At 35.2% G+C, this 122737-nt stretch overlaps 13 protein-coding genes and 1 long non-coding RNA gene across 30 annotated transcripts; 8 read left to right on the forward strand and 6 right to left on the reverse strand.

The window, feature by feature from the left end:
- Positions 1-1513: 1513 nt before the first annotated feature.
- Positions 1514-7076, forward strand: LOC117928469 (probable copper-transporting ATPase HMA5). The gene is made up of 6 exons (XM_034848349.1): positions 1514-1768; positions 3474-4856; positions 4962-5216; positions 5474-5596; positions 5849-6328; positions 6417-7076. Exons 1-6 carry the CDS (start codon positions 1529-1531, stop codon positions 6831-6833), a joined length of 2898 nt encoding a protein of 965 aa, XP_034704240.1. The 5' UTR covers positions 1514-1528; the 3' UTR covers positions 6834-7076.
- A 5580-nt stretch (positions 7077-12656) lies between these two features.
- LOC117928146 (probable copper-transporting ATPase HMA5) lies at positions 12657-17281 on the forward strand. 3 transcript variants are annotated; one of them, XM_034848022.1, is made up of 6 exons: positions 12657-13152; positions 13800-15188; positions 15325-15579; positions 15844-15966; positions 16217-16696; positions 16776-17281. In XM_034848022.1, exons 1-6 carry the CDS (start codon positions 12862-12864, stop codon positions 17199-17201), a joined length of 2964 nt encoding a protein of 987 aa, XP_034703913.1. In that variant the 5' UTR covers positions 12657-12861; the 3' UTR covers positions 17202-17281. The 3 variants fall into 3 exon arrangements, with proteins under 3 accessions (XP_034703913.1, XP_034703930.1, XP_034703920.1); XM_034848039.1 differs by lacking the exon at positions 12657-13152 and adding an exon at positions 13348-13429 and having other exon boundaries at positions 16776-17279; XM_034848029.1 differs by lacking the exon at positions 12657-13152 and adding an exon at positions 13437-13519 and having other exon boundaries at positions 16776-17279.
- Positions 17282-20809: 3528 nt separating this feature from the next.
- LOC117928155 (probable copper-transporting ATPase HMA5) lies at positions 20810-28048 on the forward strand. The gene is made up of 6 exons (XM_034848045.1): positions 20810-21533; positions 22727-24115; positions 24220-24474; positions 26350-26472; positions 26752-27231; positions 27319-28048. The coding sequence occupies exons 1-6, from the start codon at positions 21243-21245 to the stop codon at positions 27733-27735; spliced, it is 2955 nt and encodes a 984-aa protein (XP_034703936.1). The 5' UTR covers positions 20810-21242; the 3' UTR covers positions 27736-28048.
- LOC117928170 lies at positions 26615-27455 on the reverse strand. Its single transcript, XR_004653557.1, has 2 exons — positions 27368-27455; positions 26615-27196 (listed from the first exon to the last, which is right to left on the reverse strand). It is a non-coding gene; the product is annotated as an uncharacterized LOC117928170 (long non-coding RNA).
- A 40-nt stretch (positions 28049-28088) lies between the features above and the next one.
- Positions 28089-33248, reverse strand: LOC117928161 (glutathione S-transferase T1). Its single transcript, XM_034848051.1, has 7 exons — positions 32927-33248; positions 32698-32771; positions 31693-31753; positions 31280-31333; positions 30711-30790; positions 28964-29169; positions 28089-28544 (listed from the first exon to the last, which is right to left on the reverse strand). Exons 1-7 carry the CDS (start codon positions 32989-32991, stop codon positions 28338-28340), a joined length of 747 nt encoding a protein of 248 aa, XP_034703942.1. The 5' UTR covers positions 32992-33248; the 3' UTR covers positions 28089-28337.
- Positions 33249-35964: 2716 nt separating this feature from the next.
- Positions 35965-41974, forward strand: LOC117933235 (FT-interacting protein 3). Of its 4 annotated transcripts, XM_034854640.1 has the most exons (3): positions 35965-36328; positions 37035-37182; positions 38661-41974. In XM_034854640.1, the coding sequence occupies exon 3, from the start codon at positions 38732-38734 to the stop codon at positions 41738-41740; it is 3009 nt and encodes a 1002-aa protein (XP_034710531.1). In that variant the 5' UTR covers positions 35965-36328; positions 37035-37182; positions 38661-38731; the 3' UTR covers positions 41741-41974. The 4 variants fall into 4 exon arrangements, with proteins under 4 accessions (XP_034710531.1, XP_034710514.1, XP_034710519.1 ...); XM_034854623.1 differs by lacking the exon at positions 37035-37182; XM_034854628.1 differs by lacking the exons at positions 35965-36328; positions 37035-37182 and adding an exon at positions 37189-37709.
- Positions 41975-44059: 2085 nt separating this feature from the next.
- Positions 44060-45771, forward strand: LOC117906517 (probable xyloglucan galactosyltransferase GT20). The gene has a single exon (XM_034819556.1). It carries the CDS (start codon positions 44075-44077, stop codon positions 45701-45703), a length of 1629 nt encoding a protein of 542 aa, XP_034675447.1. The 5' UTR covers positions 44060-44074; the 3' UTR covers positions 45704-45771.
- A 558-nt stretch (positions 45772-46329) lies between these two features.
- LOC117932230 (probable phospholipid hydroperoxide glutathione peroxidase) lies at positions 46330-48936 on the forward strand. Its single transcript, XM_034853365.1, has 6 exons — positions 46330-46598; positions 47046-47122; positions 47297-47358; positions 47513-47631; positions 48434-48601; positions 48700-48936. The coding sequence occupies exons 1-6, from the start codon at positions 46332-46334 to the stop codon at positions 48730-48732; spliced, it is 726 nt and encodes a 241-aa protein (XP_034709256.1). The 5' UTR covers positions 46330-46331; the 3' UTR covers positions 48733-48936.
- Positions 48937-49351: 415 nt separating this feature from the next.
- LOC117932239 (probable phospholipid hydroperoxide glutathione peroxidase) lies at positions 49352-55899 on the forward strand. Of its 2 annotated transcripts, XM_034853386.1 has the most exons (7): positions 49352-49482; positions 53137-53232; positions 53649-53725; positions 54113-54174; positions 54642-54760; positions 55313-55480; positions 55573-55899. In XM_034853386.1, the coding sequence occupies exons 2-7, from the start codon at positions 53179-53181 to the stop codon at positions 55603-55605; spliced, it is 513 nt and encodes a 170-aa protein (XP_034709277.1). In that variant the 5' UTR covers positions 49352-49482; positions 53137-53178; the 3' UTR covers positions 55606-55899. The 2 variants fall into 2 exon arrangements, with proteins under 2 accessions (XP_034709277.1, XP_034709267.1); XM_034853376.1 differs by lacking the exon at positions 49352-49482 and having other exon boundaries at positions 53002-53232.
- On the forward strand, positions 49476-52558 carry LOC117932249 (probable glutathione peroxidase 8). Its single transcript, XM_034853399.1, has 7 exons — positions 49476-49578; positions 49990-50066; positions 50451-50512; positions 50980-51098; positions 51654-51821; positions 51927-52256; positions 52355-52558. The coding sequence occupies exons 1-6, from the start codon at positions 49525-49527 to the stop codon at positions 51957-51959; spliced, it is 513 nt and encodes a 170-aa protein (XP_034709290.1). The 5' UTR covers positions 49476-49524; the 3' UTR covers positions 51960-52256; positions 52355-52558.
- Positions 55900-56380: 481 nt separating the features above from the next.
- Positions 56381-63544, reverse strand: LOC117932223 (AT-hook motif nuclear-localized protein 5). Its single transcript, XM_034853352.1, has 5 exons — positions 62430-63544; positions 61524-61591; positions 61009-61140; positions 57425-57586; positions 56381-56988 (listed from the first exon to the last, which is right to left on the reverse strand). The coding sequence occupies exons 1-5, from the start codon at positions 62878-62880 to the stop codon at positions 56761-56763; spliced, it is 1041 nt and encodes a 346-aa protein (XP_034709243.1). The 5' UTR covers positions 62881-63544; the 3' UTR covers positions 56381-56760.
- A 1041-nt stretch (positions 63545-64585) lies between these two features.
- Positions 64586-71153, reverse strand: LOC117906010. Its single transcript, XM_034818941.1, has 4 exons — positions 71099-71153; positions 68410-68780; positions 65111-65830; positions 64586-64911 (listed from the first exon to the last, which is right to left on the reverse strand). The coding sequence occupies exons 2-3, from the start codon at positions 68597-68599 to the stop codon at positions 65121-65123; spliced, it is 900 nt and encodes a 299-aa protein (XP_034674832.1). The 5' UTR covers positions 68600-68780; positions 71099-71153; the 3' UTR covers positions 64586-64911; positions 65111-65120.
- A 219-nt stretch (positions 71154-71372) lies between these two features.
- On the reverse strand, positions 71373-74640 carry LOC117928821 (putative pre-16S rRNA nuclease). 4 transcript variants are annotated; one of them, XM_034848850.1, is made up of 8 exons: positions 74367-74639; positions 74117-74265; positions 73982-74039; positions 73002-73070; positions 72863-72924; positions 72649-72694; positions 72385-72474; positions 71373-71655 (listed from the first exon to the last, which is right to left on the reverse strand). In XM_034848850.1, exons 2-8 carry the CDS (start codon positions 74263-74265, stop codon positions 71608-71610), a joined length of 522 nt encoding a protein of 173 aa, XP_034704741.1. In that variant the 5' UTR covers positions 74367-74639; the 3' UTR covers positions 71373-71607. The 4 variants fall into 4 exon arrangements, with proteins under 4 accessions (XP_034704741.1, XP_034704758.1, XP_034704751.1 ...); XM_034848867.1 differs by lacking the exon at positions 73002-73070 and having other exon boundaries at positions 74367-74640; XM_034848860.1 differs by lacking the exon at positions 72649-72694 and having other exon boundaries at positions 72829-72924; positions 74367-74638.
- A 612-nt stretch (positions 74641-75252) lies between these two features.
- Positions 75253-120872, reverse strand: LOC117932679 (lysine-specific demethylase 5D). 8 transcript variants are annotated; one of them, XM_034853981.1, is made up of 33 exons: positions 119282-120866; positions 115512-115569; positions 114858-114980; positions 113136-113193; positions 112876-113015; positions 103878-104036; positions 103685-103771; positions 97946-98128; positions 96122-96274; positions 95814-96005; positions 95656-95727; positions 95385-95480; positions 88853-88939; positions 88637-88753; positions 88326-88533; positions 88148-88212; positions 87883-87941; positions 87650-87781; positions 87397-87556; positions 86977-87312; positions 86159-86341; positions 85946-86007; positions 85648-85726; positions 84151-84300; positions 83912-84045; positions 83465-83582; positions 83313-83386; positions 80107-80251; positions 79688-79837; positions 77421-77516; positions 77236-77331; positions 76963-77162; positions 75253-76374 (listed from the first exon to the last, which is right to left on the reverse strand). In XM_034853981.1, exons 1-33 carry the CDS (start codon positions 120616-120618, stop codon positions 76128-76130), a joined length of 5556 nt encoding a protein of 1851 aa, XP_034709872.1. In that variant the 5' UTR covers positions 120619-120866; the 3' UTR covers positions 75253-76127. The 8 variants fall into 8 exon arrangements, with proteins under 8 accessions (XP_034709872.1, XP_034709855.1, XP_034709865.1 ...); XM_034853964.1 differs by having other exon boundaries at positions 88139-88212; XM_034853974.1 differs by having other exon boundaries at positions 88326-88536.
- Positions 120873-122737: the final 1865 nt, after the last annotated feature.

Consider the following 122737-nt stretch of genomic DNA (forward strand, 5'->3'; position numbering starts at 1 on the left):
ACTTAATATTTAAGTAGAAGAATTAAAATAAATGAAATAAATCTAAAGCAACCTGTAAAAATAATTTATTGATTTTAACTATATTTTTTATTTTCCTTTCATTTTTCTTTGCTTCTACTTTTTCCCTTCTTTCCATCTTGTATTTTCTTAAATTTTTAAGAACCAAACATAGAGTCAAACTATATTTGGTTCTCATAAAATTTGAGAAAGATGTTTGAAAAATAATATAGATAAAAAAAAAAGTAAATAAAAAAATAAAAGAAAATAAAAAATAGGCTTAAAGTTAAACTATGTTTGGTTCCATAAAATATTAGAGAGAAAAAATATTAAGGAAAATGATTTTTTATTTTATTTTAAATTAATTTAAAATTTATATATTTTAATGTTATTTAATCTTGTTATAATAGAAAGAAATAAGTAAGAGTTTGAAGAAACGTATAAAAATAATTTATTAAATTTAAATTTATTTATTTATTTTATTATTATTTTTTTCTTTTTACTATTTTTCTTCAAATTTTTCCAGAATTAAACATATCAAAATTTTTCTCTATTCACTTTTCCCTGATGGAGTTTGAACCATTACTAATACCCAAAAAATTTAAAGGAAAATACCAGATAAAACAAATATAAAAAAATAATGGAAAAGACAAAATAAAAAAAATTAAATTTAATAAATTATTTATATATTTTTAAAAAAAACTCATTTTCATTTATTTTTTATTAAATAATTTAAAAATATATAATTTTTTTTAAAAAATAAAACATGAAAACACCCCATATAAACTCAATGTCCGAGGTAAGTCCACAACAAATACCGGAGTATGAAAGATGGGTCACATCCAAAAAGGCGGTGGGGATGCCAAACACCACTCACCCCTGAAGAGTGGAGACAAGAACAAAGTACCCAATCACCTGTAAAATCACCTTATCATTACTGTAGGAGTCGAATGGTTTTTGTCCTTGGCTATTTTCGTCCTAAAATCATTTTTAAAAATCTAAAAAATTATTTTTTCAAAAATGGGTGATTCCTCATTCCTCCAAAAAAAAAAAAATTTAAATAAAATTAATTAATTAAAAGATATGAAATAATTTTTAAATTTATAAATAAAAAAACATCGGAAAAGAGCATAGGGCATTTGAAAGAGTCACGATCATGATCCATGCCAGCGCCACTCTCCTGCTTGAAGAGTGAAGACAGAATCAAGAAATCGTGGAGGGCAGCCCCTCATCGCTGATACCCAATCGAATCAAACCGATTGTTACCAGGAACACCATTATCATTTTTTAAAGGAGGCGTGAGGGCAAGATCAAACTTTTGGGGTCCAAAAGATAGTAAAAACTTAAAAAGCAGCATTCCAATTTCCAGACCACCTCAATCATGGTGTCTGATGTTGGAATCAACTAAATAAATCATGGCTCCCATCCACTCTCCACTACATCCCAGACCCTACCACATTCCTATCAATTCATGGTATAAATTTTATTTTTCACAGAAGAAGAAGCAGAGAGAGGGTGAGATTTTACGCTAATGGCGCCCAAGTTTCTGTCCTCTACTCGAAATGAGAGGTCCGGAAAGGGCGTGCCGGAGAAGGAGGAGAATGCGGAAGGATCGCAGGCCAAGGCGATGTATTCGGTGACCGGAATGACGTGCTCCGCCTGCTCCGGACAGGTGGAGAGGGCCCTCAGGCAGCTGCCGGGGATCCAAGACGCGGTCGTTGATGCTCTCAGTAATAGGGCTCAGGTCACGTTTTATCCGGCTTTGATTAACGTAAGTGTTTTTTAGATTTTAGGTTTTACTTGGGTGTGTTTGGTTTGATGGAAAACGTGAGAGGGGGAGTTTTTTCTCGAGAGAAACTACCCCTACCGAGATTTCGAAACCGACAAAATAAGAAGCATCCACTTAAAATGGCAAGAAAAGTGATCGAATTTTGTATTCAACACTTTGATTTAGTTAGTGGGCGTGGAATCTAATCTTCTAAAATGATTTGTGTCTTTTGGGCAAAGAATCATCAGGTTTGTAATTAATTCTATACTTTTGGAAAAAGCTCAAGCTTCATTTCGATTTTTATTTTTATTTTTATTTTTTTATAGGAAAGCAAAAATTTTAAAATATGTACATTTTAAAAATTTTTTTTTTTCTTTGGCTGGACTTTTCTTTGATATATCATGATGTGGTAATGAGAGGACAAAAATGTGCAAATACAAAGCGTTATTGGTTTTAATTTGATATATCACTTAAATATTAATATTTATTCAGTTGTAAAAAAGAATTTTAAAAAAGGAAGTTTCATTTTTTATTCTAATTTAAAATATATTAAAAAGAAATTTTTTTTGTTAATTGAATTTTCTTGGAAAAAAAATGAAAAAGTAAAAATCATTTTTTTTTTCTTTTTAGTTCTTACTCAAATTAAAAAGATATTTTTATGCTAATATTTATTTATTTTTATTTCATTAATTAGACTAAAAAAATAAAATAAAATTGATAGAAACACAAAAAAAAAAAAAAACTAAAAAGGTGTTAATTTTTCTCATTTAATAAGAAATTTATAAATATCAAAAAACTTTTTTTTTAAAAAATATATAATTTAAAAATAGAGATAAAATGAAAATTTTTCACTAAAAACTCAATATAAAAAGTAATAGTTTTTACATTAATTTCTCTTAACTAAATAATTGCTTAAAAGATTATAGAAGAATGATATTTCGCTCCACAACCCATGAGTTTTACTTAAATTGTTCTTGGGATATTTGACTATTTAATTAAAAAAAAATTCTACATTTCACCTTTGCTTTTTATAATTTTTTTCTCATTTCTTTTATTCTATTTATTATTATTATTATTTACTATTTATAATTTTAATATTAAAATAATTATTATTTGTATTGTTTTTAATACTAAATAATTATTTACAATAATACTTATATATAATATGTTAAAAATACAAAATAAATTATTATAATAATAATAAATAGAAAAGTAAAAAAATGGTAATAAGAAAAAAAAAAAGGAATAGTATTTTAGTCTTTTTACTCATGAACTCTCTCTCCAAAGTAAAAATATTGTCTCTCTCTAGTGTCCATTCATTTAAGTATGAAAATATTAAAATAAAAATTATTTTTCATCATGAATTGGATGATAAAAATTACCTATAAAAATAAAAGTAAAAGGAATATAATGAAATGATTTAGAAAAAGATTAATGTCTCTTATTTGTAAATCACATATTTAGGAATTTTAAAATTTCCACAAACCAAGATTTACACAAAACTAATATATCAATTATTTTCTAAATAATTTCTTTATATTTTTTTAATCATTCTATTGTTTTACTTAAATTAATGAATAAAAAAAGATTGAATTCTATTTCAGAAACAGGGTTCATCTCCACTGCCATGTTGCCTTCCTTCTAAACGAGTACATGACATGAATGCAGAAAATTTTCTTGCTGTTCATTCTTATCTGACTTTTTGTAGGAGGAGACAATCCGTGAGACCATTGAAGATGTGGGTTATCAGGCCACATTGATTCAAGATCATCAGACAAATGCCAAATCCACTCAAATGTGTCGAATTCGGATAAATGGAATTTGCACTTCTTGCTCCACGGCTGTTGAATCTGCTCTCCAAGCTCTGCGTGGTGTGCTAATGGCCCAAGTTGCATCAGCAGATGAGGAAGCACAAGTGCATTATGATCCAAAGATGGTAAGCTACAAAGAGCTTTTGGAAGCAATAGAAGATACTGGGTCTGTAGCTATACTTATTACTACTGGCTACATGAGCAAGCTTCAGCTTAAAGTTGATGGAGTTTGCACTGATCATTCAATGAGATTGATTGAGAATTCTCTTCGATCACTTCCAGGGGTTCAAGACATTGTCATTGATCCCACACTCAATAAATTTTCTGTTTCCTACAAACCAGATGTGACAGGGCCTAGAAACTTCATCCAAGTGATTGAGTCTACTGGATCTGGGCGTTACAAGGCAATGATATTCCCTGAAGGAGGAAGAGAAGTTCATGAAAAGGAGATTGAGCGAAATTATAGATCATTTCTATGGAGTTTGGTCTTTGCAATTCCAGTATTCTTAACCTCCATGGTCTTTATGTATGTCCCTGGCCTCAAGCATGGATTAGATAGCAACGTGGTGAATATGCTGAGTGTTGGAGAGATTTTGAGGTGGGCATTATCCACCCCAGTACAGTTTGTTATCGGGAGGCGATTCTACACTGGCTCCTACAAAGCATTGCGCCGTGGGTCTGCTAATATGGATGTTTTGATTGCCTTGGGAACAAATGCTGCCTATTTTTATTCAGTCTATTCAGTGTTGAGAGCTGCTGCTTCTAAAGATTTCAAGTCCACAGACTTCTTTGAGACCAGCTCCATGCTTATTTCATTTATTCTTCTTGGGAAGTATTTGGAGATTTCAGCCAAGGGAAAGACATCTGATGCCATTGCCAAGCTTATGGACCTGGCACCTGAGGCTGCAATTCTGTTGACACTGGACTGTGAAGGAAACGTGATAACTGAAGAAGAAATCGATAGTCGGTTGATACAAAAGAATGATGTGATTAAAATTCTTCCTGGTGCAAAAGTAGCTTCGGATGGTTTTGTTATTTGGGGGCAAAGCCATGTCAATGAGAGCATGATCACAGGGGAAGCCAGGCCTGTGGCAAAGAGGAAGGGTGACACAGTCATTGGAGGCACTGTGAATGAGGATGGTGTGCTACATGTTGAGGCGACACAGGTTGGATCAGAAAGTGCTCTGTCACAGATTGTTCAGCTTGTTGAGTCAGCCCAGATGGCTAAAGCTCCTGTGCAGAAATTTGCAGACCGCATCTCTAAATACTTTGTTCCTTTGGTGAACATCTAAATGCCTTCTAGTCTCCTTTGTTTACTTCATGTATTCTAAATAGAGAGATGATTTGGTTTCAGGCCTTTGCTAACAACTGCCTATCTTGTGCAGGTTATTATCCTTTCATTTTCCACTTGGCTTTCCTGGTTTTTAGCAGGAAAATTTCATAGGTATCCAAAATCTTGGATACCTTCTTCCATGGATAGCTTTGAGCTTGCACTCCAATTTGGAATCTCTGTCATGGTCATAGCGTGCCCATGTGCTCTGGGCCTTGCAACTCCTACTGCTGTTATGGTTGGTACTGGTGTTGGAGCTTCTCAGGGTGTCCTCATCAAAGGCGGCCAAGCATTAGAAAGTGCACATAAGGTCAGTATGTGGTATTCATCTTGCCCTTCTCTACTTTCTAAAGAAAAGCAATCCTAGGGGAATTAAGATTCTCGAACTCAAAAAGTCCATACTTAACCACATTAATTATTCATTCAAATCAAATTGAATTCTGAATTAATTTAGTCCAAAATTGTCACAGAAGTGCCAGTTCTATCAGAATATTCAAACAGCAAGCACCAGTGTCTTGCCTTTTTAGGACCTTTGAACACAATCTTGAAGTTGATTATATTTTGTAGGTGAATTGCATTGTGTTTGACAAGACAGGGACCCTCACAGTTGGGAAGCCGGTAGTTGTTAACACAAGGCTCTTGAAAAATATGGCACTCCAAGAATTCTATGAACTTGTTGCAGCCACTGAGGTAGGCCTTTCTCCAAAGACTATTATCTATTCTAAAGAACATTTTTGTAAGGCTTGGCCCTGTAATATCACTGGCCTTCAAAGTAGTTTTGATAGATAATAGAAACTTGGATTCACCTCAGAATTTGCTTCTTGTTAAACTTTCTGGAAACCCAAAAATATTACAGTCCATTCAAGAAGTAAGCTTTTGAACCATGCTTTTGCAAATCGCCCACGAAGAATGAATAATGTATGTACTCTGGATGTGTGCCAGGTGAACAGTGAGCACCCACTAGCCAAGGCCATTGTAGAATATGCTAAGAAATTCAGAGAAGATGAAGAGAATCCCACCTGGCCAGAAGCCAAAGATTTCGTTTCCATTACTGGGCATGGTGTAAAAGCCATTGTTCGCAACAAAGAGATCATAGTGGGCAACAAGAGTTTAATGTTAGACCAGAACATTGCCATTCCATCTGAAGCTGAAGACATGCTGGCAGAAACAGAAGCAATGGCTCAAACTGGGATTCTGATATCCATTGATGGGGAGCTGGCAGGAGTTCTAGCCATATCTGATCCATTGAAGCCTGGTGCTCGTGACGTCATATCTATTCTCAAGTCCATGAAAGTGAAGAGTATAATAGTGACAGGTGACAATTGGGGAACTGCAAATTCCATAGCAAAGGAGGTTGGAATTGAAACTGTCATTGCTGAAGCCAAACCTGAGCAGAAAGCAGAAAAAGTGAAGGATTTACAGGTATGAATGCGGGCATCAGTTTCAGGACATCTGACTTATATATGATTATGATCTCACTGCTATTATCCATGGCTTCATTCCACTGCAGGCTTCAGGCAACATCGTCGCAATGGTTGGAGACGGCATTAATGATTCACCAGCTCTTGCAGCTGCAGATGTTGGTATGGCAATTGGTGCAGGCACAGACATCGCCATTGAAGCAGCAGACATTGTTCTCATGAGAAGCAACTTGGAAGATGTGATAACTGCCATTGATCTTTCCAGAAAAACATTTTCCCGTATCCGCCTGAACTACATATGGGCACTAGGGTATAATCTCCTAGGCATACCAATTGCGGCCGGAGCTCTTTTCCCATCTATTGGATTGCGTTTACCACCATGGATTGCAGGAGCTGCCATGGCAGCCTCTTCAGTCAGTGTTGTTTGCTGCTCACTTCTGTTGAAGAACTATAGAAGACCCAAGAAGCTGGATGGGCTTGAGATGCAGGGAGTGACAGTAGAGTGATTGATTGATTCTAGTGGTGTTGATTCAGCTTCTTGTATATAATGTAGCAATGGCCTTTGCCTAGGAATAACATCTTAGTGGATGATATATAGATTAGATTATTAGAATAAGGTCATCACAGACTGAGCTTAAGCTTCTGTGTTAGGTCCAAACTCCAATTTAGTTCAGAAACGCTAGGGTTAATGGTATATTATTGTTCAACTGATCATTTTGATAATCCAAAGGAAGTTGTCTTCTCTACAACTAATAGGAAGAGAGAAGTAAAAAGAAAAAAAAATAGAAAAAAAAACAAAACTTTGGATAAGGCAAAAAGTCTCATTGAAATTGGACTTTATTTAAAAAAAAAATCATGAATCTACATTTAAATACATAATTAAATTGTAACATACTCTACTAGCCCATTAACAATAACCCACTAACACTTAGAAAAAGTGATTCCTAAAACATAAGCTAACACCAACCCACTAATACACGTAGTGATCGAGTGCTTCCTAATAGCACATTCCACAATCTTATTTGGCTCAAACTCGAATTACAACCAACTAATAAAATATCAGTATTAATTACAATACTCCCCCTTAATGCTGAAAGTTTGCAACTCCCAATATATTCTGAAATACTAGGGTTATGTTTGGTTCCAAGAAAATACTAAGGAAAGAAAAAAAAAAATCAAGGAAAATGATATTTTCATATTTGATTGTTCTATGTAAAATATTAAAGAAAATCAAGTATAATTAAAACTGGTTAAAAACTTATGTATTTTTAAGTTATTAATTTTTACTTCAATGAGTTAAAACAAGTAAAATGGGTTTAAAGTATCAAATAAAAATAATTTATTAACTTTTAATTTATTTTTCATATTCCTTCACTTTTTCTTTCTTTCTACTTTTCATCTGTATTTTCTTTCATTTACATTTTCCATCAAATTTTTCAGGAACCAAACATAGCCTAGAACTTCTCTAAAGGCAGAGATTTTGTAAATGTAATCACAAATTGTTTATTGGTGTTGCAATATATCATCTTGATGGTTCCTTTAGATTCCAACTATTGAATAAAATGATGACATATCTCTATGTTTTGCGCGCCCATGAAACACAAAATTCTTTCTTATGGAAATTGTGGATTGATTATCACAATGGATAATTGTGGAGGAAGATAGTGCAATGGATAGTTGCTTCTTTAAACTCCATGAAATGGCTCCTAAATTGAGATTGAAAATATACACAAAAAATTTCAAACTCATTAAAACAAAATTCACCACCACAATTTGTTTGCAATGTCTTCAAGGAAAAACCATCGTTCTTTTGAAAGTGATTCTTGATCTTGAAGATAAACAACGTTTATAATTTTTCTTTGGCAAAATAGACCCAAGACATCCTGCTAAAATCATCCATAAAAATAACAAAATACTTGTTATTGTTAAGAAAAGAAGTTCGCATTAGCTCACAAACATCTATATGCACCAATTCAATTGGTCTTGTATCTCTGCTTACTTTCCGTTTTGAAAAAACATCCCAATGTTGCTTCCCAAACACGTAACTCTCATAGACTTCATCTACACTCTTTATAGGTAGCAAACCATGCACCATATTTTTTTTCTCCAAATGTTCAAAATTCTTAAAGCTTAGATGCCCAAATCTATGATGCCACCACCAATTATCATTGATTAATGAAACATTACGTGCATGTGTATCACCACCAAGGGTTAAAGGAAAAATTTTGTTTTTGGCCATATGAACTTTCACTAACAAATTCCTTTGGTTTTATCTTGAACAACTAAACATGTCAAATCTTCAAAAACAAGTGAGTAGCCTTCTAATATAAACTGCTTCACACTTAACAATCTTATATCTAAATTAGGAACATAAAAAAACATTTTTTATTCAACTTATTTCACCTTTTACCTTTACAGTACCAAAAATTCACCAATTTATCGATACTTATAAAGACATTCAAGTTTGTTGTCATATGATTACTGTACCCATTGTCCATATACCAAACATATTAAACACATTTTTTAGTAGAATAACAACAAAGAAAGTTTTAGATTCTTCATTGTCTTTTTCTTTCTCCTTAACAAATTTGACATATTTTTCTTTCAATTTGTAGTATTTTTTTGTGGCCAAATTTCTTACAATAGTAGCATTGGATTGACTTATGATTGTAGTTTTCATATTTTTCACCAAACTCATTTAGGTAGTGGTTACCTGAACGTCCACCACCTCTTCCACTTCTTCAGTCTCTTCTACCAAGAGAGGAATGCTCTTCACGTTCTTTTTTGTTGTTAGATTCCTTGTAATTGTCTTCTTATATTTAGAATTCTGCAATTTAGTTCAAAATGCATTTTCAATGGATGTTTCTTCATATTGGATGTTTCTTCATATCTCTTAATCTTTTCTTCATGGGATTGAAGAAAACCAAGTAACTCATCAATGGTTAGTATACTTAAATCTTTAGATTCTTCTATTTCTACAACCACATGATTATACTTCTTAGACAAGCTTCTGAAAAATTTTTCAACCACTTTTTCATCAAATAATTGTTCACCATATTTTGGAATTGTGAACACTATCTTTCATGAGTGACGTTTCAAACTTCCTACGAAGAGTTTGAAATTTAATGGTAAGTACCTTGGTTGTGCCTTGATATCCTATTTGCAAAGCATCCTAAACTTCTTTGGATTTTGTTGCTTTAGAAATTTGAGGAAAGATAATTTCTAAAACTACTTGTTGGATAAAAAACAATGCCTTAGCATCTTTCTTTCAAACATCTTTGATAGCCTCAACATGAATCTCCTCTTCTTCATAACCCTTATCCATAAGTTCCCACTAATCTTAGGAGATAAAAAAGAGTCCTCATCCTTGTGCTCTAAACATCATATCCACTTCCTTGAAAAAGTAGAATGGTAGGTTGAGTTGGGATAAAACCTACATTGTTTGCTTTAATACTAGATGATAATCCAAAAGAATTTGTCTTCTCTACAACTATTAGGAAAAGAGAAGTAAAAAAAACTCTAGATAAGGCAAGTAGTCTAATTGAAATTGAACTCTTTTTTATTCATGAATTTGCATTTAAATACATAATTGAATTGTAATAGACTCCTAAATAAATCAATCACTAGCCCACTAAGAGAGATTCCTAAAACATAAGCTAACACTAACCCTCTAATATATGTAGTAAGTACTTCCTAAAAATTAGGTAACATATTCCACGTCTTATTTGACTCAAACTCAAATTACAATCAACTAATAAAATATGATCATTAATTCTAACATATTCTTCATACATGAAAGTAACAATTCTCACTTAATAGGTATGTTTGGGTACTAGGAAAGTTTGAGGGAGAATACAAAATAGAAGAAAAAAATATTGTTAAGTTGTACACTTTCTCCAAAATTTTCTAACATTTTTCTTTGAGAAAAATATTAAGAAAAACAAATTTAGCATTTTCTCCTTCTCTTCTTAGCCTGGTTGGAAGGTGTTTGAGGCTTGAGAGTGCTCTTTAATATTCTGAAAATAGTTTCTTTTCAAAATGTAGATTTTAAGTAAATTTTTTTTTTAAAAATGCTTTTATGGAATATTTTTTTAATATTATTAAATTCCAAAAACTATTTGTTTTTACTATGTAGTATATAATTAAAAACACTATGCGCTTAATTGATATTTTATAAAAGGGTTTATTATAAAAGTACACTTAACAAAAACATTTTAATGTCAAAGCATTTTATCAAAATTAATACAAAATAAATTAAAAATAATAAGCTTTTATTTTGTGGTGACAAAAATAAAATTTCAAAATGTTTTATATCCTTCTTCAAATTCAAATGAAGGAAAATAAAAAAAATATTAAAATACATTATTTTTATATTTAAAGTCAATAAATTATTTTTATATCCTCCTTCAAATTTATTTCACTTATTTTTTTTCCATTATATAAACATTAGATAATTTTAAAATATATAAATTTTAATTATATTTTATTTTCTTTCATATTTTTTTATAATGAAATCATATATGAAAAAATTATTTTCTTAAAATTTTTTTTTCTTTCCTTGATACTTTCCGATAAATAAGCATAACCTTGAATTAACCTACACTCAATAAAAAGGGAAGTAAAAAATAAATTAAAAAAATACTTTGATTCTCCATTGCCATAGTAAATAATTAATAGGGGATCAAATATGATTTGTTTTCAAAATGAATATATTTGTTTAAAGTCATCTTCAATCATTAAAATATTTTGTAATTTTTATATTTTGGGAAATAAGAGATTGATGTCTTTTTTTTTTTTTAACAATCCCTAGTAGGAAACCTTTTTTCAAAGATTTTTGAGAAATGAGTTAGTAAATATTTTTAAGTGTTACTAAATTTGTTAATTTTTTTTTTCCATAATTTCCCTTTTTATATTTTATAAAATGAATAATTTCACCATCCAACCAACTCCTAACTTCTATATTTAGTGGGTTAATTGATTTCAATTATAGCATATTTGTTTAAAACTTTCCCAAAAAATATTTTTAATAATTGAAAACATTTTTTTTTTACAAAAATTAAGGGTATATTTGACAATTATTTTTTAAAACAAATTTCTATTCTTCAAAACAAAAAACACTTTTGACAACAAAAAATTATTTTATATTTTTTGTTCTTAACAATATAAAATATGATGTTTTCAAATAACATCTTTTAATTATTTTCTTATTGTTTTTCTTTATTTTTTAGGATTGTTTTAAGAAATAATTATACAAACATATATAATGATTAAAAATAAAATATTAAATATAAAAATTATTTTTTAAAAAATATTAAAAACATGTTAAAGCCATTTTATGTTTCCAAATAGTTCTACAAAAATCAGAAAACCATTTTCAAAAACCATTTTTCAAAATTGTTTTCGAAAACAGTTACCAAACAAGTCTTAAGTATTGAGTAAAGTTTCAAAAACTATTTTTAAAATTTTAGCTTTAAAAGTAATTAATAAAAACTTTTTTAACTTACAACATTTTTATTGGTACCACCTTTATGTAAAATGCTTTTTAAAAGTACTTCCATATTTATTAAAATTTTAAAATCTGTTTTGCAATATCAGTTTCTTCACAAAAATGGCAGGAGTTGAAGATAAAATAACAAATCCATCGAATTCAAGTCAATTTGGATCGTTATAGTATTTACATTCTTAAATTAGGAAAAACAATTCATTCATGAAACATTTTTTTTTTTTTGAAAAGTAATGAAAATACAAATAAGTTTTGTGTTACATCATTTCCCTTTTTTGCCCCTATTTTAGAAAATCAAATCACTTCCTTGTTCAACAAACCGCAACCTACTTTTGTCAAAATGTTTTCCTATGCTTACTTTACATTATTTTTAACTACTAATTATTTATATTAGATCATTTTTGTTCATGTGATTTAAAAATAATTTTCTGTTTTTAAAAATAAAAACCTGCTTTTAAAATTTTTTAGTACTGTTAAATTATTGTTTTTTTAAAATAATTTTTAAAAATAAAGTGAAATAGAGAACAAGTAATTTTATTTTATCTATTTTTAAAAATAAAAAAATATATAAATATATTTGATTCTATGTAAGTTTGTTTTTGAAAACTATTTTTTATCCTTCAACTTAAAAAAACAAGTTTCCAAAAAAAAATACAGCAACCCTTAAAATACTTTCTTGTTTTTAAAAATAATTTATTTTAGAAAGTGTTCAAAATTTTCTTTAAAAAAAAATGTGTCAGCTATAAATTAGTTTTTAGGGAATATTTTTTAAATATGAGAAAATTTGTTTTTTCTGTTGCATGAAGGGGGCCGAAGCTGGAATGGGATAAGCACTGACGTACAAATCCATGAACCGCCACATAGTGATTTAAAAATGGTCAAAACGCAGCGTTTTACGGTCCCGCGACGAGAAAGTTGGCGCCACCTTTTCTCAGGTTAGCTTCTAAGCACCGCTAAGTCACGTGCTCTCCCCTTTGTCTGAAGAGGAAAGGGAAGAGGCAGAGGAAGAGGGATAGGGAGATTTCAGGAAAATGGTGGCGAAGTTTCTGACGTTGGAATGTATTCGGGGTGAGAGCTTCGGACATCTGTCGCCGAGGCCGCACTATCCGTCGATGCCTAAGTATCCGAAGGGGGTGTCGGAGACGGAGAAGGATGTGAAAGGATCGGAGGCGAAGGCTGTGTATTCGGTGATCGGAATGACGTGTGCGGCGTGCGCCGGATCGGTGGAGAAGGCCGTCAAGCGGCTGCCGGGAATTAGGGAGGCTGTGGTGGATGTTTTGAATAATAGGGTTCAGGTCATGTTCTATACTTCTTTTGTTAATGTAAGTGGTTTCTTCTTCTGTTATATTCGTTTTAGATTTTAGGTTTAATTCGGTGGTGTTTGGTTCGATGGAAATTGTGGCAAGCGAAGTTTTTTTTTTTTTTTCTTTTTTTTTTTCTCTCGTGAAATTTAGGAACGGTAGTTAGCGGTCACGAGAGTTGTTGACGAACTGCCTAATCATAAAATGAAACGAAAACGTGTAGAATAACTACGAAAGGTTGGTTTTTTTGAATTAATTTTTTTAAATTCTGGTTTCTTTTGTCCCATGGACGGTGGAGGTATGAGAAGAGAAAATAGAAAATTAGGACCTGTTTGGAACTTTTTCGAAGGGAACAGTTCTCAGAATAGTATTATGATGTTTATCAAAAGTCTGTTTGGATGTTTAGATGCTTATGCTTGTTTTTTTTAATTTTGTTCAGAATTCTTTTTGTTCTTTACAACAATCCAGTTGGGAAAGTTGGATAATTAAGATCTTTTACTATCGTTGAAGTTTGCTAACGTGAAATGAAATAATTTGTTCCTGGCTTTTTCTAAACAGTGTTCTGCTCCAATCTTCTGTTCCCTTCATTCCAAATTACTTCCATGTCCATTTTGCTTTTCCTTCTGTTCATGCGCGAACTCTTACTATTTTTATCTGCTATTGCGTAGGAGGAAACAATTCGTGAAACCATTGAAGATGTGGGATTTCAGGCCACATTGATGCCAGATGAGGCAAATGAAAAATCCACTCAAGTGTGCCAAATTCGCATAAATGGAATGACCTGCACTTCTTGCTCTACAACTGTTGAATCTGCTCTGCAAGCATTGCAGGGCGTGCAAAAGGCCCAAGTTGCATTAGCAACTGAGGAAGCCCAAGTTCATTATGATCCTAAGATCATAAACTACAATCAGCTACTGGAAGCCATAGAAGATACTGGGTTCGAGGCCATCCTTATTAGTACTGGGGAGGACATGAGCAAGATTCAGCTCAAAGTTGATGGAGTTTGCACTGACCATTCAATGAGATTGATTGAGAATTCTCTTCGGGCACTCCCTGGGGTTCAAGACATAGACATTGATCCTACACTCAATAAATTTTCCCTTTCCTATAAATCAAATGTGACAGGACCCAGAAACTTTATCAATGTGATTGAGTCAACTGGATCTAGGTGCTACAAGGCAACTATATTTCCTGAAGGAGGAAGGGCCATTCACAAAAAGGAGGAGGTTAAGCAATATTACAGATCTTTTCTATGGAGTTTGGTTTTTACAATTCCAGTATTCTTAACCTCCATGGTTTTCATGTATATCCCTGGTCTCAAGCACGGATTAGATACCAAAGTGATCAATATGCTGAGTGTTGGAGAAATTTTAAGGTGGGTATTATCCACCCCAGTTCAGTTCATTATTGGGCGGAGATTCTACACTGGCTCCTACAAAGCATTGCGTCATGGTTCTGCCAATATGGATGTTTTGATTGCCTTGGGAACAAATGCTGCCTATTTCTATTCAGTCTATTCCGTGTTGAGAGCTGCTACTTCTGAAGATTTCAAATCAACAGATTTCTTTGAGACTAGCTCCATGCTCATTTCATTTATTCTACTTGGAAAATATTTGGAGGTTTTAGCCAAGGGAAAGACATCAGATGCCATTGCTAAGCTTATGGACCTGGCACCTGAGACTGCAATTCTGTTAACACTGGACAAAGAAGGAAATATAATAAGTGAACAGGAAATTGATGGTCGGTTGATACAAAAGGATGATGTGATTAAAATTCTTCCTGGTGCAAAAGTAGCTTCAGATGGTTTTGTTATTTGGGGGCAAAGCCATGTCAATGAGAGCATGATCACAGGAGAAGCCAGGCCTGTGGCAAAGAGGAAGGGTGACACAGTGATTGGAGGGACTGTGAATGAGAATGGGGTATTACATATTAAGGCAACACGGGTTGGATCAGAAAGTGCTCTTTCACAGATTGTTCAGCTTGTTGAGTCAGCCCAGATGGCTAAAGCCCCTGTGCAGAAATTAGCAGACCACATCTCTAAATACTTTGTTCCTCTGGTAAACATCTAATATACATTTCTCCTCTCCTTCAGTTTCTTTTGTTTTCTAAATTGAGTGATAAGTACTATAAATTATGTGAAAATGAATGATAATTTAATCCAGGCCTTTGCCTACAACTGCCTATCTTTTGCAGGTTATTATCCTCTCATTTTCCACTTGGCTTGCCTGGTTTTTAGCTGGAAAGTTTAATGGATATCCGAAATCTTGGATACCAACTTCAATGGATGGTTTTCAGCTTGCACTCCAATTTGGCATCTCTGTCATGGTCATAGCCTGCCCATGTGCTCTAGGCCTTGCAACTCCTACTGCTGTCATGGTTGGTACTGGTGTTGGGGCCTCTCAGGGTGTCCTCATCAAAGGCGGTCAAGCATTAGAAAGTGCACATAAGGTCAGTGTGTGAAACTCATCTTGCACGTTTACGTTTTAAGGAAAAACAGACATCGGAGAATAAGATTCTTAAGCTTAAAAAACTAAACCACATTAATCAGCTTTGAGGTTTTAGGCGCTGCTCTTACTCCAATAAACTTGAAAATGAACTAATGCAGTCCAAAATTGTAATAAGTACTGCTGCCAACAGTTTATTCAAACAATAAGACTGGTTTTGCCTTGTTGGTGTATCAAAGATAATCTTGGAGCTGATTTGATCTTGTAGGTGGATTGCATTGTGTTTGACAAGACAGGTACCCTCACTGTTGGGAAGCCAGTAGTTGTTAGCACAAGGCTCTTGAAAAACATGGTACTTCAAGAATTCTATGAACTTATTGCTGCTGCTGAGGTAGGCCTTTCTCGAGGGATTTTTATCTGTTCTAGAGAGCATTTTCATTAGACTCAGCCTTTTGTATCTCCATTCGAAAGTTAGCTTGAATAGATATTATGAACTTGGGTTGAACTCAATGGTCTGCTTGTTATTTTAACTTTTTGGACAACCAAACATCATTTTTAAGCTGTCCACTCAAGCAGTAACTTTGTCAACCATGATGTTGAGAAGGAATGTTTAAAATGTAGATGTTCTTGATGTGTATCAGGTGAACAGTGAGCACCCATTAGCCAAGGCCATTGTTGAGTATGCCAAGAAATTCAGAGAAGACGGAGAGAGCCCCACCTGGCCTGAAGCAAGAGATTTTGTCTCCATTACTGGCCATGGAGTGAAAGCCATTGTTCGCAACAAAGAGATAATAGTGGGAAACAAGAGCTTGATGTTAGATCAAAACATTGCCATTCCAGCTGATGCTGAAGATATGCTGGCAGAAACTGAAGCGATGGCTCAAACTGGGATTCTAATATCCATTGATGGGGAGCTGACTGGAGTTCTAGCCATATCTGATCCACTGAAGCCTGGTGCTCGTGATGTCATATCTATTCTTAAGTCTATGAAAGTGAAGAGTATCATGGTGACAGGTGACAATTGGGGAACTGCAAACTCGATAGCCAAGGAGGTTGGAATTGAAACTGTCATTGCTGGAGCCAAACCTGAGCAGAAAGCAGAGGAAGTGAAGAATTTACAGGTATGAATGTGAAAATTAGTTCCAAGACATGCATAATGATCATTCTCAATCTGTTAAATATCATGTCCTCATTCCACAGGCTTCGGGCCATACTGTGGCAATGGTTGGAGATGGCATCAACGATTCTCCAGCCCTTGTAGCTGCAAATGTTGGAATGGCAATTGGTGCAGGCACAGACATTGCAATCGAAGCAGCTGATATCGTTCTCATGAAAAGCAACTTGGAAGATGTGATCACAGCCATTGACCTTTCCAGGAAAACATTTTCCCGTATCCGCCTGAATTACATTTGGGCATTGGGTTATAATCTCCTAGGCATACCAATTGCAGCTGGGGCTCTTTTCCCATCTACCGGTTTTCGTTTACCTCCATGGATCGCTGGAGCTGCCATGGCAGCCTCTTCAGTCAGCGTTGTTTGCTGCTCGCTTTTATTGAAGTACTACAAAAGACCTGAGAAGCTGAATGCTCTCGAGATGCAGGGAGTAATGGTCGAAAATCGATTCTAATGGGGTTGATTCTGGTGGTTTTTTTTAGTTTATTGCCAATAGAATTTTAATGTTTAATAATGTTAAAATTTTTTTTTTAATATTTTATTTTTATTAATATATAAAAAAAATAAAGAAAAATTAACAGTATTTTTTCTATAAAAAGTTAAAATATTTGATTTTTTAAATTCAACAAAAAGTTTGTAATAAGTTATTAAAAAATAGAAAAACAAATAATTTAAAATGCAATATAATATATATTTCAAATTTAAGAAAAATTCAAATAATGAGAAGCAAATAATGTTAAACTTTTAAGTTTATAACAAGTTTTTGAAGAGTCGTGAAATTAATTTATTAAAATTAAATAATTTGAACAAAATTTCATATATTTTTAAAAAATTTAAAATTAAAATTAAAGTATTTTTAATAAATTGTGATAAATTTCAAGTTGATATAATTTTTTTCCCTTAACCTTGGTTGTACTCATGGACGAAAATGTCTGGAATTTGGTCAAAATATTGAAATCTTGGAAAAAAAATGGACGAGCGACAAAAAAGATTTGTCTAAGTCATTTTGTTTCTTTTTGTTCAAGTCACTTTTTTTTTCTGTCTTTTAAGTTGGTTCTCTTTTTGTTTAACTCACTTCCTTTTTTGTTTTGTAAGTTTTGGGAATATCCCCATTCATAGGTCTAACATCCACATTCATGAATTGAAAGGTCCAAATGATTAACTCTGCAATAAGTTGTTAAAATCAATAGGTATTCAAATCATTCATTTGAAAAAATAAAAACTCTTCTTATTGGATAATCATAATACTTCCCAAAAATCGAAATTTTTGATCAATTGAGAAACAATATCACCATTTTTGTTCAATAAGATACCAAAATGGATGTTTCACTCATTTCATAGTAGAAATAATCATAAGAAATCCTTTGATAACACGGATTCCTATTTCTCAATGATATCCAACAGATTTTTCAGATAACACACAAGTTGTAAGGTGAAGAAATCAACGATTAATTTATTGGATTTTGAAAAAAAATCAACAATTAATTTATCAAAATTTTAAAATAATCAAAAATTGTTTTTTATATTTATTTTTGTTTTTTAAAAATCGTTGTGTGTTTTTTAAAATTTGTTATGCTTGTTTTTGAAAAATCAATATGCGTGTTTTTTTATTGGATTTTTAAAATAATCACCAACTGTTTTTTTATATTTATCTATGTTTTTAAAAAATTGTTATATGTGTTTTTTAAAAATCATTATGCATGTTTTTTTAATTATTTTTTTCTAATTTATTTTTTATTTTAAATTTATAACACCATTTTATTTAATATTATCCTTTTATTTTTAATCATTTTTCATATGTATCTTATTAATCCTATTTTAAAAAATGACTATGATTTTAATTTTAATTTTTTTTATATTTATCCTTTTATTTTTAAATATTTTTATTTTAAAATATTAAAAATATAAATTTATTCAAAAATTACTAAAATATAAAAAAATTACATAAAATTAATTTGACAAAATAAATTATTAATATAATTATAACTATTTAAATAAATTAATATTAATAGCAAAAGGTCGTCAATTCAAAATGTAATCAAACATGTTTTAATAAAAATGGTTTTTAATTTTTTTTAAAAATGAATATAAATATATTAAAGGAATTTAAGATAATTTTTTATAGATTATAAAGCACAAAGGCCCTAAAGTCATGCTCACCTTACTTAAGCTGCACGCACCCTTCGGCCCAGACTAAAAAAATTTCAAGTGGGCTGTAACATGAAATGGGCCTTTTTGGATTTTAGCCGAATTCCATATTAAATAATAAGCGGTTAGGCCCAAACTTCAATTTAACTATAAAAAAAAAAATTACCATAAAAATCTTCTACTCAAATTTCATCTTCATCAAAATTGTAACATTATTCTAATTGTAATATAATTATATAGGTCAATGTCACCTTTGAACTTTAGGATAGGGAAAAAATAAATTCATGTTTAGTTGTTGTCAATATTGTTTTAATAATTAAATTGTTAATCATACTTCAGAGAATCCACCTGACTAATGAATCTTTTGATCATGTTGATTGGTGGTAGGCCCGTGGTTATAAATTCAGTCAATTACATTATAAAAATGATTAAAATATCGTTAAACAATCAATAACTACAAAATTTTCAGCTTTCAAGGTATCAAATTTCAATATAATTAATATTAGTGTAGCTATTAATTTTATATTACGAATAAGTTCCATGTAATAAGCAACTAGCTTTGTCAACTTGTTAATACGATAGCATGAAGATGGTCGGCCCAATTATGTAGCTACAGGTATACCAAATTTTTTGTGGCATGACATATTGATTGGTAGCTGAGAAAATAAAATTGTTTAAAGTTTGAAAATTACTTGTGTTATAAAATTAACAAAAGAACGGTTCTGAAAGTGATTTTCTTTTAAATCATTTTACATGTTGACTGCTCGCAATTGCTACCTCAATTTCATTGATCAAAATTGGTTGAGGGTTGTTTTTTAATTTTTTATTAACATAAAGAAACAAAAATAATAATAAGAAAATTATGTGAAAATGAAAGATACCAATGTAAAGAAAAGGATATTTCTTGTAACTCCAACACGTCTTGTATGTGTATACTATTAGGGTGTTTGGCACACGACTATGAATGGAAATAAATTTGATAATATCATTTCTAGTGTTTAGACTAATCTAGAAATTCAAAATTGAAATGAGTATTTGTTTCTATTATAATATTTTAATATTTAGTAATAATAAGAATGATAATGAAAAAGAAATAAATTGACAAAAATATCCTTACATAGAGTCTAAAATATTTTTTTATTTTCATTTTAAAATAAATATATAAATTTTGAAGGTTTTTTTTTTTTTTTACTAAATAATAAGACAAAAAATAGTCTTATTATATAAAGATAAAATATAAATTTTAAACTTTTTTTAATTTTTTTTATAAGATGAATGAATTAAAATACCATTTAAACAATGTTGATAAAATTTATCCAAACATGTGAATATAGAAGAGAAGAAATGAGATTTTTATTCTTACTCTTTCGCACATACCACACAACTTATAATATCATAAAATGAAAAATTATGTAAATCCAATTTTAATCGACTTCATTACTACTCTACTCGAAGGAGAGGTGAGAGGATTCACCATCAAATTAATATAGAAATACACATTGTTGGATCATTGTTTGCCGCCGTTTTCTGATCGTATGAAAGGGTTATTGACTTTCCAATACCGTTGGAAATCAAACCAAGATGACCATTCAATTGGGGGATAAACTAATGAAGATTCTTCACCATAGATGATGTAATCAATTTTCTAAATTGTTTTCTTATGCCTGGACTAGGGTTAGGGATGGCACCATCACTCAGGTCAAATGGGCATACAAATCCCCATTAAAATAAAAAAAAAAATCAAAATTTATGATTTCCATCTCTGTAAGCAACTTTCTTTGCAATACATTGAATGGGGACGTGTTTGGTTGGTGACCATGATTCCTTCCAAGTATAAGCATTGGTTTTCTTAGCAGACAAACAGGCTCAAGAGTTGTGGTTATCATCAACAAACATCCTCCTCTCTCTTGCCACCTAAATCATTTTAAAATGTTAATTTCTATAGACTAGGATTCGGGTATTAACTTTCTCTCTTTTCTCTCTCTTTAGTCAGTTAGAGTTGGCAGCAGATAAGCACGCAGATCTCATCACATTTAAACTAGAAATGATGGGAACACCAACAACCACTACCTCATTTAAAAGTTGGTTAAAATGCCCAAGTTTCCAAAACAACATCATCATGCATCATCGTGGTGGTGGGACTGACTTTCCTCTGAATCATCAATAATTCACGTCTTTTTACTAGCTCTGTTACATGTGGAGTCTGATTCACTTTGCTTCCTTGTCATATTTCCTATTTGAGCCGTAGTGGCTATAGTGAACGAGCGAGCAGCGACGTTGCGACTTTAAACTCTTCCTTCAATCTCAAACCCTATCGTATTCCCACTTTTGCAGAGATTTTGTGGTTATGGCAGCGAAGTTTCTGACGCTGGCGTGTATTCGGAATGAGAGCTTCGGAGGTCTGTCGCCGAGGCCGCACTACCCCTCGATGCCCAAGTATCCCAAGGGGGTGTCGGAGACGGAGAGGGATGTGGAAGGGTCGGAAGCGAAGGCGGTGTTTTCGGTGATTGGAATGACGTGCTCGGCGTGCGCGGGATCGGTGGAGAAGGCCGTCAAGCGGTTGCCGGGGATTCGGGAGGCGGTGGTTGATGTTTTGAATAGTAGGGCTCAGGTCATGTTTTATCCTTCTTTTGTTAACGTAAGTGATTTACTTTCATTTTTCCCTTTTCTTTCTTCCGATTTTGTTTGTTTCGTTGGTTTTCGATTTTAGGTTTTCCTTTCGTGATGTTTGGTTTGATGGAAAAGGTGATCGAAGTTTTTCTCAAGAAAATTAAGAACCCTAGGTACCCGCCAACAGCGTTTGAAAGTTTGAATTAGAACCCGCTTTGATCCCAAAACCGCCAAAATCAATGCCAGTCCCTTCCCTCCGCTTTTGAGTTATTTCTTCTACAAATTAATTAACATAATCTTTTATAAAATTAAACAAATTCATATTTCTCTCTTTAATTTAATCCTCCTTCGTTAAGAAAATTGTGATTTGCTTCTTATAGGAGTGTTAAAGAGTTGGTTTATAATATTTAGCTTTACTTGTTAAAAAGATTCTAAAATTCGAGAAATATTTGCAAACACGTGATACAATATGAAGAATTGATCGTGAAGTGTTTTTTAAAATAATTTTGAAAAACAATTTTTGAGAACAATTTTTTGTTTTGTAAAATAAAACTTTTTTTAGAACTTAAATATTTTTAATCTATTTTATATACTTTTAAATATGTTTTAATATTTTATTTTATTTTTTTTCATAGTTTTATAATTACTGTTTTAAATAGCCTTTAGAATATAATTAAAATATATTTTCATTTGGTGGTTGTTTTCTAAAATGGTTTTTTACTCCCTTAAAAAAACGAAAAAATATATTTGGTAGCCACAAAATTAAAAAAAAGAAAATTGTTTTAAAAAATAAAAAACATTGTATTTTTTTTTTTGTCATTTTTACTTATTTTTTAAGAGCTGTTTTAAAAAATAATTATGTCATTATAGAAAATGATTAAAAATAAAATATTACTATAAAAGTTAATTTTAAAATATATTTAAAAACATAATTAATTAGACTTTTATTCTATTAAACATGAAAGAACAACTTTTAAAAATTGTTCAAAAAATTATTTTTAAAAAAAACTTTCCAAACAGAGTGATATTTTTCGTTTTTAAGAATAAAAATCTATTTTTTGTATTTTGATTTTTAATATTTTATTTATTTATTTATTTTTGCTTTTAAAGAAGAAAAAGGAACAAGCCCTTGTAAACTTCCAAAAGGACGTTGTTGTAAAAAGTTTTGTTTTCTAAGAGTTGGTAGCTAGACTCATATCATTGTCACCTCACATTGTGTAGGAGGAGACAATTCGTGAGACCATTGAAGATGTGGGGTTTCAGGCCACATTGATTCAAGATGAGACAAATGAGAAATCCATTCAAGTATGCCGAATCCGCATAAATGGAATGACCTGCACTTCTTGCACCTCAACTGTTGAATCTTCTCTGCAAGCACTGCATGGTGTGCAAAAGGCTCAAGTTGCATTAGCAACTGAGGAGGCCCGAGTTCATTATGATCCTAAGATCATCAACCACAACCAGCTATTGGAAGCCATAGAAGATGCTGGGTTTGAAGCCATACTTATTAGTGCTGGGGAAGACATGAGCAAGATTCAGATTAAAGTTGATGGAGTTGGCACTGATAATTCAATGAGGATACTCGAGAATTCTCTCCGAGCACTCCCAGGGGTTCAAGATATCGACGTTGATCCTACAGTCCGTAAATTTTCCCTTTCCTACAAACCAGATGTGACGGGCCCCAGAAACCTTATCAATGTGATTGAGTCAACTGGAACTGGCCGTTACAAGGCAGCAATATCTCCAGAAGGAGGAAGAGAAGTTCATAGAAAGGAGGAGATTAAGCAATATTATAGATCCTTCCTATGGAGTTTGGTCTTTACAATTCCAGTATTCTTAACTTCCATGGTCTTCATGTATATCCCTGGTCTCAAGCATGGATTAGATACCAAAGTGGTGAATATGCTGAGCATTGGAGAGATTTTGAGGTGGGTATTATCCACCCCAGTACAGTTTGTTATTGGGCGGCGATTCTACACTGGCTCCTATAAAGCACTGCGCCATGGTTCTGCCAATATGGATGTTTTGATTGCCTTGGGAACAAATGCTGCCTATTTTTATTCTGTCTATTCTGTGTTGAGAGCTGCTACTTCTGAGGACTTCAAGTCCACAGATTTCTTTGAAACGAGCTCCATGCTCATTTCATTTATTCTTCTTGGGAAATACTTGGAGGTTTTAGCCAAGGGAAAGACATCTGATGCCATTGCCAAGCTTATGGACCTGTCGCCTGAGACTGCAATTCTGTTAGCCCTGGACAGTGAAGGAAATGTGATTAATGAAGAGGAAATAGATAGTCGGTTGATACAAAAGAACGATGTGATTAAAATTCTTCCTGGTGCAAAAGTAGCTTCAGATGGTTTTGTTATTTGGGGGCAAAGCCATGTCAATGAGAGCATGATAACAGGAGAAGCCAGGCCTGTGGCAAAGAGGAAGGGTGACACAGTGATTGGAGGGACTGTGAATGAGAATGGGGTATTACATATTAAGGCAACACGGGTTGGATCAGAAAGTGCTCTTTCACAGATTGTTCAGCTTGTTGAGTCAGCCCAGATGGCTAAAGCTCCTGTGCAGAAATTTGCAGACCGCATCTCTAAATACTTTGTTCCTTTGGTAAACATTAAAATGCCTTCTAGTCTCATTGGTTTCCTTATGTATTCTAAATAGAGTGATAATTTGGTTTCAGGCCTTTGCTGACAATTGTAAATCTTTTGCAGGTTATTGCCCTTTCATTGTCAACTTTTCTTGCCTGGTTTTTAGCTGGAAAGTTCCATGGATACCCAAAATCTTGGATACCATCTTCCATGGATAGCTTTCAGCTTGCACTCCAATTTGGGATCTCTGTCATGGTCATAGCTTGCCCATGTGCTCTAGGCCTTGCAACTCCTACTGCTGTTATGGTTGGCACTGGTGTCGGTGCTTCTCAGGGAGTCCTCATCAAAGGCGGTCAAGCATTAGAAAGTGCACATAAGGTCAGTATGTGGTAATCATCTTGCGCCCCTTTTCAAATTTTTAAGGAAGAACAAACCTTGGGGAATGAAGATTCTTGAGCTAAAAACTCCATGTTCAATCACACTAGCTAGGTTTAGATTTTAGACACTAGAAGTGATGTAGCACATAATCATCATTAGTTTTTATTTTTAGTTTCCTAGATGATTAGGGCCTGTTTGTTTAGTGTTTTCAAGAACTGTTTTCTGTTCTTGAAAACAAAAAACACCAAAAACTCGTTTGGTTGAGAGAGTAGTTTTTGTTTTTGTTGTTCCCCGTGTTCTCAAAATGGCACTGTTTAGAAAACAACAAAATGTTGTTTTCCCCGTTTTTTTACTGTTTACAGAACAAAATTAAACAAAAAAAAACAATTTGTTCTCCGTGTTTTTTTTTTCTTCTCATTCTCATCTCTTCTCCAGCACAGTCGCGTCGCCTCTTTCTTGATTTTTCCCTTTTCTCAGTTTTGATTCAGGGTTCGTGAAATTTAAATCTAATGGCACAATAGCAAAGAGATCCCTAAAACGGATCCAGAAAACACAGGGAGCAAAAGAAAAGCAATTTTTTTTTGTTTTCCTTGGGGTTTTGCATGGATTTTCTTGGAAATCAAACGATGATGAATTTTCCCAGAAATTGAACGGGCATGGATTTTCTTGGGAATCAAATGGAGGCATGGATTTTCTTGGGAATCAAACGGGGTTGCATAAAAATAAAAATAAATAACAAGATTAGATTAGTACCTGGGAGGATTGAGAGTGGCAGAGGAAAATAGGGCCTTTTTAGGGTTTCTCTCGTCTGGAGGGCAACTTCAGAAAAGGGCTTCAGAAAAGGGCTTCTTGATGCCCGAGTGAAAAAAGGCCATTTCATTATTTTGAGAGAAGAGATAAAAAAAAACTTAACAAATCACGATAACAAGTTTATCTCAACTTAAGAATATGCTATAATTTTTCATAAAATTAAAGATTAAATAAAAAAAAATATTAATAAAAATGATTTTATTATGTTTGATTTATTTTAAAAAAATATAAAAATTATTTTTATTTTAAAATTAATAAAATAAATAATTTTTTTAATTTAAATGAACTATATATCTAAAAAATATTTATAAATTTATGATATAAAATTACTTGAAAAAAATATTTTATTAATTAGAAAAGAAAAAAAAAACATCTTTCAAACGTGTTTTTTGTTTTATTTGTTCTAAATTTTTTTTTTATTAACTCAACCAAACATGTTTTTTTTGTTTTTGAGAACAAAAACTGTTTTTTAAAATTCAGTTCCCAAACACAATTTTTTAAAAAAAAACACCAAAAACTGTTCTTAAAAACTATTATCAAAAACTGTTTTCCAGAACAGTTTTCAAAAACAGCAACCAAACAGGCCCTTAGTTTCTATTTTACATTAGATTCAATTTTTAGTTTCCTATTTTTATTTTAAATTAGTTTTTATTTCCTATATTATTAGTTTTTATTTTAGATTAGTTTCTATTTTCAAATTTTAGTTTTCCTCTTTCCAATTATCCTGGTTTTCTATTTCTAGTTTCCTATTTCAGTTTTTTCCTTTATTTTCGCATTACAAGCATTATTGTAATTGTTAGAGAGGAGTTCAATATATTTTTCATAATTATTCCCTAATTTTTAAATCATATTGTAATCTTTGTGTTTATTCTGAAGTGTTTTTTTGTTTCATTTCGAAACAAACCTTCCGTTGCACCAAACAGACCCCTTGTTCCAATAAACTTGAATTCCAAATTAATTTAGTCTAGAACTATTGTTCCACCAGAATATTCAAACAGCAAGCAAAACTGTGTTGCCTTTTTTAGGACCTTTGAATATAATCTCGAGGTTTATTTGATTTTGTAGGTGAATTGCATTGTGTTTGACAAGACAGGGACCCTCACAGTTGGGAAGCCTGTAGTTGTTAACACAAGGCTCTTTAAAAATATGGTACTCCAAGAATTCTATGAACTTGTTGCGGCCACTGAGGTAGGCATTTCTCCATAGACTATTATCGACTATTATCTGTTTTAAAGAAACATTTTTATGAGGCTTGGCCCTGTCATATCACTGGCCTTCAAAGTAGCTTTGATATATATAATAGATACTTGGATTCAGCTCAGAATTTGCATTTTGTTAAACTTTTTGCCAAACCAAAAATCATTTTCAAATGTTTCATTAAAGCATTAAGCTTGTGAACCATGCTTTTTACAAATTCGCCCATAAAGTTTGAATATTTACAACATAGGTGCTCTGAATGTGTACCAGGTGAACAGTGAGCACCCACTGGCTAAGGCCATTGTGGAGTATACTAAGAAATTCAGAGAAGATGAAGAGAATCCCACTTGGCCAGGAGCAAAGGATTTCGTCTCCATTACTGGCCATGGTGTGAAAGCCATTGTTCGCAACAAAGAGATCATAGTGGGCAACAAGAGCTTGATGTTAGACCAGAAGATTGTCATTCCAGTTGATGCTGAAGATATGCTGGAAGAAATTGAAGCAATGGCTCAAACTGGGATTCTGATATCGATAGATGGGGAGCTGACTGGAGTTCTAGCCATATCTGATCCACTGAAGCCAGGTGCTCGTGATGTGATATCCATTCTCAAGTCTATGAAGGTTAAGAGCATCTTGGTGACAGGTGACAACTGGGGAACTGCAAATTCCATTGCTCAGGAGGTTGGGATTGAAACTGTCATCGCTGAAGCCAAACCTGAGCACAAAGCAGAGAAAGTGAAGAATTTACAGGTATAAATTGAAAATCAGCTCCAAGACATGAATAATGATTATTCGTGATTATTCCCAATGCTGTAGAATCTTGTCTTTATTCCACAGGCGTCGGGCTATACCGTGGCAATGGTTGGAGATGGCATCAACGACTCACCAGCTCTTGTTGCTGCAGATGTTGGAATGGCGATTGGTGCAGGCACAGACATTGCCATCGAGGCAGCAGACATTGTTCTCATGAAAAGCAACTTGGAAGATGTGATAACCGCCATCGACCTTTCCAGAAAAACATTTTCCCGTATCCGCCTGAACTACATTTGGGCACTAGGCTATAATCTCCTCGGCATACCAATTGCAGCTGGGGCTCTCTTCCCGTCTTCTGGATTCCGTTTACCACCATGGATTGCTGGAGCTGCCATGGCAGCCTCTTCCGTCAGTGTTGTTTGCTGTTCTCTTCTGTTAAAGTACTACAAAAGACCCAAGAAGCTGGATGCCCTTGAGATGCAGGGAGTAAGGATCGAGTGATTGATCCTAATGGTGTTGATTCCACTTTGTGTATACTGTGCAGCAAGAAGTTTGCCTAGGAATAAGGAAGCTGGATGCCATTGAGATGCAGATATGTTGAGTGATTCATACCTGTGCTCTTGATTTCAGCTTTATTATGCCATGCAGAAGTGCAGTTAGCCTAAGAATAAGATTGAAGACAATGATATCTAGATATAAATAAGGTTGGTTGGTTATTAATTCATGTACATAAGAATGTTGTCCTGAAGAACAGAAGTAAAATGTATTTTCCCGCAAATGAAAGAAGATGCTATCCCGTAGAGCAGTAGTAAAATGGATTTGCCAGCAAATGAAATTAAATGAAGGCAAAAAGATACAAATAACATTTTCTTGCATATAGCTTAATTGCGATTAAGGAAACAAGGTTCGGCCACCTTATTGGCTCCAAACGCTCCTATAATGTTTATCCTCTGCAAACTCATAATTGCTGATCTTGTAACAATACAAGTAACACGGTTCTTGTAACAATACCAGTAACACGCAACCACTCCTATAACGTTTACTGTCTGCAAACTTATAATCACAGATCTTTTCAACAATACAAGCAACATGATTCTCATTTCTCACATCTTTGAATGCAATGCCCTTTTTTTGCTCGCCTCATTGATTGCCCTCCCTGACGGTGGCTTTTGTAGCCTTGCTTTGAATCCGAAAAGGAGTGCATGTACTTCATCAAAATGAGGCCTAGTTGCATTTTTAGTATTCTCAATCCACTGTTGAACCTTCTTGTATGGGCCTAATATCCGATTGCGTTCCCTCTCGTCCAAAATCTAATCCAATACAAAACTTATATCAGCTCTCATAATCAGTGTTATCTGAAGTAAGTCATTTGTTACCAGATCATGAAGTAACAATAAGCTAATGGGGAATATGTTTGTTTTAGCAATTATAGTTAACTGGATGGAGTTGGTCTACCATACTGGCAACCAGATGGTGCTAGAGAGAAGTAGAAGGAGAAACAAGTGATGAAACAAGTGATCTTCAGAGAGGATTGAAATAACAATGAAAAGTAAATTTTCATCATCAGTAAGTTTCCATTCCCATCAGAATGATAAATCTGAAATCGAGACCAAAATTCAATTTTTGAAAAGACATCTATTACCAAGGCATCCATATAAACAACACATTAAAAAAAACAAAAAACAAAAAATCAAAAGAGAAGTAGATGAGTACTGAGCCAATCCTTTACCTCTAGTTGCATAATTTCACAAACCAAGCTGAGATCTGCTATGGATGGTTGAGAGCTTCCAAGCAAGAACTTCCCATTCCCCTCCAGCCAAAAGGATTCAATTTTTGACAGAGACGAGAACAAGAGTTTCTCAGCTTGAGCAGCTGCTTGCGGATTCACTTTAATGCCAAGTGCAGGTCCCAGTACAGTATTTAGAAGAAATGGGGCTGAAAAAGATGGAAGAGGGCAAAGCGCATAGTTACACCAAAAATATATGTATATTTTTTTATCATAAACAAACATTTATATAGACAAATTAAAAGTACAATTGAAGGATGAGGGGTTCTTCCCAAAATGTACTGTTCAAAAGAAGAGAAGAAACCTTCTCCAAAATACAGGAAGTGGGAGGTACACATGTGGATATCGAAACTAAGAGGTATATCTCAACAGAAGATTAATCAGCAGTTATATGATCCACTAGTTCAACAGTAATTGATGCATACATATATACAGAACCTGAAGTTCATAATTGGTCACTAACACTTGATATCTATAGCTGCCAACACAACTTAGAGATTCCCTCAGATAATACTTGGGAAATGAATTAGTTTTTTAATGGGAAAACACCACACCACCAATCATATGAAAGGAAAATAGGATTGTGAACGCCACAGTTGGATTATCCACATGGAAGGAACCTGTTTCAACTCTCATGATAAAATGTAAACCTCTTCCATGAATTAAAAGGAATTTTCCTCTTCTTTTGAATCTTTATCACACTTCTATTGCCACATGGTTTGTGCATGTGTGTCTATGGAAACATGCAGCAAAGCTCATGCAAGAGCCAGAAGATGGGTCTGTTGCCAGTTATGCAGCTCTAGCCAAACATTTTGCAAAGAAAACAAAATTGTCACCAACATTGTTTTGGAAAAAAAAAAAAAAAAAGAGCATTGATATTTATTAACAGACTAGAGTTCCATAAGAACATCACATAAGTTCTTGTTTCATAGAAAATGAAAACAGTAAAATCATCTAACCAGATCGTCATTAATGAGGTCACTCCAGCCCACCTTCTAAAGACTTTAACGATAAGTTTCATAAGTGTTTACTGTAGAAGATAGGTCAATTTGGATGGATTATTTTCTGTCAAGGCTTTCTCTCCTTATTTGAAGCTGGATATTGGTAGGAAATTTTCTGGGAAATTAATTTGAATTCATGGGCCCAAACTAAGGTGTGGTTCCTTGCTCTGGAAGTGGCTACGGGGAGGATAGTGACTTGTGGTCAGTTTAAAAGAAGAAGTGTAGGAAGGCATAGAGAGGCTGCCCCTTTGTCCCTTCTTTGGACCATTTGGATAGAAAAGGAATCGAAGACTGTTTGAAAATGTGGACCAGTATGGTCAAAATATCCTTACTGAGTACTCTTCAGCTGAGGGTTAGGAAGTTCTTAGTGTTTTTTAGCCCTCAGATTGATAAGCTAGGTTCAAGTTAATGGGAGGGAAACTTTTGTTTCTTTTTCATTCTCTGCCATTTTTGTGCCCTTCATATATACTCTGTACATTTCAATGTCCCCCTCTTTGTTAGATGCATACTTTTTGTTTGCCTATCCAAAAAGAAGAGCTTGAACCATTCACTGTGTAGGAATCAGTAGCCTTGTACAAGAGACAGTTGATTATTCCTTGCAAAGTTAGCCAATAATAGCAAAAGATATATTAAGATTGTCATAATCAGTTAGAAAATGAGAGCATCTATCAGTAGCCAAAAGGAAGCACCTGCACCACGACGTAAGTTGGAATGATGCCAATCCAACACTGAGTGGATCTTAGCTCTCTTGAAAAGATCATTTGGGTACCTTGAAATATAGGGGGAAAAAGGATTAAAATTTTGCTGCAAAATATGGATATTGGAAGTGAATATAAGATGAAACAAAATATTGTAACGTATAACATATTCTAAAACATAAAGCACAGATTAAAATGAAAACATTGTAACCCATGTGTCTAGGTGTCAGGTCAGATATCCTCCAATTTTCAAGACATGAGGACATGTCTGCAGGGTCAGAATCATCCAAATTTTCTTCCTCTATACCTTGTGGTGAATTGAATGTGTATGTAACATTCTGTCCTAAGAAAAATTTCGATTAATTTTGTACATGTAGCATGGAAGCAAGGTAAGAAATTGTCCAAGGAACTTCTAGCCACCTAGGAATGGATTTGCTGCTTCTATCAGACATGCACATTTGGTACGTGTCCAACAGATATCCCATGCACAAAATTGGAAATGCTCATGTAACATCCAGAAATTAGGAAACTAACGGCAAAAGAGTAGTAACTATTCTCACCAATTATCAGCAATTCCAGGAAATGCACAAGCAAGATAGATAAGAATTGCATGGCTGCAAGAAGAATGTAGATACATATTAAAAATCCCTTACATAATCTAAGAAAAGCACAAGTTGGTCCAGACTCATGGAAAGCACACACATCAAAGGAGCTTCATTCACCAAACCTATGGATGAAACAGTAACAAAAGAAGGGGGGCTCCTTCACAATCAACCATTATAAATGAAGAGGTTTTTGCTAAATGAACACTAGGAATGTGCATCTTGAGCAATCATAGTTCAAAAGAGGTGCTATATAAGTAATGCTTAAGTATTTTACAAACTACAAAAGCACACATTTAACATCGACAGTGTTAGCAAACCATGTCAGAAAATCATAACCCAAGAAGCCAATAGACACATTTTTCAAATACCTCTCAAACAGCTGAAATCTTCCATCAACTATTGCTGGAACTTGCCCCATGGGGTTTACCACTGTAAGTACAAATTGTAATAAAAACTTCACGTTGTCAGTTACAGAAATAAACATGCTATTGAAAACTTTTTTTTAAGAGTTACACTTTCCACAGAAAGACACATGCAATTCGGTCTTGGTAGCTCAATATGCATGATAAAGTATAGACAGGTCCATGATAAATAAAAAATAAAAAGACAGTTTAGAGAACATCCAATCTTGAAGATTTACTGTTAATGCACTGCTAATACAGCTTGAGCCTTTAAAACGGGGGGGAAAAGAAAAACACTCCAAGAAGATTTTTTTCTTTCAGTGATTTGCAACAGAATCCAACTTAACATCTTGGCATACAAATTAATCAACGCAATTATTATTCTCGGGCAATCATTGAAGATCATGCAATGTCTATAGTTCTATACTAATCCTCAAGCAAGGGACCAATTTTCTCTCCCCCTTCTTTTCCACTAACAAAATGCTGGAATATTCCCCATCACTTCATGGTTTCAACTAAATTAGTAGCTTTACTTCATTCAAGGAACTGCCTAACACATCTACATCTCTCTCCCTTTTTGCTCTACTCGTCTCAACGACCCCACAAAACTCTGGAAACATTTCCAAATTCCCAAATTTACACCAATCTGTTAATCAAGGGAATCAAACCTAAGTATATCACACCCATTGCAATGATTCCTAAACTATTCTCAAACATTATTCCAGAAAAATAAGGAAGGGTGAGACATTTTTCTTACTTTCTTAAATTAGATATCATCACCTTTACCTCAAATTCCCTTCATTTATTTTTTCTTAATGAATTTCTGAAAAACTCCTCAATTCCCTACACTCAAATCCCAAATTTGTTAATACGCTTTTTAGGGATAGATTAAGAGGCATAATTTTTCAACAACCATCACTTTTTCCAACAATCCTTAACGCAGAGTTGTGATCCAAATCCTGAAATTCTCACCTTTAAAATCAGGGGAAAGATGCTGACGCTTTGCCAGGTCAACTCTGACCTCCTCAAAATCAATTCTATTAACCCTGTAAACACACAACAAGAAAACCCATTTTAAGTATTGAATCAATCAACCAACCAAATCACACAAATAAACACAAACCTTTATTTCTTTCATTTTCTTAAAAAAAAATAAAATAAAATGAAATGAAATGGACATTAGAAAGAGGATAAAAATCACTTGCAGAAGATGATGATAGCACGAGATGGCTGAGACATCCGATCGGCATAGATTTTGAGCTTCATCCTTCTGGGTTTCTGGGTTCTGAGTTTGTGAAGTAGTGCTGTCTGATACTGTTGTTTGCCCTATCGCTTTTATCTCCACACTGCAATGGCTATGGCGATATGGGGCCTGTCCTCTTCATTGGGTTGCTCAAATCCTGACCGTGTCTACAATCTACATCAAATCATGTGCCAACAGGATGACTTTGGAAAATATCCCAATTTAGCAGCCATTGCTTTTACCCTTTTTTCTAATCAATCCTTTCATGTTCTTGGAAGTGGGACTCCGTTCTGAAAAAAGCATCCTATACGGGGTCTCAATTTTGTCACCACTTCCAAATAATAATCATCTCTATATTTTAAAAATATATACTATAATGCCTTTTTTTTTTTTTGGAAATAAAAATATGACATAAATATATTTTTTCCCCAAAAAAAATAAAAAATTATGTGTTTAAAATAGTAACGTTATTCTTCTAAGTATTTAATAGTGAAAAATAATAAAACTTATGCAACCACTTTCTAAGCTTGCAAACAAATAACTTTATTAAAAATGGTGGGGGTTGGTCCACCCAAAGCCCCTGTCCAATTTTACTTGTCTAAATGATTGAACATGAACCCATTAAGAAAGATATACCAATTTTGAAAAATATAAACGGCTACATGTGATCAAACCGTTAAAAACAAAAAGGTAAGATATGGAAAATATGAGTGGGATGAGAATATGATAATGTAAAATTTGCTTAATTTTTATAAATCTAAACCTTTGCTTTTTTTAATCCCAAAAAATACCTATTTTGGACAAAAATATTTTCACCTCTTAATTGTGAAAATAAACTTTTCTTTAAAAACACATGTAAATGATTGATATGCTAATGGATATTTATGTCAACGACATATTATTTTTCAAGACAAAAAATATGAGATGTTATATTTATAAATTTAAGATATTTTCATCATTTTTAATCAATTTTTTAAGATATGAATAGAAAAATATAGTTGTAGGAGTGTAACTCCGATAGGTTAATTCCAACCCAACTCGACATTTAGAGAATTTGGATAATAATTTTTAATACTCAAGTTAGACTTGAGTTAGATTTTTTCAATTTAAACTCAATTTGAGTTGGATTGGAGATAATCCCAGTCTAATTGGAATCTGAATTAATATTTTTTTATAATATTTATAATGTATATTATTTTATATAATAAACTTTTAAAGAAAAAATATAAAGTTATATCATATATATATATTAAATATATAATTTATAATATATTAAATTTCCATATAAATACATTAAAAAAAAACATATTGTAAATTGATTTTAAATTATGTAATTTAACCAACTTGAAATCAATTCAATTAACTTGAGACTAACCCGATTAACTCGAGATTAACTTAACCAACTTGACTCTAATTTGTACAACTCGAATTCAATCCAAATTTAGAAAAATGATATTGAGTTGAATTTGAATTGAGTACATCGAATTAGAGTTTAAGTTAAGTTAGATTAATTAATTTTTAATCATGATTAATCATCAACTCAATCAATATGTCCATGTTGTAACTCTAATAGTTTATGATAAAGTTTTAAATTTTTTTATTTAAAAAAGGATTGTAATTAATAAAAATAACAATAAGAATGAAGGTAAATTAAGTAAAATGTAAGAAAGGAGAATTCAATAAATGTTTTATTTAGATTCACTTCTTTAATAAATAGAATAAATTTTTGTTCCCAAATTCCAAATAATTTTAAAAAATAATATTTTTGATTTGTTAGCATAAATTAAATACCATGTATCAAATACATAGTTGTAGTTTATCATTAAAATAAATTTTTACCATAAATAGTATGTTTGTAAAATTATAATGAAAGTTACCAAAATAGGCATACAAACTATTGTCAAATTAAAATTTAAAAAATTTAAATTAATGCAACATATTAATGAGGAATGAAATAATCATACACACATCATCATACCTTGATCATTTTAATAGACAATAAATAGTTATTGAAAGTCACAAACGACACCGTTTAGTAGAGGAAGAGGGGGGGGGGGCTTCCAGAAGGGCCGTACAGTGCCTCGAAATGAGGAGGGTAGTGCAGAAGTGGGCCGAGGTGGGCATGCTGACTGGGATAATTGTGGCATGCGATCAACGTGGCAGAATTGTGACCACTGGTGAGTGAGGGTGTAGGTGGAGATTTGGTAATCACGAGAACACCCAATCCCTCCCACCTTTGTACCCGCTACTCAACCCACAGGCAACAGTCTTTATTGCGATATTAAAGGCACGGTTGGGTGGGCATACAGTTTTCTCAGAGCGCAGAGGTATGGCCATGGTTGTATAGCTTGCCCACTCCTCAGTCCTCCCACACTCTCAATTTTACACACCTCGCCCCCTTCTTTTCTTTATTATCATATTCCACCCCCACAATTCCAGAATTTTATCATTTTTCACACAGTTTATTGGATGACGAGGATTTGCTGATATGTTGTCAGTGCTCCCTATTTTTCCTGCTATTTTCAAAATCTCCCCCATGTTCTCTTTGTCTTTAGTTAAGTCCCTTAACGTGGCAGCCACGTGATGCTTTGGTAATTGTGTCACGTAACCAGTCTTCCTCAGCATTGAATCAATCACTATAGAAGCTCACATTTTTAATATATTTATTTTATTTATTTAATTAGAATGAAGTTTTATAATACCATGGGGTGATTGAGGGAGATAATAATGCATAGATTGATAGGTCATCAAATAATATGTACGTAAACGAGAAAGGAAATGTTTATTTCTAAGCGTAGTCGGTCCATTAATCTCATATAAAATCATATGACACACAAGAACATGGATCCATGTGATCCTCCTGTCCCTTAAAATCATTTTATAATTTACATTTTCATTAATGTTGCATTACTCTTTGTTATATTATGATTAGGAAAACTATATGAAATGAAATTTTATAAATTGATTTTATGTGGGAGTAATTTCAATGGTACTGCCCACTGAATTTAAATGAAATGGGCATTCAATTAGAATCCCAAGGGAGTGATTGTGATTGTGACTGCTGTGATCTCAACATTTATTCAGAGGGTGTCTTTGTATATTATAACGTTGCACTCCCAAAAAACTAAGCAAAAAGGGGCTCACTGTTCTGCTTTCTGCCCGGAGTAATGGAGAGGTGATCTGTAAGACTGTAATCTACGACACACCCACACCTCTCCTCTTCTCCTCTCTTCTATGTGGATACTGGGTACTTGCTGTTTCTGAGGCTGCATTGTTGTTTCTCTGCCAACTCTCCAGGCGCCACCTCTCGTTGTTTATGAGGCAAATGCCAAGAATCTCAAGTTTAGCTCAAAAAACGAGGTGATTTTCCCCCCTTCTTCTTTTTTTTTTTTTCTTTTTGTTTCTCCACTCTCTTCTAGTTTTCATGCAGGAGCTCAGAAGAGATGGGTCCTTTTGTTTGTTTGTGTGTGTGTGTGTGTGTGTGTTTTTTTTTTTGTTTTTTTAATTTTATTTTGTTCATCGTTTTTCATGAATTTGTACTCTGGAGTCTGGACTAACTCATTGTTCGACGTAAGATGAGGTTTCTCTTGGGAAAATCGGTTATTTTTTTGGGTTTCTTTTGTTTTCTGCTTATTTTTGGGGTGCCCGGAAAAAAATTGTCAAATTATTTTAGTTTATTTTGTGTATTTTTACGGTTTATTTTCGTATTTTATTTTATTTTATTTTTGTCAAAAATTGAGGAAAACGCAAGTTTATGCTCTCTACTCTTGTTTTTCTTCTGTGATTTGAGTTTGTTCTTTCTCCTGTAAGTGTCTAAATTTAGTTCCTGCTTTTGTTCATTTGGCTTCAACTGATCCTCTGTTTGGTTGGAGAGAAAATGAGGAAAAGGAAAAAAAGGAGAAATAAAATTTTGAATCTTTAGTGCTATTTTCCTTGGTGTCAAGAAACGGAGAACCCATGTCATATAGGCCTAATTTGATCCTTGTTCTGCAAAATCAGGCAAAGTTGATGTGACTTTGACAAATCAGTATTAAAAAAGTTGTCTTATGTTCCCACCTTTTCTCAGCAACCAAAAGGAGGACTATGGAAAGCTGTGAGATCCAAACACAGCATTTAGGCGGTAGTTGTTTGTGGGTGCATATTCAGTGGAATCGGGTGGAGTAAAGTTCATATGTCTTTAGCGAGATTTAAGGCCCCCTTTAGCTTGAAGAGTGGTGGGTATGCTCATTTTTTTAAAGTTTTTAATCTTTGTACGAGGGAGTCTTGCACATGCCTCTGAACAAGTGTTTGACCCATTTGCTTTCTGAATCCAATGCTTTATTTTAAGCCTCTTAACTTCATTTTAAACTTTTTCTGATGAGTTTGTATCAATGATTTGAGAAAAGAACTCAATAAAAAATTCGAAAATGCAAAGAAAAACTCTTCTGGGCCTGGAAATTGTTAACCATTTCGCCCCCTGTTTCTGATTCAGAAAGTGAGCATTTAGCTGTATTTAGCTTTGTCTTCAGAGCATTTGTTTTGGTCTCTTCTAGATGATGAGAGTAGATTGCTGATGGGCCTTTTTTTTTTTTCAGTTAAATTATGTGTTGATTTTGTTGAACTGTCTTATAAGTGAAGCTGGCAGTGTGAGTGCAAAGCTCAAATCTGCTTTAGATCTGCCTGCTTGGGATTTTGGGGTTTGTCCATCTATGACTAACAATGCAGATCAATTCCCATCTCGAGTGTCGGTAGTTGCCTCCTGGTAAATGGTTTGGATTTCTCAGCATGCTAAAGAGTAATGGAACCACTGGTTCTGCAGATTAGTTTTGTAGTTACTGTTTCATTCTGCTATCTGCTATGCATGACTCCTTCACCTTTGGGCTAGAATTATTCTTCTAGGAGGTTCATATTTTGCTGTTGAAGTTGATTTTCCATAGATCTGTTAAGATTGGAAGCATGAACATTTGGGGGAAATGAATTTTGAATCCATTTGGCTCAATACTAAACATCTGAGCTGACAAATCAGCTTTCAGTGATAAACCCAACAGAAAAGTTTTGAAGTGGTAATTTTTGTCATCTATAGAATTGTTTTAGTATTTGCAAAGAAACCAGTTCTTCCGTTTTGGTCTGGCATATGAGTGCATGTCTCCAGGTTGAAGAGAAATACATACCCACCTTATCTGCTGCAACTAGTATCTAGCATCCCTGCTATCAAGTGTTCTGCACAGAAGCAAACAGAACCTCAGTGTTTCTAATTCTTCCTTGGCCGTCTGTTACCCACTAAATATTTTGTTCGGTGTTCAGGAATTTGGATCTATCAATTTATCGATGTTTGAGGATCTCTACGGGTTTGATACTATCTTTGCTTTGTACTTTTGTGATTCAAGTCCCTCATTTGAAAGTATATGTATCATAATTTTAGGAGTTCCACCTCATTCACATTAATATTACATCAAACATGGCTCTTATAGTTTGAGAATGTATTTGAGGATATATTTCTTGAAGAAAAGATGATATTTCTCTATGGCATATTTAGAAATGATTCTGATATTTAAGGTATAAGCATTGAAGATCTTCAATTCTTTTTGGCCATGGTGAACCAAGACCGTTTTCCTTGTGGTACCTATATCATGTCTTCCAAATGACTGTATCATGTCTGTTTCACAGATTATTTCTTAATGACATACTAAATGAACTTTGCACTGCTTTTCAGGTACTTTTAATTATCTTCCATTTCCCGGGTAGTTTACATTTGATTCAGCAACCCCTGCCACCTATATCGCCATGAACAACCTTAAGCTGGGGGTAGATGTGGTTAGTGCACACAATCTTATGCCTAAAGATGGGCAAGGGTCATCTAGTGCCTTTGTAGAGCTCTACTTTGATGGTCAGAAGTTCCGAACCACTATCAAAGAAAAGGATCTCAACCCTGTTTGGAATGAAAGCTTCTATTTCAACATCTCCGATCCTTCCAACCTCCATTACCTCACTCTTGATGTCTACATCTATAATAACACCAAGGCTACCAACTCCAGGTCCTTCCTTGGGAAAGTTTCCCTAACTGGGACTTCATTTGTCCCATACTCTGATGCTGTTGTCCTGCACTATCCTGTGGAGAAACGGGGCATCTTCTCACGTGTAAGAGGGGAGCTTGGCCTTAAAGTTTATATCACAGATGATCCTTCAATAAAGTCCTCTATCCCAGTTCCTTCAGTTGAATCTACACATAAAGATGCAAGCCTAACTCATGACCAAACAGTTCCCAATCCAGTCCCAACTGGTAGTGAGAGAGCAGAGGCAAGACACACCTTCCATCATCTCCCTAACCCAAATCATCCCCAACATCAGCACCAGTCTTTTCCGGTAGCAGTCCATCAAGCAACAAAATATGGGGTTGATGAGATGAAATCTGAACCACAGCCTCCAAAGCTTGTTCGCATGTACTCTTCATCACCAGCACAACCTGTTGATTTTGCACTTAAAGAGACGAGTCCATTCCTTGGAGGAGGACAAGTTGTCAGGGGTCGTGTTATTCGTTCAGACAAGACTGCAAGCACTTATGATCTCGTTGAACAAATGCAGTTCCTCTTTGTAAGGGTTGTTAAGGCTCGGGAGCTTCCTGCTATGGATGTTACTGGGAGTCTTGATCCATATGTTGAGGTGAAAATTGGAAACTATAAAGGAGTTACAAAGCACATGGAGAAGAAGCAAAATCCAGAGTGGAATGTAGTGTTTGCCTTTTCGAGGGATCGGATGCAAGCTTCTGTACTAGAAGTAGTGGTTAAGGACAAGGATCTGGTAAAAGATGACTTTGTAGGCAGGGCAAGGTTTGACCTCAATGAGGTTCCTATGCGGGTTCCGCCTGATAGTCCACTGGCTCCAGAATGGTACCGGCTAGAGGACAAGAAGGGGGAGAAGATCAAGGGTGAGCTGATGCTTGCAGTCTGGATTGGCACCCAAGCAGATGAGGCTTTTCCTGATGCATGGCATTCTGATTCAGCTACACCCGTTGACAGCTCAGCAGCTGCCTCTACTCTGATCCGTTCAAAGGTTTATCATGCACCACGGTTATGGTATGTGCGTGTTAACATTATTGAGGCACAAGATTTGGTCCCAACAGAGAAGAATCGTTTCCCAGATGTGTATGTCAAGGTACATATAGGAAACCAGGTCATGAAGACAAAGACAGTTCAGGCTCGGTCACTGACCACACTCTGGAATGAGGATCTCTTATTTGTTGCTGCCGAACCCTTTGAAGATCATCTGATACTTTCAGTCGAGGATCGTGTGGGTCCTGGAAAAGACGAGATCCTTGGAAGGGTCATCATACCATTGAGCACAGTAGATAGGCGTGCTGATGATCGAATGATCCATTCCCGGTGGTATAACCTGGAAAAGCCCATAGCTGTAGACGTGGATCAATTGAAGAAAGAGAAATTCTCTAGCAGGCTCCATCTTCAAGTTTGTCTAGATGGAGGTTACCATGTTCTTGATGAGTCAACTCACTATAGCAGTGACCTCCGCCCCACGGCAAAACAGCTCTGGAAGCCATCCATTGGGGTTTTAGAGCTTGGCATCCTGAATGCTGTAGGTCTTCACCCCATGAAAACAAGAGATGGGAAGGGCACATCAGATACCTACTGTGTGGCCAAGTATGGTCACAAATGGATCAGAACACGAACTATTGTGGATAACCTTTGTCCAAGATACAATGAGCAGTACACATGGGAGGTTTTTGATCCAGCTACAGTTCTCACTGTAGGTGTTTTTGACAATAGCCAGCTTGGGGAAAAGGGTTCAAATGGTAACAAAGACCTGAAAATCGGGAAGGTTCGGATTCGTATTTCTACCCTGGAAACAGGCCGTGTTTATACTCACTCTTATCCCCTGTTGGTTCTTCACCCAAGTGGCGTCAAGAAGATGGGAGAGCTGCATATGGCAATCCGATTTTCCTGCACATCTTTTGTAAACATGCTTTATATTTACTCACGACCCTTGTTACCAAAAATGCACTATGTAAGGCCCTTTTCTGTGATGCAGCTTGATATGCTACGACACCAAGCTGTCAACATAGTGGCAGCGAGGTTAGGTCGAGCAGAGCCCCCACTCCGGAAGGAGGTGGTGGAATACCTGTCGGATGTGGATTCACACCTTTGGAGCATGCGGCGGAGCAAGGCAAATTTCTTCCGGCTAATGTCAATTTTCTCGGGATTATTTGCAGTAGGGAAATGGTTTGGTGATATCTGCATGTGGAGGAACCCCATCACAGCAGTGCTAGTGCATGTGCTCTTTCTCATGCTTGTTTGCTTCCCAGAACTAATCTTACCCACCGTCTTCCTCTATATGTTTCTGATAGGGGTATGGAACTTCCGCTACCGGCCAAGGTACCCTCCACATATGAACACAAGGATCTCACAAGCTGATGCAGTGCACCCTGATGAACTTGATGAGGAGTTCGACACATTTCCAACAAGCCGGAGCCCAGAGCTGGTGAGATTGAGGTATGATCGCCTGAGGAGCGTGGCTGGTAGGATTCAGACTGTGGTGGGTGATGTAGCGACTCAGGGAGAGCGAGCTCAGTCTCTGTTAAGCTGGCGAGATCCACGAGCTACCGCCATCTTTGTTACTTTCTGTCTGGTAGCAGCACTGGTATTGTATGTGACACCATTCCAGGTCATAGCAGCCTTGGCAGGATTCTACATGATGAGACATCCCAGATTTCGCTACAGGTTGCCATCAGCACCAATCAACTTCTTCCGTCGCCTGCCCGCCAGGACTGATAGTATGTTGTAGTAAGCCTTGTAGGTTGGAGATTCTTGCTAGGCTATTTCCCTTCGTTCTTCATCAATGTTTGCTGCACCTTGTTCTTCTGTTTCTTTAGTTGTTCAGTCTGTCTTGGTCTTAGACTACTGTAATCGACTGTTGAGACCCCAAGGGAGTATAAATAAATTCTGTATATGGCCTTTCTAGCCACACAGATGTAGAATAATGAGCTGTTGAAAGAAACTCTCTCTTGAAGTATCAAAATATTATGTGCAAGGACAGGTGAACAGGTTTAGAAAAACCTAACCGAACCCCAGATTCTTGATGGGTTTTTTTAGCTTAATACCCTGAAGATGCCCAACCCAAGTAAATTGCCATATGGGGTTTTGATGAGCATGCGTTTCGATGTACATTTTCACTTTTTCAACTGGGTTTTCTGGCTTCGATTCAGAAAGGTTAAAGAAATATCCATTGAAGGCTAATTGCTTGCTGATGCCTTTCCCTTGATGATTGGCACTGAATGATGGATACCATCATACCAACCCACTTGATGTTTAAGATCAACCAAAGTTCAACCACTTTGGCTGTTGAAATGTTGATCAACAGGGTACCTGACAGGTTCCCACGTAGTCATAGCATATGATAATCTTATATTATTAAGATAATGGGGTGAAGAAGAAAACACTTAAGAAAAAATTTATTCCAAGAACGAAAAACAATAGATAGATAATCAAGAAAGTAAAATGCAATTAGAAAAATTATCATAATTAATTAATTAGAGCCATATCTTCAACATTCCCTCAAGTAGGGCAAAAATATTCTCCATTTCCCATTACAATAAAACCTCTATAAAATAACACTCTCATAAATTAATATTTATTAATTTAGAGAGAGTATTATATTTTTGCGAAAGACCCCTACAAAAAATGTTAAAATTTAATATCTTAAAAAATAAAAAGAAAATTCTAAATATGCTATAATTCCAAAAAATAGTTGAATTGAGAAAAACAGTCAACACCTCGAGGTTTATAGTTCCTCGATTATCAAAAACAAAAAAAATAGTTGCATTGAGAAAAATAAAAATTGTAAGAGATTACTAAATATTATTTTATAAATTTTGTTTGCTATTTTTTTAAAAAAATATTTTATTAATTATTCCAAGAACGAAAAACAATAGATAGATAATCAAGAAAGTAAAACGCAATTAAAAAAATTAATATAATTAATTAATTAGAGCCATATCTTCAACATTCCCTCAAGTTGGGCAAAATTATTCTCCATTTCCCATTACAATAAAACCTCTACAAAATAAATTAATATTTATTAATTTAGAGAAAGTATTATATTTTTACTGTATAATATTTGTATATGAATGAGTTGCGAAAGACCCCAACAAAAAACGTTAAAATTTAATACCTTAAAAAATAAAAATAAAAATTCAATATGCAATAATTCCAAAAAAATAGTTGAATTGAGAAAAGCGGTCACCTCGAGGTTTATAGTTCTTCCGATTATCAAAAAATAAAAAATAAAAAATAAATAGTTGCAGTGAGAAAAATAAAAATTGTAAGAGATTACTAAATATTATTTTATAAATTTTGTTTGCTATTTTAATAAAAAATATATATTTTTTATTAATTATTGATTTATATTTCCTATGGATGTTAAGGAATTTTTTTTTTTTACAAAAAAAGAAATAGTATCTCATGTGTTTAGTAAAATTATTAATTTTGTACATTGCTTAAATTGAAACCAAAAGATTTTATTATTTAAGCAAGACTATATTAAAAAGGTCTTAATATTAGATATAATATGTAGGACGGCGTTAGGATAGGGTGACCCTCAAATACCCACGTGGTTGTAGTATGCTCTAATACGTGGATGATGGATGACTTACGTAATCTTCTTTTGCCTATTCCAAATCTGCTTAAATAGGTACAGCTGTAAACTTCTTTGGAAAAGTCAAATTAAATTAACCCATTTAACTTCAATAATAAGAAAAGTGCAACTCTTATAAAAGGCATATAATTACTAGAATAAAAATAAAAATATAAGGAAATTAATATACAAACAATAAAAGGAAAGTCAACAGAATTAATTTGTACAGCATGTTGGTGTTAATGTTAGTAGAAAATATGAGTCAAATGTATGGATCTTGTATTGTGCACTGCACACAGGGTCGTGCAAGCAAATTAGGGGGCCACCAATGATTCATGGGATATGCCTCCTTCCTCGAAATGCAAGCAAATTCAGTCTCCAATACGTGCCTCCATGTCCAAGCACTAAATTTTCCTAGAAAAGATGGAACCACCCCGAGTAGAAAACCAGGAGCAAAGCTAGGAAGAAATAATTTTGTCACCAGAAATGGCCATTTCTGTGTCCAAGAAGAGATCTAGACTACCCAAAAAGGCAGAAGCAGAAGAACTTGGTTCCTTCATTTCAGTTCTATCCAAACTTCTATATCGAGTCCCTGCGGTGCTTCTCGTTTTAGTCCTTCTCTTCCTATGGTCTTCTTCCACCACCATTATCTCCGGGAACATTGTCCACGTGTGCGTGTCTTCCCGGAGGCTTAACAACCTCTACTGCCTCTCTGCTGGAACCCAACCTAATTTTGAAATCCCAGTTTCGATCGTCCACAATACTTCTAGTAGTAGTACTACTCCAGAGATGGTGGATGTTTTTGTTGAAAACCCAGTTCCAATTGCAGGTAACAGCACTGGAAATGAAAGAGATGAGGTTGAGAATGCCGTTAAGATAGTTGAAGAGCAGCTTCGGGCACATCGATCCTGGACGGCAAATGGGAATGCTGGTGACTGCAATGGGAGGGGGGTGTTTGTGTATGATCTGCCACCAAAGTTCAATAAAGAGTTGGTGGATCACTGTTATGATATGATTCCATGGATGGACTTCTGTAAATATTTGAGCAACGTGGCGTTGGGAGAGCCGATACTGAAGCTTGGAAAGGGATGGCACCAGACTCATCAGTATTCTCTGGAACCAATATTTCATTCCAGGGTTTTGAAGCATCCTTGTAGGGTTTACAATCAGAATGAAGCAAAGCTCTTCTATGTCCCATTCTATGGTGGACTAGACATCCTGCGATGGCACTTCAAGAATGTTTCCAGTGATGTCAAGGACACCTTGGGGTTAGAACTCATACAGTGGCTTGAGTCTCAGCAGCCATGGATTCGAAATTCAGGTAAGGACCATGTGTTTGTTTTAGGCAAAATCTCTTGGGATTTCAGGAGGAATAACAAAATTTCATGGGGGACTAGATTTCTAGAGCTTGATCAAATGCAGAACCCAATAAAGCTCTTGATAGAGAGACAGCCATGGCATATGAACGACATTGGCATCCCACATCCTACTCACTTCCACCCCCATTCAGACGACGATATCATCACATGGCAGCTCAAAATCATGCGGTCCAAGCGCAAAAACCTAGTGAGTTTTGCAGGCGCTGCAAGGCCAGGTGCACCAGAAAACATAAGGTCGATACTGATCAAACAGTGCACTTCAGCAGATACCGGAAAATGCCTGTTTCTGAACTGCGATTCAGGTGATTGTCGTCAGCCTGAATCCATCATTGAGCTGTTCATGGAGTCGGAATTCTGCTTACAGCCTCCTGGAGACAGCCCCACAAGAAAATCAGTATTTGACTCTCTGGTATCAGGCTGCATCCCAGTTCTGTTCGATCCATTCACAGCATACTACCAGTATCCATGGCATTTACCAGAGGATCACACCAGGTATTCAGTGTTCATAGACCAAGAAGATGTGAGATCAATGAAGGTGAATGTGGTGGAGAGGCTGATGAAGGTTTCAGTGAGGGAAAGAGAGGACATGAGGAGATACATTGTGTATGAACTGTTGCCTGGATTGGTGTATGGAGATTCAAGTTCTGAGTTTGACAAGTTCCAGGATGCATTTTCCATCAGCATGAACAACCTTCTCGAAAGGATCAGCAGATTGGATTCAACTTCTGTAAATTAATGGGGTTTCTTCTGCAACACACAAGGGCAATCCCAAATCATTTTTTTGCACCATTAATTACAATTTTATGAAACAAATTATAATAATTTTTTTATGATTAAGAGTTTTACCAATATGAACTTTGTAACCCATCAATTTTTTTTTCAAAAAAATTCCATTCACATTCTCTTTGACAAATGAAGAAGAAGAAAGTCCATATCAAAGGTTCATATCCAGTACATTTTTTTTTCTTTTTTTCTTTTTTAATTTGTGTCTCAAATTCGTTCATATGACTCAAATTCAACTCGTATTTGAATACCCACAAGCCTAAATCTGTTTCCATTGTATTTCAACAATGAACAGTGTGAAAATATCTTAGCCTCCAAATATGGAAACTTCCAGAATTCCACTTAGAAATGAAAAGCTGCAACCGTCATCGTTGAATAACAGTACCATTAACAAATCCACTACATTTCTTCTGATCAAATCCATCCCAGCCGTCCATCAAGCATATTCCACCGAACCCATATCTGTGATCCATTAGTCTCCACGTTTATTCGCCACGTGTGAGCCCCATCCCTTGACGTGTAAGGTTGGGCTTTGTCTTCTTTCTCTATATATTTTCTCGACCCTGCTTCATTTTGTTTAAATGCTTTGTGTTTCAGCTCCTCTTCTTGGAAGAAATTCTCTCCTAGTGAAGCCTTTTTTTTCTAATTTGAAGCAATCCCTTCTGTTTTCTTCACGCGTTCGTTTTTTCTCTCTGTGTTTTCCGTCTACCCAAACAGGGGTTTCCAGTTATTCGTCCCACCCAATCTATCAGAGACAGAGTTGTCTGCTTTACTACCAGCCTTTGAGATCAAATCACACCATGGCAAGCCAATCCAGTCCCCAATCAGTCCACAGCTTCACCGTTAAGGTAATATTCTACATGGGTTTATTGGGGTTTCGTTTAATCGATGAAATTGTTTCTCCTCACCCACTGTTTGATCGAATTGCTATCTTCTGTGGCTCAAGAAAACAAAACCCTCCCCCATCAGGGCCTGAAATTTTCGTCGCAAAAATTTTGTGCCTTTTTTTTTTATTGGTCATTTTCTCAGCATCCAAACGGAGAGCACAGTAACCCTAAGGTCTCACTTTTTAGAAAAACTTGAGGGCTCAACTATTTATACTCTTTGGAGGCATAAGAAAGTGGAAAAATGATTAACTTTTAGATCCTCGAGAATTGTTTAATTGAATTAACCAAGTGTTCATTTTTCTTCAAGGGAAATTTTGGGTTACTAATTGCTTGTTCTAAGTTTCGTTTGGGCATTTGGTTTTTAGTTTTGTTGATTTTGTTAAACCTTTATGTCCTCGTTACTTGCAGGATGCTAGGGGAAATGATGTTGATCTTAGCACCTACAAGGGAAAAGCCCTCTTGATTGTCAATGTTGCATCACAATGGTACAGTATAGATTCTCATCTGTTTTATTGCTTCATGTTTTGGAAATTTTGGTTTGTATGAGTGTAAAATTACTTTGATGAATATCTATTTAATTCAATTTTTCTGAAATGATGTCTGATTTATTTTTTTCATTATGACTGTATTTGGAGTTTAATCATTTGTTTTTGATGCAGTGGCTTGACCAATTCAAACTACACAGAGCTGCATCAGTTGTATGAGAAATACAAAGATCAAGGTTGTGTTTCATACCTATTTTTAGGCTCTTATTGTTTGTCCATGTAGCACAAATATTTGTGTGTGTGAATGAAGTCCTTGGCATTTATCAATCAAGTTCAAGGGCAAAAGGCCTTGGATGCAGCTGGTTGATTTTTCCTTCTGTATGAGTGCAGGTTTGGAGATTTTGGCATTCCCATGCAATCAGTTTGGAGCACAGGAACCTGGGAGTAATGAAGAGATAGAAAAGTTTGTTTGCACTCGCTTTAAGGCTGAGTATCCCATCTTTGATAAGGTAGGCATTGCGCAGGACTTCAATTTGAATTTCTTTAATTTGAGACATCTCTTCTCTTGCATATTTGTGGTAGTCTGCCATAATGTTAATAAATGTGAGTGGATCTGAACTTATAAAAAGGGGTGCTTGTTTCACCATTATTGTTTATTAGGGAGCTTGCAAATTTCAAACCTTGAGATCTTATTCTTCATTACAAGTTAAGTGGATTTTAGATTCAATTACTCATCAGCTTGCAACTTGTAAGCATTGTGCATGGACAATGCTATAACTGAAGGCCATTGTCTAGATTTTGTCATCATGTGATCGACGTTTATCAGCATGAAGTTTTATATGTAAGACTCTATGTGATATTATTAACTAGGAGGCTATATTATAAATCTGATCCAACTGTGCAGAACAAGAAAGATACCTTCATTTGCACTCTTTCTTTTCCCTTTTCTGTGTGTGTTATGCCATATTTAAGAGCAAATGATGGTTTTTTTTAACTCTATTTCACCAGCCTTCTTTAAATCAAGTTTCTGTGTTAAACCAAATTCAAAGCACAATCCAATTCAGCTGAGTTGGCAAGTCAAAGCCTCATTCCTTTGTAGGAATATATCACAGTGGTTTAGATTGTTATCCCTCTGGTAGCTCAATTGGTAGACACACCTGCTCAGGAAAGGGAGGCCCTGGCCTTTCCCAATAAATGCTCCTTTCAGGAATGGGCATTCTATTGACAATAAATCTATCTCCTCACATTGCTGTTTCATAGCAGAGTCAGTGACATTCTATTGACAACCTTCAATTTTTGCTCTCAATTTAGATTGATGTGAATGGCGATAGTGCTGCTCCACTGTACAAGTTTCTGAAGTCAAGCAAAGGTGGACTCTTTGGTGACAACATCAAATGGAATTTCTCCAAGTTCCTGGTGGACAAAGATGGCAAAGTTGTTGACCGCTATGCACCCACAACTTCTCCCCTTAGCATCGAGGTAAAAGCCATTCTTCCCTGTTAGTCGGTATAGAGTCTTGAACAGTGAGTTTGAGTTTGTGATAACTGACCCAGATGAGTTTTGTTATTTCTTTGCAGAAGGACATAAAGAAACTGCTCGGAATCTCATAAGTGCTGCATCAGCTCTCTTTAACAAATAAATAAGAACCCGATGAGGATGTTTCTGTAATAAGCACCATGATGAGGGTGTTTTCAGGATGTTTTATGTTCACGTACTACAGTTGTGTTTGATAAGAGTAGTGTTTTGGTTGAATAAAGATCAGATGGTTATTATTAACTATAACATACCCAATCTCATTACCATGGATTTGTTCTCGTTTTGAAGATCTAGTAATTGTTGCCATATCAACTCAGGTTCTTGGCTTGATCTTGGCGAATTCAAAAGTGAAATGATCATGCTGCCTCCTACAGTAAGCCATTACATGGTTTATCACTTTTGTTCTGGGTCCACTTGGAGTCCCATCAAGTGGTGATGGGATGTTTTGTATCTAATAAATGGAATTATTATCTTTTTATCATATTTAATCACAGCTCCCTTGGGTTGGTAAATGCAAGTGGCCATATTCTAAATCTCCTCCCTTGGGTTACAAAAAGACACAGAAAAAAATATTATTTTGTGGGCTATATTTAATTAATGGGCTTAAAAAATTGATTTGACATAAGTTTAATTAATATTGAATGGCTATAGAATAATAAGATGAACAAGAAGGGTGATCATTGCGTGTGTATCTTAATTACCCGCCGCCCTCCCTTCCCCTAAGATTCTTGTCCTTAAAGATCGCACCCTGGAGCTGCAGAGTTGAAATCCAAATCGAATTCCCACAAACCACAGCCACTGCAGCAGAGTACAGCATCAGAGGGGTTGAAAAGCATTCACCTCCCACACAGTCAAAACATCACACAATGTCGAAGCAAATACAGCAGGGCCCAGAATCAATCTATGACTTCACCGTTAAGGTCTGTTTCTTCCTTGTATCTGAAATTGATTATTTCATTTATGTGGGTTTGAGTTATTTTCCTGTTTTCCCTTTGTTTGTTCTTCGATATGAGGTCCACTGTCAAGGTCTTGAATGCCTTTTGACATGGATGATGGTTTCACACCCATCCGCGAAGTGGGTTTCTTCTCTTTCTGTGACTGACTGAAGAAGGGTTTCTTGGGTACTTCTATCTTTAGCTTAGCTACGAGGAATTTCCTTCAATTCTTTTTGCTACAGTGTCTTGTATATCTTTTTCCCCTCGCCTTTGAAGAAAATGTAGGTTCATGTTTCATACTGTGTATGTAACATTGCAAGAGTATTCTGGCTGAATATTTCTCTTTGGAATCACATGTATCGATCTATTTTCTATTTTGTTTTCTTTTGCTTGGAGGATGCTGAGGGAAAGAGTGTGAATCTGAGCATTTACAAGGGGAAAGTCCTACTGATTGTCAATGTTGCCTCCAAATGGTATACCCCATCTCTTTCTGCTTCATCATTGTTCATCTTCTGTTATGATTTTGTTTCAAATTGAAATTTATTTTAAAGTGCGTTTGGGAGTGATTTTAGAAAGCGAAAGCGTTTCTAGTATTTTTAACACTTGAATGATCAAAATTTTCAAGTATTAGAAATATTAAAACCGCTTCCTATAATTACTACCAAACAAACTCTTAATTGGGTATCAGAATATCAAACTGTAGTGGTTCTCAAATTGGGTAAAATCAGTTCGTATATACAATTTAGGGGTCATCTTCTCCATTTTCATTTTCCTAACCATTGAAATCTTCTTGATGGTACTTACACCATCAAAATGCTGGTTGGTTTTTGTTTTTATTGTTTGGGCAATTGTGGCAGTGGATTAACCAACTCAAATTACACAGAGCTGAATCAGTTATACGAGAAGTACAAAGATCAAGGTTTGCAGCTTGAACCTTCTCATTGCCTTTCCATGCTTATTATTTTAACTATCATCATCAGCATACTTAAAAAAATTCATAATTGAGGTGAAAAGAATTTTATTTTATTTATTAGAAACAAAATTTCATTGAATCATATTAGAAAGTTAAACAAAGGAGGATGATTTCTTTCCAGAGACAAGCTATACTAAAGCTGCTGAATATGATCAAGGAGGTAAAAAATAGAATGAAATTCAAGACAGTTTCTTCCTTAGTGAATGAGGGCAAAAAGAAAATTATTGAGATGATGTCCATAAGTGTCTGTGAAGCATCTGGAACATGTCTTCTACCTTATTTGTACACAGAATAAAAACTGTTCTACTGGCTATACAAGCGTCAAATTAGCTAGAAGTTTACTCCAGCAATCTAGTTCTATAAGACCTTCTTGGTTTAACAAGTTAGGGATTCCTTTTCTGTTCTCATTGCAGGCTTAGAGATATTGGCATTTCCATGCAATCAGTTTGGAGAGGAGGAACCGGGAAGTAATGAACAGATCTTAGAGTTTGTGTGCACTCGCTTCAAATCAGAATTCCCGGTCTTTGACAAGGTAATAGAAAGCATAGGGGCTATGTTGCATTTTATTCTGTCACATTAGTTGGTCATAATGCAATGTTAATTATTGTAGACTGTAAGCACAAAAAAGTTTCTGCTGTTTTTGTTTATTTTTCACTTTTTTTCCTTTTGAAAGCAGACAATTCACAAAATTTGAGCAGCTAACTTGCCATTTCAAACAGCGCTTGGCACTCTTAAGATTATTCACATGATTGCCTTAGAATAAATGGCTCTAGATATGTGTAGACCAGTCATGTGTCATGCTTCCAATTTTTGTTAATAAGCGCACTGTTTTTTGTGGATATAAGTGAGACTTACTGAACATATGCAGCAGTGATTGTCACAGCCATTCTATTTCTGTTCCCATTTTGAATCTGACTTGCTTGAACTTCAAGTTAGTAGTAGTAAATCAAGAGAACAACCACAGCTTTTGCCCTCTGATGCCAACAGCGACAATACATTGTCGGTTTGAAAGCTCATATGTTACCGTTTCATTGTGAACTGTCTGGGATTATATTTTAACCAAATCCATGTGGTGTTCTTATATTAGATTGACGTAAATGGCGACAATGCTGCTCCCCTGTACAAGTTCTTAAAGTCAGGAAAATGGGGAATCTTTGGGGATGATATCCAGTGGAACTTTGGCAAATTCCTGGTTGACAAAAATGGGAAAATTGTTGATCGTTATTACCCTACAACTTCCCCTCTCACCGTTGAGGTAAACCCACTTTTGCTAGTACACATGATTCTCCAAGTTCATTTTGGTTTTTGCTTCCTTTCTGTTTCTTGATATCAGTCTTTTGGATTTGTGAAACTATGGCAGAATGATGTAAAGAAGTTGTTGGAGGTGTCTTAAATTCTGAGAAATGAAGAAGAGCTTATTAGTATCATAGCAGATATCAAGCTCCTCATGTTTGCTTACCCTGTTTGTGTGTGCACCTGACTCTTGGACACGAAGTTGTACTTGGATGATATTATGTTTAAAGATGACTCCCTTTGTTTCTCTGGTGTAATCAAATCATCCGTTTTTTTTTTTTTTTTTCCCTTTTGGTTTTCTCAAGAATCTGAAACCGAATTCTGTTCATCCTTATGATCCTGTTCAGTATTTGGGTTTTCAATGGATTCTCCAACAACTACTCCCCTTAGCATCGAGGTAAAAGCCATTCTTCCCTGTTAGTCAGTATAGAGTCTTGAACAGTGAGTTTGAGTTTGTGATAACTGACCCAGATGAGTTTTGTTATTTCTTTGCAGAAGGACATAAAGAAACTGCTTGGAATCTCATAAGTGCTGCATCATCTCTCTTTAACAAATAAATAAGAACCCGATGAGGATGTTTCTGTAATAAGCACCATGATGAGGGTGTTTTCAGGATGTTTTATGTTCACGTACTACAGTTGTGTTTGATAAGAGTAGTGTTTTGGTTGAATAAAGATCAGATGTTATTATTAACTATCACATACCCAATCTCATTGCCACGGATTTGTTCTCGTTTTGAAGATCTAGTAATTGTTGCCATATCAACTCAGGTTCTTGGCCTGATCTTGGCGAATTCAAAAGTGAAATGATCATGCTGCCTCCTACAGTAAGCCATTACATGGTTTATTACTTTTGGTCTGGGTCCACTTGGAGTCCATCAAGTGGTGATGGGATGTTTTGTATCTAATAAATGGAATTATTATCTTTTTATTATATTTAATCACAGCTCATCATGTACAGAGTTGGTAAATGCATGTGGCACTGGCCATATTCTAAATCTCCTCCCTTGGGTTACAAAAAGACAAATAAAAAATATTATTTTGTGGGCTATATTTAATTAACGGTCTTAAAAAATTGATTTGACATAAATTTAATTAATATTGAATGGCTATAGAATAATAAGATGAACAAGAAGGGTGATCATTCATTGCGTGTGTATCTTAATCACCTGCAGCCCTCCCTCCCCCTAAGATTCTTGTCCTTAAAGATCGCACCCTGGAGCTGCAGAGTTGAAATCCAAATCGAATTCCCACAAAGCAGAGTACAGCATCAGAGGGGTTGAAAAGCATTCACCTCCCACACAGTCAAAACATCACACAATGTCGAAGCAAATACAGCAGGGCCCAGAATCAATCTATGACTTCACTGTTAAGGTCTGTTTCTTCCTTGTATCTGAAATTGATTATTTCATTTTATGTGGGTTTGAATTATTTTCCTGTTTTCCCTTTGTTTGTTCTTCGATATGAGGTCCACTGTCAAGGTCTTGAATTCCTTTTGACATGGATGATGGTTTCACACCCATCCGCGAAGTGGGTTTCTTCTCTTTCTGTGACTGACCTAAGAAGGGTTTCTTGGGTACTTCTTTCTTTAGCTTAGCTATGAGGAATGCCCTTCAATTCTTTTTGCTACAGTGTCTTATATATCTTTTTCCCCTCGCCTTTAAAGAAAATTCTTGTAGGTTCATGTTTCATACTGTGTATGTAACATTGCAAGAGTATTCTAGCTGAATATTTCTCTTTGGAATCACATGTATCGATCTATTTTCTATTGTGTTTTCTTTTGCTTGCAGGATGCTGAGGGAAAGAGTGTGAATCTGAGCATTTACAAGGGGAAAGTCCTATTGATTGTCAATGTTGCCTCCAAATGGTATACCCCATCTCTTTCTGCTTCATCATTGTTCATCTTCTGTTATGATTTTGTTTCGAATTGAAATTTATTATTTTAAAGTGCGTTTGGGAGTGATTTTAGAAAGCGAAAGCGTTTCTAGTATTTTTAACACTTGAATGATCAAAATTTTCAAGTATTAGAAATATTAAAAGTGCTTCCTATAATTACTACCAAACAAGCTCTTGATTGGGTATCAGAATATCAAACTGTAGTGGTTCTCAAATCGGGTAAAATCAGTTCGTATATACAATTTAGGGGTCATCTTCTCCATTTTCATTTTCCTAACTATTGAAATCTTCTTGATGGTACTTACACCATCAAAATGCTGGTTTGTTTTTGTTTTTATTGTTTGGGCAATTGTGGCAGTGGATTAACCAACTCAAATTACACAGAGCTGAATCAGTTATTCGAGAAGTACAAAGATCAAGGTTTGCAGTTTGAACCTTCTCATTGCCTTTCCATGCCTTATTATTTTAACTATCATCATCAGCATACTTAAAAAATTCATAATTGAGGTGAAAAGAATTTTATTTTATTTATTAGAAACAAAATTTCATTGAATCATATTAGAAAGTTAAACAAAGGAGGATGATTTCTTTCCAGAGACAAGCTGTACTAAAGCTGCTGAATATGATCAAGGAGGAAAAAAATAGAATGAAATTCAAGACAGTTTCTTCCTTAGTGAATGGGGGCAAAAAGAAAATTATTGAGATGATGTCCATAAGTGTCTGTGAAGCATCTGGAACATGTCTTCTACCTTATTTGTACACAGAATAAAAACTGTTCTACTGGCTATACAAGCATCAAATTAGCTAGAAGTTTACTCCAGCAATCTAGTTCTATAAGACCTTCTTGGTTTAATAAGTTAGGGATTCCTTTTTTGTTCTCATTGCAGGCCTAGAGATATTGGCATTTCCATGCAATCAGTTTGGAGGGCAGGAACCAGGAAGTAATGAACAGATCTTAGAGTTTGTGTGCACTCGCTTCAAATCAGAATTCCCGGTCTTTGACAAGGTAATAGAAAGCATAGGACTATGTTGCATTTTATTCTGTCACATTAGTTGGTCATAATGCAATGTTAATTATTGTAGACTATAAGCACAAAAAAGTTTCTGCTGTTTTTGTTTATTTTTCACTTTTTTCCTTTTGAAAGCAGACAATTCACAAAATTTTAGCAGCTAACTTGCCATTTCAAACAGCGCTTGGCACTCTTAAGATTATTCACATGATTGCCTTCGAATAAATGGCTCTAGATATGTGAGACCAGTCATGTGTCATGCTTCCGATTTTTGTTAATAAGAGCACTGTTTTTTGTGGATATAAGTGAGACTTAATGAACATATGCAGCAGTGATTGTCACAGCCATTCTATTTCTGTTCCCATTTTGAATCTGACTTGCTTGACCTTCAAGTTAGTAGTAGTAAACCAAGAGAACAACCACAGCTTTTGCCCTCTGGTGCCATCGGCGACAATTCATTGTCGGTTTGAAAGCTCATATGTTACCGTTTCATTGTGAACTGTCTGGGATTATATTTTAACCAAATCCATGTGGTGTTCTTATATTAGATTGACGTAAATGGCGAAAATGCTGCTCCGCTGTACAAGTTCTTAAAGTCAGGAAAATGGGGAATCTTTGGGGATGATATCCAGTGGAACTTTGGCAAATTCCTGGTTGACAAAAATGGGAAAATTGTTGATCGTTATTACCCAACAACTTCCCCTCTCACCGTTGAGGTAAAACCCACTTTTGCTAATACGTTCATTTTGGTTTTTGCTTCCTTTCTGTTTCTTGATATCAGTCTTTTGGATTTGTGAAACTATGGCAGAATGATATAAAGAAGTTGTTGGAGGTGTCTTAAATTCTGAGAAATGAAGAAGAGCTTATTGGTATCATAGCAGATATCAAGCTCCTCATGTTGGCTTACCCTGTTTGTGTGTGCACCTGACCCTTGGACACGAAGTTGTCCTTGGATGATATTATGTTTAAAGATGACTCCCTTCGTTTCTCGGGTGTAATTAAATCCTCTGTTTTTTTTTTTTTTTCTCCTTTTGGTTTTCTCAAGAAACTGAAACCGAATTCTGTTCATCCTTATGATCCTGTTCAGTATTTGGGTTTTCAATGGATTCTCCAACAATCATCTGAACTTGGTGAAGCCTTAGTTTGTGCCCCAACCCAGCAAAACCAGGTTTTATTTATTAATGGTCAAGATGGTAAGCCAATCTTGGCAGTAGATGATGATTCAGATGCAGTGTAGGGATGACAAATGCTTAGAGGCTGATTACAGCCACAGTCCGATCTGCTCAGCCAAGGAGGAATATGCAAATGGTTCAGGTGGTTCAGTGTGGGTGGACCTGAGCTAAAGCTTTGAGTTTAAGCAAAGCGGGATCACACCAAGCAGAGAATGAATCTAGGGATGCTGAACTCACAAGATACTACTAAGTCAATCAAGCAGATAGTAATCTGAAGAACAAAAAACCTGATGATTTTTAGAATTCCAATCCTGATTTGTAAAGGTTTTGTTCAGGTTTGATAATCATGGCAACAATCAAAACGCCACCACATGAGACCCAGCATCAAGCAGCTTAGTTCAAAGATACACTTGAAGAAGTGGCATAAATAGAGTAAAAGCTTGCTTCAAAGGAATGATATAAGCGATTATTCAAGAGGAAATATAGGGAAATCACATTCAACTGCAATGAGAATTTCCAGAGACTAGGGTTACAACAGAATCTCAAAACCTAAAGTCAAGCACCCCCAATCATTTCATTTTGAAATTAAGTTCAAATTGAACATAAAATTAACTATGGTACCTTGTCCTCCCAACTACCAGAAAATTTTCTATATAGTTACCATTGTTACCCCAGAACCTAAAAATGATAACCTCTGTTACAAAATATGTTGGCACAAACTCTTTTATCTACCAGTGGGCAAACAAGTAGGGTTCAGAGTTACAGCATTGATTGATATACAACACGTATATACAGAAGTGCCGTGTCTAAATGCCATCAAATTGTCATCCACGTGTCAAGTCAATATCAGTGTGGGGGTTCCTCAGGTCTACCTGTCGTGAACTGGGCCACATGCCCATTGCTGAAATAGGTGCGAAATGTTGACCAAGAGGAACACTTGATGGAGCAGCCGACTCGCTTGGCTGAAGCCCAGAGTTTTGATCACCTTTAGGCTCATCCCCATTTTTGTTCTTTGTCTTAGAACCGCCATAAACAAAGCTACACGCTACCACCTGCAACAAGTGATAATTATCAAAAACTGGTGCTGTCTCTCGAAGCAGGGCTTCCCTGATATTCATATGACCCAAGTACCAACCACCAGTCTCCCACAACATTGATCAAGAATGCCAAAAAAGTCCCCTCTCCCATGCAAAAAAACACAACCGCATGCCCACAAAATCATACACAAGCAATTTTTAAGGCCTAACTGCTTTACCATGAACAATTTTTCTTTTGGACACGACTAAAATTGACGGGGTCCAATGCAAAAATGTCTAGTTGATTGCAACAAGATATTAGCAGAAAAGGGTATGGTCCCAAATTGGAATCAAGCTCCAACAAGAACATTAGTTTGGAGATTTGAGAAATGGTGAATAGCAAATCAAATAGACAAAAAAAATTGATAACATTACCATCAAAAAGCACATGACGGAGGTGTTAAGAATATACCTGAACTGGACTTGCAGCTATAAGCATCCCTCCAACTCCACCCCCAATTACATGACCATCAGAACTACAAAGGGAAACACTTATACCACCGATTCGGTTGCGGGGGCCACCAGTTTCAGCAGGCAAATACGAACCTGATAAACATAAAATCTCGAAACGGCCCTAGACAGAAAGCCCAAGGGGTTCTCTCAGCAACAGAACATGGGAAGGCAAAACCGAGATAAAAGACTAAAAGTTTCTTCCATAATAGAAAAGAAATTCCATCAAGAATCAAATAAAATTTAGAGGACATCATTCACCATATCAGTATTGGCAACAATAATAACCTCTATCAAGACCAACTCAAACTCAAAAAGGAAATACACACTAATGCTTAACAATTAAATACAAAAAGGACAATCCAATACTTGAGATGAATAATGGTTGCAAAAGTGATTTCCTCATTTCATGGTGACTGTCTTTCAACCTGTGTTGTCTGGAGATCTCTTTTGAATTATAGTGTCATCATATGAGACGTTTCATTTTACAAGTAAGCAGAATTGTATTAATAAAGAAAAGTGCATATACAGGGGGAAGTATATAAAAGGAAGACCACTCAATAACATTTTCTTTAATGGGAGCTCTTAATAATCTAATTTTAGATGGATGATGAAACACAAAAATAACATAAGGCTTAGATTGTATTAATCCTTCAGTCAAGGATAAAAGCATCCTACTGGTTAGAAGTACCAAAACGAATCCAAAGCATGTCTAAGCTTTTCCAAATCAAACATCAGGATTGCATCTCGCATCCTAAGCTGATCTGAACAGCTCTTGGAAAAGGTGCCGCCCCCTGTTTTAGGAAGAAACATGAACCAAAAAAATTCCCAAACGCTTAACAGAGTAAATTGTTCACAATCTCCAGGAATGAGCATGTGAGTCAGTTATGCCACTCACAGCAGCTGTTAGACGCCCACAATGTGCTGTGAATCACCCCATATCTACTGAGGGTAATCTCTACTTTACTCCACTAACAGATAAACGCTTAATGTCATTTCATATCTGTTAAACTACTAATTTGACCCAAAAACTTAAGTTATTAGGTAATGAACCAACAATATATACCAAACCTAGCTTTCGGGTTAATTGATAATTAACATGGTATTAGAGCCCTTATATCAGGAGTTCATAAATTCAAACCTCACCACTTATTTATTTTCTGCATTTATTGAGCCTATGTGCAAGCCCAAACCAAGATGCCTTTCAGGCAGGATAGCAATGCTTTAGCCAAAGTTGGCTTGACACATATTGTTGGTTAATTACCTAACAGACTAGCTTTTGAGTCAAATTGATAGTTTAATAACATTAAACTACCCCAATTACTTATGGCACAAGGGAGTGAAGGAGGGTATCTCCAAGGATACAAGGTGCAAAAAAGATGGATTCAAATAACAAAATGCAAGAATACCTAAAATGCATGAGGGATAAACAATTAACCAAGTAAAACAAGAAACATCAATTAAGCATGCAGGAAACATGACAAGCTAAATGAGCATATTTATTAAAACAAATCTAGCATACATGAAACAACAGCAAACATAATCCTATAATTAGACTAGCATGCATGAGCTAATCAAAACTAGCCATATATGAAAATCAAAGAAAATAATAACAAGCTGAAAGGAAGATAGAGCCAAGGAGCATAATATAATAGCAAGCAAAATTGCATACTAGCCAGCATAATTAAAGCAGATAACACAAGATTACAAATAATTTAGAATATCAATGCAATGATTGAAAAACCAATAAAGCATGGCCTGTAAAAAGACAAAATGCACAAAGTGATACCAACCTTCTTAAGCATGGAAATAACTACATTGGTGCCATGAAATGAAGACATAGCAGTCAAAAAAAGTAATTTTTTTAATTTCTTTACAAAGAAAAGGAGAGGAATGTTTTAATTTTATTGTCCATGTGGGATGGCAACTCTCTCTTCTCACTGTAACCAGAGACACCCAACCCCGATATCTCATTATTATTAACCTGTTATTGGACTAGAGTCACTAGACCCACAGCAGAGAACTAAACCAAATAACTTAAAGCTGATTAGGTTGGATTTGTTCTCAAGTTGATCGGTCCCAACTTGCAACCTTACTTACAGCAATCCATCCCTTAAATCATCTGAAAGCCACCTTAAGAATCCTTGTTTCTACCTAAAGAGACCACAAGGTAAACACTTGGCCAAACTTTCACTCACCAAAATCGACCATTCTGCTTTCACCTTCATCATTGGGTAACAACAACCACCAGTATCATCAAAACCAGAAACCAATTGACCTGAACCATCTTTATTATCCCTGGAGCCATCATCTCTTCTTAGCCATCTTTGATTGTCTCAAGCGCCGTCACCTCTCCATTTATGCAAACTAGCCATAGAATGCAACCGTTCTCATTAAAAGCCTAACCCATTATTCTTTGTCACCCACAATTCCCCAGAGCCCCAATTTCTATTTAATCACATAATCAAAGTAGTCTTATTCATTAATTAATCCTCACAGCACCCATGGTAAATAACCATAGGTGGACCTATTGCTGATCCACTAACTTTGCTCCTGGACTAAAAGGAGATTCAAACTCAAGAGGCCCAGCTAAGCACAATAATCATTCACCCTCTACTCAAATCCTAAACTCAAGCACAACCTTGAACCAAAAATCCATTTCTCCTCAGAAAATTACAAACCCAAAAGGTCAACTCCAATTCCTAAATACTAACATAATCTGCAGACCCTAGCCTAAATCTAACCTTAAGGAGTCAACAAATTGAAATGAATCAACAGTTATCTAAGCCTGGTCTCAATTAAAACCCCTCAGACACTCCCCCTTTTAAATCATTCAAGTGGAACAAGCTATTCTATGGGGTTTTGTTTCATTTATGTCTTACAATAATCACATTTGTACACCTGAAGTTTAGTTGCATTTTAATCAGTTTTGTCATAACTCCATGCATACTTAGCCCGGTACCATATTAATCAGTTTTCTTATAATCTTACATATTCACAATTTACACATAGACATTGAAAAATGTGGTGGTACCTGGCCAGTAGTGTTAGCCTATAACATTCCTGGATTGTGGAATGACATAAACATGGCATCACTAGCCATGATCTACCAGAATGCATGGACAACAATTGCATTACGCTCATTTAGTTGTTTTTTTTTTTATAAACAAGCAGAGAAACTCTTGAAAGAGTACATATGAAAGGGAGCGCACGCTAAGTCTAGCTCAATTAGTTGTTAAACAGTATCAGTTCATTAAATATTACTAGTCTTTTTTTTTTATAAGTAAAAACAAAACATGTATTAAAAAGAGAAACAGCAAAAAAGCACCCCAAAGTACCATTAAATATTACCGGTTAATGCAAACGGAAACAACAGCGGCCTTCATGTACAAATTTCAGGACAAAAATTCTTAAGGATTCAGATAAGAGTTTCGCAGAGAAGGCAAGGCTTTATAACTTATTCTGAAAATACCAAGAGATTGTTGGGAAGGACGGGGGAGAGGCAGGAAAGAAACAAACAGAGAGAGAGAGATTAGGAGTTTCAACCTCATATGTAACAGTGCCACTGGAAGATGTAGGCTGACGTAAAGTTACTGCAGAGACCGTACCACTGGCTGACAAAATGCACAGAGCCCTTGGCCTTTGTTGTGAAAATGATAATATTCTTGTTGCAATGTCCTGAAAAAGAATGCAAACACAATCATATCAAAAGGCAATCATGCCTTTGAGCATGACATACAACATTTTTCTCTATAGGATTTATTTAGAAAACTTTATCAAAGCATGAAAGTTCATCAAACTATATAACTAGCAAATTTACATCAAGTTCTAGGCAGAGCCATTTCAGGGCTAGTAAAACTGAAGTTTTTAATCCTCAGTAGCAACATTCTCTTTTTTGCCCAACTTCCTATTAAAGCTTTTTTTTTTTTTTTTTAATACTGCTTACAAATCCATCCGGCATCAAGTTGTTTATGTCTTCATAAATCAACTCAATAACTCCAATATACACTCAATCTACACAATAAACTTACTGACCACAAATCAGTTGGTATATGGCATACCTCTCCAACCGCCATGCTGATGACATGTGGTGCAAAAGCTAGTCCAGCAGAACTGTTCATCCATTCACCTAGCAGAAACCAGTAACATTTAAAATCCAAAGTAAATGTATAATAAACAACATCCATTATATAAGGCACATATATATAAATATGTAAATACACACACACACATATATATAAGGCATCCCTCTTTCCTTTCCTGGTATCACCACTCTAAAGATCAAATGGAGACCACCAGAAATCTTTATAGCAAGCATGAAACAAGTTCTACTCAAGAAGTCATTGCAATTGACTTCTATTTGATCACCCAAGTTTGAAAACTTCTGAGTAGGTTTAGAACATGTTCATATTATTGCTTTTTGCTATAGCAAGCATGAATCATGTTCCACTCTAGAAGCCATTGCCATTGCCTTCCATATAATCACCTGAATCTCACAACCACTAATTAGTTTACGAAATAGTCATACTATTTCTTTGTGTTTCCACAACTACTGAGTAGGCTTACAAAATATTCGGATTATGCAGAATGTAAACACTCATGATTAACAATCTTAAACAATGGAATTTCAGAAGAATAACAAAACTGACCAGAGTTGGTCCCTGGAATATGAATGAAATCCAGTGAATAGGCGGATGATGGGTTGACAAAAATTATCAATACATGAAGAAAAATTAGCAACCAGAAGTAACATCATGGTACACATAGTATTGAATGGAATATAATTAATCAGTTCAAGCTGATGTTAGAATCCTGCATTGCCCCATGGACAATGTAGAATATGCATGATGCGTTATGACTATAGAACAACCACGAAAATAATTCTAGAGAACAGATATTCATATAATTAATTACCTAATTAATACTGGGACATACAAAACAAGGTTAGATTCAATAAGAAAAATTACCAAGAGTAGCCAATTGTTGCTTCCTTCCAGTACCAGGTGGCCGACCCCTACCCCGTTTCTGGGTCGGGGTAACCGACCCAGATCCAAGTGAAGGACGAGCAGACATGGGAGACAGTCCCAAAGACACATTCCCATCGGGACCATATTTCCGGGGTCTCCCTCTTTTCCTCTTTACGGGCTCAGCCGGTGGTACTCCAGAGGGCACAGCCATGTTAAACCCATGAGGAAAATTGGTCTGTGAATGATCTACTGAAAATGTCTGTCCAACGGAATTGTTTCTAACATTCGATTGAACTGGAATCCCAGGGTTTGATAAGGGCCTGAACCCAGGCGGTGCATGTAACCCCCCGGAGTGTATACCAGACCCAGACAATGAAGCAGACCCAACAACCCCTCTATGTATATAATATGGTGGTGACCCAGATAAGGCCATGGCTTCTCTTCCATCCATGCATTTACTAAGTAAAAATAGCCACTCCCAAAAAAAGAAAAGAAAAAAAATACCCTTATTCTCAAAGCCTCTCTAACCCTAAATCTACAAAAGAACCAATGAATCCATAAACCACCCTAAGGCAAAAACACAAAGAGAAATTCCAAACTAGGGTTTCAGAATACCTTTTCCTTAAATGTTAAACAAAGAAAATACTCCAGCTTGAGACCCCTCTATCTCAAACCCCAAACCGCAGGAGAACCAGAGACAGCCAGAAAACACACCTAATAGAAATTTCCAAAAACTAGGGTTTAACAAGGGTTTTGCTCTAAATGTGTAACAGCTTATAATGAAAAAAGAAACAAAAACAAAAACAGTCAAACCCAGACTACAATGGAGAACAAACCAATGCTGAAGCCCTAAAAACCGACGTTAGGTTCATCAAAAGAGAGCAGAAGAAAAAAAAAAGGAAAAACCCAGATGGGGAAATGGGAGTGGGAAGTGGAAGAGGTGTGAAAGAGGTGGGAAAAGGACAAAGAAGTGAATAGAAAAATGGGGAGGGCTTTTGAATTAAAGGTGGAAAAAGAGAAGTCCTCTTTCTTTATTGTTTGGGGAGTGAGTTTGGGGTTGGGGTGAGAGTTTCTGACTAGGGGAGAAAGGAGAGTATAATAGTAGCAGTACTCCAGAGTGATGCCATTGGAGGAGTGACAGTCCTATGTGTGCCCTACCAAACATGTCCTTATCAGTTTGCTATTTCTTAGGGCAGTGAGCCCACTTCTTTTTCTCCCTTTACATCTATACATATTGCACAAAGACTTTGCGATGAGTTTGCTTTAAGATGGAAACAGTGAGAGTGAGAGAGAGAAAAGCGTAGTGTCGTGGATTATGGCGAGAAGCAAACAAAATTCAAACAGCAAAAGAAAAAAGAAAAGGCAAAAAAAATATAAAGAAAAGAGACATTTTGCCGAACACGAGGGCAGGTGGCGTCATCCTACATCTATAAACGACGTCGTTTAGCCGAGAAATAGTTCTTGCCTTGGAAGTTGGGACTTGTGGATTCTCCCAAAGTTGGACTTTCATTCTATTCAGATAATGAAAGATAAAGATCAAACCTTTAACGGGCAGTTGAAAATCATCATCAAATTACATATCCTATATCAAAATAAATTAATTAATTAAATTAAATTAAAGTTCCCACTTTCAATTTATTTACATGCCCAGACTACTTTCAACTTCTCTCATGCCTAGACTACTTTCAACTTCTCTTTTGCCAACTTGGGTATGCTTCAAAAATTGGGTTTAAATTGAGTGCCAAGAGAGATTCTCAAATAGTTCTTGAAGGACAAATGAATCTGAATATTCTTCAAAATATTCTTTGCAATCTGTTGGGAGACCCCAAACAACTCCCCAATAATTCAAGACTATTGATTTGGTGCTTAATAAAAGCCTCGTGTGATTCGAGATCAAGATATAAAAAAATGAAATCAAGATAAAATAATAAGATTAGAGTAAGGTATAAAGCATAACTTCGAAAATGTATATGTGACATTTTTTGATTGGACCCGTTTTTGGATATGTACTAATTTGAGATGCTCCCACCACCAGTGTGCAATTTATTTGATGGTTGGTGACTCTGTCTAGAACCTCCTGTTCATCTATGAATACTTTGGGAAGCTATTCCATTATAAGAAAGACATTGGAATGAAGCTGTTATGGACAGCTAAAGTGGTAGGCAATATAAAGAATTTTTTCTTTTCAGAAAGGAGCCAACATGAGAAAACGGGTTTGAACATTCATATGTTACACAAACAAGCCTATTAATCCAACACAACTATACCAAACAAGAAGGGCTGAATTCTGCCACTCCTCGCCCATAGGCTGAAGGAGCATGATCCATATAGATTTGATTAGTAAGATTGGAGGAGCTCCACTCCAAAAATACCAAAAAATTTGCCTTCCTTCTTCAAAAGGTGGAGATTGATGCACTTCCATCCTTCAGGTAGGTGATGACTACAGCTCTAGCTCATCCATAGCTCTGCTTCCATACTCCATCTGCAAAAAGGTGAACAACTGGGGGTTTAATATCAACAGATTGAACGAAGCTTGGCCTACTCTTTCGTTATGAAAACTTGGAAGCAACCTATCTATGGTAGCAAGGAAATTATCCCTTATAGATTCTAAAGCAACCCATATTTGCAGAGGCAGTGAGTGTGTGTGTGTGTTGGAGATGCATAAAGGGAGAGGGCATTACAGAGGAAGATCTAAAGCAACCCATCAGTCAGACACTTGTGTTCGAAAAACTCGTATTTAGATGTAATGTTAGTGACGGTGATGTTCAGTATTTCCTCCTCCAATGTCTCTGATGCAAGCTGCCCTTCCAATTCTTGAATTTTAGATTGAATTTCCTCCATCTCAACCTTCTTCAACTCCAAAGCTTTCTTTATAGATTCCACCCTCTGCATGCTCTTTCTCTTTGAATCTTTGAGGTTCATCGAATTCACTGCCTGAACCAGTTCATCAAGTCGCTGATGAAGCCACTTTACATTCAAGTTCACGCGTTCAGCGTCTTTTACAGCAGAATAGAAGGATTTCAAGTGATGCTGTTTGAGCTCATTGAATTGGATGTTTTGAAGATCCTGAACAACCTTACATATGCCTTCTAAAACAGGCGTCCGCATGTAATCTGATTCGAGCTGGCAATCCTTTGCAACGTCGCCATGCTTGTTGATGATGGCTTGCAGTGTCATAGACAGGCTTGGATTCACGAAGTAAGAGCCTACTTTTACCGTCTTTGTGTCGTTGGCACAGTTGCTTCCACTCATATTTGAGATGTCATCAGAGGGATACACCTTCTTAAGAAAGGGCACATCCATGATCAGGCTTTGCTGTTGGATTGGGCTGCCACTACACCCATCTTCATGGCCACACGGAGAAACCAGATGATCGTTTCCCATTTCTACTTCTCTTTTGGCTGGAAGAGGAAGCAGAATAAGAAGAAAAAGAAGTTAGACTTGGCTACATTACATAGATATCAAAAAATACAATGGACTCAGAAGCAAACCCATGAAGGTTCAATCACCATATCAGATACAGCACTTAATCAGTTATAGAGTTCCTGTTTTGAGTTGCAGAGTAAAGGGGATTGGTACATGCTTTGTGTCCATGTTTCTTTAGGCTATGCTTGATCCCGGAAAATTTGAGGAATAATGCGACCCAAAGAAAATAGTGAGGAATTTGGAAGGAAAGAAAAATAAAAAATAAATTTAAAAGTAATAAATTATTTTTATATATTATTTCAAATTTATTTCACCTATTTTTATTTTTTGATGTAAAAATTAAATAATTTAAAAAGGTATAAGTTTTTAACTAATTTTAATTATATTTAATTTCCGTCAGTATTTTTTATTTGGTTCTCCAAAATTATTAAGGAAAAAAAAAATGCTAAAGTTATGTTTGGTTTTCAAATAATTTGAAGAAAATTGCAAGAGAAATAAAATATAGAAAAAAAGTATAAAGAAAATAAAAAATAGATTTAAAATCAATGAATTATTTTTATATGTTTCTTCAAATTCATTTTACTTATTTTCCTCTATTATACAAAAATTAAATAACTTTAAAATATATAAATTTTAAACTAATTTTAATATTTTTATTTTTTATTTTTTATAATGAAACCAAATATGATAAAATCATTTTCCTTAATAATTTTTTTTCTTTGGTAGTTTTTGAGAACCAAACATAACCTTAGAAAAATGATTTTTTCATATGTTGAGTTGTCATATAAAAAAAATACCAAAGAAAATCAAATATAATTAAAGCTAGTTAAAAACTTATATATTTTTAAATTATTTAATTTTTATATCAATAAGTTAAAATAAATAAAATGAGTTTAAAATAATAAATAAAAAATAATTTATTAACTTTTATTTTATTTTATTTTTTCTCCCCATATTCTTTCTCTTGCATTTTCTAGAACCAAACATATTCTAATATATATATTTATTTCTTTCCATAATACTTTTGAGAACCAATCATAACCTTATCAAATCAACCAAAATTGGAATTCCCTCTTCATATGAGAAGTTGAAAGATAAATAATTGGACATTAGTCTTTCTCGGTGTCTTATCGATGTCCTAAGTGGTCTAACTAAAAATTTATCATGTGTAAAAAGGAGGATGTCATGTTAAGGACCCTCAACAATTTTCAAAAAAACAATTTTAAAAAATATAAAAAGCGGTTATAATGCATGCGAAAAATACGAGGTTAGTTTTAAATCTATAAATTTGATAATGATGAGTTTGTGGTTGTTTAAATAAAAATATAATATTTGTTACACAAAATGGGAATGATTATGCTCGTAGATAGTAAAATAAATAAATAAATTTTCATAATTAAATAATAAAGGTTAATTATTCATTTTAATTAAAAAAGAAAACTAAGAAATAAAATATAATATAAATAATTATTTTGATAATTAAATAAATAAGTTAATATGCATTTGGATACATTTTCTATTTAGGGTCTATATAAAATACAACAATTCTTAGAAACTTACATTGAAAATGTAATGATTTTTAGAAACTAATTAAAAAAATTAGTATCTTAAATTTTAAAAATTTGGAAAGTAATTTTTAAGGATATAATATAAGTATATACTTTTTATACAAGAATTTTTACTTTTTATATAAAATTTTCTTCTTAAAAAAAAAACCAATGTATCCAAACAAGCTTTATCAATTTTACATTTTATAAAAAAAATATATTTTTAAAAAATTTGAAAAAATAATTTTTAAGGATATAAGATAAATTTATACTTATAATAGGATTTAAAAAAAAAAAAAAAAAAACAAGAAGTGTATCTAAGCATGCCTTATCGATTTTACATTTTATATAAAAATTTTTATATGATAGTTATCAATTTTAAGTCATTTTTTAATGAAATAAAAAGTAAATAGATTTAATATTCCTAAAAATTATGATCATAATATATATATATATATATATATCTTATTTACATTATCATGACCAAGCCATACCTTTCATGCAAACACAACACATATTTAATATTTTCCATGACATTCCCACTTGTCCCACTCATCACAAAATTTAAGTATCCTAATTCACTATACCAAGAAAACATGGGAAGATGTTAAAAGGTCATGTTTGGTTAGGGAGAAAGTGAGGAAAAATAAAGTATATGTTTAAATATAATAAATTATTTTTATATGTTATTTTAAATTTATTTTTATTAAAATTAAATAATTTTAAAATACTTATTTTTGGTTAATTTTAATTATATTTAGTTTATTTTTTTTGAGATAATCCAACCCCAACAATCATCAATTTTCTTTTCTTTATTTATAACGGCCAAACAGTACCCACCAATATTTATCGAACTGCCGGCAAAGCAAAGCAATTTTCATCCCATTTCCCTCGGTTTCCCCCTCTACCAAACCAAGAGAAAATGCAGGAATCAAAACCATCATTGTATGTATCAGAAAATCATCGAGCCCCTGAATGAAAGATGATAGAGACAGAAGAAAATTTACCCAACTTTTGCCTCCACCCAGACCCAACTGGCCGGCCTCTGCGCCGTTTCAGCGCCATCAACTGCAGCGGCTGAGACGCCATTCCCGAGGATTTGGAGCCATTCTTTTTGGGTCTGCCTCTCGGACTCTTCACCGGCTCTGCAGAGGGCTGGTCAGACTCCATTTCTGGACGCTGCGGAGAAGAAGGCATGGAGAAAGAAACGAGAATCTGGGTCAACCAGGACCGAGTACGGAACTCCAAACAGCAGTTGCAGATTGGTTGAACTTAAACCCAAGAAAAACCTTGGATTTCAGAGACCCAACACTCCCAAGAAAACTTGTCAGAAGAAATGATGAAGGTGTTTTCTTGAGCCCTTCAAAAACCCTGGATTCTGTTTGTCAGGAATGAAAATTCCGAAAAAAAATTAAGTATTTAGAGTGTGATTTACAATTTATTTTTAATATAATAAACTTCTTAACATGTAACTCAAACTTAGTTGATTTGGTTTTAATTTTCAAATCAAATTCAAATTAATAACTTTCCTTTTGATTCTCAGCAATTGATACCACATTAACTGAGTTACTTTTCAATCCAATATGTATTCAAAACTTTCCTCAATTTTTTTATTTCTTTCTTGTAATGTAGTTTGTAACGTATTTCGAAATATATATTTGGAGATTTTTTATTTTTTTTATTTATTTTTTTTATTTCTAGGTTCATCTAGTGCCCTGTAACAAATAAATTAAATTTTACCATAATAAAAACCCAAGATTCATACCTTTTTTTTTTCCACAAATTTTCTTAAGAAAATGGGGAAAAACCCTAAATTGTAAAAAAATTTGAGGATGAAATATAAAAATTCTTTGTTCGGCTATTTACTTCATTGACTAAATCAATAACACATCATGTAAAAAAAATTCACAAAGGGATCGTTTGAGGCTATGTGAGTATTTAGTAAAGCAATTTATCAAACTTGCTTAGCTTAGGCGTGATTGTTTGATGAAATACAATGAGAGATTATTGAAGTAATAAAATCTAAATATTTATTTTAAAAATACTTTTGCACTATGATCATACCTTATGAAGATGCAATTGAATTTATGGTTTGAAGATGACTAATTTCACAAAGGTTGAAATAAAGAGAAAATGAGGTAATCTTCAATGATTTTTTGATCCTTTCAAATCAATATCTTTTAGTTTTATTTATAATAGATTGTTATTTTAAACTAATTAGACATGTAATGAAACAATAGGTTGACATCACATGTATATGGACCAATTAAGCGATGTGTAATGAACCAATAAATTGATGTCACGTGTATGCAGACCAATGAGATGGTATCGTGTGCATACAACAATGAAATGATGTCATATGAAAATGAATTAATGTGAACATGTCATCCATATACGTGACAATGAGATGATGTCATATGAAAATGAATTAATATGAACATGTCATATATCAACGGGCGAATAAAATTGAATTAACTGTGTAAGAGAAAATGTGGGAATAATGACTTGAATTCCCTCCCAATCCAACTAAATAAACTTTACAATTCTTAGAACAATTATTCTATACATAGATAGTGGGAAAGGTCAAACCTACGAAAAAGATAATCCAACTCAATTATGGTCTTCCCTAATCTTACTTTCAACTCAATTATTATGATTCAATAAATTCTATTCTTATTTCTACATATTAAAAAACATAACAATGATGGAATTGGAAAGGGCCAAATGAAGTGGAAGTAGCTCACTTCAACATTTTAGGGCGTTTCTCAATTCACTCACATTCGGATCTGTTTACATCTACATAGGTTGAAAATGCTCTAAGTTTCAGTGTAGGGCATTAGTTAATTCAAGGATTAGGCAAGCAAGAGGGATGACAAAAGTTGTGACTAACAAAAAATGGAAGAAAGAAAATGATTAAGAAAGTGTGTAATAAACTCAAAAATTTAATATTTAGTGACTTAGAAGATAATTTATTATGAATTTTATTAACCTAAAATACTTTATTCTTATTTTTAAGTATTAAAGATATTTAGTAATAAAACCTAACAGTATGTTTGAGAGTTATTTTGATATGATAAAAAATGTTTACCATGACTTAGACGTATTTTTCTAAATAAATTTCAAAAATTTCTTTTAAAAATCTAAAAAAATGGCTTGAAGTGATTTATGTATTTTTTTAAACTTATTTTTTGTTATGTATTTTAATATTAAAACTATTCTCAAATACTTAATTGTTCTATATCAAAGTACTAAGGCTATGTTTTGTTCCTGAAAAATACTAAAAAATATATATATAATTGAAATCAATTGAAATTTATGCATTTTTAAATTAATTAATTTTTATATAGAAAAATTAAAACAAGTGAAATGGGTTTAAAGTAATATATAAAAATAATTTATTGAATTTAAATATATTATTTTTTCCTTCTATTTTTCCCTTTCGCATTTTCCTTCAAATTTTCCAGACCCAAACATAGCTTAATTGATTCTCCAGCTAAAGCACTATAGCTTAAAAACACTTTACATGAAAACCACTTTCAAATGGGCACTAAGCAATGAACTTGTGAAAAAGAAACAAATGAGAAAAGAGCAAATTTTTAGGATGAAAAGTTTATAAAAATGAAGTTAAAGAAGTTTGGACAATAAAGGCACTAAACTACCTCAAATTAAGAAAAAATATTTCTTTTTATATATCACCTTGGATTAATTTTGAAGGCGCCAAGGTGAAAAATGACATTATGTCTAGAGCAGAATGGTTCAATTCCATCCCTTGACCTTAACCCAAATCAGGTTCTAAAGCCTCTCTTCCACCTTGTTTAGGGTTTATACAACCTTGAATAATGACAGGTCCAACTAGATACCTGAAAAAACCCGCCCATTTGCCATCTGGAGTAATAGTTAGAATGCATTATGGCCTACTTGTAACCTTCAATCACAGGCTGTGAGTAGCTTTGAACAAAAGCAAAGGAAGAAAAAGAAAAATATATCTGAATAGTCATGTAAATTCCCAAATCACAATCCAGTTGTCTAGTAAATGCTGGCTATTTTCCATTCATCACAGCATAAGATGACATTGTAGGTAAAACCTCTGTTTTTGAGTGATAGAGAAGACATAGTAGATGAAATGAAGGGGCTTTGGAATTGAAAATACAACAGTTTACAATATTTCCCTACCCTGTTCATGCAAAACAAACTAGATATATTCATCACTTTGGATTTGACTTCAGAATCCTGTTCACATGGTCCAAGTAACCCTGCCAAATATGAAAATATACAGGATGTAACTTCAAAGTTTAAGAAGGGAATATTGAATTCAAGAACAAGCCTAAAAGCAGGTTGGCCTTGGAATGAAATCCTAAAATGGTTAATATTTCATTTGTCGAGCTACCAAATTTTCTAAAAGATTAAGCTATTAAGGAACTGTGCCTGTAATGTAGACCAAGCTAGCATTATCAAAGGTGTGCTTGAGAGTTTGAAACAAGTTGAAAAATTTTAAAAACCGAAAATCAAAACTGATTAGACATCAACATGACAAAACATTAGTCACCTCTATGACTGTCTTTATTTCAATTAAAATCAGCTGCAACCAACAGACTATCATGTAAAAGAACTCATTGGTCCTCTTAAGTGTCCTATAAACATTAAATCAGTCTACTGCATTTACATAGTATTTGACTCGAATCACTGCACCTTTTGATTGCACAGAAATAAGTACTCTTGTTCCCCAATTTAAACTAGATCAAAATAAGGTATTTCAAGATTTTGGCATATCATCTAATTTTATTTTTATATGGGGACATTTCAACCTTGTGTGTTAAAAATGGCTTATTCAACAATATGAGCAGATCCAAATTTCAGGGGAAGTCAAAGTTTGCCCTACCCAAATTTGCTTTTTGAATGAGTCTCAAGAGAACCAAGACAAAGTCACAACTCACAAGGGATTCTATTGAGCCTGTCGCACAGACAAGAAGAGGGGTAATTACCTGGAGTATCCCAACAGCAGCAAATTTGTCAAGAATAGTCTTCGACTGCACTGGATGCAAATTTAAAGGCTTTAAGAGTAATTCCACATTCTGAGAAAAATCATCATAAATATTCTCATCAGCCAATGCCAAAATTATGAAATAAAACAAGGGAGATCTGAGATTCCATGTTGTTTGGATCATATATAAATGCAAGGGAGGACAGATTTAGGCATGAATAATAATAAAAAGATAGTAAACCAAATACTCAAAGTTTCTTCTGACTTGGTCAAAATGAGGCTTCTGACAGTTTATAGCGTTAATTTCCAAACTTCAAAACATGCAAGAAGGAAGCAGAAAGTTAAAAACCATCTGCTTGAGCCCCAAAGTGGTATCTACGGCCTTGAAAAATACAAATACCATATTGAACTTCAAAAATTCCTCAATTAGCTACAAAGCATCTACCTTTGATGTAAAGCACTCATCCCAATATGTATACCTTACACCTTCAAGTCTTCCTGTTTTACAGAGATCATCGATGAAAACTTTCACGTTCACAGCCTAATTGAAAAGAATGGTAACCATGATTAGAGAGGAACTTAGAGAGTAAACTAATTATTCATAAGATGAGAACACACAGTTGGAGAGCTCCGTTGTCTATTAAAAGGGTAGCCCACAATGAAGCCTGCCAGAGAAAGGTCTGAAATCTGCATGCAAACAAAAGAGGCATAGTAACTTGGATTTGGACCAGATGAACATTCTGAATACAACCTTACATCATGTTTAATTTCAAATATAATCCTGCATAGTATTTAGCCACTTATTGCATATCTTATGCAATTCAGAAACGGGTATAGCGAGACAAAAAACTCTAAGGAGACCAACAATGATGACAGGTAGTATTTTTTGCTATTTTTGTGAGAAACACTAAGCCAGGCTTAGGCTTCCTCCACTTCGTCATTGTGAAGTTGCCTTCAGGCAAAAATATATTATCAACTAGTACATGCTGTGACCACCAATTTAGTTCAAGCCTTATAATGATCTAAGGTCTCAAAGTACAGCAGTTATTTCACATTAGTCAAGTGACAGAATTGCTCCAAAACACTTTATTAAGCATCCAACTACTTCAATGATCGAGAGCCATGAAGTAAAAGTAACAACTAAAAATTCAACAGCCAACAGCATGTTTGACCATTGGCATAAAATTTACCAAATCTTTCGCTGCTCAACAATGATATCCACATGGGTTACAACTTATAACCACTTGGGTCATACATCAAACAAGATCTGATCAAAAGGGATCTGCCATGTCTGTACCATCACTATTGAATGAATCAACTCAGCCAAACTCACTTATCCCTCTAACAAAAACATGCTGGAATGCTAAATGGAAAATTCAATTTTCACAGAGGAAGTCACACCATCACATTGTAATACCCAAAAATAATGCATAAAATTTTAAAACATGATAACACTGGCAGAAAACAAACATCCACTAGATAAGCATTTGCTGATTCCAGTTTGGGATTATTCCTTCAAGATCTAAAGATCAAACTTCCACCAACTAACTTGAAACAAAAATTAAAAAGAAATATTAAGACAACAAGGGCAAACTCACCAAACTTTGAAAATCAGTGGCCATCAAATCAATGTTTGATTTCTTCCTGAGAAGAACACTGCATACATATATAATAAAATCATAAACATAAACAAAACCCAAAAAATATTTCATCTAGAGAGTTTATCTGATTACCTTAGGGGCGATGCAATCTTGTTATGAAGATCAGAAACAGCTAACCCCACGTACTTATCACCAACATCCAAACCCAGCAAACGCCCTCGTTCAGTGGCTTTCATTTTCAGCAAATCATGGAACAAATTAACTGGCTTCACATACTTCATCTATCACACCCCATTAATAAAAAAAGATAATTTCGTTTTAGTAGTTGGCTAAAACAACTTTCAGAAACACAAGTCACATGAATAATTCGGTGGGGCATTACCACAAACACTTGGTGAGGCACAACCGCTTTGGAGGTTTTGGAAGTAATTTTGATAGGCTGAAAGCGGTAGTTATTAATTTTTCTTTGGGTGTTGATTCTTCGCTTTTTGCTTCCAAAATCAAATCATATTACCAAAACAAGGAGGATGCATTCTGAAGTCTTGTGCGTTTTTTCTTTTTCTTTTGGCTTGTGCTGAAAATTCCAAATGGTTTCCTTTTTGTGGTATAGAGGTATTTCCCACGCATTAACCCAAAGATCATACTCTGGAATGAGTAAGAAATGAGACATCCATGTGTTGGATAGTTCATATTCTAAAATCAAAATAATAATTCAAAATTTAGAAACAATCTTTTTTTTTTTTCTATTTTGGACGATTAAATAAAAGTAATTTCTTGAGGTCAATTTTTGGATTACTTGATTGGAAGGGAGAAAACAAAATTCATCTTTCTAACAATATAACCTTTATATTTTAAATCTTTGTGAAATTATTTTTTAATAAATTTTTAATCTCTATCTCATACTGAATATTTTTTTAGATGCAAATTTCACATTAAAAAAATATCAAAATAAGGTTATATTTATATAATTTTAAATATATAAAAATCATTTTTAAAACAATGAATAAAAATTAATTTGTTCAACCCAAGTTGACATTAGTTTGTTTGATTTTTTAGAAAACTTGTCACATAGGCCATAAAGGTGAAGTTGAAAAGAGTAGCTGTGAGCAATGTGTCGATATTTGGTGCTCATTTTTGTTTACAAAGATGATAATAATAATTAAGATGAAATAGGCATTACTTTTCTTTGCATTTTCTATGTTAACCGGAGACCAAATTGTTGGTCGTTTAAATCTTCTTACAACTTGCAAGGCATGTCAACACTTTGATTAAATCCCTCGTCTCTCTTTTTTTTCCTTTTTAAAAAAATATTCCTTGATTCACACCCATCAATAATCAATACATACAAACCTACTAAAAACTAATAACAATTCCCACCTAAAACTAATGCACTAGTTTCCTTTCCCAGTTGAAGCCTTTGGACTTTCCATAGGGCCTAAACCTTGAACAACCTTCCACGATGGAGCCATACAAACTCCCATGGGACCCGAACTTGGGGATACTGATCAACATCAAGTAATCCAATGGCAAAAATTGAACCCAGAACCAATGTCCTCTACCATACAGCAAGTATTTGCCCACTTGAAAAAATTACAAAAAAAACACCCACATTGGAGCAGCCAAGATAATAGTTGTTGTTACATGGGAATAAATTTCCTCTGAAACTACTGGGAGACAAGACTCATTCAACAAATACTCCAACCACTCTTTTAGGATTTTTAGTCCATATAAAAAAGGTACTAAGATAATGAAACTAGTGAGATGCTTTTCGTTTCTTAATTTTCGACTCAAAACACCCTGTAAGAATCCTGTATTTCAAATTCCACAAAACAGAATCAGTCGAGACAATAAAATGCCTCTATATTAGCATGGGAAAGGATGAAAATTCCCCTCCTTGAGCCCATGCTTTTCATGACGAAACAAGCTATAGCTGCATGATGGGCGACATAAAAATTGAAATAACAGCTTAGAGAATTCAACTTGATGGCTTCTTTTCAAAATTTCACACGCAATCTTGCGTGTATTGAGACAAGTTGAACAACTATTAATCATTTGCTTATTGGGCAAACTTAAAGAGAGCTGAAACCATAAGAATCAATTGAATAAATTAAATGATTGATGATTATCTATGGTGAAGTATTTATCACTGTATATGGAAAAATGGGGAGAGGCTTTCAACCTCAGCTCGCCTTTTAGCCACTCTTCTGAAAGGCTTCCGGTTTCTCCAAAACAAACAATCAATTCCATCAGAATACCTTAAGATATTACCGTGATCCATAGCTGCAGGCATCATTTGCTTTAGGCTCGGCTTAGCTTCTATATTTTTCCTTCTTGATTCTGTGTGTGGTGGAGAGGGTGTCTGAGGTTCTCCATATTTAGCTCCAGTTGATCTGTCAAAGCATCAAACCAGAAGCAATTGTTGGAGGAATACAACATAGCAATAATCTGAATGAAAACAACAGATTCTGCCCTAGAATGTAAAGGTAGATTTTAGTGCAGAAAATGTTATTTCAAGATGGCAAACCCAGCAACTGACCATGAACTTGATAATCTGTGTGTACAAATGCATGAATATATATTATATTAAAAGAGCCAATCAAAAACAGGCATACACAGTATACAAGAAGTATACATGTGAGAAACCAAAATGAGGTATCAATGTCTATAGTTGACTTTGCAGATTGGTTGGAGACTAAGGGAAGTGCGCTGCTTTTTTGTTCTATCTTCTTGTTCTTTGCCATTTGGTACCCTTGTATACGTCTTTTGTATCAATGCACCATTTTGTTGGGCAATGTTAAGAAAAAAATCAATAGGAAGAGAAAAATGTCCTACTGTGTTATAGAATGCGTTTCACTATATTTTCAAAGAAGCATACGTATCTTGACATTGCAGCACTGAACAACATCAAAACACCATAATGATGCTATGCATTATAATGTGATTTTCAATGGAAGGAACACAATCTTCACCACTCTTACCTCTCCTTATTCACTGACAGTAGAACAGATAGCTCCCCTGTGTGAGGCTTACATGCAGGGCAGATATAGATTTTTGGTTCTGAAGATAATTTGATACAATCAAAGTGATACCACTCATCACATTGATCACAGGCAATCATTGCTCTCTGATCATAGGGCTTTCGGCAAATGCAGTAAAGCATACTTCGAGCTCTTAATAACTGCACCCACCAATCAAAAAGCATATCAAAGAAATGCTCAGGTATACAGGAGCAAAGAAATTTGTTTTATTACCTTAAGTTCCTTTTCAAAATGAACAGGCAAGTTTTCACCCTGTGTGATAAGTTCACAAACTTCATCCAATCCAAGTGCCCCAGAGTCCATGGAAACCTGTACATGGGAAAACAAAGTGTTAAACAAAAGATAAATAGTGAAAGTGATTAAAAATAAATGAGAAATACATCAGCGACACTCAGGACCTTCTTAGCATTTTCTGCCCATTGCAAGCCAATGCACTTCAATTCTGTAAGTTTCTGCCAGAAGTGATCTTCAGGTGGTATGCTTATGGCCAATCCCTGCCATGCGAGCATTAATCACACTTAGCATTTATGTAAGGCAAAACCTTAATCACCAGTTATGCTTATTAATGCAACAAATTATCATCTATGAACTCATTTTCCAAAGCAAGTAATGACAAATTGACATCAATAAACAAAAGGATAGCCTTTTGTTTGTATCAGACAAAAGGATAGTGTTTTGTTCTTATCAGACAAAAGGATAGTTGATTGGGTACAAATAGTGTCCCTAAAGAAGGAACAAAAACAAGTGCAGCAGAATCAACAACATTGTTCAGCTTTGCAATGATTTCCTCGTACCTTGCTTTCAATAGTAGGAGCCTGGGTAAAGATGTTACAGCTATACTTCCATTCAAGGGTTCTCTTTAAAAACTGGAAGGTTAGTGCTCATTTGAATACACTTCTTGTTTTCTGTTTTTAAAAATAGAAAATAGTAATAACTTCTAAATAAAAGGTAATAACTTCTAAATAAATGATAATAACTTCTATATAAAAAGTATAGGATTATCTTATTATCTTTAAAAATTATATAGGTAATTCTTTAAAATTACTTTGAAATTTTTTAAAATTTGAGGTGGTAAAAAATTTTTAATACCTCAATTTTTTTAAACAGTTTTTAAAGTAATTATTTTTTAAAATTAAGTCTCAAAAAGTTTTTGCACTTTATATAGAAATTAATATCATTTTCTTTTTTAAAAAACAGAAAATAAAAAGTGTATTCAAACAACACCTTTGAGAAATGACGGGACGTATTGTATGTGCCAATTGTCATTTAGATAATAAGCCTGTGGATATCGAGGTTCCACAAGCAGTACTTCCTTATACTGTATTTAAAGCAGTTATTCAAATTCCTTATGATATGCAACCGGAACAAGTTCTTGCTAATGGTAAAAGAGGGGCTTTGAATGTGGGAGCTATTCTTATTTTACCTGAGGGGTTTGAATTAGCCCCACCTGTTCATATTTCCCCCAAGATGAAAGAAAAGATAGGCAATTTACAACTTTACTTCCATTCAATGGCTCTCTTTAAAAACTGGAAGGTTAGTGCTTGTTTGAATACATTTCCTGTTTTCTATTTTTAAAAATAGAAAATAGTAATAACTTCTATATAAAAAGTATAGGATTATCTTATTATCTTTAAAAATTACATAAGGTAATTCTTTAAAATTACTTTTTAAAATTTGACGAGGTAAAAATTTTTTAATACCTCAATTTTTTTAAACAGTTTTTTAAGTAATTATGTTTTTAAAATAAGTCTCAAAAAGTTTTTGCATTTTATATATAAGTTAATATCATTTTCTTTTTTAAAAAACAGAAAATAAAAAGTATATCCAAACAACACCTTAGATATCCAAAATGATACCAGGAGCAGTAAGCTTATTGTAATGTGTTCACTAGTCTTGAAATTTTTGAATGAGCACTGAGCTATATTTAAAATCCATGAAGCATCAGCACAATATATTGATAGCTAAACTCAAGCACAATCCTAAAAATAATAGAAAGCTTCAAAGAAAGCTTATATCCCAATTGTTTCAACATGGCAACAAAATCCAATTTTTTAATTGCTCAACCTACCTTCTGCTAAATCAGCCTCAATTTCATTATTAGTACTAAAAAATTTTAGTTAATGACAAACATGCCCTAAATGTAAAGCAAGCATTAGAGACGTGATTCACAAGCAGGGCCCAAGAGTGTTCTTCTTTGAGCTTTCACCATTGATGTGATTCTTAAGCAGAGAGACTCCTGTTTTTCAAAGGTGTTACATGTGTATACTAACTGCCTAGGCCCACTAGAAGCATTTGCAGCTAAATTACAATTTGTGCCATGTTGGAGGCTTGAGAGTTCATGTTAACATTTTTCCTTTTTCTTCTGAGTAGACAAGAAGAATAAGCGCTGAACTAGGCCATCAAACTATATATTTTTCGAGTTTATATTCCCCTCCTTAATTCTTAAATCAATATTGGGCAAAATAACAAATGCATCCTTTTCAAAGATATATTTTCAATCTTAAGCTATTGTAGTGTCATGATTGTAAGTTGTAACCCTCATTTGAGTGCTAGAACATTCTCAATTAAGACAAATCCATAGTGCTAGAGCATACTTAACAGAAATAAATTCATGTCCCACGAAAATAATGCTTCAAACAGCCAAGTAAGCAACAACAGGGCATACCTCTTTCAAAAATTTTTGAATATGTTGGATCAGGGGCTTCTGAGAATCCTCTAACAATTTATTCACCCTGACTCTCCATGAGTTTCTTGCTAATGCCAGCTCAAGTCTGTTGTTTCCATGATTATAATAGACACCTGCCATTTCAACTGCCTGTTTGCAACAAAACCAATTACAACCAGGAGAATAATACTAATTTGCACCTACATAATGTCCTACATTGGCTAAGAAAATGTCTATCAAGAAGAGAAAAGACAAAATATACATGGCAAGGGGAAAAAAAGGGAGGAAATACATTACATATAGCAGCAAAAACATACATAAATAAAAGAAGATCCAACACCACCAAAATAGAGAGTACTGCATGTATTCGTGGAAAAAAAATACAAACTACAAATTATAAAACAATGGAAAATAAGTACCTTCAGAGCAGTAGTTAGTTTTTCTGAGATGATGCTGAGATCTCTATTAAGATAAGCTAAGGTAAAGTCTGTCAATTCTGTTAGACAATCTTTGCAGGCAATAGCTAGCTCCACAAGTTGCTGTACTACATCTCTTTCTTCAATCCTGTAAAAAGCAGCCACTCCAGAATGATGAGCTCATATTTTCACATCTATAACCAATTAAACATTCAGAAATAGGCATCAAAGAAACCAACAGGTACAACAATAAAGATAATGAACAAAAAAAGATGAACATGCAAAAGCAAGATGAACACCCACAACAATTACTTCAAATCAACCAGATTCAGGTATCATCAAAACCCATAATGACAATAAAAAATGTAGCATCTCTCCATGCACTTATAGATGTAAAAGAAATGGAGTTTCCGTTGCAATTCCAGAGATGCCAAGAATATTCCCAAATTGTAAGTGAACATAGAAATTGAAATAAAAAATTTCCCTCATACTTACCTGAAGATGACCTTTATCTTTTGATTTCTTTCAGATAGCAATATGAGGATTTCCTTTTGGGAAGACTCTTTGCTTAAACTTTTTTTTATTATACAACAATCAAATCTAATAACAGCGCCTAAGAAAAGGGCACACAAAAGCATACATGATACATATAGTAGTGCCAAAAGCCAAAACAAGATGAGGGAATACACAAAAAAACATAATCCATGTCTTATTTGAGCTTAACCACTCAACAAAATCCATCATGGACAAGAAGCAATCTCCTATTTACACTCTGACCTGCTCCAAAAAATTATACATAAAGGATTTTTTAATTGTTCGGTCCACTTTCCCGTATTATCAAATGCTCTACTAATTCCCTCCCTTCACAAAATAAGCACAAATTTTATGTTTTTTTTCCTCTTCTTTGTGACAAAGGAACCATGTCCGCTAAAAAGGGAAGCTCTCACCAACAAGTGCATCACCACACCACAAAAAGAGCATAAATCAGCCACCACAAAATGGCTGCTTTCAAGCAGTGAAGGAAAAAATGATTAACCATTTCTTCTTCTCCTTTACACATAGCATTTGTTCAGTATCCTCCAATTATTCCTATTGTGTTGATCCAATGTCAATGTCCTGCCCCATGTAGCTTCCTATATGAAAAGACCAACCCTTGATGGTACCCAAGGAAATCCAAATTGTGCTATAAGGGAATGCCTCCATCCTTCTACATGATAAAGAGGAACAAAAGGACTTAACTGAGAAAATATCTTTCTTCATACCATATTTTCCTTCACATCCCTATTAATGATATGCGCTTCCCCTTAAAAAAGGCCTCCACCTCCTCTAATACCCAATCATAAATTAGTCTTATAAACCGAGGGTTCTAACAACCCCCTCCCCATCCTGGTTCTCGCATCTCAGCTACCCATGCATCTTAGTAGTGGCAATTGCGAAAAAGCTTTGGGAAAGCCTCCCTCAAGGATACATCCCCCCACCAGCGATCCTTTAAAAATTTCACCCTTATCCCATGACCCACCCTGATTGCCTTCCACAAGCCCACTTTGTACCTTACCCTCACTTCTTTGGAGCACCAACCCCCCTTTTCCTCATGCTTTCCTAAAATTACCCATTTCCAAAGGGATTCAGATTCTCTATCAATCGCGAATCTCTAATACCATATACCAAGAAGAGCCTTGTTAAGAGGGGATAGATTTCTAATTCATAGATCCCCATTCCTCTAATCCACACCAACTATAGACCAATTCATCAAATGTAACTTCCTCTCCAAATCCCTTTGGATCTTTTCCAACCTTGAGTTCACCCTTCTTGGGATGACAAACAGAGACATTAAGTAAATTAGTAAACCAGACAAAGTACTATCTCTTCGACATAGCAAATCCTTCTTTAAATCTTTTCCTCTACCACATCCCAAACAGGAAATGACCTGAAAAGGGTTCCCAACACAAGGCCTAGATAAGTGGTAGGGGAGATGCCTAACCAATTAAGGAAATCTCCTAGAAATTTCTTTATCAGCAAATTTTCTACCAACCAGACCTAACCAATTAAGGAATTCTTTCCCCTCCACTATGCTCAAGAATCCAACTTCGATATCCAAACCTCCACTTTGATCCTTGAATCAAACATTAAAATATGGACTCCCTAGACTACCCTATCCACATGCCTCCCCATGCTCATCATGATTCTGAAATGGTAAAAAGGAATCTACCTCAAATCGCCTTCTAAAGTCTTAGATTGCTATTCAGGAGAATCTTACAAAGTTGCAAGTTAATAAATGCACAAACCTCGTCTTTTCCTGTCTAGCAGCTATTTCTCCATAATGGAAGGAGATTATTAAGCAAAATTTCAATGTCAGATGCTCTTTCTATCATTTTAGACCAAAATAATTAAACAAAAATCAATCAATTAGAATACCATCACGGTGTAAAAGATGAGAAACAAAAAAACAAAAAGATAACAGCTGGCAGAAATGACTAGCAAAATTGGGGACATGATACAATTTGTTGCTTCTCAATATTTGAAATTGCCTGATGATGAAAACTACTTGCCAATATCTTCTCCAATAATGGCCGCATCACACTGATAATGAGGAAATTCAAACTGAAAGTGAGAGCAAAGGACACACACCTACAGTTACACAGATGGTGAGGAATTCTAACAGAAGCAATTGAGACAAAAGGTGTGAGAGGAGACACACTAAATTAAAAAATAAGAGGTAATGAAAATACAAGCTCTAAAAGCATGTAGAAGTTACTCAGTGCATACTGAGCTAACAAGGTTTGCGTTTTTATTCCAAAAGATGAGCATGGTGAAGCATTGACTTACCTTCATCATTCTATTCATGAGATTGATGTATATATAAAAGGAGTCAAAAGGACCAATTGTTACTGAGCCAATCTAAGAAATTGACTAGAAGATGATTGAAAAGAATTTTTGATGAGTGAGAAGACGATTGAAAAGATTAACCATACATTTGTTCCTTCTTTGATTCATAGGTTCATTAGATTTCATATAAAGCTTGGGAGGGGGTTTAGGCTGTTTAGGGACTTTCGTTTTTTCTGTTTTTCCCTCCTTATTACATTTTGCTAAGAACCCCTATTAATACATATCTCTAATTTTCCTACCAAGAAAACAAAATATACATTTGATGTGCTAAATTAACAATGATGACTTTATATTAAAAAAGCATCAGGAATGCAGATTATTACCCTACACATAAACCTTCAGCATCAGACAGAAGCTCAATGAGCATGTTCAGTTCTGGGCGTTTCCCTCCAAATCTCTGCATCAAGCAATAGAAAAGTGAGAACAAAAATTTAAAGCTTCTTCAGGACAGACTGCAAGAAACAAATGCGCATACCAGAGCACCACCATTTCGAGAAATGGACCCACTCCCTATGAATTGGCAATAAGAGCATACATATGCTTTTGCATCACTTTGATGACCTAGTGTTGCTCCTAGGCACTGCAAATGGTAGCTGTTCATACAAAAATAACCAAGTATATGACAATTCAGACAATAAACCCCAACTGGAAACAAAACAAGGATTATATACAAATCAATCATATATTTTTCTTTTCCGAAAATCAAAATCAGTGGATTCTCCACTCGAAAGTCAAAACCTGTACATAATAGGAATTGACTCACATTGTTAAAAATGCTCCACAAAAACTAAAATGATGGTTTTCCAGAATTGAAATTTGAGCCATCAACATAGAGAGGATGGATTGTTGATGATCAAGTTTGAAACTTGAGAAAGAGATTAAATAAGCAGCAGAAATTTTAACAATGAAACGAGTACCTTACCAGTCCTTGCATATCGAACAGGTTAGTAACTCCTGATCCTTAATGTCACTGAAGCAGTGAATGCATGGATCTCTGGGATTGCAACCCCTGGCCTTCTTGTATATATACAAAGATCTATCTAGAGTATGTTTAATCTGTATGACATTGAAAGAAATTCCAAAATACATCTATTAAAAACCATTACTAAGCCATCAGAGTAGGAGAAATAAGAAGGTAATTTCTTTTCTTTTGAACTAAACCTTTACTAAAGCATCGAGCAAAGAATTCACATCTCCAACTGGGTGCCCCACAATGTCCATGCAGTGTAGCTTCCACTTCTCTACCTTTTCAGTTTCAGATAAAACCATATCTAACTCACAACAACTGAAAGCATCATCCTTTCCAAGTTCCTGAATGCATCAAGGATAACCGCAGTTAAAATGAGCTGCAAATAATGTGGCATCAAAAGGATAACAAGAAAATAGCCTGTAGCAAATGTAGCTGCCTATAGCTGTAAAACAGTTCTCAGAAAACCACATCTCAATATAAATTATTGGCCTAAGAAATTTAGATAGCTGGTTTAAAAAGCTAATCTAAATTGCCTCTATACACCAATCAGCACAGAGGCACTCCTTAACATTGATGTTGCATTGGTTCAATTGGGAGTGTCATATGTTGATATGTGTCTATCCCTCACACCTATAAGTTTCAATACACTGACTCAGCTAGAAAGAATCTTAATAATGGTTATGGACACTTTGATACGGCATAACAAAAGAAGAAAAAATCAATTAAAAATAATCAAAACTAAATATTCTTTTAATAAGAACTCTCTCTTTTCTCCTTTATCACCATCCTTTTTTTAGTAACCCCAAAAATTCTTATGAAAGTTCACTTTCCAGTAAACTCTTCTCTTTTTTTTCCCCCAATTTAACTATCTGCTAAGGAAGTTGAAAATAAAAGAATAAATCAATCAAAATCCAACAATGATATCTGGGAAAATCCAGAAAGAATCCCACACCCAAAACCATGTCGTGTAATTTAGGGTGAAGTTGGAAAATCCGGATATCATTGCTTGACATAAGATAACTAGAAAATAGAAGCCAGATGTCCAAAACCTATTACAAAACACTAACCATTGGACAAGAACTTAACATTCAGGCCCACTGACAGTCCAGATTAATGATTTCAAAGCCTTTCAATATCCTAATTGAAACAACTCCTCTACGTGTTTCCCTGTACAATAAGGAATAGAGATGATATTCAGGGCATATGATCTTATTTCCAGAAACACCAAAAGCTTGTGCTGTGGCATCCCATACAGCAGTTTGTACTTTTTTTGTTTAGGATCACGATACAGGGGTTGGTACATTACTAAGCTTCATTAAGTAAATTAGCTTATAAAAAAGAAAAATAAAAGAACCATTCTAGTTAACCTTTAAATATGCTAAAATGCAAAGCAGTTCAAGAAGTACTATAGACAACCCAATAACTGAAATATTGACAAACTCATAAGATAGAACTTTTATGCATGAGCATCACCATGATATCATTAAACAATATTTAAAAAGAAACCTCAGATCAACACTCCACAACTGTCTTCAATAAAAATTTGTTGCAACTTCTGATAATTTTCAATGAAAAACTCAAGCCAACAGTTAAGATGCCGAAAGATTAAGATCCCCCCAATTTGCAAGAATACTATTGATGTAAGTGATCAAATATAGCAGAGTGCACAAAACGAAACATATTATTACCTTAAGTTGTAACAATTTAGACCAAGATCGTTCTTCAGTTTTCAAACCAAAAAAGATAAGAATTTGCTCTTTCCACAACCTACATTTACAGTTTAAATGTAAGTCATTATCAAGATAAGTCCCTGATAATCAAAAGAAGCTTATAAAAAAAACAAGGGGATAAATGTGACAAACTAGATTCACCTTGATTCCAATACCTATCAAACCATTTTTTATAGTATATGTCCAACTGACTAATTCTACATCTTTTTGGAATTAAAACAATGGAAGACAGAATTCCACAAACAAGAACACTCACTTATGTTTCTCAATAGCTTTTAAAAGTTGACCAACCATCAATGGAAAGGAAACTTTAATCCTCTGCAATTTGAAGACATAAAAAGTAAGTTGTCCATAACAGAGTAAATGGAAGTATATATCGATATAAAGAACTTGAATACACATGTTGAGCAATATAGTCTTAAAAGAACATAGTGAATACATGAGAAGATAAAACAAACAGATTAAATACCTGAACTTCGGAAAGAACTTCTTCGGCATCACTTAATTTGCATATTTTGCCATTGCATGAAACAGGAATCACCTCTGATGCTTTCTTAAGCCATTTAACCCCATCAATCAATGAGCTGCAGAGAGCACTGGAGGCGCATGTAACAGGAAGGTGTTCTGCATTCTCCATCAAGCTCTCGATCCCCTAAAAGATAAAAAGAGAATCTGATAAACCGACCAAAAAGATACAAGGCGCTAATGGCCAGATCAAAGGATCAAAGCCTCAAAATGTTCCAAAACCATTATCCATGACAATCTGGGATGTGCAAGCATTATATGCACTATAGGCTACTGTAAAGATGTATTGACACACTCCAAAAAATTATGTTGTTTATCATCAAAAGAAGATATATTAACTTTAGAACACTCTTAATAATTGCTGTGAATTCATACCAATCTTGTAAATGAGATAATTTTTTTTTTTGATAGGTAAAGAAAAGATAATGTAAAAAATAAAAGCCAATAAAATAAAAACAAATAAGATAAAACAATGACAAAGAATTAAAATAACATAAAACAATGTTATGCCACTAGCTACATTTTTTTAATGAGAAACAAGAGACGTATTAATTATAGATAAAAAGAACAGGGGAAGCATGAGGAGTCCTCCCCACAATTACGAAAACCTAATAAAAAAATGATAGAACACCTCCACTATACAAAAAAGGTTAAATCCACATAAGAATATGCATGGATGTTATTAGTAAAACCAAGTTGCAACATGAAAAGTAGCATGCACATTGCAAAGGGCATGTTATATATTTAGAATGAATTACTCACCGGAAGTGCAGGAGCTACAGAACAGAAAGAAAGAGCCTTATTGCACCATTGCAGTATAGAGCGAGCATTTTGAAGTTTTGGAATCTCATCAAAATCAAAACCAAGAGATAAACCAGTTTCCAAGATAGATTCAATCATAGTAACAAGATGCTCGATTTTTGGAATAAGACCATTAATCAATGCATTGTCAATATTATTCGTGTTAAATAGGCAATCCACTTCTTCTAACAGAGAGCAGGAATCATGCTCCCATTCCAAGCAATTCTTTAAAACAGAATGGATCATGGTTCGTTCTTCCAGGGATATCTTCAAAAGCTTTGACTGAGAAACCAACTCCTGCAAAGTATGGAGTGTATATTGTCATGCCTACTGCCCATCAATTATTTAGCAAACAAAAAGAATGCAAGAGACAATAAGAACCTTCAGTGCCTCAACTTTCAGCAAGGAACAGGAGGGATGTGCGGCAGGAAAAGAAGACCCTAAAAATGGCTTAGAGTTCTTTAACCAGGACTTAGCCATTGAAATTGCATCCTTGACATCATCAAGAGAAGGTAGAATCACATGTATGTCCTTTGAAGTCCTAAAATATGAAAACATGGTTATTATAGCCATTGAAGAATAAGCTGCATAACCCAAGACATCCAGAATGAAAAAATGGAAGCAACATAAAAACCTTATAACATCCTCGAAGTCAGACATCTGAGCCTCAGTTGCAAAAATATGTGCTGCTCTTTCTTCCCAATGCATAGCAGCTGCAAGTACTCCAGAAACATCAACAAATAATTGCTCTCCTTCGATCCGTAGCCTGAAATTTTTCAATATGAGTTTTTGTACAGCAACAAAAATATAAAGCAAAAACATAAAATATTGTCAACTTGTGAGGAACAACAGGATGAGGAAGCATACATGGCAGCCTCCTCCATTAGTTGCTGGATGGAGAACAGAGTCATTTTAGTACGACGCGCCTGTACATGACTTAGAACAGTTAATAGTTTGAAAAAAGAATGCCACAACTACAAGAACTAAATCTAATTAGTAAAGATGCATCAATTCCATTCACTAAGCATAACATCCATTATTCAGTAGCTGAAAGAGATGAAAGGATAACAAGACAAAAGGGAATTCTTTATAGCCTGACATAACATGGGAAAAAAACACTTGCATTGAATACCTTCAGAGCCTCTTTCCTGCAATAAGCCTTCTTCAACTCAACCTCCACAAGAGGCAACTCATCAACTGCTTGATAAAGAAACCAGACATGAGGCCCATATAACATCATGACAGTGAGCAATAACTATTTTTGAACATGAAAATAAAAAATAAAAATCTGCACATGCCAAGGGGCAAACCTTGAATTCTCAACAACAATCCCTGCTTTAGAATGCACTGTAACTCATCAACTACATTTTCTTGATCCTCCCGTTCATGAATGTTCACATGAACATCATTAAAGTGTGAAATCCAGGAAACAGCATCACCATGATATTGCCTCAGAAGTTTCAACTCTGGGATGTTGACAGTAATGCTTTCCAATTCTTGAAGAAGCACTTCAACATTCTGCTGAATTTCCACAGTTCAATAATTTACGGCCCCCCCACCCAATTCAGGTTCAACAATTGAAAGAAAGAAAAAAAAAATCAAAGCATATATGAAAACTCACCTTGAGATTAATAGGACCATTCAATATCTCATTACATCGGGCCTGACATGATTCAACTTGTCGTAAAAGATCCATAAGCATTTCTACTTCAGGGAGCTGAACTTGAAGCTCCAGCATCTATTCAATATTTCATATTGATAAGAAACAAAATCTAAAACTCTAGGAAGTAAACAAGAGAATGATACAGAAGTATACAGAATAAGCAATTTAAATCACCTCTGACTTTAACCTGTAAAGGACATCAACCTCAATTGCTGCAGGGCATTTCTCAAGGATGCATTTTTTTACATTGTCCACCCAAACCTAAGGGCTCTCAACCATGGACCAAGTTAGTAATAGAAACAAATGGCAGGGAATAGAAACCAACAGAACAAAGCAATAGAAAAGAAATTGCTTGGTTTAGCACATAAGGATTTTGGCCATAAAGAAAATTTGCTTGGAAGGCCCTTTTTATTTATTTATATAATTCCATAGACACAGAGATTTGATTAAAAAAAAATCCCAACAAAAGGAGGGGGCACCCAAAATAAATAGAAAGGGCACTAAAATACAAAAGATTAAAGATAAAAACAACTGTCCTCTAAGCAAATACTATACAATTGATAAAATCTAACAAAGATAAGAAATCAATTCCCAAGGTATTTGTAGACTGAAAGCAAAGAGATAGAATAAATACTCCTTGAGGGATTGATCTGGCACTCCAAGCCTTCAACAGTTCCATCATTCTGCTCCTGCACAATTGTCCACAACGAACACTACATCATTGTTATCCACACCTTCTTCTCCTTTTTGTCAACAAAGTTCGAATTCCACCCTGACAAAACTTCTTTGCTAGGTTGCAAGGAATGGCACTTAACAATGAGAGGGAGGGAAAAGGTGGTGTGGTTGGACCAAAGGAGGAATATGTTTTCTGTCAAGACTTTAGACACCATCTTGGAACTGGGAGAGTCAACACTTTTTCCCATGGATATTATTTAGAACCCATGGGTTCCGTCTAAAGCAAGTTTCTTCTCAGTATTGACCTTCAACCAACTTCAAAGGAGAGGGTAGTCTTTTGCAAATAGGTATTTTCTTTGTGTAACGTTGAAGATGAATCCATTGATCATATTCTCCTCCATCGTTGCAAGACAAGTCTCTTGTGGTAGCTCCTCGTTCCTTTGTTTGGTGTATATTGGGTCCACCCTTCCACAATCATAAGGACTTTTTCATCTAGGTATGGATCCTTTGTGGGCAAAAGGTGTAAGAAGGTTTGGACAGCAATTCCATTACGCATTTTTTGGATAGCATAGAGAGAATGAGACCAAAGGTCTTTTAATAATGTGGAGCATACAGGTCTTTCTTTGAAAAATTCTTTTCTTTGTAATCATTTTATAAGGATGAAATTGTTTATAGAGGGAGGTTCTACATCTTTATTCAATTTTGTAGGATGAGATCTTCCTAAGGAGGAGTGTTTTTTGTGCCTTCTCTTTTAGGGTGTGTTGTCTAGTGCTCCTTGTACACAACCTGTGTACTTGGGTGTGCATTTTTTTTAGTGTTTTTTATAAATTTCTTTTCATTTGCCTGTCAAAAATAAAATTTCACTTAGTGGACTAGGAAGCACTTGAAAAAAGGCCAAAAATAAAGAATACCAAATGCCACAAATTCCTATCTTTACCATAGCAGATTAGCAAGTTGTTTGTTGATTTCTGATCACACTTTCAAACAATATTAATTAGCTAATTACCACCCTTTTCCATGAGTTGGTCCATTGTCAAAAAAAAATTCCCACAAAGTCTCTCCAGCAAAATATAAAAATAAAAAAATAAAAACAAAAAAAATGCAAAACAAAACTGATTTATTTATTCAATAGTTAAATAAAGACAATCAATAATAGGACCATAGCTTATAGGCTCTATTTGATAACTATTTTCGAAAATGGTTTTCTTTTCTCCATAACAAAAAAAATAGGAAAACAAGTTTGACAACCAGAAAACAAAAAACAGTTTTATGTTTTTAAAAATAGAAAATAAGGTGTTTTCAGAGAACATCTTTAAGTTGTTTTTCATTGTCTTCACTTGTTTTTTGAGGGTAATTTTAAAAAATAACCGTACAAATATGAAGAATGATTAAAAATAAAGCACCACATATAGAAGTTAGTTTTAAAACATAAAAAACAAGTTAAAACCATTTTAATTCCCAAACAAACTTTTGTTCTACAAAACATCAAAGAACAGTTTTAAAAAACTATTCTCAAAAACTGTTTTTCAGAATTGTTTTTGAAAACAATCGCCAAACAAACCTATAGTTTTATTTTAAATCCACAAAATAATTATGTTCTTCAAAAATGGAATAAAAAGGAAATTCTGAGAATACATTGAAACAATAGGTAACAAAATACAAGAAATGTTTATGCACAAAGATAGGTTAAAAATGATGAGTCGAGCACAACATGCACATGCCTAAAGCAAGAGGCTTCAATTGTGATACCACTAATAATTTTATTCTTAAACCATTTTATGTATGGAAAATACCTAAGAAGTTGGTTCGAGACACATGAGGATGAAAAACAAGCAATTCAAGTACTTGTAATGTACTAAATTACAAGCTTGAAATGAAACCTTCACTCATCTAAAATCATAGGCACAAAATCCTGTAAGAATTTAAAAAAAAAAAAAAAATCAACATTCATGTACAATATGTTTAAAAAATGTGTTTCATATCATCTATTCTATTAGTACATTAAGCTATGTAGTTTAAAATTAACAATTTTGTTCCATTCATTCTAGCTTAAGACCTTTCTAAATTGTGTCTCACTCTCCAATGAAAGACTTAAGGTTATTACGTGATCAACCGAGATGACACAGTAAGCATGGAAAGAACTAGGAAAGGCAAATTGGAGTTACGAAAGGCAAATTGGAGTTACTTAAGGCATGGTGTGGACGTTAGATTCTTAAATTGAGCTAAATGATTCTTAAAACAGTTTTAAAAAACTCCTCAAGCGCTCAAGTGCCCATTGCAAAGCTTTCATATTCCAACTTGTAAAAGCTTTATTATGGGAAAACTCTAGATCTGGTCCACCAAGTTCTTAGCAGTATAAATAACTTGCCTAAAGAGGATTTCCTCTTTGATGCAAATGTTTGGAAAAACCTAATTTGCCTTTTTGTTCCCAAAACTCTCAAAAACAATTGTCTTCGCTTCTACTAAGTTGAGAAGGAGATTTGCATCCCCTTAGGTGCTAAGGTAAGATCCATTAAGAGCACACATTGTGCTACATCGCAAACATGCAGTGAGTGTAGGTGCTAAGGAGTAAGACTTAGGGATGCCTTTCGACGGGTAAAATTGTGTACTTTACTCTCAAATAATGGATTTGTGATTCTAAGTCTTTAACCCCATGGGTTTTACATCTGCATGTTGTGTGGATGGTTTTCCACATAATAAATCTTATGTTATTACATTGAATGTTTTTAGGTTTCCCTAAATCAAAAAAGGATTTGTTACAGGATTATTAATAACTAATTTTTAGGTTAAAAAGGTTCAAAAACCTATTCAACCCCTCTAGGTGTTGTTTAAAGTAGATTTAATAACTTTCATCTTCCACCCACCCTCCCCAAAAAAGAAAAGAAAAAACATAAAAATAAAAAATAAAACCCATTTTCTTTCTCTTTCTAGGTAGAATCATTTCAGGAAAAAAGTTCCTAACCCTTGATGAAGCAATTGAAACCTTAATGAGTTTAAACCAGAATAAAAACCTTTGAAAATTATGTTGATTTTACAAGTCAGTTGGATAGAAAGCTGAACTATTAAATTGCAATATCAATTTAGACTCATGATATTGTTTTATGCTTTTCCAAGCCCTTAGGACTTTATAGGGACCCAAACCTCGGGGTGCCGACCGTCCCGCAACAACCAACATCGGGTAAATTCAAGATCTCATCAATGGCAGAATTCAAACCCAGGACCATGTGCTACTTATTGAGACCACACTTCCTAGTGTTCGCCCTAACCAATTAGGCTACCCTGGCGAGTATGATATTGTTTATGCTTTCATCCTCAGTCAATTCAATTACACTTGTTGGAGCATCTTGACCTATCTTCTACTATCTCCATAACATTTTTTTTTATAGGTAAACACAGAAAAATTTATATATTAAAAGAAAAAAACACCTAAAGGTCAACCCAAAGCATACAGGGAGTATACAAGAGACACCTAAAGGCAAAAACAAAAAAGAAGAGAGGATGCAAAAAGAACTCCCCGGCCCTCACCTAGAACCCAACCAATCAAAAAAGTTGATTAAAGGTAAAGGTACTTCATGACTTAGACCAAGACCAAAAATTACATACAAAAAAAATTTCATCATTTGAATCAAAAGTTCCTCATTTTCAAAAGCAATCATGTTTCTTTCCTTTCAAACAGATTAAAATAAACATAGTGGAGTTGTCATCCAAGCCTTTCTATGTTTCTTGCCCACAAAGAATCCATGCCATCCTAGGAGGATATCTCTAGCTGAAAGCGGAAAGAACCACAACACACCAAACAACGCAAAAAGTAACTCTCATAAAACTCTTACCTTGGTACAATGGATTAGAAGATGATTAATAGACTCCTCTTCAGCACAACAAAGGAAACATTTGTTAGCTATGGGTTACCCCCTCCTTTTGAGTTGATCTAAGGTTAGAACCTTCCCCCACAAAGCTTCTTAAGCAAAAAAACTCGCTTTAGTAGGAACATAAGGGCTCCAAATGATGTTCCTCGGAAACGGAACTGCACTTCTAAGTTTGAGAGCATTATAAAGGGATTTAACAAAAAATTTCCTGTCCTTAGTCTCCTTCCAAAGCACCTTATCCTCCAAATCAATGACTAGCCTCTTTCCTTGTAAAGACAAAAGAAACCTCTCTGTCGCCTCCACTTCCCAATCATTGAAAGGTCTAGAGAACCGGGGATTCTAGCCCCCCTCTACACCCAACGAGTCCCAACAGTCCGCTACCCACACCTTTATTGAATCCGCTAAAGCATACAAAGAGGAGAAAGAATCACAAAGGGTATTGTTCTCGCTGCATTTGTCCTTCCAAAATCTCACTCTTCTACCATCCCCCACAAAAAATAAAAAATAAAAAATTAATACAGTTTTTTTAAGCATTAGATACCCTTCCTTCCTAATTCCCTTCCATAACCCCACCCCATAGCCCTCCCTCACTTCTTGGGTACACCATCCTCCTTCCACCCCAAACTTCCTACTAATAACAAAGCTTCCACAAGGTCACCCTTTCTACCGCAAAGCGCCAACTCCACTTGAACAAAAGGGCCCAATTGAGTGTAGAAAGACTTCTAACACCCAAGCCACCCTTCTTTTTATCTGAGCAGACAATTGCCCACTTTATAAGATAAGGCTTCCTCTCCAAAGCTCCCCACCCTGCAGAAAGTCCCTTTAGATTTGCTCTAATCTCAATCTAATTACTTTTGGCACACACATCAAAGACATTAAAAGGGTGTTTTTTTTAGCTTTTCGCCAAAAGTAATTTACTTTCAGACTCTAGATTGTTTGTTTTCCTACTTTATCATGACTTATTATAAATTTTTTCCTAAATAGAAAAAACTAAAATATTTGGCTTTTTCTAAATAGAAAAAGTAACATATTAGTTTTTCTTTACTTTTTAATGTTAAATGGAAAAAAATATTTTAGAAACAAACAACCTAATGCTTAACTCTATTAAAAATTAAAGTTCCATTTAGAATTAAGTAAAAAAAAACAAACAACACTTAAATAAATGGGCATGCAAGACAAAGTGCTCCGAATGAGAGTAATTCTCTCTCCTTTAGAAATATATTGCCACTTCCACATGGCTAGTCACTTCCAAAACCTCTCCTCCACCCCATCCCAAACCGCCACAAATTTGTACAGTGCACACAAGGGGATCCCCAAGTAAGTGGAAGGAAGTGCTCCCACTTTGTAGCCGAGTTCCAAGGGCCAAAATCTCTACATTCTCTACTCTCCCCACCGGTAAAATTTCACTCTTATCCAAATTGATTCTCAGCCCTGAAATAGCTTCAAACCACATTAACAACCAACTCAAAAAAGTCATATGCTCTTGGGAAGCCTCACAGAATACCACCGTATCATCAACGAACAGCAGGTGAGTAATTTAAGTCTCATCTCCACTCCTTCCCCTTATCCTACAGCCTGATAAGAATCCCCCCCTTGCTGCTCTATTTATGAGGCAGCTTAAAGCCTCCATCCCAATCACAAATAAGTAAGGCGATAGAGGGTCCCCTTGCCTCAATCCCCTAATGCTGTGGAAAAAACCTGTTGATGAGCCATTAAACAGAACAGAAAACGTCGCAGTGGATACACACCATTTTACCATCTCCATAACATGATCTCCAGATAATGTTTTATACAGTTCTTAATCAACATAACCAATGAAATCCATCCAGATAATGCCATACAATTCTATGATCAAGGAACACAAGGAATAAAAATTACAAAAAGTGGATGAAAAAATTTCATCAAAATCATCAGATTGGAAAGGAAAAAAGAATCAGAAAACCATGCTATAATATTGATAACCATCTAACATAATGCAGAAATGGTACTATAATGCCCAATTACTACAACAGTAAGCAAGAGAACAAAGACCAGTTTGCACCTATTCCAAAATTAATTGACATTTAACAATGTTTCAAATGACTGACAATGACAGCCAAAAGAAAAACTCAAGTGCAGTAGGAAGTCAACCCTGAGGTTGGATAATGGATTAAAAAATTATATACCTTCAATGCAGAAATCCTTGCCATCAACTTCTCCATTTCCTTTACATAGATAGGTACCTCACACGCTCTGGAATATAGCTGTTCCAACTCAGGGATCTGAAGGAACAATAGTCAATAATGGAATAAAGTGTATCAGACTAATAGATATAGACAAAACATAATCAAAATAATTTAGTCCTTTTAATCATGTGATTAGAATTTCTTTCCACACGATCTGAAGAATACACTGTAAGTATGGTAACTGAGGGAATAAAGTGGAGAGTTTATATACAGAGGATTTTGAACTCGTTGACAAGGCAGAATCAATTTCCTGAACCAAAATCATTGCCTCTTCTGCATAACCCTGTTCAAAAAAGAACCAACAGCTGTAAGAATTTCAATTGGCAGATTGAAGGATTGCACAGAGCAGAAACTACAGCTGCAATTCACCTTTAATTTAAGATGCCCAGGCTCAATGCAAGGCAGAGGATTCAAATTCAGAAAATTGTTAACATGTTCCAAATCTACTTTCTCCAAATTGTGGCTCCGATTACATGACCATGATTCAATTTTATAAAGACAATCTTTTATGCCTTCAGCCCAATTCTGGGCTTCAATCAAATTCTTTGCCACGGCCCTCACCTATATTCCAGTGCAGGATAAATCTAATTAGTTCAGACATACTTGTTATCAATTACATCTCCATGAGACATAAAAAGAATAAAAAATTGGAACACTGTCAAAATCTTGAAACTCACCGCATCCATTTCAGAACCAGCCCAAAGAAATTGTTCAGTTTCCTTCAATGCATTAACATAAGCGTCTCTGGAAAATGGAATCTGAAAAATCTTAGAAGAACGCAAAATCCATTCTTCTGCCAGTTTGGCGAGAGAAACATGGCCACCTTTCACCTACACATACATTAGATGGCGTCAGTAGACAATAGCTACAATGCTTTTTGTTACTTTTTGTTAATTGGTGGGATTATTTATTTTACAACTGCCATGATATTTCTTCTTTGTAAAGAAGACCATAGATTTACAGATTAGGTGCAACCAAAATATTTCAGTAAAGCTTTACCAAATAATTCGAAGTATGTGTTCAGCAACACAAACATCTACAACATAAAAGTGTAAGTCAAAGAGGAGGAGAGAGACACTAAACCATGAAATCTCTGAAGTTAATCAAAACAGACCCTAATACTATGAAATCTCTCTTGGCAATGTTCAAGAGAAATGCAGAAATAACCTTTCCAGGCCACATGGGAAAGAAATAGGATAACTTTTTGTAATGAGGAAGTTCCTAGGAAAAAAGTAAAAAATCCTGTTCTCATCTCAGGGGGACATTAATGCTCCATGTAAATTTTTGTCTTCCCACTGGGATCCTAATATTCTACCATAAGGTATCCTGCAAGAATTACAATTTCCAATTTTATCTATACTGCTCCTCGTTTGTGCATATCTGTTCTGTTTTCCTTTTCACTTTTGCTTTGTGTATATTACAGAAAATTTATACTGTAATATCCTTAATCCTAAAAATACAGATCAATAACAAAACAAGTTTTAAAATATAACACATGTCCAATCCCATATTTTAATCCAACGCACAAGTAAAAAAGCAAAGTCTGATTTGTCACTACCAGATGATACACATCAATGTAGAAGAATATTTAACAATATGAAAAATCAATAGAAATCCTCAACTGCTCAGTAACATCCAAAAAAACAATACGGAGATTCTTTTTATACAGGTGAATATCCCAATAAGGAGATTCTTTTTATAAATCCGAATATCCCTATTTCAGAGTGAGTCTCTCCCTTGAAAATTTTTAAATCAAAATTAAGAAGAAACTTCTGATTCTAAAAGCTAAGATGCTATTTAGAAGTCAATCACAAATAATGCCAGGACAATAAGCACACACATAAATAAGATCTAGATCTTTTCACAATGATTGTCTCCCTCAGAAGTGGTTGAATGAAACAATGGCAAAACTTCTGATTACAAAGACAATGTTGCAGATTCCTGTTAATTACAAGTAATGCTAGGACAACAACCCTGCATGCGCATAAACCAAGCAGATCTATCTCTTCTATGAGATATGGATAGATCTATAAGAAACAGATGTTTAATTATATAAATAATCCATGTAATGCCCCATATGCTAGAGCCTCAAATTAAATCATCCAAACTTAAGCCAAGTAAGAATAAAAGAATGAAGCAAATATTACAACCATGAAGATGACTAAGACTTGGGCTTTCTTGGTAAAGAAGGGATGTCAAGAAGAAATCTTACTAAGATAATCTGATATGAAATTTCAGAACTTTGTACTTCAAAATCATAATAAAGTTCATTAATAATTAAAAAACCTTACAACAAGAAGATTATTCCAACTAAAAAAAGACCTTATTAGAACATGACTTTTTTCACTTCTCAACAATATGCAGGCAAAAAAGAAGGATACACTCCAAAGGGGTTATTAATAAAAATGAAACATGGACAAATTTAGGAACATTGAATAAACTACAAGCATAGAGCGAAAACTAGTATTAGTTTAGCAGTTAGCTAAGAAACATGATTGAACCTTTTTTGTCAAAGCATTCGAATCATCAGAACATGAAAGCTGCCTTTGTAAATCTCTACATTGGGGTGTCTCGTCAAAGTTATATTTATCTATCAACAGCACCAACTGCTTCAATTCTGCCAGTGTGTGACGGTACAGAAGGCGATGTTTGTTGGGTTTGCATTCACAAAGATGCTTACAATGCTGCAAGAGAGGCAAATGGAATTGGTGAGTTCAGAAACCCAAAATTATGAGTGTCAAATTGAAATGGAAGCTCGACGAACACTAGAAGGATTCCCTATTTATCTCAGTAGTTGATTATCCAGGAAAAAAAAGGTTAGAAACCACCAAAAAACAAAAATAAATAAATACCTGTTTAGATACACTTAGGGTCTGTTTAATTGTTGTTTTTGAAAACTATTCTGGAAAACAGTTTTGGAGAATAGTTTTTAAGAACAGTTTTTTGTATATTAAGAAGAAAAAAAAATTGTGTTTGGGAACTGAATTCTGTAAAACAGTTTTTGTTCTCAAAAAAAAAAAAAACTTTGGTTGAGTTAATAAAAAAGTTTTTTAGAATAAGTAAAACAAAAAACATATTTGAAAGTTATTTTTTTTAATTAATAAAGTGTTTTCTTCCATTAACTTGATATTATAAATGCATAATAATTTTTATATGCACAATTCATTTAAATTAAAAAAAATTATTCCATTTTGAAATTTTTACACCAATTATAATTTTCTTAAACAAATGATGATTTTGTAACCATGTGTAAGTATATTAATTTCAATAATTTAAGGAAGAAGAAAGGGCTTGTGGGTGGGGGTGTGGTAGTTGGGTGGAGCTCACCTTTGTGAAAACATAAAAAACAGCTAGGAAAACACAAAAAGAAAGAAGAGAAAACACGAAAAACAATCTATTCTTTGAACAGCGAAAAAACAATGAAAACATCTTTTTATTATTCTCAAAAACCACTTTTTTGAGAACACGGAAAACACAAAAAACAAAAACACAACCCCTTCCCCAAACAAGTTTTTTGTGTTTTTTGTTTTCAAGAACAGAAAACAATTCTTGAAAACAGGAACCAAACAGACCCTTAAAGTTTTTTAGTTTTTTTTTTTTGTAAGTACACTTACAGTTTTTAGTTTTAAACTCATAAACTTCCACATAAAAGTAGATTATGTCTTTAAAAATAACTTTCAGAAATTTTAACATTTGAGGTAGTAAAATTTTTTTTGACACTTTAATCTTTTTAAACCATTACTTTTTCAATGAAAGCCTCTATGAATTTTTCCCTCATATAAAAATTGCTTTTATTTTGATATTTTTAAAACAAAAAATAGGAAGTGTATCCCAATAGACACTATATGAACAAATAATAATAATAATAATAATAATAATAATAATTTTTTGATAGGCAATAATTTTTTTATAGGTCAATTTTTGTCTCGTTTGGGACATGAACCTAGAACCTCCCTAGAACCTCTCACAAATCCATTTTTTCTTTATTAGTAAATGACGAGTATATTATAAACAAAAAATGCAAAAACAGTGCTCCAAATTACACAGGGATATACAATGAAGGCTTAAAAGTGCAAAAAAAGGAGCAGCACCAACAAAAACAACGCCCCCCTCAAAAAGAACTCACCCAATCCACAAAATATATAACCGAATGATCAAAAACTAAAATCAACCTAGACAATAACAATAACAATCACATATTTGAATTTTTTTGTTCACCACAAACCCAAATAAAAAATGAACTGAAGTTTTTGTAAATTAAAAGAATTGTGGTTTTGATCAAAAAAAAAAGAATTATGGTTTATTTGCATGCCAATGAGTATCTTCTCATAATATGAAGTGCCCCAATTGTTCATTAGTCATGGAAAAAAACGGCCTTCAAACTTTTGGTTCCATATTACAATCAAGCTACGCAGAGTATACAAATATGGCCCAGAGGCAAGCAAGAAAAGAGAAGAGAAAGATTCAAACCCACCTGCCCACCAACAACCAACTCCAACAAGGGTTGGGAACCCCCTAGCAAAAACCAAAACAGAGAACAAAATCTTTCCCAAAACAAACAAAGAACCCCTAGTAGAACAAAATTCCCATCAGTGGCCTACAGAGACCACTATCGCTAAGTCCCCACCCCCCTCCCCAATCTTCTTATTATGGATGGAGCACTATTGTAATTGACTGAGCACTCAAGCCTTCAAATTTCCTTCTCAAGATGCGAAGAGGACATGGATTTTCGCCCTCCCCCTGACACCTTAACCCCACAACCTTTCTTCACTTCCAATTTTCTAAGAAGAGAGTTGATTTCCTTTTCGACACCCAGAATTGGCAACCCCAGACAAGTGGAGAACTCGACAAAACCTTTGGGAAGAGATGTAAACTCCTCCCCATCCACTACACCTCCCAAACCTGCAACCCTAGGAGGATCCACCTCCTAAGTTTTGGCCTCTGAAACTGATATTCCTTTCACCATTTTCACTGAATGCTCCAATGACCCATCTTGCACCCTCAACTTTAAGCCGACGGTCAAAGGACCCAAAAAAAAACAGCATAGAAAAAGGGTGGTTGTTTGCCTCCACCAAAAGAGCTTCGTCTATAATTGCTGCCTGTGAGTCCACCAACAGCGCTAGGAAAGAACCAAGGCATTTGATCAGATCCCCCTCATAGCTTTCCTCTTTCCTCTCTGTCATCGCAAACATAGGATCCACAAACGCAACCCCAAAAGGCCTCAGAGCTGCTCCATCATCCCCCTCCTCCCTCCTCTCAGTCACCTCAACTTCGCCACCCCCTTAAATCAACTCTCGAACCTCATCAGTAGGGAATGCCCCACCGAGCCCCCCAGTTCTCCATTAGAAGCCTTACAAAGACTTCCCCCACTTAAAGCCTCTTTCTTATGACAACTTAAAGGAACCTAGGCCTGGCCCAAACTTAAGAAAGCCCCCCTTCCTCTTTTGACCCTGCACGGGCCGGGTCCATCTCAATCAAACTTTGGGCCTCCTCTCCAATCCCCTGGCAACCCAAAGGTTGTGGCCCAAAGACCAAACCACTAAACTTTTGACCTTTGTCACAGTCAAACTCATCTCATCTGCCACAGCTGTAACCCTCTCGTCACCCTCCCAAACATCCCCTCCTTCTACAGCTTCCTCAACTGCTACAATGCCTCCTTCTACAACTTTTTTGACTGTTGCGGCCTCACTTGTCAACTTCTTCATGTACGAACACGGCACATCCCCATCCCCAGTTGGCAGAGGGTGCAGAGACTTCCCCACACCATGGTTGGCGCGTGAGTCTCCCACCCCATCGTCCCTATCCTCCAGCACTCCAAGCTCATTGCTGCAACTTCTTGGCACCACTAATGAAAATCAGGGTGGCACTTCCCACCACAACTGGAAAGAGAAACTAGCGTTGCCAATTACCACATGCAGCTCCCCAGGCAAGACTCTCCCAACAGATTTGACCAGGATCCTTGCCCACTGCAGATTGGCCATGCACGCAGTGTCTTCATCCACAGTAATGAACCCTCCACAACAAAACCCTATCCTTCCTAAACACCTCTCGGCTCCACAAATGCAAAGGAAGGCCCAACACCCTTACTAACAACTCCTTGGTTGCCCCCCCTTTTTGAGCCAACAACCTACCTCCGGCATCCACCAAACCAAGTTCAATAAATTCTTCTTAATCCTTCTTGGCCCTCTGGCCAACACCCTCTCTGCCTCTAAGAGGTCCTCAAACTCAAATAACATTAAGGTGCCCCTAAAAGCAGAAATCTTCAACCCCCCTTTCACAGATCAAATCTTGAGCACATAAAGTTTCAGCAAAGACAACTCCAGGAAAGGCTCAGGGCTCTCCCCAAACCCCCCAACCAAACACTGTCTGAAATACTCCTCTCCACCATGAGCCTCACTTTCTCCTAGCTGCAACCAAGCAGCATCTCTCACCACTCCCAAATCTTTCCTAAGAGCATCAACAAAAAACCCAGCTACTGGCTCCTCACTTGGTCCGCTCCACAATTTTGCAGGAGAGATCACACTCCTGCAAACTCAAATAACATAAAGTTTCAACAAAGACAAAAGAGGTCCTCAAACTCAAATAACATTAAGTTGCCCCTAAAAGCAGAAATCTTCAACTCCCCTTTCACAGATCAAATCTTGAGCACATAAAGTTTCAGCAAAGACAACTCCAGGAAAGGCTCAGAGCTCTCCCCAAACCCCCCAACCAAACACCGTCTGAAATACTCCTCTCCACCATGAGCCTCACTTTCTCCTAGCTGCAACCAAGCAGCATCTCTCACCACTCCCAAATCTTTCCTAAGAGCATCAACAAAAAACCCAGCTACTGGCTCCTCACTTGGTCCGCCCCACAATTTTGCAGGAGAGATCACACTCCTAGTCTTTGTGGGCGGAACAACACCTAAGGACCACAGCTTCTCCGCCAAAACAAAACATCCACCAAAAATATCCCTCCCTTTGGAAAAGAGAAGCGAGAAACATTTCCCTTCTTTCGCCACAACAGAACAAAATAAGAAACTCCCAACCCCATTCGCTCTACGTTCCAACTTAAATCTCCTTCCTCCCTCTTCCCAACCATTACTCCACCTCTCCAAACTTTCATCCTTGCAGCAAGCTTCCACCCCTTCCAACAAGCACCGGAGACTAAGATCCCCAAACCTTATCCAAGCTAAAAGACCTCTACCATTTTCCACAATCACACCTTTTAGATTCTCCCCAACCTCCTCCATGGAAATCTCAAAAGATTTCGACTCCACAGCAAACCACACTCGCCCTCCTCTCGCAACCATTCTTCATACTCTCTCTTAACACCCATAGTTTTAAAAGGTGTAAGGCACACCTAAGGTGTAAAAGTCTTTCATAGCTTAGACACAAGGCGCAACACAAGCCACGCACCTAAGTGAAGTGAAATTTGACCTAGGATGCATATCAATTTTATAATATATGATCCAAAATCTAATCCAGGTATTAAAAAATTTAAGATTCCAAACATTTAGAAGAAATAATAAAATTATATAAATTTCAATATACAATTAGAAATTTCAAAAATAAAAGTGATAAAAAAGAAAAAGTAAAGCAGTCATGGCATGCCTCTTCAACAAAACTCATGTCTTGGCAAGTAAAGCGCTATGATTAAGGAGTGGCTGCACTTTGGGCCTAAAAGTGTTTAAAGGGCACCTTTTAAAACTATGATAACACCAATAAGAATAATTGTAATAACAGCAATGACAAGAAATGATGTATATATGATAAACAATATAAATTAACAAGCCCCAGAAGCTAAAGCTAAGGCTTTCCATCATGCAAAAATTAAATGAGAATGACAATGTTTTGATTTTCCCCCTCCATATTCCAATCAACTTGTCCCATGGTAAATCAATCTCATAATAATTTAGAACACACATCCAAGACAAGTTTTGGTTTCTTGTTTCTGAATAATGATTTTACTTCAGCAAGAAAAAACTAGGTGACAAATAGCTGTTTCAACAGGAGGAGGACAACACGGCAGGAAACCAAAGAAACCAAACAAAACTATAAAGAGCTCTCCAGGGTTTGTTTTGCTGGCAGTTAGGAGGAAAAAAACAAAACTGTAAAAAAGTTGCTTTCTTTTTTATTTGATTTCTCGTAAGCTCACAAAACACCTTGCAGGTGGAGATACATATGGCCAAAAAAAGGTAACATTACGATGATACTACATAGAATTTGAATATTTAAAAAACACTTATGAGGGTCACATACCTCAAGACATACAAAAGCAGATGGCCTACAGCAGCAAACAACAGCAGAAAGAAACAGGTACTGCTGGCATATAATGCATGTTGGATCCTAAACAAGCCATCATAAGATATGCATCACCACTATTATCATCTTAACATCAGTAGTTGGATATGGCCAAAAAATCAGAATCAACAAGCCTACACACATCACATACCTCTTCAGTACCCACAAATTCAGGACACTTCTTTGGTGACATAGGAGATGACTTGATGATGCCATTGCTCCAGAGTCCCTCTCTACAATTTTTCTCCTTGGCATATATTCTATGCAATTCTTTCTTCAAATAAGGTAATGCTTTGCTATCACAGTCATTCTGATAATAACAACATGAGAATCAAGCAGATGCAACTGACACCCCAAAGAGATAACTTGAAAGTTCAAGTTAACAGGAAAAAGCATGCAGTGTCTTAAGCAGTAAATATTAAAAATAACCAAAGATTTGGATAATTGAACAACACTCAAAAAAAATAATAAAATAATAAAAATAATAAGGAGCCTTTTTTTCCTTATATAAAGCTACTAAGAATAAAAAGGCAATACTGACTTCAAGCACTTTTATAATATAATTTTCTTTTTACTGATAAAAAAAAATGCAGTAATGACTCAACAAAAATTGTAGCTTTGAGGATCAATGCATCAGAGAAAAGAACTCTGCATAAGGCTCTACCTAAAGCATTAGCCAATAGTCTAAAGAAGGTGGTAGGAAAAGTGGCGTACAAGTCCCAGAATGCTTTTGTTAAGGGAAGAAAAATTCTCAGTGTAGTGTGTATAGCTAATAAGGCTATCAACTCTATGTTGAAAAACAATGACTCTAGAGTTATGTGCAAGCTTGGCATTGAAAATGCGTAAGATCACATTAACTAGGGCTTTTTGCTACTAATTCTTGAAAGATGAATTTGGCCGAAAATGGATCAGATGCATTAAATGATGCATTTCTACAACAGAGCTATCAGTTCTTATTAATGGCAGCCCTTTTGGATTTTTACAAAGCTCCCATGGCATGAAACAATAGATCCCCCTTTCTCCTTATTTACTTGTGTTAGGAATGGAGGTCCTTAGTCGTCCTCTTAAGAGCACCAAGAAGGTAGGCTACTTGTAGGGGTTTGGAGTGAGGGGGAGAGAAAGTAGGGGGTTCGAATTGTCCCATTTGTTGTTTGCTAATGATACTATAGCTTGTTATGAGGCTTCTCAAGATCAGATGGTTCATTTAAGCGTTGCTCGAGTGGTTTGAAGTCATCTCAAGGCTGAAAATAAACTTGAGAGAAGAACAAGTTGATTCAAATTGGAAGGGTAGATAACATAAAGGAGCTCGCCTCTGAGATAAGTTGCAAGGAGGGGGGGTTTCTATCTACTTACTAAGGTATTCCTCTAGGTGCCTTTTTTAAAGCAATGGTGGCTTGGTCTAGGGAGGAAAAGTGGTTGGTTTCATAAAAGGTTGACAATGTAGAAAAAGCAATATATTCCCAAAGAGGAGAGGCTCACTCCGATTCAAAGCACATTATCCAACTTCCCATCTATTGTATGTCCTTGTTTAACTTTCTAAGGGAAGTTAGATGGAAGCTAGAAAACATTCAAAGAAATTAGATTAAGGCTAGAAAACATTCAAAGAAACTTCCTTTGGGAAGTGAGACCCTAGAGAAAAAACAACATTTATTGAAGTGATTAATTGTTTCCATGAACAAGAAAGATGGTCGTGTCTCTCTTCGCATAACAAGCCCTTCTTTGTAAGTGGAATTGGCATTATGAATCCAAAAGGAAGGCTCTTTGGAAGCAAGTCAATTAGTAAGGAAGAAGGGGTGGTGGTTTTGTGAAATGAGAGATGGTTATGAGGTTGAGTTATAGAAAATTATTAGGAAGAATTGTGATCTCTTTAATAGTAGAGCCTTTTTTTTCTATTGGTAATGGGAGTTGAATGAAGTTTTGAAAGGATACGTGGTGTGGAGGTGAGACTTTGTGTGCTTAATTTCCCTTTTTGTATGCCTTAATGGTATCAAAAGAGACATGGTGGCAAACTTATAGGACCACACAAGTGAAGGGGACCACTTTTTTTTTTTTTTATAGGCGTGAAGGGTACCACTAGAACCCATGTTTCTCGTTTTAACCATTGTGAGTTGGACAACATAGAGAGATTCTTATGTAGACTACAAGAATAGGTGGTGAATCGAAAATGAGTGATATAGAGTGATTTAGTTGGATTCAAGGAATGGAACTTATTCCGTCAAAGCTCTACATTCTATCTTAGAGTCGAGGAGATCAATTCTTTTTCCAATGGGAGTAATTTGAAATTCCTGGGTACTATCTATTTTTTCTTAAAAAGCCAACTAAGATAGTGTTTACTTTAGATCGGCTTCAAAGGAGAGGGTGGTTGCAAATAAGCAGATGCTTTCTTTATGAAGTCGAGTAAAGAGTCCATTGATCAAATACTCCTTCACTATACCAAGTCAAGGGTTATATGGCAGGTATTTTTTTCTTTGTTTAGCAGATTTTGGGTGATATCCTCCTCTATCATGTAGCCTCTCTTAGGTTGGCATGGCTCCTTTGTGGGGAAAAAAAAAAAAAGGAAAGTGTGGAGAGACACTCTTTTTTGTGAATATCTTTTGAAAATGTGGAGTTTTATGACCAAAGGTTGAAAAGAACTTTTCTTGGTAAGCTTCTATTGTGGAGTAAGTTGTGGATAGTTAAACATTCAATGCTTTTAATTGATTTTGTTGATTGGTTGGGTTCTCACTAAGAAAGGGAGTGGTTTTTGTGCTCCCTTTCTTTTCTGCCTTTTGGAGACCATTATATACATCCTAGGTACTTTGATGCACTATTTCTTTGGTGTTTTTATATAAGATACTACTTTATTTGCCTATTTAAAAAAATTACTACAAAATTTAGAATTTGATTGATGTCGGATTCCTTTTTAAGAAGTTACCCAATCATAAAGACATGACATAAAATTCATCACAGGATCATAATTCAAACCATCCTAAAAGTAATATCCATTAAAAGGTACAAAGAATGCATTTCCCTTTGATATGATATTTGATGAGAAGATGTTTTCAGGTTCTAGCTTTCAGACCATTTTCAAGTTGATCAAGACCATTGTGCTCTTGCAGTGGATTATGTGTCAAGAACTTTTACTGAATTTTTCAGAATTAAGAGCTCAAACCTACTATTGCTTTATTTGAAAATCTTCACTTAGTTCCATGCATACTATGCCAAAGATGTTTTTTCATATGGAAGAGAGTTGAGGCAAGTTGCTTCCAGATAAGCCACTGATAAGATATGTTTAATGGACTTTTGAGCAGTGATTCAGTGAAGCAAAAAATCACTTCGAACTAAGGTTGTTTAAGTTTCTATGTGCTGTCTAAGCCAGCCGAAGTTCTGAAAATGGATCACTTGGATAGCATTAGCGTGGTGGGTATTTTTCATTTTTTGTTATCAAAAACAAACAATTGATTATAGTGAACTCTTAAAGTGCAAGAAGGGTGAGTTATCCTTCAAGAGGAGCACAGAAACTGACCAAAAATTTGCAGAAACCAGTATCCACAAGCTCCAGGCCAAGAACAAACAAAATGACACATGTGGAGGTCGGTGTTCATGTGCAAGAGAGGTGGGGAACAGGAGTATGGCCTGTTGATAGGCATGGCAGTGTGGCGCCACACTGCAAGGCTTGAAACCAGGCCCAGCCCAGCTTCTATTTAGAGACCAAACCCATCCCTAAAATTAAAAAAACAGCCCTGGCACATGTATCACATAGACCCCTTTCATTTGTCCCTTTTTTGCATGTAAGAGGACTCAATCCATGATTCTCCTTAATCCCATGCCATCACCATGCCACAAAGCTAAGCCAAAGATCATCTACACAAGGTCCTCTCTTCTTCCTTTTCTGGCCCAACCTAACCAACATCTAGTCCCAAGCCTAGATCAGGCCTGGGTCTCTTAATGTTCTCCTAGTGACAGTCGATCCCAACCCGATTGCTATGCCTATCTCCTGATTCAATTTTATTTTATTTTTGTTTCATGCGTGCCTATCTCCTGATCCATCATTTCTTTGCATTCTTGTTTTCCCTCTTCGATGGATGTTGGATCATTGCCCTTCCAGTGGAACAACCTTTTAGAGTGGCTGGTTGTAACCTGTTTGTTTGAAGAGCATATATGCATTTTGTACTTTGTGGCATTTACAAGGAACATAATACAGTATCTTTGAGAACTCCAGACATTATGTGCCTTTTATAGGCAAGTTATGTCCAATTCTGACAAATCAGCTGAAGTATGTCGTATGACTAATTTTTGGTTGCTTAAGGTTCCAAAGAATTTCTGGAGAGTGAGGATCAGTTACTTTTTATTTTTATTTTTGCTTTTACATGGGTGATATGTAACTCCTTTTTGGTGCATGGAACCTCTCCATCCCTACCCCAAACTCTTCCCATTTAAGTCAGGCCTCAAAAGCGAGTACTTTCATTTTTTTTTTTACCTTTTCATTTCATAAGGAGTCCATTTTAAATTCCCTCATTTCATAATTTTGTGAATCATAGCTCCATTTTTTATCAGAAACAAGAGAAATATATTTATATTAATGAAAACAAGAGAAGGATTAGAAGTCCATCCCACTATTACAAAAAAACTTGATCAAAATATGATTGACCTTCTATGCTATACAAGGAATCCATACAAAAGTTTTGATTTATATATTGAAAGTCAGTTGAGTTGGATAATACTAAGAGAAATGCCTTTAAAAGCCTCGGAGCACGAGCTTCAAAAAGAGGAATAGAAGAAGTAAATCCCACAACCCCTCAGTTCTCTTCCACTTATCCTCAAAAATCCTAACATCTTTCTCCCGCCACACAATCCAAAGCAATGTGTCACAAGTTATTTGTCAAAGGATCTTACCTTTGTTGGAGCTTCCCAAACCCCTATATGAAATGATCATCATATCGAACATACTCCTAGATGGAACCCAAACAATCCCGACATGTCTGAATAGATAACGCCAAAGCCCCAAAGTCATCAAACAATGCAAGAAGAGACGATCAATAGACCCTCCACTTTAATGATAGCTTTGACTTGGCTTGAGAATCAAAGCTTTGACCTCTCCTCTAACAATATTCTACTTCCAAAGAAATATGCCACCTTGAGTTGTCTTGATGGGGAACAACATTAGAAATGAGGGTTCTTATTATATTTTTTTTTTATAAGTAAGGAAGGTTCTTATTATATTAGGAAAGTTCAAGTTTGAATCATGAAAGGAGGAAGGTGTTGGTTTTTTGTTGAATCGAAATCTTTTGAAACGTTATTCATCAAAAGAAATCTTTTGAAATCTCTTTAGAGAAGGTTGGAGGGAAGCTCTTAGGGAGAATCATGGAGAGAAGCAGAGGCTTTTCTTCATGGATTAGGTTTGGGGAGGGCAATTTGTGTCATCTTTTGGAGGGTGTGGAAGCTTGTTGCAAGGATGAAGATGGAAAGCAGTGTAGAAAAGTCTAGGTGGAAAATGGTAAAGAGTTCAGGATGGAGGACTGTTTGAACAGAACATAGGTAGATTCGTTTTTTGTGTGGTTAGTTTTGTGGAGGCTAAGAGATTTTTGTTGTGTTTTCCAAAAGGAAGAGGCTTACCTAGGGAGTGGTCTATTTTGGCCAAGAAACTTCATCATCTTGGTGTAGATATTTTTGTTGGGGCAAGGTTGCCTCCCACCCCATCCTACTTTAGGATTGTGGAGGTTGGCTTCAGCTCAAAGGATGGGACAAAAGGTTTGCATGTAGATGTTGCTAGGAGGTTCATCGTAAGGTGGCTGAAGCAATTTGGATCTAGGTGGGGACCAAAGATGTTCAAAACAGAAAGAAGCAATTGAGGCGTTGTCCGATTGGGAGGTAGGGTGAGGGTTCTAATACTGGCCTAGTTTTAAGCTTGCTAAACAGTTGGGAAGCCATTAATTAGCCAATGAGAAAGGGAGTGAAAAATTTCTCTTTTAGGAGGAGCTCTAATATTGTTTGACTTTGAGGATTTCTTGGACTCGGAGAGAGTGCTCTTAAGAGGTTTAAGAAGGTTTAAGGAGGTGTTACATCTAGAGGGGTGGAGCCCAGAGGCAGGTTGCTTCCAGAAAGATGGTTAGGCTAAGGAAGTGTAGGTGATAGTGGTAGGATTCCCTTTTCACCTTTAGAGCCGAAATATTTTCAAAAAGATAAGAGACTATTGTGGACTTTATAGCAGTGGATGAGGGAACTGCTAGTTGGTAGCACTTACAGTGGGTTAGAGTATTAGTATGTTCAAATTGAAGTGTCATGCTGAGGACATTACAGGTGGTGGAAGGTTTGGTTGTCTTCATTGTACAACTATGGTGGGAACTACCACCTTGGTTCTCTTTGGTGGAGCCAAAGTTCAAAATCAGCGGCTGAAAGGAAAGGGTTGAGTGTGAGGGTCAAACATGCGCGCTGAGTGCATGAGGAGCCAATATTCAAGGGGGAAAAGGAGGTTATGGGTGTGTCACCTGCTGATTGCAAGAGCAGGTTGGTAGGGTGGGAGGTGGCCAACACCTCTAAAAAGGGGTTTACAAAGGTGTCAAGGGGCGATGGTGATAGGGAAAGTGATTCGGGCTTCAGAGGGGAGTGTTTGGAAGTGGATTGTCTTAAGGTTCCTCAAGTGGAGGCTGGTAGTGGAAGAGTGGGGTGAGCCAGAATGTAGAGTGGGCAACTACCCAAATAGGTTGCTTATGTGGTTTGAGGTCATTTCAGATTTGAAAATTAACCTGATCAAGAGTGAGTTCATTCCAATTGAGAGGGTGGAGAACATGGAGGAGTTGGCTATTGTGTTAGGTTGCAGAGTGGGTGTGCTCCCAACCTCCTATTTAGGCCTTCCTCAAGGCGCCCTTCATAATTCTTTGAGGGCTTCAGATGGGGTGGAAGAGAGGTTCCATAAAAGATTGGTAATGTGAAAATGGCAATATATTTTCAAAAGGGGAAGACTAACACTAATTACGAATACTCTTTCTAGCTTGTCGGTCTACTTTGTCCTTGATCCATTTGCCAAGGATAGTGAGGTTAAGATTGGAGCAAATTCAACGAGATTTTCTTTAGGGAGAGACCTTAGAGAGAAAACCTCATCTATTGAAGTCGGCCACTATTTCTTCAAATAAGAGGAGACAAGGCCAATGAGTTAAACGTCTTTCTTCACTCAACAAGGCCTTATTGTGCAAGTGGAATGGATGCTTTACGACATAAAGGAGGTGTATTGGAGACAAACTATAAGCAGTAAATATGGGAAAGTTGAAGGGGACTAGTGTTCTAAGGAAATAAGAGATGATTATGGTGTTAGGTTATGGAAGGCCATAAGAAAGTTGCGTAAGATAGTTAATTGTAGAATTTCTTTATCTGTGGACAATGGGAGTAGGGTAAAGTTTTGGAGGAATATATGGTGTGGCAACAATCCCTTAAGTGTTTTTTTTTTCCCTCCCTTTTTGCCTTAGTTACTTCAAAAGAGGCTTAGGTAGTGGACTTATGGTCCCACTCTTATGGAAGAGGTGTTTGAACTCCAAATTCTCTAGGAATCTAAACGATTGGGAGATTGAGATTGTGAATCACTTATTGGCAAGGCTTCTTGTTAAGGTGGTAATAGAGGGAGGAAAGGACAAGGTGTGTTGGTTGAAGATAAAGAGTGGAACATTCCCTGTTAAGCCCCTTTACTCTAGCCTGGAGGAGGGGAGATCATATTAGTTCCCAGTAAGTATTGCGTGGAATGCTTGGATTTCACCTAAGACAAGCTTCTTTGCTTAGGAGACGACTTAGGGAAAAGCGTTCACTCTTGATTAGTTACAACGGAGAGGTTGGTCTTTAGCGAATAGATGCTTCCTGTGTCACACTCACAGGGAGTCAATTGACCACATTCTTCATTATTGCAGCAATGCAAGGGTATTGTGACAACTTTTTTTCTTTATTTTTGGTATTTGTTGGGTGATGCATTTCTTTATCAGAGAGACTATGTTAGGTTGGCATGGCTCTATTGTCAGGAAGAAGTGGAAAAAGATTTAGGAAATTGCCCTTTATGCTTTTTTTTTTTTTTTGGCTAATTAGGAAGGAGTGAAATAGAAGATCTTTTAAGAATATGGAGCTCTTTAATCATAGACTGAAAGTCTTGTTTCTATGTGGATTGTTTTCTTGGTCCAAGTTGTTTATAAGAGAAAGATGGGTGTAGTTAGAAGGAAGTAGTATTTTTTTGTTTTTTCATCACTTTTTTTAGTACTTTTTGGCGACCGTTATATACATCATGTGTACTTTGGTGCGCCCCATTTTGGCACTTTTCAATACTATTGCTTTTTATCTATCCAAAAGATGTTACTTTTAGTTTTTAAAGAATATTCATTTTCTATATCTTTTCCTATTCAAGCAAGGAAAGGTAAGTTATTAGAAAAGTTGTCATACTAGAAAAGAGACTCATAAGAGCATTTCAAAGTGAGAACACAAATTTTCATGATAGAAGTTTTCAGCATCTATTTATACTTCCTTCAAGGGTTTGATTGTCTTTTTCATAAATGTGATTGCATGGAAAATCCTAGTTGTGATTGCCCAGGATTAATGTGATTGCCAAGGATCTTTCTTTTTTTTTTCTTTTCTTTGATAGGTGCCAAGGATCTTTCTTTTCTTTCTTCTCTTTTGTCTTCTTTGACACTACAACAAATAAAATTCTATAGTTTTGGAATTTTTAAGATCCTACATCATGCACTTCTGTTGTTTTTTTATCAGAAACAAACATTTCTTTGTCATGAAATAAGTACATACAAAAAAAAGGGAGAGAGAGAGAGAAAGGGATCCTTCTCCCATGACATAACCACTACATAACTCCACTTAAAAGCAGAAAACCTATTTACTATAGGGCCCCTAGGTAACCACACAATCAAAAGTGGTTATTATAAACTCAATAATCAGAGGGGTACAAACTATCTGCTCTTTTGTTCTGTTGTTTTTCTCTTTCTTTTCCTTTGCATTAAATTTTTTCTTATAGGCTTCCTTTGTATTGGTTTTATCCCTGTATCACTCTTTGAAGGATAACTCATCCATTTTTTTCTGAATTGCTACTTCCATTTTCTATTAAATGAATAGTTTGTTTCTTACAGACTACAGTGGTTCCAAAGGAAAACGGATAAACAAATAAATATACAGCAGGTCAGAGAACTCACAGCCTTGGCTACCACACAGAGCAGCTCTTCATGAGATAAAACAGCAGCTTTCCGATACAGCTGATATAGCTCTGCTCCAAATCCACCATGAGGAAGCCAGTCAGCAGGAGCAAAATTGACAGCCTCGGCACAATTTAAGCCTGCAAATGTCAAAATGTATTATCAGATTTCCAAAGAATGTTTGCTACATAAGATCCATTTAAAACGTACCAAGTCCTTCATCAATGAATCATTCTTGACCTACAAAGAGGTATACTCACCAAAATTGAAACCGCCATGATAAGATCTGGGAAAGGTGATGACAAAGTTTCCAGGCTCCTAACAGAGAGCAAGCATGTGTAGAATTAAATTATAACAGCATCTAATGCAAAAGAGAGGCAAGTGATGCATTTGAAGTAACCAAAGAAGTAAGAGGAAATAAAGTACTAAACAGGAAAAGGATGTCAACATAATATCCAAAAAAAAACACGTTTTCCAAATATGCTAAACAAGACCCTGGAGGATGGGAAAAAAACCAACAATCGATAAAAGAACCAATTCAGGATCAGAAAACATAGGTTGTATATTCATTTTGAACCAATCCAAATTCCAACATATCGATCAGTAACACCTATTTGATAAAATCCTCAAATTCATCATTTCTAATTTTTCCAATTTTAAAAACATACTGTAAGTTCAAAAGAGGGAATTCTGACATTTTTTTCCTTCAGTGAAGAGACTGATAAAATGAAGTTTATCAAGGTTTCATTTATGCTCCAAAAAAAAATGTAAATATTTTGGCCCTTTTGGCTGTTTCAATAGTGATATCTTAAGATTTAGCACTATCTTGAAGATAAGGATGTGTTGGAGAGCTTTTTAGTGCAGTTGCATGGGAAGAGAGTGTGTGGAGATGTGGAAGATACAGTACTTTGGACCGAAACAAAGAGTGGCAAGTTTTCTGTCAAATCTCTCTACAACGTCTTAGTGTTGGACGACTCCTCTTCTTTCCCCTCAAGAAGCATTTGGAACTCATGGGTGCAGCCTAAGATTAGCTGAAGGCAACATGGGGTAAAGCTTTAACCTTGGATCTAGTTCAAAAAAGAGGGTGGGCCCTAGCAAATAGATGTTTTATGTGCCATGAGAATAAAGAGACCATAGACCACCTCCTTATTAACTGTATTAAAATAAGGGTTTTGCGGGAGATGTTCTTCTTCTTTGGACAGGGTGTCTTCACTGTGTTAAAACAAGGGTCTTGGATATTTCCTTCATCGTTCAAAGAGACTCTTCTCAGTTAGCATGATTTGTTTGTGGGCAAAGAGCACAAAAAGGTTTGGAAAGCAACTCCTTTGCACATCTATTGGATGGTATGGAAGGTGGGGAATAAAATGGCCTTCGGTGATGACATGCTTTCGATCCAAAGACTAAAATGTTCTTTGGTTTACTCCCTTTGGTCAAAGACAAAATTGTTTATAGATGATTATCCTCTAACTTTCGTTAGTTTTGTTGATTGGTTGGATTCTTGTTGAGGTTGTTTTAGCCCCTTCTGTTTGGATGTTTTATTTTTTTTCCCCTTTTTTTGCTGTTTTGGTAGTGGGTGTATAGGTATTGTATACCTTGAGTCACTCTTTTGGCGCCTCTTTTTAACAGATCTTTCTCTTTACCTATTAAAAAAAAAAAAAAAAGATTTCTTCATCCTTGTTCTGCAACTAAACATGCACGTAAAACAGTTCAAAAACAGCAACCTGATTCACAACCCCTTCCCCCTCTCCCCCTTGATACCCTTTTCCTATATCAATAGGATGAAATACCCACAGTATATTTTCTCAAATTCTTTGTAAAACCAACAAAATGAAGATAAACACTAACACAGTATTAGGACCACATGTTCCCATAGAACCCTCATCTAGAAAGAGCCATCACTTATAATTTGAATAAGCCATTTAAATGTGTTTTTCCAGCAGAGGAAAATTGTAGAAAATAGAATGTGTTCTTGAATGTCAAACCTGAAGTACACTATAAACAGAAACTCCATTTTCTTGCAACACAGATGGGTTCAGCATGGTCACAAGCTGAAAGAGCAGATCCGGTTGGGCATCAAATAGATCAGGAAGACAGTTCCGCATCACCTACAGGAAGGTATAGGGTGTCGATAACAAACTTGTTCTCTTGACATAAAAAAATTAGGTTGGCATAAATATTACACTATACGAAATGTCGGTCAGTAGTAGAAACATCAAACGGGTGTGGACCCTTGCCACACCAGGTAACCATCCAAGCTTCAAATAACCTACTTTCACCTAAGAGAATAAATTTAAGTCATATCTAGAGGGAGGGAGAGAGAGCAAAACAAGGAAACGAAGCAGAAACTCATCAAATACAGAAAATATTCCACCATACCCCTCCTTGAAAAATTTTGACAAGAGAACACAAAAAAGAAATCTTCTAACTTGCAAGTAAAATGAGGGATATCTCAAGACCTAATGAATGCATATAATGATAAAAGCTAGTTAATTTCATCAAATTGAAATCTCTATCAAAAGTGTTTCTCCATGTCCACGATGAAGTGAAGATACTATCATGGGACTTAGTTGACAACTATTGCAAAAGGAACATTCCCCAACCCCACTCCCTCCAGAGACAAGTGATGAAATAACTACCTTCTCAAAAGCAATGGCTTCACTACCAGGGACACTGTACCAGCATTTTGGCTCTCCCCTGAGAACATATGAGAAGCAGTGCAAAACCCAATGAGCATTTAATTAATGTCTTAAGAATGGAATAGAAGAGGTTGCTTCACCACATGCAACAAGAAGTAATGAAAGCAAATCGAATATTATATTACCTTCAAGGCAGGAGCATCTATTTGGTGGTTCACAGGTTAGCAAATCAGCAAGGGAAACAAAGCCATTATGGAGAAGAAAACTTTAATTTGGTGCAATGTCCATGAAAAAAATGGAATTTCAATCAATGCATTTAAGTATCTATGGTTGGCAAGGAGAGGTCACACAATCCATTTTCCATGACATGGCATGGAGGCATTAAGAAGACAAGACTTGACAGGATGGTGGTGTAAGAACTATAAGGAGGATTTTTAACTGAGAGAAGTGGGAGAGTTTGAGAAGTAGTTTTGCATCCTTTGTGCATATATGACTTTCATTTTTCTTTCCATTTCTTTTCCTTTTTTTTTTTTTTTTGTATAAAGCACCAATAAAACTAGTTGTCAATGAAGTTCAGGGTTCTATCTTGGAATGTAAGAGAGGCAAATGACAGGAAGAAGTGTAACGTAATTAAATCCTTGCTTAGATTACAAATGACTGATCTTATTTGCCTGCAAGAAACAAAGGTACAACATATGTCAATGCAACTGATCAGGAGCCTAGGGATGGGCAGATTCTTAGAGTGGCGAGGGCAGATTCTTAGAGTGGGGAGCTATGGAAACCAGGGGAACAACAGGAGGTGTAGTAGTTTTCTTACTTATCAAGGAAAAAAAAAAAGAGGAGGTATGATAGTTTTATGGGATAATAGGATTTTGGAATTGATCAAGATGGAAATGGATGCCCACTCCATTTCCTGTTGATTCACGAGCTATAAGGATGATTTTGTTTAGATTTTTACTAGGGTGTGTGGACAAGGAGAGGGAGAACTTTGGGAAAAATTGGCTAACATTAGAGAGTTGTGAAATGATCCCAATGCATCAATGGGGATTTTAATGTGGTCAAATTCCTTGGTAAAAAGAGGAATTGCCTCCAGTGCTCACCCACTATAAGGCAGTTCTCAAGGATTATTGAGGAGCTAAATTGTGCAATCTACCCCTAATTAGAGAGCTTTATATCTCATTCAACAGCTTGAATAATCAATTTTCATCAAGGCTGGACTGGTTCCTTGTATCAAAAGATTAAGAAAGCCACTTTAGTGCTTTTTTTAAAGCATCTTGCCCAAGCCAGTTTATGATCATTCCCTAATATTGTTAGATGAAGGTAGGATGAGGAAGGGCACACCTACCTTCAAGTTTGAAAATATGTGGCTAAGAGTAGAGGATTTCATAGAGTGGATGAAAATTAGGTGGACGGGTTATAATGTCAAAAGCTCTTTCAGCCATGTGTTAGCTTGGAAAGCGTTGAAGCAAGATCTAAAAGCTTGAAACAATGAGATGTTTGGAAATGTCTCAATTAGAAAAGTTGAGGCCTTAAATCAAATTAGTTTCTAGGACTCTAGGGACTGGAAGGTAGTCCTTTCTATCCTTTTTGTAGACAAGTTAAAGCTAGAAGGGTGGTTGTGGAAGAATAACAAATGGGTCATACAAGAATAAATCTCCTAGAGGCAAGTAAAGAAAATTATGGTTGAAGTAGGGAGAGAAAACCCTAGTTATTTCCATAAAATGGTAAAAAACTACATGGCTAGAGATAAGAGTGAATGGAGATTGGCTTTTCGAGAATGCAATATAAAGGAGAGGGATGCAAATCCCTTTTGTGGTTGATTGTCTAAGGCAAGTGATAGGAGGCCTAGCATCAACAAGATGTCTTTTGCTCCTTTAGAGAGTGCAAACTCAAGGAGCTTAGAGATTCCTTTCTTCTTTTTATTTTTGATAGCTAAATAAGCAAATATATTAAAAGCGCAAAGAAAGGCGCACCAAGTACACACGAAGTACACAAAGAGAGCCAATTGGAGATTCCTTTCTTAGAGGAAGTTTTTTCTACTTTTTCAAGCTTGAGTGAGGATAAAGCCTCTGAGCCAAATGAGTTCACCATGAAATTTTGGCAACATTACCTGGAGGTTGTTAAATATGAGATGATGAGCTTCTTTAAAGAGTTCTTTGAGGATGGCTCTTTTGTGAGAAGATTGAACGCAACATTCAAAAGAGTGGGAGCATGCTCAAGGCTAGATCGTTTCTTGGCATTAGAAGAGTGGGAGGACCATTTCTCGGGCCTAACTCACTTTGTTCTATCTTAGCCAATTTCTAATCATTGTCTCATTGTTCTTATGGGTGGAAAGGTAAGAAAGGGCAAAATGCCATTTAAATTTGATATTATATGGCTCAAAGCCAATGGGTTCAAAGACCTTGTTACAAGTTGGTAGAAGGGATATGAAGAATCAAATCTAGCGATCAATGTCTTGCATTGAAGCTTAAGGCTCTTAAAACAGATCTTACAGTATGGAACAAAGAAGTCTATGCAAATATTACGATCAGGAAGGCGGAAGCTCTTTCTCTTATTGGTTTTTGGGATTCTAAGGATAGAGTCTCTCCTCTTTCGACCGAGAAGGTAGAAACTTTTGAGCAATTCACAAAGAGGCTTCAATGAAAGAAACTTCGAGGAAACAAAAAAACTAGAGAAATTTGGTTAAAGATGGAGATAAGAATACTAAGTTTTTCCACAAAATGGCCAATGCGGTCAGGAAGAGAAATTTGTTGACCAAAGTGCAAGTTAATGATGCTAGTTTATCAGAAGAGAGAGACATTACGGATGGGGTGTCTAGAGCTTCCCACTCTCTTTTTTTTCTCAACAAGGAGATTACAGAGCAAGCATTGGGGGATCGAGTTTTGAGGTTTTGGGGAGCTACAATTCCAAGAGCTTGGAGGAACGTTTTTCAAGGAAAGTTTTTAATGCTCTCTCCCATCTATGTGAGGACAAGGCCCTAGGGCCAGATTGTTTCACTACATCATTTCAATAGTTGTGTTAGAATATCATTAAGTTTGAGGTCATGGGTCTTCTTAAGGAGTTCTTCACTCAAGGCACTTTCCAAAGAAGTTTAAACTTTAAACACCACTTTCTTGGTATTGATCCCAAAAAAAAGGTGGTACAAAAAAACTGAAAGAGTTCAGACCCATAGAAAAAGGCTTTTGATTTATATTGATTTCTATGGGTCGCTCTTTCGGCAGCCCTTTTTAATATTGTTTATCTTCTTATCTATCAAAAAAACTATATTGAATTCTAACATATTGAAAATTCTTTTTCTGCTCATAATGTGTACTTCCATGAATAAGGATATGGATTCTAAAACACCAGCAATTTCCATTGAGATTGTTCCTTATTTAGATCCAGGAAAATTTGGAATGCTATAGACCATATCCTAACCTTTGGGGTTTCTCAAGTATAACACAGAAGATATAACAAGAAATGAACTTCAGGCACACTCAGAACATGTTTTATATCTTAAGTTCAGTTCAAATCTCCCTCTTCATATTGAGATTTGGTCAAGTTTTCAATTGTGTCATTCACAGAGCACGGACTTTCTTCACAACTAAATGCACGTAATTAGGACCCTTTTAGTTTAGACTACCATGAATCTGAATGGATCAAATTTGTCAATAACACCTACTTTATTTCAGAAATAGATGTTGCAAACGACAAAATAAAATAATAAGAATGAAAAAGGAACCATCATACTTAAAAAGGAAAGGAGGTATAAAGTCAAACATTATACATACCAGTGTAGATAATTCATTGAATAGAAACAGTGATCCTCAAAATGCCAACAAAATGATGAGAATAGCATTCCCACATACAGCCAGGGTACCATTACACCAGCAATGTTATGATGGACAGCTCGAAGCATCGAACCCTGCAACTTGGGCAAATTGTTGAGATTCCATGGGCTAGCACAGTATTTATCCCAAATCTCATCCTCAACGGATTCTGGTTTCTTGTCATTTACACGAGGAAAACCACTCCCATATACAGAAGTATCCAAGTCACTGCCATACTTGACTTCAACCTCACCCACTAATCCCTCCACAATTTCCCAAAACTTTTTCTCTATTTGCATTCTTGAGGGGGATACAGACCCAAACCACTTCCTCTTTGCTCTATCAGCCACACGCCTGAAAGCTTCCAATGAGAAACGTTTACCCGGCACAAAACCAAAGCTATCCTTATCAGAATTCAAGCAGTCCAAGCAATACCAATTCCCTGGGGGAATCCGCTTTAAAGGGGGTGCTAGACAATAAATGTGCCATCCCTTATTACACCTATCACACAAAAGCATCACTTCCCCATGCAAGCCACTTTCACATTGTTCACATATCTGATCAAACTCTTCCTCCTTCTCTTCTACCTTACAAACTTTAACTTTCTCACCATCAGTATTTCTCCGCCTTCTTTTGGAACTCAAAGACTCGACCCCATGTTCGCCCTTCTTCTCCCCATGCATTCCTCTCTTACAACTCCTAACTACCCCATGATTCAATCGATTGTAATAGTCCTCATAATCATATAAATGCTCCCTATACAACTGACACAGAACATGCTTCGCACACTCTGAAACCTTCCTCCCTGACAGCACAAACCTACAAACCTCCCCCCACTTCTTCTCTTTCACAACCTTATCATAACCACCAAACCGCTTTGCCGCATTAAATAATCTACACAAATCCAACTCCTCCCCCTCAAAAACCACCCTCTTCTTCGACTTCTTCCCACAATGATTGTCCAAAAACCTATTATACTCCAAATCAAATGTCTTTGAATCGCAGGCCGCCGGCCGTGCTTGTAACTGATGAATAGCTTGAGTTTTAGTTGGAAAAGTGAAAGAATCCAAATCTAATCCAAAAGGTGGCTTCCAACTCTTGGGTGGAACAATCCTACAGATTCCATATGGCTCAGCCTCTGGCCTGATCCTGTATATATACTCCAAAGGGTCCTTAAACTCGTCCTCACTGGGGTAATACACGGGCCCAGGTGGTATACTCAGTGACCCTGATAATGAAACACTTGAACTTTGCCCTAACACCCCTTTCTCCACTGCCCTAGGTCTCCCCTTCCCCATTTAACCCACAACACATATGTATAAACCAGCGAAACCACACCCACGTCACATAAACACATCCATATCAAACCATGAAGCTCTAACTTTAAATATTCAGCTACAGTAAAATTTAGGGTTTCAAGCGTACCTCTGCAGTCTGAGAGCTCCAAGTGGTTTAGGGTTTCAGATTTTCCCACTTTCTCTCTCCAGAAGTCCTTTTTATTTTAGAGTGAGAATGAGAATGGTCTTCGTGGGAGAAGTGGTATTGCGAAGAGGCAGTTGAGAGAAGAGGGGATTTTGGATTTTAGGGCATGGAAATCACCGAAATTACGAAAATGGTCATGGGTTTCTTCTCGTCGTTATAGTGTTCCATCTCTTTTGGTTTTTTTCGCCGCATGCATCGAGGCGATATTTGACGGAATCTTCACTTGCTACGCGAATATTCCACACGCCAACCTACTCGCTCATCTGAGTGGAAGCCGTGTTGTATCCGGTGAAACGTGGACCGTCCATCTTGTCTCCTCACATCACGGACTACGGAGCGCGTGAGGAATCCTTTCTGGTACTTTCGCGGGTTTGGTCGCACGTGTCGAGTTCCCAGATGAGATTTGGAGAGACGGTTTGGGCTCAGAATCGACGGTTGGGATTAATCAGAAATATAATTTTTTAAGGAAATTATTAAAAAAAAAATGAAGTTGATAGTTTGAGTTTATCGCTTTGGAAATTTTTATAATTTAATATTTAAAACTTGACTTTTTTTTTATGAAATTCCATAGAAGATGGATTTTCTTAACTTAATAGTAGCAATTAATTAGTACTCCTTAAATTAATTTAATATTGTTTTTAGGACTTTAGTTGGAACATAGAAATTCTAATATATGGTAAGTGCCCATCCTTTTTTTTTTATCTATTTTATGTATGATTTTAAGAATTTTTAGTAATCTTATATAATTAATAAGGTTTATTTTATAAATAAAAATACTTAACATATTTTGTATTTATATTAGTGAATATTTTTTTTTTAAGATTTTTAATTAATGTTCATGTTTTTTTAATAAATGAATTTTATAATCTAAATTGTACAACAAATACAATAATTAAATAACAAAAGATTCAATAACAACTCTGATGAAAAAAATACAATCAAATACCCTATATCATAACAAAATAGTCAAATTAATACCCTATATCATGACAAAATAATCAAATATTAATAACCCAAAAAACATGAAGTGAATATTCTATTTTAAAAGAATTTGATGATCAAAATGAATGCAAGGGTGCATGTGTTTATTCATATAAAACAATAGATATGATATCTTCAAAAAAAATAAACAAATATTAAATCACAATAAAATAATCAAATATTAATAATGCAATAAATATCACATGAATATTCTATTTTAAAAGAATTTGATGTTGAAAATGAATAGCTCATGTGTTTGTTCATATAAAATAATAAATATGGTTTCTTCAAAAGTAAATCAACAAATATTAAATATGATTTCTTCAAAAGTAAATAAAAAATATATTTTTTTAAGTTGTAAATAAAATAGAGGATTTAGAAACAAAATAGGCAATATTTGGTCAACTTAAAAAAAATTAATTATTTATACAAATAAATAAATAAAGAAACTTCAATAAATTAATTATAATTACACTACTATAGATGAAATATTTAATAGATTTGAAACTATTCACAAACCTATGATTATTCAAAATAGCAAACCGTATCATAAACTCTTAGCGGCTAATCAAGATCCATGAATCATAATAGCAAACAATCATTTACGTTTAGTTATATTGACTTAATTGTCCATTTACCATCCGTTTAATGTATTGACATTTATTTTATCATTTAATTCATGTCTTTTATACGTGACTTAAGTATATTAAGAATTGTACAAAATATGCAAGTAATGAGTTTTTTTTATAATTAAATAAGTTATCTACAACAATCGAGTAAATATTGTAATGCATCACCTCCTAATTAGAGAGATTACTTATTTTAGTAATCGGGATAAGTTTCCCATGGTGAGTCCACTAGTATATATGATGCAAATTCGATATGACGTATTGTGGATCATGATGCAAGGCTATCAATTATTATAATTTATCAAACCAATACACTGCATAGACT

Source organism: Vitis riparia, chromosome 2 (genome assembly GCF_004353265.1).
Source record: "Vitis riparia cultivar Riparia Gloire de Montpellier isolate 1030 chromosome 2, EGFV_Vit.rip_1.0, whole genome shotgun sequence".
NCBI classification, from domain to species: domain Eukaryota; kingdom Viridiplantae; phylum Streptophyta; class Magnoliopsida; order Vitales; family Vitaceae; genus Vitis; species Vitis riparia.

What these genes read in the sequence shown, in the direction of transcription:
- LOC117928469 (XM_034848349.1), top strand. Translation starts at nt 1,529, where the DNA reads ATGGCGCCCAAGTTTCTGTCCTCTACTCGAAATGAGAGGTCCGGAAAG. An exon ending in TTTATCCGGCTTTGATTAAC is followed by an intron (nt 1,769 to 3,473) that starts GTAAGTGTTTTT and finishes GACTTTTTGTAG; the next exon opens with GAGGAGACAATCCGTGAGAC. An exon ending in AACTTGTTGCAGCCACTGAG is followed by an intron (nt 5,597 to 5,848) that starts GTAGGCCTTTCT and finishes GATGTGTGCCAG; the next exon opens with GTGAACAGTGAGCACCCACT.
- LOC117928146 (XM_034848022.1), top strand. Translation starts at nt 12,862, where the DNA reads ATGGTGGCGAAGTTTCTGACGTTGGAATGTATTCGGGGTGAGAGCTTC. An exon ending in TCTATACTTCTTTTGTTAAT is followed by an intron (nt 13,153 to 13,799) that starts GTAAGTGGTTTC and finishes GCTATTGCGTAG; the next exon opens with GAGGAAACAATTCGTGAAAC. An exon ending in AACTTATTGCTGCTGCTGAG is followed by an intron (nt 15,967 to 16,216) that starts GTAGGCCTTTCT and finishes GATGTGTATCAG; the next exon opens with GTGAACAGTGAGCACCCATT.
- LOC117928155 (XM_034848045.1), top strand. Translation starts at nt 21,243, where the DNA reads ATGGCAGCGAAGTTTCTGACGCTGGCGTGTATTCGGAATGAGAGCTTC. An exon ending in CTAAATACTTTGTTCCTTTG is followed by an intron (nt 24,116 to 24,219) that starts GTAAACATTAAA and finishes AATCTTTTGCAG; the next exon opens with GTTATTGCCCTTTCATTGTC. An exon ending in AACTTGTTGCGGCCACTGAG is followed by an intron (nt 26,473 to 26,751) that starts GTAGGCATTTCT and finishes AATGTGTACCAG; the next exon opens with GTGAACAGTGAGCACCCACT.
- LOC117928161 (XM_034848051.1), bottom strand. Translation starts at nt 32,991, where the DNA reads ATGAAGCTCAAAATCTATGCCGATCGGATGTCTCAGCCATCTCGTGCT. An exon ending in GCTATCATCATCTTCTGCAA is followed by an intron (nt 32,772 to 32,926) that starts GTGATTTTTATC and finishes GTGTGTTTACAG; the next exon opens with GGTTAATAGAATTGATTTTG. An exon ending in CCTGGAATTGCTGATAATTG is followed by an intron (nt 30,791 to 31,279) that starts GTGAGAATAGTT and finishes CTATATTTCAAG; the next exon opens with GTACCCAAATGATCTTTTCA.
- LOC117933235 (XM_034854640.1), top strand. Translation starts at nt 38,732, where the DNA reads ATGAACAACCTTAAGCTGGGGGTAGATGTGGTTAGTGCACACAATCTT.
- LOC117906517 (XM_034819556.1), top strand. Translation starts at nt 44,075, where the DNA reads ATGGCCATTTCTGTGTCCAAGAAGAGATCTAGACTACCCAAAAAGGCA.
- LOC117932230 (XM_034853365.1), top strand. Translation starts at nt 46,332, where the DNA reads ATGCTTTGTGTTTCAGCTCCTCTTCTTGGAAGAAATTCTCTCCTAGTG. An exon ending in GTCAATGTTGCATCACAATG is followed by an intron (nt 47,123 to 47,296) that starts GTACAGTATAGA and finishes TTTTTGATGCAG; the next exon opens with TGGCTTGACCAATTCAAACT. An exon ending in TGAGAAATACAAAGATCAAG is followed by an intron (nt 47,359 to 47,512) that starts GTTGTGTTTCAT and finishes GTATGAGTGCAG; the next exon opens with GTTTGGAGATTTTGGCATTC.
- LOC117932249 (XM_034853399.1), top strand. Translation starts at nt 49,525, where the DNA reads ATGTCGAAGCAAATACAGCAGGGCCCAGAATCAATCTATGACTTCACC. An exon ending in CGAGAAGTACAAAGATCAAG is followed by an intron (nt 50,513 to 50,979) that starts GTTTGCAGCTTG and finishes TTCTCATTGCAG; the next exon opens with GCTTAGAGATATTGGCATTT. An exon ending in AATTCCCGGTCTTTGACAAG is followed by an intron (nt 51,099 to 51,653) that starts GTAATAGAAAGC and finishes TTCTTATATTAG; the next exon opens with ATTGACGTAAATGGCGACAA.
- LOC117932239 (XM_034853386.1), top strand. Translation starts at nt 53,179, where the DNA reads ATGTCGAAGCAAATACAGCAGGGCCCAGAATCAATCTATGACTTCACT. An exon ending in GTCAATGTTGCCTCCAAATG is followed by an intron (nt 53,726 to 54,112) that starts GTATACCCCATC and finishes CAATTGTGGCAG; the next exon opens with TGGATTAACCAACTCAAATT. An exon ending in CTTCCCCTCTCACCGTTGAG is followed by an intron (nt 55,481 to 55,572) that starts GTAAAACCCACT and finishes AAACTATGGCAG; the next exon opens with AATGATATAAAGAAGTTGTT.
- LOC117932223 (XM_034853352.1), bottom strand. Translation starts at nt 62,880, where the DNA reads ATGGATGGAAGAGAAGCCATGGCCTTATCTGGGTCACCACCATATTAT. An exon ending in GCAACAATTGGCTACTCTTG is followed by an intron (nt 61,592 to 62,429) that starts GTAATTTTTCTT and finishes GGTTTCTGCTAG; the next exon opens with GTGAATGGATGAACAGTTCT. An exon ending in GTGGCACTGTTACATATGAG is followed by an intron (nt 57,587 to 61,008) that starts GTTGAAACTCCT and finishes CTTTCTGTCTAG; the next exon opens with GGCCGTTTCGAGATTTTATG.
- LOC117906010 (XM_034818941.1), bottom strand. Translation starts at nt 68,599, where the DNA reads ATGCCTTCTTCTCCGCAGCGTCCAGAAATGGAGTCTGACCAGCCCTCT. An exon ending in TGGGTGGAGGCAAAAGTTGG is followed by an intron (nt 65,831 to 68,409) that starts GTAAATTTTCTT and finishes TTCCTCTTCCAG; the next exon opens with CCAAAAGAGAAGTAGAAATG.
- LOC117928821 (XM_034848850.1), bottom strand. Translation starts at nt 74,265, where the DNA reads ATGAAGTATGTGAAGCCAGTTAATTTGTTCCATGATTTGCTGAAAATG. An exon ending in AAGATTGCATCGCCCCTAAG is followed by an intron (nt 74,040 to 74,116) that starts GTAATCAGATAA and finishes ATATGTATGCAG; the next exon opens with TGTTCTTCTCAGGAAGAAAT. An exon ending in GACAACGGAGCTCTCCAACT is followed by an intron (nt 72,925 to 73,001) that starts GTGTGTTCTCAT and finishes CTTTTCAATTAG; the next exon opens with GCTGTGAACGTGAAAGTTTT.
- LOC117932679 (XM_034853957.1), bottom strand. Translation starts at nt 120,618, where the DNA reads ATGGGGAAGGGGAGACCTAGGGCAGTGGAGAAAGGGGTGTTAGGGCAA. An exon ending in AAGCCATTGCTTTTGAGAAG is followed by an intron (nt 114,981 to 115,511) that starts GTAGTTATTTCA and finishes ACCTTCCTGTAG; the next exon opens with GTGATGCGGAACTGTCTTCC. An exon ending in AAAGCTATTGAGAAACATAA is followed by an intron (nt 85,727 to 85,945) that starts GTGAGTGTTCTT and finishes CTGTAAATGTAG; the next exon opens with GTTGTGGAAAGAGCAAATTC.